We start from the raw sequence: 142,507 nt of genomic DNA on the forward strand, positions 1-142,507 counted from the left end.
ACTTACAATTTCTTTCTAACTTTTCACTGAATTTATTTATTTTTTGTATTTTTTGTTTTTTGTTCTAATGTAGCAAAGAGATGGCTATTGTAAACGTCATTGATTACTTCTATGTGATTGTTTTCTGCAAACTTATTTCATATAGTTTTTTATTTTTTATGTAATTTGTTTGGTAATTGAAGAGACACACTGACGATAATACAACTGCTCAATCTATGGCTCTTTTTTTTAAAATGACTTAAATTATTAATGAACTATCCAAATTGTTGCCTTCTTTCTGCAAATTGACTGCAGTACCTGCCAGTCCTCTTTGTGTCTGTTGTCTAACAGTTTGCTGAGAGCTTGTACTGTACAAAAGTCCAAGCTTCACTGCCTAAGAGTGCTACAGTAGTAGCTCCTATTGTAGCAGCTTTTGTTATACCCACACTGCAATTGCATTGTGAGTATAGTAAAAGCTCCTACTGTAGTAGCAGTATTAGGGAATAATGCATACTATATTACAGCAACAGGACAACATGATATATTCAGATTGTGTAGGTTTAGAAATGCTAAAGAAACCTTTTTTGCAATAACTGTGTGCGTGTGGGTGTGTGGATGTGCACGCGCGGTCAGTGTATTTGGCAGGGTAGAGCTTGTTTGTGGCCATCAGAAAGCCATTTTAATTAACAAGAGAGGAGCACACACACTCATTTTTGCAGTGCTCACCAATAATACCCTTGCCAGAAATTTCAGCTCCTTAATTGCTTCCGATTCGCCTCTTTTTTTCTCAAAAGATGAATAGTGATGTGTCAGACAGAAAGAGGTAAAGTAAGACAAAAACAAGGAATGGTCACATTTGGAGGAGACTAAGGAAAGAAGGAAATGGAAAGAGAAACATTAAGGATAAAATGAAAAACACACAGAAAGAAATAAAGATCTGAAGGAATGGGAGGAAATGAAAGAGAAAGACACACACACACAGGCGGAGTGTTACCTCCTGCTTTCAGCAGGTTGTTAGGCCAGCAGAGTGTGTGTCTGCTGAATAATAGATGGTGTGGCAGGCTAGCATGTAGTCGTCAAGCACATACACATGCACTCTCTGCACTGCGGCCTGAATTAGATTATTCAAATGAAATACATTTTAAGGTTATTCTAAAAGTGAAGGAATAACTTAAATATGAAGTAACCATGTAAAAACACTTACACACTGTGAAGTGCTGTAAATCCTGCACTTAGATCAACAAAAAGCTCTTGTCTACAGATATGGAAACAGTTCTGCCTTCAGCACCTTTAATAACCAGAGTAGTCATTTGAGTGGTTAGGACATCATGGCAGACAGAATCTGTGGGTACATCTGGACATCGTCTGGTTTTAACATCACGCTCCAACTCTGCGACTCTTTTTTGCTTCAACACCTGTGAGCAGAACTGTTTCTGCATTAGATACTGGCCTCTCCTTTGTGATATAGTGGCAAAAGTGGTCTCTCACATGGCGCACCAAGCACAGCAAAGAAACACAGAGTGTAAGCGCAGTGTTCCTGTGACAGGGGAGCAAAATGTTGCAAAGCAGTAGGATACCATCCATACGTTTTGGTTTTCTAGGCCTAAGATCAGGTAAAGTTAAATGAAAAGTGGCTAAACCTATTTAACAAGTGTCTAGGTTTGTGACAGTTGAAAGGATGATCTGTACTGAGATGGTTTATACTGCCACACACACACACAAAAAAAACTTTGGTGGAAGAATCTGAATTCGTCTCTACATTCTCCATCTGTCTTTCCAGTAGCGCTGCCATTCTCCGCTGTAATTTGGCCAGTGGACTATTATTAAATTGACTACTCACATGATGTTTTCCATGTAGAAGAGAGAGATTTGTGGACTATTGCTGGTGATATTGTTTTGATTTTTGCATCATATAATTAGAACTACGACCAAGAAGAATGCAGCTCCTCTACTGCTCAATAGCGCTCCCGGAGGCTAATAATATAATAGGTGTGAACCCCTTAAAGAGCCATAGTGGGTCTTTTGTCTTTGACCAATATAGCTTTATTTAAAGTACAGCCAGCATACCAGTTCATCAGGTGTACTACCTACCACTACTACCACAGCTAACCAGTGGCTAAATAACTGAACATCTGGCTAAAGCACTTTTTCACCAGTAATAAGATTCAACTTTGGAAATTGTAGTCTGCCTCTTACCGCTGCACCTTTCACAAGTATAGGTGTGTGTGTTGTGTCAGCCAGCCAGCATGTGCCGTGGAGTTCAGTGCCGTCTTGTTAGTGTGTACTCCGTAGACCGACCTGTCTCATCCTCTCACGTCAGCCGTTCGCCTCTTATCCTTCACACACACACACACACTCACACACTGATGCACAGAGGCTGTCCTGCAGGCCATAGTGTCAGTGTCAATGTTGCATCTGGTAAACACGACAATGGGCGCATACTAGCGCGCGCACAGAGAGACAGACACACACATGCAAGCTAACAGGATAATGACTGGACAATTAGGCACAGGCTTGATCTGTCTAGATGTATCCAGTCATCTTAGCCCCTCCAGCAGCCATTACTCAGGCATGGACACACACACACACACACACACACGCAAAGCGCAACCCATTCAAACACACTTGACTGGATGGAGCACTGTGAAAAGCTGGCTGCCCCACCAGGCAACCTTTGTGAGTCAGGCTGTGTGTGTGTGTGTGTGTGTGTGTGTTGTGGTGGGAGTTGGAATTTAACTCTCATGTACTGCTGTAATAAAGTGACCATTTTCGGTTTGAATTTCATAACGTCAGTCACTGTTTCTCTGGCGTTTTCTTCTGCAGAAACAAAACTGTGCAACGTGGTGTGCTGACAAAGCAAATCAATCTCCCCTCGGGCTTTATTGGTTTTCTCTTTCGGCAAACTGATGGGTCTGAGTTTGAAAATGGAATATCGAGAATCGTACACGGAAGTACTGCAGTATTCTCGAGGCATAGCAACATTATTTGGCTTTTTTTATTGTTGTTGTCTCGCGTTCATTGCTGTTCGGTAAAATTAAAGGTTGTTGAAGGTAAAGTTCATGGTGGTCGCACTAGGGTTGTCTTGTTTAAATAAAGTTTAAGTACAATAAATACTATAATAACAGCGTAATGCGCTGCAGTGGCACGTATAAAGGCATGGTAAAATCAACATTAACTGAAGTTCATGTCCAGTTAAGTGTATTTACAAAGACGGTAAACAAGCAGATGAGTCACACGGTGCTTTACAGAAATGGTAACAGACATAAAAATGGACACAAACAAAGGGGAAAAGCTACACTGAAGAGAAGCCCTGCCTTCTATATGATATGTAGCAAAATTCTATATATTTGTATTTCTACTTTATTTATCATAATGTTTTAAACTGTCTTGAGTGCCATCTCCCCTTTTATTGTCATTGCTGTTCTTGTTATTAGTCTTTATTCATTTGAATTATTGCTCCCATCTTTATATTTATTTCTAAATGTTCTTAAATACTACATCTTCTGTTGTAGTATTTAAGAACATTGCAGGACCAAAGAGTTCTACTTGTTTTACTTGTTCCAATACAGCACTGAGATATGCAGATTTACATTTCCTTGGCTGTGTGACATTACAAAGAATAGTGAATATGTAAACAGACATTCAGAGCAACAGAAAGAAAAATGTCACCTGGCAGGCTGGACTTCTTTTCAAATCCATTGTAAAAATGTTTGCAAGTGTCGGTGGCTGGATCTTTGTGGTGTGAATGGTTGCAGTGTTGTGTACTGTATATGAGGCACATGCTTCTTCCTGGTGCTATTGGCTTTAACTCCAGCTGTACTCCGTTTGAATGGATGATTCTCACCACCATCATTGCAAACTGCATCGTCCTGGCTCTGGAACAGCACCTTCCCGATGGAGACAAGACGCCTCTGTCCGAACGACTGGTAACACACATTTTACACACACACACATACACACACATTTAAATGTGGTTCATGTACATGTGCAACATATGCATACATATTCAGTGTGCGCACAGATGGAAGTACATACACATGGAGACCGTTGAGGTACACTGGACACACTGATACCAAATATGCAGAGCTCACTCACACAGGCTAAAAAAAGAAAAGAAAAACAGTACGTTCTCATCATTTTTATCACATCATTTTTTCTGATGTGATCAGGCCTGTGAATTGAACTTTGGAGCAAATTGGTTTCTAACCATGTTGACTGATATTGTTCTCAGCACTTCATAGGTTTACACCGATTAAGTATAACATTATGACTTCCTGCCTAATATTGTTTTGGTCCCTTTTGCTGCCAAAGCAGCCCTGACCCATCAAGGCATGGACTCCACATGACCCTTGAAGCTGTGCTGTGGTATCTGCACCAAGATCCTAGCAACAGATATGTTAAGTCCTTTAAGATGCGAGAAGGGGCCTCCATGGATCAGACTTCTTTGTCCAGCACATCCCAGGAATTTAGATCTAGCGAATTTGGAGGCCAAGTCAATACCTCAAACTCGTTGTTACGCTCCTCAAACCATTCCTGAAGCATTTTTGGTGCATTGTCCTGTTGAACGAGGCCACAGCTATCAGGGAATATCTTTTCCATGAAAAGGTGTACATGGTTTGCAACAATGCTTAGGTAGGTGGTATGTGTCAAAGTAACGTCCATATGGATGACAGGGCCCAGCATGCACAGCAGCCTCTGCTGGCTTGACATCTTACCAGGTAAGCAACACACACCCGGCCATCCATGTGATTTGAAAGACAAAATGATTAATCAGACCAGGCCACCTTCTTCCATTGCTCTGTGGCCCAGTTCTAATCTTTGGTGGTGCTTTCATCAGTGGATAGGTGTCTGCATATGCAGCCCCTTACACAACAAACTGTGATGCTCTGTGTATTCTGACACCGTACTGTCAGGACCGGCATTCACTTTTTGGGGCAATTTGAGCTACAGTAGCTAATCTGTTGTATCTAACAACACTGGCCTTCACTTCCCACATGCATCAATGAGTCTCGGCCACCCACGAGCCTGTTGCTGGTTCACCACTGTTCCTTCCTTGGACTTACTGACCACTGCAGAGCAGGAGCACCCCGCAAGAGCTACAGTTTTGGAGACGCTCTAACCCAGTCTAGCCATCACAGTTTGGCCCTTTTCAAACTGGCTCAAATCCTTATGCTTGCCCATTTTCCTGTTTCTAAGCTCTCCTCAATTTTGGGGACCACATGTTCACTTACTTCCTGATATATCCCACCACTAACAGATGGCATGATGAAGAGATAATCTCTGTTATTCACTTTACCTAACAGTAGGGATAATGTTATGCCCGATTTGTGTAAAGAATTTTTAGGCTGCCATTAAAAACAAAAACCCTAAAGAAAAAAATCTCCTTGACCCTTTTTCTTTTTCTCTCTTACATTTCACTTTTCTATCTGCTCTTCCTTTCTCTTTGTGTTTCTACTCACATAACTACCCATAACTTCATTTTTTATATTCCTTCTCCCATTTTTTCCCTTTCCATCCTTTTCCTCTCCCCTGCAGGAGGAGACAGAGCCCTACTTCATAGCCATCTTCTGTTTCGAGTCTGGAATAAAGATCCTGGCTCTCGGTTTTGCGTTACATAAGGGCTCCTACCTGAGGAACGGCTGGAACGTCATGGACTTTGTAGTTGTCCTCACCGGGTGAGTCCACAGCTCTCGTTTTAGTTTATTTTAGCGATGTTCTTCTAAGTGGGGTTAAGATTAGGTTTTATTTTCTTGTCTGTGTTTGTGCCTGTTTGTGTTTGTATAAGTGGTTCCTAATGTGTACATGCTTTTGGACACTGAAATGTGTAGGCTGTGTTTCCATGGCTACCCATTTCACTCGAGTTCCAAGTTTGGTGGGGTAATCGCATGGTGAGGCTTTGTTAAAATTTGTTCCTCTGGAGTGAATAATTTGGGATATTTGTGTGGGGATTCATACATCTGTAATTAGCCTAAAGTGGACATTTGTCCTGCTGTAATTTTCCTTTCAGTTTAATTTCTGCTTGGGCATTTATCACAAACATAAACATTTCAGCTTTAAAAAAACAGCAGTGGGTCCACATAACGACACTAGTGTCAGCCAATTTCTCTTCATTTTCTAACCTGATGGCCGAGGCTAGATTTACAGTTAGGACAGAAAATGTTGAAATATTGTCTCTGCCAGGCGTTATAACTGAATTTCCAGGTTGTTACATTCAGCTTCCATCTTGAGTCTGACACTCCTCTGCTCTAACTGATTTCATTCGGGCAGGAATTCGATTTTCCCAAATCAATCACTAGAGACCAATATATGCTCTTAAATCTCTTAAGGTTCACCACGTTTTTCCATTTATGTATTGTAGCCATTCCTCAGGAGTGCCAGAATAAACAGTCGTGCATCATTAGATAATTGCTTTAGTCATATCCATGGCGCTGACTGACTAGTCATTGATCCTTCTGCAGCGGTCAATGGACAGGTTGTTCCTCAGCTGACAAACTGGAGTTTCATGAATCAGTCCGCCCAGTCAGATGGAATATGTCAAAGGTCTGGACCTAGACAGGTTTCTGCAAAAGGAAGCTGTGAGCAGCTCATTTAACTCCATTGGAGTCCACATAAAAAATGCATTGTTTTTTTATGGATAGTCAAACTCAAGGAGAACTAGAACCAATGACATGCCAGCTTACTACCTGACTATGACTTAATTGTAAGCTGTTCATATGACTGCGTATTTTTGTGTCCTGCAATGGTATGCATGTTTAATAGGGGACACAAATGGAAGCAAACAAAAGATATCAAAGAGGGTCCGTCACACTTACCTCTAGCTCCATATTGTTATTCTTGGGCTCTATGAATGGAGTCATTCTGTATGGTTTATAGTTTATGGTTCAAAAGAAAACTATTTGATTTTATAATGGGTCTTCGAGCAGCCCTTCAGTTCATCTTCTCTCCACAACAAGATGTTTTAGCTTTTTCCCCAATTCCCTTAAAGAAACTTTCTTCTGATTTGATGCCCCTCCCCCCAAAAAAGATTCAGACATGTGTGGGTGGACCTTGTTAGCCAGAGCTCAGTGCCTGAGATGACCATATTTGTGATATTCTATGACATCATAAATATCCAAGAGTAAAGAAGCCTGAATACTGGCTCTTAACCACGGATGACAAAAACACAAGGCGAGGCACAAGGAGACACACTTTGAACAAGGTAGAGCAGGAGCTGGTAAAGAGACTATCAGACTAAGTAATGAGGGGTATAAGTACAGAAGGAGTTAACAAAGTGAAATCATAGATTGTTGAGCAGACAAAGGTGGGAAATTAAACAACAGAAGTTTACCACAATGAAACAGGATGTGTCTAAAGCCACAGTTACAACTAATGTGGTGGTTAGTACTCCCTCAATCTGTGACATCAACACACTCCCATTAACCATTTATACTGGCACTTGAGGTGTGCTGGACTCACTGCAGTCTTCTAAATAAAACAACAAAACAAAAACCACTGGATCAGTGCTGGTATGGGAATAGATGTTCAAACAGGAAACACCAATCACAGTAGTTTCTTATGTAACATCTCATCTTTACTGACTGTAACATGTGAGAATCTCTGCTCCTGCAGCAGTATATCATTGAAATGCCAGTGAACATAGCCCTGCTCATATTGTCATGTCTCCAACCCAGCTGCATTGTCTTTACATGTATGCCGGCAGGTGGCATGAGTAGCCGTGTGGTTGCTGTGTGATCTAAATATGGCTGCCTAAAAGTGGGTGGGTGGGGGTACAGATGATAACAAGATGTAGAGAGGAGAAATAGGCAAATAACAGATACGCATATACATACACACACTTATTTCAGTGATAGTGTAACAATATTACAGACAACACATCATCAATAATTTTGTGTGTTTGCATCAAGTAGCTTGACTTTGTGTCTTTTCTAATCTCAAACACACTCGCACAGACTCAGCAGAGGTCTGGTTTGACAAGGTGTGTGTGTGTGTTTGTGATCAGGGCCACTCCTCCTCAGTCACTCTTCCTTTAATGAGGACACATACACACATACACGTACACAGGCTGGATCAGAGCGTCCCTGCAGGGAGCAGCAACCAGGGCAAAGTGAAATGTCACTTCTGCAAGAGATGGGGGAGCTGGTTTGTTGTTATGGCAATAGCCAACAGAGTGGTAGCATAGTTTTCTGCATCCTTCTTTCTCTTTTCTTCTGCTATTCCATCTCTATTTAGTTAGCTGAAAGCGCTAGCTGCTGAAGCTAAAACAAGAAGTAGAGAAAATCCCAGCTGGATTTAACTAGAGCTTTAAACTGGTGGCCTTTTACTGCTTGAGGTAGTGTTGTTAGCCCTTCCGCTTTACCCCCATCATCATGTCACTCAGCTTTACAAGATGTTAACTGATGCCATGGGAGCTAAACAGGCAAGCATAAATCGCAGCCAGTCCTCAAGTAAGGTGTGTTCACATGTAGTGATGTTTTTATCACCTCTGCTACCACATAGTGTCTCCAGAGGACTGATGACAAGCCACGCACAATGCAACACTTTTTCAGAAAGTAGCATACTGTAGTTTCTTTTGTTTATCTTTGGCAGATCACAACCAAACTGTCCTGCTGTAGAGAACCGTATTAGAGGTCTCTGGGTTTGTACGGGAATGGAAATACAGGTCCCATCTGATGGGTTCCCTAAAATTTTCTTTTCTTAGAGGAAAAAAAGAGAATTCCAAAAGAGCAGCAAGGAAAATTATAGAATTTATCGGGTTTAAGGGGTATTATAGATATGCTGGATTAACACAGGGGATTTACAGCGTAGTGGATTCACCTACTGATGAGCAGCACAACAGGTTGTTCTTCAACTGTATTCCCCGAAAAAAATAATTAAATGGTTTTGGACTGGGAATACACTCAGTGTGATTTGCTGGGGGGCAGTCTACATGTTCTTGCCTCTGCTGAATTATTTTTACCCCTGGTGGAGATAAATTTCTCCCCAAGTGATTTTTTCTAGAGTGTGAACAACAATAACATCACAAATGGACTTTCACTGACTTTCCTTTGATAGTTAAGCTCAAATGGCAAATGGGAGCTACCTTGAGCCATACCTAACTTTTCATTATGCCACTGAGCACCAATAGATTGTCCCACCATGGAAATTGCAGCTAGATGATTGAAAGAAAACAACAAATGTTCATATTTTACAGCACCATCAAAATTCTAGAAATATAATTACTGAGTCATCATCAGTCAGTTATTTTCCCATGAAGGTGATACGTAAAAGATGGACATCATGTAGGGCTGCTACTTTCTGCTAAGCCTTATATGAAGAGCATTTCAGTAGTACTGTACTGTATTGATGGCTTATTGGCTTTGCCACTGATGGCGAAGCGTTAGAGAAGAGCAACCACCCTGGTAACTTTCATTTAAAGCATGAGTCACAAGTTAGAACTTTTTCTCTGGGATGATCTAAAAAACAGTAAAAGGCAGGAGTCATTTTACGATACAGTCTAATTATTTACTTTGTGTAGTTGTTTTGTTTTTGTCAAATTCCAAAAGCTTGCTGTTTGTCACAGTATATGGACTAGGGGTTGCTTCCTTCCCTGTTCAGTGTTTCGTGCAAGATTTGCACAGATGAACCCTTCACAGAGGTCTGTCACTAAAATAGATAATTTTGTTAGTGTGATAAGGATTTATCCTTCCATCCATTTGATACTGCTCATCCAGGCAGCAGGCTAAGCAGAGAAGCCCAGACCTCCCTCTCCCCAGCCACCTGGGATTCTCTCCAGCATGTCCGGAGTCTGCCCCAGGGTATCCTCCTAATAGGCCATACCCAGAACCCCTAACCCAGTAGGCACCTTGGTGGCATCCTAATCAGATGTTCGAACCACCTCAACTGTCTCCTTTTGATGTGCAGGGAGTAGCAGCTCTACTCTGAGTTCCTTCCTAATAACTGAACGTCTCATCGTATCGCTAAGACTGAGTCCAGCCAACCTCCAGCCTTCAGAGAAAACAAATTTCTCTTGATTTATCCACAATAGTATTCTTTTGGTCATTACCCAAACCATGTGACCGTAGGTAAGGGACATCGACAGATCGACAGGTAAATCACCAGCTTTCCTTATATGATCAGCTCTCTCTTCACCATGACAGACTGGTACAGTGTCAGCATCATTCCAGATGCTGCACTAATCCAACTGTCAATCCCCCAATTTTTGAACAAGACTCTGAGATACATGGAGTCCTCCCCTTTGGTCAGCAACAGCAACTCATCCCTGACCCGGAGTGGGGGACTCCACATTTTCCAGCTGGGGATGATGGCCTCGGACAGATTCTCGTTCCTGCTGCTTCACACTTGGCTGCAAAGCACTCCGGTGTAAGCTGAAAGCCACCATCTGATGAAGCCAACAGAATTATGTTATCTGCAAAAATCAGACAACCCTGGCAAAGTCCAACACCCACCAGAACTGAGTCTTACTATGGCCAGCAATATAGATCGGAAACACCACCCCAGTCTGCCAGTCCAAAGGCGCCATTTCAATGTTATGTTGCTGAGGTGTGTCAACCAAGACAGCTCTACAACATCCATAACTTTAAAGAATTCAGGGGAAACCTCATCCACCCCAACCACCAAAGGGTTGTTGAAATACCTCAGTGACCTCAACCCAAGTGATGGATGGGTCGTGCCAGTCGTCCCCAGAGTCTGCTTCCTCTACTAAAGCAGAATTTTGTGGAGAATTGTGGAGATCCTTGCTCCTTCCACCAGAGTCACCTGACAGTTTGCTAGATTCTCTTGTTCTGTGGTCTCAGTGCCCTCCCACACGTGTTTTTACTTCAGCTACTGCCATACCCACACTCTGCTTGACCTGTCAGAACCTGTAAGTCCCAAGCTGATAGGACTCCTTCAGCTTGATGGCTCCCTTCACCTCCGATGTCTACCATTTGGTTCAGAAATTACCACTGCAACAGGTATCAATCACCTTGCAGCCAAAGCCGTCATGATAAATATTTAGGTTAAGTTTCAAGCCTGGTCAAACTGTTATTTAGGGGTTTTTTTTATTTGGTTTTCACAAATTACAACCTGATCGCAGGTGACATCAGTAGCTTCAGTAATTTGTGAAAACATTTTTGCCCTTTTATAACACCTTTTAATATGCTAAGAGGCTAAATATTTTAATAATTGTAAAGTTGTAGCACTAATTGGGTGGGGAAGAACACAATGTAAAAGAAAGTGATTTTTTTGGTTTGTTTTGGATTACTTTGAATTGTTGTCTCGTTAGTGAAATGAGCAATTTGAGATCCAGGGAAAACATGAGCAACCTTGTGCCTGCCTATCTTTTAATGTGATTGCATACATTCAGAATTGTGTTGTGTTGAAAGTGATACATAAATGAGCCTGCCCATTCAGACATGAAGCTGACACATTCAGATGTCTCCGATTAATCAAAGAAGGGTTTTACTTTAAAATTAAAATCATTAGCTGAGTATGCACATATTGGCTTTTTACATCCAAGTGCCATCTCACATCATAACAGAACCAACGGTTAGTGCTTCATAGCTGCCATGTTTACATGCAACTTTAAATACAGCTTTAAACTGCAGTCACTGAAATTCAACACGTCCTGCAGCATTCTGCGTGGATGGATGGATAGATGCAGTAAATGGATAGATGTAGATATGGGTAGAGCGAGAGAAGCAAAGTGAGCCCTCTGAGAGCAATGAAGCCCCTTGCCAGAGTAGCAGTAGAGTACTACTGCAGCTAGAGAGCAGAGGGAGGGAAAAAGGAGGAGGAGGTGGAAGTAGAAGACACGTGACATTGTTTCTCTATTCCCCTGGGCTCTGGATAACAGGACAGAAAAAGAATACAAGATGGGCTTGGCTGTTAAAGAAGGCGTGAGAAGGATGGAGAGCAGAGAAGAGTTTAGAGCAAGAGGAGGGAGACCACAGGAAGCAAGGAAAAGTGATGGCTGGGGGGACAGCGGCAGTGAAAGTGATGTATGGAGAATGAGAGAGAGGTTTGGAAGAGGAATGGGAGGAGGAGGGAAGTCAAAGATGGAGATGGAACAAGGGGGGAGGGGGGAGAAAGAGAGAGGGAAATGAGAAATGCCAAGAGGAGCGCGCTGAGAGAGGGAATGAATGTGTGTGTGTAAGCGCTGCAGTAACCTGCTTTTCCCTGCTCCCTACGATCAATCACTCGCCACAGCCTATATAACACACTCTGCTTGTAGCTTATGGTGCATACACACACATAGACACTGTATGTAGACACACACAATTACGCACAATTACTATGCTTGGCCTATGTTGCCAAGTGTAATCATACTTCAAGCCACTATGTATATTTTACTCTGAAATCAACCTTCTGTAGTCTTCCTATGTGTGAACGCTATATCTGTGCCATTTGAGGGTTAATATGTGGTCTTCCCTTTTGTACAGTGTAGCAGTGCTGCCTCAGGAGCTCTGACCACTGTCTTATTTATTGCAAAACACGTAAATTTGTCATTGAATCATGAGTAATACACCGCAGCAAAGTCTTGAATTTCCATTTTCTCTAGCTACTGGTCACCACCTGGTTTCTAGGCCTAGGTGTGACTGAGGCCTGGTACTACCATTGCTGATATCGGGACAAACAAAGATGCCAGTGAGATATCAAAGAAGTCACATGTCTGTGATCAAAAATAACATCAGATCTACAAGAGGATCTACAAGGTTTTACAGTGTTTAACACTGCACCATGCACCTCTTTGTGACTGATTTCCCCAACCGCTAAAAGCCACCTACAACCACTGACCAGCCAGTTGGGGAATACTAATTTTTCCCTAGCAACTGATAGTTGCCAGGTAGTCATTAAGCAGCCTCCAGGCTGATCTGACTGGTCTTAGATGAACTAAGATTAAATGTCCTATTCTGTGAATATTGATATTTAAGAATATAGATGCATATTGAATATTATCCATCCATCCATCTTCTTCTGCTTATCCGAGGCCGGGTTGCGGGTCAGCAGCCCAAGCAGAGAAGCCCAGACCTTCCTTTCCCCAGCCACCTCATCCAGCTTATCCGGGGGAACACCACGGTGTTCCCAGGCCAGCCGAGAGATATAATCTCTCCAGCGTGTCCTGGGTCTGCCCCGGGGCCTCCTCCCGGTGGGACATGCCCGGAAAACCTTGCCCAGGAGGCACCCAGGGGGCATCCTTGTCAGATGCCCGAACCACCTCAACTAGCTCCTTTCGATGTGGAGGAGCAGCGGCTCTACTCTGAGCCCCTCCCGAATGGCCGAACTTCTCACCCTATCTCTAAGGCAGAGGCTTGCCACCCGTCGGAGGAAACCCATTTCCGCCACTTGTATCCGCAATCTCGTTCTTTCGGTCACTACCCACAGCTCGTGACCATAGGTGAGGGTAAGGGCGTAGATCGACCGGTAAATTGAGAGCTTCGCTTTTACACTCGGCTCTCTCTTCACCACAACAGACCGGTACAGCATCACCGCAGCCGCTGCACCAATCCGTCTGTCGATCTCCCGCTCCCTTCTCCCATCATCAAGACCCCGAGATACTTAAACTCCTCCACTTGGGGCAGGGTCTTTTTTTTACAGCGCATTGTGTTCTGCATCCTGATTGGCTGTAGACCACTGTCAATCAATCTCGTGCCGTGTCTCCTGTACAGTGCAGAATGCATCCAGCTTGTCAAATTTACATAAATCTTCGATCGCTAGCAGTGTGACTCTGAAGTGCTGCACTGTGTGTTTGTAAGTTTTCTTCCCAACAAACACAACAATGTCGACAAAACGTTTTGCACCATCAAAGGCAACCGCGGGTGAAGTGTGAAAATGTCGATGCATGTCTGAGAAAAGTGTATAAAGTGTGTAGTGAGGGATTTTACAGCCTTAACCTCCTAGGACCTGGCGTCCACATATGTGGACATCACATTTTGTGTTATTTAGACCAAAATAATAAATTTTCTCTACAAGGGCCTGATATCCACTTACAAGGACATTATACGGCTACTGTTCTATCACAATTTTAAACAAATATTTTTCTTAAAAACAAAAATAAGGTAAAAAAAAAAATCTGGTAATTCTCTGTTTTTACATTTATCGGGCCCCAATATGCCCAAATATCAAAGGGAAATTAAAAATGCATACTGTGGAAGAGTTCGGGTCTTAGGAGGTTAAAACATCTATAATAATTGTAAAAATAAAGTTGGCTACTTCGCAGATTTCACCTGTCGCGGGTTATTTTTGGAACATAACTCCCACGATAAATGAGGGATGAAGAATATTCATATTCTTGTCTAAAATAAAGCATGTATATCACTATACATACACAAAATGTAAATACAGTAAACCATATAAACTACTAAATGTCTAGAAGTGTCTCTCATGGTGCCCAGAAGATGAACCCTGTCCATTTTACATCATTTTCTTCACTTTTTCTTCAGTGCTAATCAATGCCAGGCCAATATTGAAATTTTGCAGGAAAGATAACTAGTAAGTTGTTCTAACATTATGGTGGTTACCTTCACTGTGCAGTGGCCAGTATTTTTGGCTTTAATAAATCCAGCTCATCCAACAATGCAATATTAACTCATGTAACACACAGTGCAGCATCTGGGGTACACAAATAAGGCTTCAGACTTTTAGTTTAGTTTCAATTTTTAGTGTTACTACTGTCACTCTCTTTCTTTCTCACTTTTTATCTCCTCTATTGGTTTCTGGGAGAGTGTGTGCTTGTGCTGTGTGAGTCGTGACTGAGAAGGCTTCTGCCACTGTGTCGTGAAGTGTGTGTGTCTGCCTGTGTGCATGCACGTGTGCTGACTTCATTCTTGGCGAACACACTGGTGAGACAGATACTTGATGAGGACAAGAATTAATGAGAGGAAGAAAAGAGGAGCAGGAGCGCGCACACACACACACACACACACACACACACACACACACACACACACACACACTCACACACACACACACAGTGACTAGTGTATTTAGTATTCAAGGATGACAGTCCATTGATTTTTAGTACTGTGACGTCACAAAGTAATTTAATCATTTATAGTAGAGTCTGGGCCAGTCAGTCAATGAGAGGACACCATATATGCCCCTGTGATTCTCCTAATGGATGGTCACAGACACAATGTTAAATATAAACCTCGCTCATTCTTCAGCCAGGTATATTTTTTTTGCATGTGCAGTCTCATTGGCTTTCATTATAAGGCAAAGTTATTGTTAAGGATTTATCTTTTATTAAAATGCATACATCATAGCTTATACCTCTTTTTACAAGGACAGGGCACCGACTCTAGAACTGGCTGGCATTCCCACTGATAAAACAACTGGCACTGGTACTTCACAAAAGGGACAAAACTTGACACCACGTACATCTGTAGCCATGGAAGCGGCTAGCATAAGAAAACAACATTTTCTTTCGTTTCTTTTTCCTACAGAACTTCTTTCTCTAATTTGTTGCAATTTTGGCTGGATTTAGAAAAACACTAAGAACTAGAACCTGATGTTGCAGCAGCACAGGTACTAATACCTGGTTTACAGTGTACTAGTGACAGTTGTAGAGATCAGCGTGGTAGTGAATCGGTTGTTCACAGTTGCTGTACAGAGCTTTTACATTCTGTTGCTGTCTGGTGCCACCTGAGGCATTGTTAAGCATTTGTGGAATAACTGGTAATGTCTTGTTCATGTTTGTGGTCTTGCTGGTTCTTTAACTTTACCACAAAGAAGACAGAAACCGTAATATGCAAAGAACTTATTTACACCAAAATGAAGCGATTGGGTGATGACAAAGACAAAACTGTCCCCTGTTTGTGATTCTCAGCTGCTCAACTGTGCTTCTTTGATCTTTGTTTGAATGATGTGAACTTCGTTCTCTTCTTTGTGAAGTCAGCTATGGCCGTTCCCTTTCCTGGTTAAGCAGTACCCAGTCAACTAGGCATTTGTTAAATTCCCATAATCCTTTTCTCTGTCAGAGAAATAGACAAATAGACACCAGTGCAGAAATGTACAATCATGCTAATGATGCTATACTGTTATCATGACATACAGAGAGTTAAATGAGTTTACCTATCTACAGCGTAAACATATGATTAAAACCATAAAAAGATAGACTGCACAAAATAGACATGAACATTTTGGAAAAATATCACATCTCAATGGTGTTAAAAAAATCGTGCATTACCTGACACATATCTATATTGATATGGGTCAGGTAATGCAATGAAAGGATGCCACATCATTTGATTGACCTACAAAAGGCTGAATTCAAAGACAGAAGTGATGAAATGAGCAGTAAGCTAGTCCATTTTACCAAAATTTTATTGCAGCAACTGAAAATGGTACTCAGTACTTTGTATGACCTCCACGTGTTTGATGTCTGACAACATCGGGGTATTCTCCTAATGGATGGTGTCCTGGGGGATCTCCTTCCAGATATGGACCAGGGAATCACTGCGCTCCTGGAGAGTATGAGATGCAATCTGGCGGTGTCAGATGGACTGAAACGCATTGCCTATTGGATTTAGGTCAGGCAAGTGTGCGGGCTAGTCAATGGTATCAATTAATTTATCATCCGGCAATTGCCTGCATTGTTACCAGGAGGAACCCAGGACCCAGTGCACCAGTGTAGAGTTTGACAGTGAGTCCAAGGACTTCATCCTGATGCCTGCTGTTGCCTAGCCTGTAGATGTCTGTGTCCCCCCAGACCATCACTGACCTACCACCAAACCATACATGCTGAACGATGTTACAGGCAGCATGACATTCTCCACGGCTTCTCCAGACTCTTTCACGTCTGTCACATGTGCTCAGGGTGAACCTGTTCTTATCTGTGAAAAGCACAGGGTGCCAGTGGTGGAGCTGCCAATCAAGCTCCACTGTGCCAGGCAGTGAGCACAGAGCCCACTAGAGGATGTAAGATGCTCAAGCCACCCTCATGAAGTCTGTTTCTGATTGTTTTGTCGGAGACATTAACAATAATGGCCTGCTGGTGGTCATTTTGTAGCTTTGGCAGTGCTCATCCTGTTCCTCCTTGGTTCTGGTCTCTGTCCTGCTGATGTGTTAAGGACCTTTTACTGTCCTTTCCAGCTCTCCTCTATGGAATCTCCTCCATGCTCTTGAGACTGTGCTGGGAGACAACAGACCTTCTGGCAATGGCACTGTGGTGTGATTGAGATATGCGGGTGTGTTGTTTTGAGCCATTTTATTTACTGCAGCTGCAGCTCACAAGCTACCAGCCGCACATGCAGGTGCGTCCGCACGGCACCGCCGACCACACCTCAACACAAGGACCCATTGATGTGCCATTTTGAAGGAGCTGAACTACCTGTGCAACCTATGTAGGATCCAAGTATCACCTCATGTTACCAGCAGTGACACTGACCCTAACCAAATACAAAATTAGTGAAAGGAAGTCAGAAAAGATGAGAAGAGAGAAAATCTCAGTGTCCTCCACCTGTGAAACCATTCCTGTTTTGGGGGTTGTCTCATTGTTGCCCCTTTAGTGCAGCTGTTGTTAACTTCATGAACCTCAAAACAGCTGAAACTGATTAACAATCCCCTCTGCTACTTAACTGACCAGATCAAGTTTAACCCACAAGTTTAACTGACTTGATGCTATGCTGGATGTTCCTTTATTTATTTATTCATTTTTCTTTTTTGAGCAGTGTATGCTGGATCTACAAATCACTGAAAAGGCTACGTGCTGCTCTTGAATACAGCAAAATTAAACATCATTAAGTAAACTATAAGCGATTGTCCCTGCTATTAAAGCTCCCAATTTAGCATACCATGCTTAAGATTAAAACCGTCTTTCTCTTTCTCATAAAAATGTGCAAGAACACACTGTACATTTGAGAAATAGAATCTGAGAGGTTTGGAGCATTTCTCCCCATCTTAGTAGGTAAAGATGCTCTATTGAGTCACTGGTGTATTTGGCAGTGACACCAAATTACCTCAGAACCCAAGACGGAGAGTAACAGAAAACTCTGACTCACTGCAGGGAAAACTGAGCTCACTTTTGTGTCAGAAACAGGACAGATGAGATGAAACCAGTCTTCATAAAAATGGTTCTCGGCCGTATCGACTCGGGCCCTACGAGTTATGAATAGCTCCTTCTGTTTGCATGTAATGCTGGCTAACTTTAATGTGAAGCATGCCACGTTACAGTAACATTACAGCAGCAAATCAAAATGTAATCAAATATTAAGAAGCGGTACACAGGGGTGTCACAGTGGGTACAGAACAACTGCATTAACAACTGAGAGAGGGATTTAAGTCCAACAAGGAGAGAAAAACGAGGTCAGAGACGGAGCGCGTACTTTTTGAAAGTTGTCTTGTTGCCACCACTTCCATTATCATTATTGGTCTGCAGTCATTTACAGGCTCATCTCTCCCCTATACGTTCTCCCATACACTCAAGCACTGTCCCCTGCAGGTTATCTGCCGCAACCCACAGAACAAGAAGGACAAAAAATAGATGTAAGGTTGTACAGTGATTGTAGTGGCCACATATCTGATGATACTCACTCAGCTGTTCTTGTTCAAAAGTAATGGCATTGAGTTACATTATGAGCTTGACTGTATTCACTGGAAAAACAGCAGCATTGGCTCCTGGTTTAAAGCAATAAATAAACCAATATTGAAGTAGGTGGAAGAAAATAGGGTGGACAGGTGGTTCTTAAGGGACGCGCTATTGGGGTGGAGAAACAATCTTATTTTAAGTGCCGCTCTGGAGAGCAGTTTTGGGTCTGCCTTCTTGGTAAATGCACAACAGAGCTGTATTAAAATCTGTTTTTGTGGTTTGAGGAAAACACTACTGATCAGCCTGCCATTTACCATACAACTGCACAATGAAGTAGTCTTTCAAACAAAGCTGCTGCTTCAGTGTGCAGTGCTTTGTGTTCACCCACACACCCTCGTGAACGAAAATAGAGTTACAGACAGAAACACACACCCACAGACACACAATGTGAGGGCAGCAGAGTGTTAAAGGTAAGCCAGTAATTGTCGTTCATCATACACACAGAGTTAACAAGCATGTCTGTCCCGAATTCTTTAGCCTAAAGTGTCCTTTTCCAAGATATGCAATCACCGTCTCTAACCTCTGACCTCTGATCACACTGAGATTTTCTCCATCACAGGATCAAATATTTTAGGTGACCTCTTTTGGCAATCCTTCTCACACCTTAGCAGCAATTTGTGTACAATAATTCTTAACAGCACGTTTTTAATCATTTCCTTACTCTGATGTGATTTAATCATACCAAAATTGAAAGGTTCTTTTTTATTTTCATGACTATTTACATTGTAGATTCTCATTGAAGGCATCAAAACTATGACTGAACTCATATGGAATTATGTAGTAAACAAAGTGTGAAATAACTCAAAACATCTTTTAGATTTTAGATTCTTCTTTGCTTTGATCACTGCCTTTGCACACTCTTGGCATTCTCTTGATGAGCTTCATGAGGTCGTCACCTGAAATGGTTTTCCAACAGTCTTGAAGGAGTTCCCAGAGATGCTGAGCACTTGGTGGCCCTTTTGTCTTCACTCTGCATCCATTTCTTCCCAAATCGTCTGGATTGGGTTTTGGTCAGGTGACTGTGGAGGCCAGGCCATGTGGTGCAGCACACCGTCACTCTCCTTCTTTGTCAAGTAACCCTAACACAGCCTGGAGGTGTGTTTGGGGTCATTGTCCTGTTGAAAAATAAATCATGGTCCAACTAAACGCAAACCAGATGGGATGGCATGTGGCTGCAGGATGCTGTGGTAGCCATGCTGGTTCAGTGTGCCTTGAGTTTTGAATAAATCCCCAACATGTCACCAGCAAAGCACCCCCACACCATCACACCTCCTTCTCCATGCTTTACGGTGAGAACCATGCATGTAGAGACCATCCATTCACCTTTTCTGCATCGCACAAAGACACAGGTGGAACCAAAGATCTCAAATTTGGACTCATCAGACCAAAGCACAGATTTCCACTGGTCTAATGTCCACTCTTTGTGTTTCTTGGCCCAAACAAATCTCTTCTGCTTGTTGTGTTTCCTTAGATTTCTTAGCAGCTTTTTGACCATAAAGTCCTGATTCACACAGTTGTCCTCTAAACAGCTGATGTAGACATGTGTCTGCTACTGGAACTGTGTGGCATTTATTTGGGCTTTAATCTGAGTGGCTGTTAACTTGCAATTTCTGAGGCTGGTGATTCAGATGAATTTATCCTGAGCAGCAGTGACTCTTGGTCTTCCTTTCCTGGGGCGGTCCTCATGCTCGCCAGTTTTGTTGTAGCACTTGATTTTTTGCAACTGCACTTGTGGACACAATCAAAGCTTTAACAATTTTCTGGACTGACTGACCTTCAGTTCTTAAAGTACTGATGGACTGTTGTTTCTCTGTGCTTAGCTGGTTCTTACCATGATATGAATTCTAACAGTTGTTAAACACGGCTGTCAGCTGTGTACCAACTTGCAGTTGCCTCTGATCTCCACTGCTGCTTTAAAATGATAACCCTTCAACTTGAACTTTATTTTGGACTAGACTGGCCAATTGTATGGCAATAACCAGAGATAGATTAGGGTGAGTGGTGAATAACGATTGTGTTGATGTACCAATATCAGACTAATGGCTTTTTGAACAGCTAATGTTATCCTCACTAAAAGCTGTCAGCTGCACAGCTAGCTTAAACATTGTATTCTCAAAGAAACGCTCTTCCTCAGATGTCCTACAGTAGAACTTCCTGTTAGTTGTCTAACCTTCTGGGATGACTCCACATGCACAACCTGGTGAATGTTCAAAATTCAAGGGACATGCTCCCTGCAGGACTTCTGGGTGCTATCTGAGCAACTGTCATTGGATCTAGTTCGGACTCCTAGCCAGCGACGCAGTTTTGCATCTCTGTACTTTGTTTATGCATTGGCAGTGTCATATTAGAAGTTCTAATACTGATGTCATTTTGAGTGGATAATTTGCTGGTTTTGTCTGACAGACTTGCTGCAAAACTGTGATACTTTTTTTCTTTCTTTGCAACTTGGTTACAACCCATCCTTTCACACTGTATATAGTCATGCAAATGCAATGATATTGATGAACCTTGTTGGATGGAGTGAATTAGAGTCAGGCAATTCACAGTGGGCAGCATAATTATACATGTTGGGAATTTTGGCTGCAAAAACTCCAGAAATCAAACATGCTGTAAACACAAACGTTCGAGAACATTACATGCACACAAGTGTCCAACAACACACTGAAAGGAAAGACACACGCTAACAAGGACAGAGAAGTCCAGACGTCGTGTCCTTGTGAAGTCCAGCAGTCATGCTGGCAAGAGACGGAGGAACAGGTGGGCAAATCAGCCGGTCCGGCAGAGATCGAGGGAACAAGGGAGAGAGGTGAATGGAAAAACTGAAGATTAGAGCCATGGAAAAGATTGTGTGAGGAGGAGAAAGGCAACAGGCATGTCCCAATATAATTAAAGGACAGAGGAATGAAATGAAGGTTGCAGAAGAACTGACAACCAGTGACTCTACTTGACAATTAGATTACACAGAAAATTAGAAAATTTAAAAATACAACATATAGGAAAGTTAAACTTCTAGTGACACAACTACCTTTTGTACCTACTAAAGAAAATATTCTGCAAATGTTCCCAGCATTCATTAAAAGAATACTGCCCACTGATATAAGAAAATTGCCTCTCCTAATTACTTGAAAACCAGACATTAAGTTGGCCAGACAGGTCAGAAAAGCACAGCATACATTTTAATAAAACACAGGTGACCAGGGGAAAGAATGATTCATTCCTCTTTATGACCTCCTTAATTTGTCCTTTTCCTTCCTCTATACGTGAAGTTAAAGTAGAAAAAAGGAGGAGAGAGGAGAAAAAAACTGAAGAGAACAGAGGAAAGGTGGTGGGAAGGAGTGAGTTTGGGTGGGGATAGAAGGAGGGAGTCCATCAGCTGAGTGTTAGTAGTCTGCTGAGATCAGCAATAACGCTAGAGTGAGAAAATTAACCGAGGGAAAGCAAGAGGAAGGGGGCGACGAGGGTGGAGAATGTGGTGAGAATGAGTGCTTCTGTCCTGCTGCTGCCAATGAAAGCTTCAGCTATGAGGAGACGGAGAGAAGTGGACAAAAAACAGAGAAGAATGAAATGAGGAAAAAACAAACCAGTTGTTTGATTGAAAATATAAATACTGTACTGCATCATGACTGTTCCACAAACAAATTGTAAATGAACAGCACGCTACAAAACATGTTCAGTCATCTCATTGTTTATTCTTCATTATCTGTTGGAATTCATTGGAAGCACTGGCTAACCCTTAGGTTGTAATGCATCATTATTATTGTATATTGTGATATTGCTTCTGCTTACAAAAAGCTTGTGTCCATTCAGCCAATCTGGATTGTATTTTCCTAAATATGAGGCCACATTTCTAGCTTCTAAACATAAAGTAATTGCAGAAAACTAATTTTCAACCAGAGCACAAGTTATTGTTTGTCCCTAAAAGTACACTGAGGAAATGTATTATTTGTAATAATGCATTTGGCCCACATACAGTACTGTGCAAAAACTTTAGGATAATTAAGATGTTTGGCTTCATGCTATCATAATCCAGTTAGGTAGGAATCATGATGATCATGACAGCACCACCAATCACTTCAGCCGAAAACATTGAATCATTCTGGGTTTAAATGAAGCCATTGAAACAACTAAGATGGCTTTAATTCACAGAAGAACTGAGGAAAACTCTCTGACATGTTGTCTTTTTAAAGGATCTTTCTTTACTACTAAATACATTAGAAAAGCTTTTAAAAGAAAAGCAAAGAATTAGCGCTGTGCTGTATCTAAGTTTAGATTAGTATCAATGAAAGCAGCATTTATTGGATTTATAAGACACATGATGCAATTTGAATATCTGTTACATTAGGTTCAAACACATCCCTTAAATATGTATCTGTGTATATTGTCCACTACATGTGTGAATATGTGTGGAGGGTTTAATGGTTGAGGGCTCAGTGGGAGACACTAAGGGGACAGGAGTTCACACTGTGATGACACATGGCACTCCTACACTCTTTCCACACAAGGCACACATGGGCTATGTGCAATTCATTTACATAGACATACACATGCACACAAACACAGCACAGCTAATGCACGTGTGACTGGCTGGAACCTGTCCAAGGCTCTTTCGTGTTGTCTGTGTGTGTTTAAACATGCAGCACACGTGGCTTTTGCACACAGACCATGTTGTGTATACGCTGATAACATTTAACATTGTATGCTTCTACATACAGATAGCTGTATGAGCCTGCATCACATACACACATGTATTGACACTGTAAGTTTTCAGTAAAATGTGATGTGCAAACATTCATTTAACATTCAGTAAAACTGTGCACTGTGGTCAACACATTTCAGAAGGCACAACCTTTATTCTGAAGGCAGTCTCCATTTCCAGTTTGTGTTGCACTATTGATATTTCTCAATACTCAAGTCTGTACTTGCATTCTTGGTAGTTCGTATTTCACATGGCAGTCTGGACTCAAGATGATTATTGGATAAAAATAAAATCAGGTCTGATGCTTTTATTTTCATTTTAGTTGACACCCAAAACAGTAGACGTGGTGGTGTGGTGTTTGGGGGGAAAAAATGAATAAATGTTAAAAACACAAGTTAATCATTTCTGGAGCAGTCTTCAGGATGTCCATGTATCAACATGCTGCTCCAGATGTTTCTGCTTTTTCCTCCTGGATTAAAATATCTTTAATGTTAGATTTGATTCAGAATAAGCTGTTAAAATAAGAACAGCACATTTGTACATCAGGGAATAAAGTGAGACATTCAATTCCAAATATACTGACAGCTCTCCAGTGGGACATTAAAGTTAAATATGAAACTTAACTTTAATCTCAGCCTAACTGATTTGATCGGGAACAAATAAAACACTAAAATAAGCCAAACAAACCGTTAGAAATTATCTTTATAAATCGTGTTTTGTGTTTAACCTCTACTGAGTAGCAAAAGCACACAAGGTTTTTGAAAACGATGAGCCTCAACCTCCCCATCACCTCTGGAAACCTCGGAGCACTTTCACTAATAGGCAATAAATCGAGCAGATATTTGAAGTTTACACATCTACATTCTTCCCTGAAAATATTAAAAATATATATTTTTGTGTCACAGAAACAGTAATATTTAAAACTTTACTTACAGCCTTAGCTGCTCTCTTCCATTATTTCTTCTTTTGAGTTTCAGATGAAATGCATTCTGGGATACTTGACTTCACCAAGTCCACGCAAGTCACCACCAATGAACACTCAATAGAATAAGTGACTAGGGCAACTGGCTAATGGCCTAATCAATTGCAAGAATGTTTTTTAATGTTTTTTGTTTTTTTAACCTGTGACCGTTGGTTACAAACTGGTTGCCAACTGGTTGCCAACTGGTTGCCAACTCGTCTCTGCCTCTATGACTTTTGACCCTAAACTTCCACTGGTCCAAAATGGCAGACAAGTTAGGATCATTTTTGAATTATTCAGTTAAAATAAGCTTGGTTGTTAATGTAATATCATATTCATCTTTTTTAATTACTGTATGATTTCATTCTGTAGAACTCAGCTAATCAGGTACTGCTTTGTACTGATGCAAAGTTTGGCGTGGCAGGTCACCTTTGGAACCAGCCTCAAGTAGCCATTAAAGGAACTGAAGTTTTTGTCATGTCCATGTTACAGTGGCTTAATTTTAATGTGAATCACATTATTTTATGTGTGCAACTTACAGTTATATCTCAGCCCAATCGAGAAGAAACACAGGGATACACATACTAGTCTGTTGATATGGCAACTACCACTTTGGGTTATCACGCCCCATTTGCTAGTTAACTGCTTGCCTAGCTAAATTCTTATAAAGGTGGATCCAATTAAAACAGTAGAAACCACACAGAGAACCTCTGTATAAGTACAAGTAGGGTCTTATTTTTTAAATTTTGGTAATTAGATGTCTTTTGTAAAAACCTCAAACACTTAAGACAAAGACATGATCAGAGAAAGTCCTGTGCCCAAACTGCAGCTTGGGGTTTTGCCAGTTCTGGCCAAGACTGGTACACATCCAAGGTAATTAGTAAAGGCTTTAAATCAACTGCAAGACCTATAAGTAACCATTGAAAATTCTAAAATACGTGCACAAAATATCAGAAGTAATGGATGTATGGATAATTTTTTCTGTTTTATCTCATGGAAATAATAGTTGCTTCTTAGCTGTGTCTAACAAAAAGGTTAAAAACTGTTGACAGGAAGACCAATTAGTGAAATCAAGATCCAAGTCTACAAAGAGGTTTGGCTGGTTTTCATTTGCATAAATAATAACATCTATGTTATGTGTGATTGTGTGGGATGTCTGATGTTTGTACAATACAGCCATTTCAGAATAAAGCAGAAGCAGAGAAAGTGGATCATCCATTCTACCTGGGCTTCATTCATCACTGTCACCTGATCATGCATTGTGTATGCACACACACGTGTCTGATATGTGTGTCTGTGTTTCCATGCAGTAAAACAATGCGCCGGTAAGCATCAGTCTGCATGCAAAGAAGCTGCTCTTGCATTGTGTGCTGTGTTCCTGTCAGCAGGCTCAGGATCTGCGGTTAGAACGGGGGAGCTGCAGGGGCAGCAGGGTAGGTGAGGGTTATGTGTGTAAGTGTATGTGGGTGGGAGATGCGGGTGTTTGGAGGGGTTGGAAAATCAATCGCTGGGAGACCCACTTCCCATCCCCGTTTCTGCGGCAATGCCAAGATTCCATCAATGAGCATGGGCTGCGTTTCCCTGGCAACGCTTATGAATGAGAGCAGGTCGGTAACTGTGGAGACTAAGCGAAGAGAGGAATTGCCAGTTGCCATGGCAATGCCATGAACAGGGATAGACCGAGCAGAGTGAAGGTGGCGAGTGACCTCTGAGATCTTAATCAGTGCCATCAATCATCATCATCAAAGCGCTGTTCCTCGGCGGGACAGCAGCAAACAGAAGCCTCGTGTTGCAGCAGGTCTTGGACCTTGATTTGATACTTTGATACTTAGGATAGTTCGCATGTTATTCTCTGAACAGTACCAGAGAATTGTAAAGAAATTTGGGGATATGAAATCAATCTTTAACATGCAAAAAGAAGTTATAATTACATGATTAAAATAATGTTGAAACAACAGCACACCAGGCTTACAATACTTATACAGGACATTCCAGTTAACCTTTAAACCTGCTGCCATCAAAATAACGACTAAACGCTGGAAGGGACACTCGTGACGTTTAGTGTTTATCTTATTTGCGTCCACCTTTTATGAAAGGCGCGTGTAGCTACTGTTCATTTGAAAAGGCCTATTTTGAAACCTCAGTTTGAGCACCCTACAGGGTGTTTTTTAAGCTAAAGGTGAGGATATTTAGATAAAAGGGTGGAGTGGTAAGTTATCACGTGACCGTAGAGCTTGGTTAGGCGCATCTTTAGATTCTGTAGGTGCAATGCATAGATTCAGTGCTATGTAAATGATTACTAAAATACTTTTAAATGATTTTTTGATAGAAATAACAATACACAGGCGACATTAACAGCAAAAACATGAAGTTAACATTGAGTTAAATAAGGTGATGGCTAGGAGATAGTGATTAGGCTGATTACAGGTAAACCTGTCCAAAGATCTGATTAATGTTTGGACCTAGGCCATTGTTTAACACTTCATTCATTTGCATCTGTTACACAGATGTATTGTGTTTTTTTACGTCCTATCATTTCTATCATATATTGTACAAGACAGAGTTCAGGTGAACTTAGGTAAAGCTAACACACTGTTAGCATATGTAATTGTATATGTGTGTGTGTATGCATGTGTGTGTGCGTGTGTGCATCTTTGCAGGTTGATAGCTAGGTGTTTCCCAGCAGTGAGATCCTCTGTCATCGCTGTCCAAACACCTCCTCCCTCTGCAGCTGAAACACTCTGTCTTTCTCTCTGGAGTCTCTTCAGCTCTCTCTTTGGGGGTTCATTGACTCTCTGCTTGTCTCTACTGCTGAATCTCACACTTTTGACGCACAGGACTATCACTCTTTTTCAATCCGCTCACTCTATCTCACACTTACTCTCTCTTAAGGGATACCTCGTCTCCCTCTTCCCAGTCTGTATTTCATTAGGGAGCGTCTAGTTTAAGATAAATCTCCCTTGTAATACCCTGTGTTTGTAGCCTATATTCCCAGTTTATTTGAATTAATTTGGATTTTAGGGCAATAGAGATATAGAGCTTGTTTCTTTAAGCCTAATTAAGGGCCATGACCTTTTTTTCTTTTTCTTTTTTTTTTAGTGGAGAGTTTTTCTTTTTTTCTGTATGCTACTAAGTGTAATCCATGTCTGAGAAAACGTACTAATTGTGTATGGTTATTAGCATTTAAACATGATTTTCAATCGTAAATTAATATTGTGGCATCAAAGCTTTGTTTAACTGGTGCCTTTTTTCATGAAAGATTTAAGAAAAAGTTGTGATACTAATTAAAAAGATCATAATGGTCGTGTATAACATGATTACACAGCCTTCTGCTCCTCACGTTTGCTTCCTCTCCTTCAACTTAACTCTCAGGGATTTGTCACCCATAGCTGTTCCTCTGTGTCTTCTCGCAATCTTCCATGCACTTCGCTTTCCACTTCATCCATCCATCACCATCACAACCAGCAGCATACTCTCTGCTCCCTCTACTGGCCACATCAATGCACTGTGGGCAGGTTCATCCCTTGACAGTGGCGACTGCATCCTCAGTGTTAGAATTGTCTTCAAAAGCGGTAGATGCCGTCTCACATGAATGCATTTCGGAGCTCTAGATTCACCTTAAATTGATTGTCACAGGAGAAAAAAAAGTGGGACGAAAATAAACAGAGGGCGAAAGGCAAGGCAATAAATGACAGACACAGAGAGACGGAACAGCAGAAAAGTCAGATTAATGATATGAAAACAGACCCTTTGTTCTCTTACCTCATCCATTTGTTTATCCAGGCATGAACCCAACTGCCCAGAAAAATGTCCCCTAAGCTTTAATGCTCCAAGTGAGTAAGCAGTAGTTTGTGCAGGCCAAAAAAGAAAACGATAGGATCATAAAACCAACAGAAAGTCATCCACAATAGATTAAATCATGAAAAACAGAGCTTCCAACAAACCTATTCAGTGGATGTGGTGTATGTCAGGTTTACAGTGTTATATAATACCATGCTGTGGGAAAGTGTATGAGAAAAATGAATTAAGCAAGGCAGAAAAAAGGGCTAACGGAAGTTTAGTTTACACTGATTAAAATTATCTGGTTTAAATTCATTTAGGTTACTATTAAACTACCTAACTATCTCAGTCTAGACTCCCTTAAACAAGCTGCTCTGAGCTGTTCGTTTTCACTAGAACCTCCTCGTGATGTTCTCATCGAGAACATTTGTTCATTTATCTTTGACAAGATCTGTTTTGTCCATGAAACTCATTGATAATGTTTAAGTATGCTTTAAAAGTAGATGTTAACTTATTAAACTGCCACTAGCAGCAGCCATGCAGCTAAAACAATTGTTCTGATCACCTGCAGTTAAACATCGGCTCAAGCCACCAGTAAACGTCATGCTGTTTCACTTGCTTCATGTCCTGAGTGCTCTCATGAACGCGGTGATTGAAGACCGAAGCCGTCTGCTTATTTTGCTGAGGTCAGGTATTTTCAAATCTGCAGCATTGCCTTTAGCTGTGGCAGTTAAAAAGCCATTGAGAGAATGAGGGGATTGGCTGCTGTTCCTGTGTCTGTTAATAAATGACCTCTTACTGGAATTAGCAACCAACCTGTGGAGAAGTGGGGGAGGGAGTGAGATTAAGAAGGTAGTGGCTGGAACAGGAAAAGCAATGGATGGCAGGGTGGTAGATGCCAACATTTAACAAGTTTTAAATTTGATTTGTGCAGCCCTTTTGTCATTGTTTCAGTCCACTTCCTGTTTCTTAGAAAGGGTGGTACGACTGACTGCTAAATGCTACTCCTATTATTAAATCTCATGCCTTTCTCACACATGGTTAAAAAAATACAATACTGCTTTTTTTTTTTTTAATTTAGGGCATCATTTATAAGGCACATAAAGAAGCACCTCCATTTCCACATAGTACTGATAGGTGGGGTTAGGTTTGCGTGTGATTTGCAAAAGTTGTGCTGTTCTAACGATAGGCACAATCTGTTCATTTCAAAATGGCATGCATAGTCTTCCAAGAGTCGTGCAGTTAAGCACAATTAGGCAAACTGAGAGATGGTATTCAGCTGCAAGTCATTTACTAACAGGACAGGCGCCGCTCGGTAATTGTAATCAGAAAACCATATAAATGTGTATGCTAAATGGCAGACAGAGTCATAAAAATAGAAACAGGGTTCAGTAACTGACAGGTGCCCAAAGTAGGACTGTGAACTGTGCGACAGTATTATGACATCATGCTCTGTTCTTGTATTAAGACAACTTACATCTCGTCCATCTTCAGAACAAACCTTAAAGGTTCATTTCTATACTCTCAGACTGGTTGTGTTAACAGTGCCACCACAACTTTACTATGGTGGGTTTGTTTAGGGAGTAAGTAAGTAAATTAAATTAAAAAAAATATGCAGTTTTTTTTTTGTATCTGTGATCTGTATCTCACGTTTTGAATTTGTGTAGGTCAACCACTACAAACAGCCATGTATTAGAGCAGCGGTCCCCAACCCCCGGGCCTCGGACTGGTACCGGTCTGTGAGTCATTTGGTACCGGGCCGCGAGAGTTGAGGCTCAGGTGTGAAATGTATAGTTTTCAGGGTTTTTATTGGTTTTCAGCGTTATTTTGTTATTGTTTTTATCGTTTACTTGGTTTTCCTGGGTCTTTTCACGTGTGTTATGAATAAATTTTCTTTTTTTCGGTACCGGCATTAGTTTTATTTTGTTGTATTTTTCCGCGACACCTTAAAGGCCGGTCCATGAAAATATTGTCGGGCATAAACCGGTCCGTGGCGCAAAAAAGGTTGGGGACCGCTGTATTAGAGCACAGCTCGTGAGATCACAGTGAAAACCGTATGAGCTGTCCATGGTCCTGAAATGATAACGGTTTCCTTTAAATGTAATCTTTAAAAATGTAAAGTTATTAACGTATATGCATGGATCAGATGATTAAATGAAAAACATAGGCCGCTATTAGGAATTCACGTGCTGATGTTCATGTATGGCCTGATTATTTTCAGGATAAGGTCCGATTTCATCATCATGATCCCCCGTTCTCTCTTTTCTTCTGTGATTTCATTCTGAATGTCTTTGCATAGGCTGTGAAATCATGGCCCATATATGAAATAACGCAAACATTAGTGAATCAGTTTGTGACAAATACAAGAGGGTCAGAACCACCAAACCCACCAACCACAGTTTGTGTTAGCAAATCCGGTCCACAGTGTCATGTATTATGGTGCTATAGGAAAGCTTGCTTACAACTACGGGCCATGTAAAAGCTGACTTATGAGAAAGCAGCTAATAAATGAGTCCAGATATGAATTATGAGTTTTTTTCAGTGGTCAAAGGATAGTCATACAAATGCACAGAAATGCCAGCTAGTGAATGAGAATGATGCTGAGGCTGTGCGACAGCTGGGCTTCTCTTTCTTGTCATTGGTAGCTAATGTGTGGACAGTTACAGTAAGCAAATCATTTCAAAGTATCCTTGTTTGAACTAACTGAGCTTTAAAGAAGAAAGGGAAACTTTTTAGCATCAGATGTCTGCCGATGCAGTGCGCTCCTTCCCTCTATCTCACTCCTCTTCCTCAGTACATCCCCTGTCTACGCCCCCACACTTCCTCCCTCCCCCTCCTATAGGACCTACCCTGCCTTCCGCCTACGTTCAAGACAGGTTGGAAAATTCCATGCTCCTTCTCCAGCTGACTTTGTGCCAGAGCGCTCTCTCTCTCTCACACACACACCTACACATTAAAGACACACAGAGCAGTCAGAACAGATACAGAATGTGTCAGCAGTTTCCAACAGCAAACATATTGTTACTGAAGTAACACATCGCACACATAGATACTGGTTTAAGGTGAACATATAGTTGTCTTTATGTTTTCTGATTGTTATTTTTGCTTTCAACTGAGACGTTTTCTGTTATTTAGCCCTTAGCCTAGCATTGATGGGTAAAATAGTTGAAGTACCTTGTCTGTATAGCACAACAGAGCACAACAACACATCGTAACTGCATCTTTAAATTTCACTACAAAGCTGAATCAACACCTCTGTGAATATTCAGAATGCAAAATGGGTTTTGAGACCTGCACAAAGAGAGGATTCATTGAAGGACAGCTGCCTTGAGCAGAACTGGTTTAAGCTAGGCGTACCTAATAAAGTGGTGAGAGTGTAAATGATAGTGTTGACTGCTTTCAGAGACGATCTCATGTATTTTGTTTCTTTCTCTGTAGTATTTTGTCGTCAGTGGGGTCCACGTTTGACCTGAGGACACTGCGAGCCGTCAGGGTGCTGCGACCCTTAAAACTGGTGTCTGGAATTCCAAGTAAGTGTTTTTGTTTCTATGCTAATTTCAGATCCTTCCATACAAACCATGTCACATTCAAGTCCAATGAATAAAATCTGAACAAATCTGAATTTTACTGCAAGTTGCAATTTTTTTGATATTCTGTATATTCTTTGTCATTACAACGTGGTTGCCAATCGAGGAGCTACTAGACAAGCTAACCTCGCTGCTCTTAATTTACTGACTGACATTTAACAACATCGACCTTACATTTATCACTTAGTAGCATACTGTCTACTTTATTTTTGATTTGTTCTAAAAAGCACCCAAGCTATTCCATGTCTATTATTTATTTGCGTGTCTTGCACTGAATCCTCCAGGCCTGCAGGTGGTGCTCAAGTCCATTATGAAGGCTATGATCCCCCTGCTGCAGATTGGTCTCCTCTTATTTGTGGCCATCCTCATGTTTGCAATCATCGGCCTGGAGTTTTACATGGGACAGTTCCACAAGACTTGCTATGATGATGTTACAAGTAAGTAGAAAGTGGTAAAAAACAATGTGTGGTGAGCCTTTGTGACTTGTTCTAACAGAAAGGGTGGTGGCCCCATCCCATTTCAGGTGTACCATAGGGCTTCTTTTCATTAAGAAAATAACAAATAAATAATAAAATGAATGATGGAGGCTTTGGTTTTTTGGGTCCTGGTTTTTTTATGCTATCCTTGTGGCTTGTTTTAATAGTTCATAGACTCAAAATACATGAGTGTGTGTGTGTGTAACTCACTGAAAAAAGTGTTACTTTGTCAGAATTTGTTAGCCTCTCGAACAGATGAACACAGCCACTACATTTTTTTTCTTTCTGACACCCAAAATGGTTATTTAGTTATTTTATAGTGAAGTTGTATCTTTCTCTCTGTGATCAGATGAGACTGCAGATGACAGGCCGTGTGGTACTGCATCGCCATCCCGGCTGTGCTCCAATGGCACGCACTGTGGGGAAGAGTGGATTGGACCCAACTACGGGATCACCCAGTTCGACAACATTCTGTTCGCCGTGCTCACCGTCTTCCAGTGCATCACCATGGAGGGATGGACAAACATGCTGTACCACGTATGTCTGACTAGCCACCCGAGACCCTTTTTCTTTTAGCTGAACATCAGGCGATTGGGGAGAACCATCATGCTTTCACTGTGGAAAGCAGTTACCTGTACCCATTGGTTTGTGTATTGCACCAACACCAATATTTACTAATTAGTGATACCAAACATAAAATCCTCTAGGCATAATGAAAATTTGCTGAAATGTGACCATTGACTAAACCATGTTATTTGTCAGATAAATGCATTAAAAAGGCTCCAAAGTATTAACATAGAAGCCGATAGAGACTGACTCACTTTTAAGCCTCTGGTCATTCAAGGAACTGCAGTTTGAGGTTTAAATTTGGTGAAAGCAGTAAAGTGATTTTTACTCTTATTTGTATTTAAGCACACGGGACTTGCTACATTGGTTGGAGGTTAGAGTTGAGCTGAATTTCAATTATCCAAACGAAGCGTAAAGTATTTAAAGATCTGATTCAAAATGCCATTTATTTGCCCAAAAGACATATCCCGTATACTCTGTCATTATCTCTTTGACTTCCTTTATCCATCATCTGTCCTTTTCCTGCTTTTGGAGCTGCTCTCTTTTTCTTCTCCTCCGCTCACTATTCTGGTCCGTCTTGCTCTATATTTAACATCTTTTCTGATGGATGGAGGCTGACTTCCACTCTCACACGAGCAGTTGGGAGGAAACCAATGAAAATTTAATAGAGGATGGACTGAGCATTGTAGCAGCAGTACAAAATCCAGTGCATAGATGCAGCCCTCCAACAGTGGATTATAATCATAGTTTATTAGCTCATAGTTTATCAAAAAGAAATACGATATCCTCTTATTGTTAGTTGAGTGAAAGAAGTAAGTCACACAGTATCTGAGGATTACAGGGAGACCCAAAAACCTTTGGACATACTTTCTAAATGTTTTGTAGTTTTGCCTCCGTACACCACCCACAGTGGATTTTAAATTAAACAGTCAGCATGTGAGTAAAGTGTTGGCTTTCATTTTAGAAAAAAGAATGAAAATAAAAAGTACTCTTTAGGTATGAAGACATTTTCTATACAGTCCTCTGTTTTCAGAGGTTCAAAGGTAATGGGACAAGCAAACATTTTTAAAATATTAGTATAGTTTATAATACTCGGAGGACAATCGTTTTCACTTTACTTTCAATTGCTGCTTGTTTGTGGCTCTCGCTGCCTTCAGTTTTGACTTTAGTAACTGAAAAGCAAACGTTGTTGCAGTGATGCCCAAACTGTGGTGTTGAGCACTGAAGGTAGTTCAGGTACAATTTTTCTGTATGAATTTATTCATTTATATGAAAAGTGAATTATAGCTGGTAATAGGAGGGGGTTAGTTTGAGATGTTACTTTGACCTACATTTACTGTTCTTGCATCAAAGTTTTGGTAATAACACTTTGCATAAGACTGGGTTGCATTAGCAATTTATAGACAACAGCCTGTGTTGTTTAGGTTTCTTGAATAAAAATTTTAAGGAAGTTCATCACTTCTTCTTGTATTTTGATTAGAGTGAAGGTTTAAGATTGGGATGTTTTAAATGGGCCACAGCACTCTTGACTGCTGTGTTAGGTTCTATCTATGAGGTACATCTAATCTATTAGATCAGATTGGGGTCAGATCAGTGATTTAACTACTGAAGAATACCCCTTTCTTTGCCTTGAGAAGCTTTAGGGTTGGTTTAGAAGTGGTCATTATCCATCTGTGTGTTTTGCAGCATCTGACTGAGTTTAAGCAAAGAGTTTAGCCTCAAATATTTCAAAATTCAATGTGCTACTTGTATGAGCAGTCACACTGGCGTTGTGGTTACATAAATGCCCACGCCACCATGTTTGACAGATGATGTGGTGCACTTTTTCTCATCATTCTGGTACACGTTAACCTTGATCTCATCTCTCCGAAGCATTCCCCAAAAATGAACAAAGGAATCAAATCTGACAGTTGTGAGCTAAAGTGTTGAAAGGCTTATTAGAACAAACGTAGTTGGCATTCTCTGCAGAAGAAAAGCAAAGGAAAGTTAAACCAAAAGTGCATGACCGATGTGTGGCCGTGTGTTTCTTGCAGAGTAACGATGTAAGTGGCAGTTACTTTAATTGGATGTACTACGTCCCCCTCATCATCATCGGCTCCTTCTTCATGCTCAACCTGGTGCTGGGTGTACTCTCAGGGTAAAAGCCTGCCATTTGTCTTACAAAAACAATTGAGCTTTGTTTTTTTTTCCCACAATAATTTATGTTTTGCACTTTCGTTCCATGAATAGTAAAAAAAAAAAATGACAAATGTTCCCACAGTGAATTTGCCAAAGAGAGGGAGCGAGTGGAGAACAGGAGCGAATTCCTCAAGCTGAGGAGACAGCAGCAGATTGAGAGGGAGCTCAACGGATACCTTGAGTGGATCTGTAAAGCAGGTCAGTGCGCACTCGCATTCACACCAGTGCTGACACATGCTGCTCAAGCTCCTACTAGAGAATTAAGAAAAACACACACACACAACCAAATCCTGATATAATGCTCGAAAATCTCATTTCATTAAATTCTACAGAGGAGGTGATTCTGGCTGAGGAAGATGCTACAGGGAACTTTGATGGTAACTAAACTTCATTTGCTGTGTTAATGTTTTTATATGACAATGAGAAAGCCACTGCCCATAGAGTATAAATAAAGGTACATCAAATAAAAGTCTAGTACAATTTTTTTTTATCTTAAATGCTTTAGCGGTTTTTAGAGCTGCTCATTTAAATGTGCAAATAAATGTGGGATTTAGCGCGGTACAGCAGCAAGTGACAGATTCTGTGGGAAGGGTGAGAGAGTGACATCTGAGAGACAGACTGAAGACGAGACAATTCGTTTCTCTCTCTCTAGGTTCGAGGCGTAGGCCAACCATCAAAACCAAAAACAACAAGACAGAGCTGCTGAACCCTGAGGAAGGAGAGGACAACATTGGAGATGCAGTAGGTAAGACAAACACAGGGATGACACGCAAAGGACGAATAAGGACCAAGAACAGAGTCGTGTTTTGAATTCTACACTATCTTTATCATTGTAAAGATAGAGGAAACTGAACTGGAGATATAAATCTGTTAAATCTTAAATATAGACTCTTATGTCTCCCTTATATCCCCTTCGTCCCCGTTTTCTCCTTCTTCTTCTTAGGTTTTGCACGCTCCAGCATAAAGAGCGGTAAGGAGGGCTCCAATTACAGCAAGAATGAGCGACGGATGCGATTCTTCATCCGTAAGATGGTGAAGACGCAGGCTTTCTACTGGATAGTGCTCTTTCTGGTGGGCCTCAACACCATCTGTGTGGCCGTGGTGCACTACGACCAGCCTGAGATGCTCACTGACTTTCTCTGTGAGTAAAAGCCAGAGAGTGTACAGAAAAGATGGATGCACTGTGATGACAAACACTTGTTTGTGGACCCCAATTTTTAAGTGTTGATACTAGATGCCCTCTGTATAAAGGTACATTCATGGATTCTATAGACACATCACACACACACAGGTGGCTGCTAATTACTGCTAGCATTTTAATAAATTAACACAGGAATTTCCCTCACTAGTTCAGTTCGCCTTTATATTTTGCTAGAGACAGATTTTCTGATAATTTTTTAAAGTGCTCTTGAGAAATAATTCAATGTTTTTCTTTGGACATTGGCTGCTTTTTCTCTTTGTTTTCAGTCTAGTGTTTTTTAAGTGACCATTTTCATGTTTTTCTGTTTGTTGAGCACCTAAGTCAAATAATCCAGTGTTGTGTTTTCAAATAACCCATACCTTAGCAAACAGCTAATTTTAAATTGTATCTGAAAGCACATTTTTACTAGCAGCCTGTCGCAAAAATACATAATTTGTTCCCATTTCTTTAATATATGAAAAAATGTCAAAGATAACAAAGTTTAACTGGCACAAAGTAGTATTTTTGTACATAAAATAGTATTTTTGTACCAACAAGGTGATTCCCAATGAGCTATTAGTTTACAACTTGGGGTATCTCGGCATGGTGTGCAGTGTCCTTGAAAAATATGAGGAAATCGGATGAAAGTAATTCAATTTATTTATTTATTTATATAGCGCCAAATCACAACAAAAGTCGCCTCAAGGCGCAAGTAGAAGTGCTTGACGTAAAAAAAACCTCATCTATGGTAAATGAATAGTATCTGAAAGTTGTGGCAAAAGTCCAGCAAAGACTTGACACAGGACCTAAGAGAGGCCCTTAAGCTGATCCATCCATTGTTTGAGGAAGTGTAATCAGAAATGGTCTCAGTGGAAGGCTGTCCATCAAGACGCCATTCTTAAGGAAGAGAAACGGGAAGAGAAGGCTCAGGTATCATCATCGTTGTCATCTTTATTTATAAAGCACTTTAAAACAACCACAGCTGACCCAAAACGCTGTACATTGGAACTGAATAATAATAATTAGGTAAACCTAATTACACAAGAACTGGATTGAATATCAGGGCCAACATTTCTGTGATGAATCAAACTCTTTAGCTGAAATCACGATCAGTATGTTCAGAGGTCAGGTGTTGACTTTCAAGCTCAAGTCTGTTTTTGGTTTATATACCCAGGTTTATGTTTGCATATGCTTCAATAGATTACTGCACATATTTCCCATTTCCCTAGTAAAATACAAACAAAAGGTGGCTCAAAACCTTTGCTCAATATAGAATGTACTCTATTTTTTCACATGTTAAATGCCTTTATGCTGTGAGTCATGTAACTTAAAAAGAAAATACTACCCCAGCACTTTATCACGTGTTATTGTGTGAGCAGCATGTTAAATGCTAATGATTAAGAATTGTTACGATTAAAAACAGGAGAAATTAAAACCAGTGATTACTTCAGTATTTATACACTACTTTATATACTAATGCTGCATGTTTTATTTGGGTCACAGGAATGTCTGTTTGGCACTGATGTTCATTAACAGTACACCATGTGCAGGGATGCAAAATGCAACACTAAGGCAAACATCTGACACTACGTGTGATGTGCTTCGCTGTTTCCAGTTTAATCTCCACCGCTGCCCACTCTCACCTCGTCCCAACCTGAGTCATCTTTTTTACACTTCAGATCTACCGTTTCCTCCTACACATGCAAACAAGCCTTTACAAATTTAACTACACCAAACAGCAGAAACAGAGTGTGTTCTCTATTTCTCGAGCGTTATCCCCATTCTGTAGTTACACGTATCCTTGATCTGCACTATCATGCTCAGAAGAGTTTTGTTTGCTGAGTTCCACTTGACACACGTTGTGTAACTCTTTAGTTTTAGTTGCTGGCTTGCTGCTGCTGATGTGACCACACACATAAATACTTACTACTACATGTGTACACACAAGCCGTGATGGAGTCAGCTTGTTGTCCCTGGCTGGTGTCCAGCTGCATTAGCATACAAAGTTGTCGTTGCTGATGAAGTCCCTTCATCACCACAATCTCATACACACCTCTATTATCATTCACTCAACTGAGTCTTTCTCTCACTCTGTCATCCTCCCATCTGGTTGTCACTACTACCTTCTACATCTTTTTACCTGATTTTGATTTTTGTCTTTTTATCTCATTTTGGTTTTTCTCTCCGTGGCCTCACTTTCTTTCGTTTTCGCCTTCCTTTCTCCACATCCTTATGTCGCCCTCTTGTTCTAACTCACATTCCTCGCCTTCTGTTTCTAACAAAATCCCTTCTCTTTGCTTCATCCGTGCCCCAAATCATTCTTTTCTCCTTTGTTCTCTCTCCAGTCTATGCAGAGTTTGTCTTCCTCGGTTTGTTCATGTCTGAGATGCTGATCAAGATGTACGGTCTGGGCATCCAGCCCTACTTCCATTCCTCATTCAACTGCTTCGACTGTGTGGTGAGTGCACAAACTCACACACCAAAAAATGTACTGATTATAAAATCCATCACTGCATTTAATCTCTCACTGAATGTGTTAGTGTGGTGTCTGCTTCTGTAGTAAGTTTTGTTTTTATTGGGGTTTTTTCTTATCAGTTTATTTATTCCTCAGCAAATGTGATCAGAAGCAAAGACTCTAACTCCAACACAGAGACATTTCCATTTATTTATTTATTTTACAGGGGATCCATGTTTTTTTTGGAAAAAAAACCCACCCCAAAACATTATTGTTATTATTAAAACAGGATAATTTGGGCAATAAAATACTATATCTTATCTAAAAGATGCTTCTCGGATGAGAGGTGAAACGTCTTCAAGAAACTTAAAGAAATCCAGACGCTTTTCTTCCCAAGCTCCTTAGAGTACGATGACCTGGATGATTGGGAACCTTCACAGACACATACTGTATCTAAAGTGTTAAACCTTTATCATGTTAAAAAACTGAAATGTGCTGTTGAAATTCCACTTTTTTGTTTTAAATTAAGCCATCTCAGGGATTAAATGTTTAGTGATAGGTATGTTTTCTCTGTTTTGTGATCATTCAAAAACTAAAAGTGCAAAATGTGCCTGCTCAAATTTCTTTTAAAGTTATAACCTATGACTCCTTTTTAGCTACAGTGTAATACTAGACTAATCTTCTTCTTATGACTTCTTCTTTATAAAAGTAATGTTTGCTGACAAAGCCGGTGGTCCCCTGGAAAGGACCCGACAATTCAAAGTAAAATAATAATAAAGAAAAATATGTATTTACCTCAGCTTCTTGGATAACTAAGCAGCATCCTAATATGTCTATGGTATAAACAAGGGTTCTTGTGCCCTGGCAGAGGAAATAAATACAGAAAAATAAATACAAACTTAAACTTCTAATAGCTGCTGACTGTATTGAATTGTGTGTGCGTGCAGGTAATAGTCGGCAGTATCTTCGAGGTTGTGTGGGCCACCATAAAACCAGGCACGTCCTTCGGGATCAGCGTGTTACGAGCTCTGCGATTGCTCCGCATCTTTAAAGTCACAAAGTAAGTCTCTCTCGCTCTTCCTCTGACTTCTCTTAGACTTGCATGCTCTTCCATCAGTACACAAATGAGACGATGATGATAATGAAGCACATGATAAGAGGCCGAGCTTATGGTACTGGTACGATTGTAATGATCATAATCTATTTGGGACACCTGTTGGTTACTGGTGAAGCTCAGAGGTGGTAAAAACAGGAGGGTATACATGAAAAGGAGCAAAACAGCTCAGACACAATTTCATGTTAAAATATCAAATGAACAAAATAAAGGCTGAATTCGGCTTAAAAACATGTACCTGTTCAGAGTTTACGTAAATGGTTTCGATCCTCTTCTTTATCGCTGCCCTCTTTCCTTCCTCCTCTCTCTTTTCTTCTATTGCTTACTTTTTTTGTTGTCTCGTTTATCCTCATCATGTGTCCTTCTTCTTGCACATGTCCTCCTTTTCCTCAGGTACTGGGCACCACTTCGAAACCTGGTGGTTTCTCTGCTGAACTCCATGAAGTCCATTGTCAGCTTATTGTTCCTCCTCTTCCTCTTCATCGTGGTATTTGCCTTGTTGGGGATGCAGCTGTTTGGAGGACAGTCAGTATCACCACTAACTTAAAAAGAAGCTCAACTGCCAGTATTAAATTTGAGCATCTATTTTCTTACTGTACATTTTCCTTTCTTCTCCTTAGATTTAACTTTGACGACGGAACGCCTCCTACTAACTTTGACACTTTTGCTGCAGCAATCATGACAGTGTTTCAGGTGGGGAAGAAAGCTTTGTGCCTGGTTTCTTAGAGAACGAAGCAAATATTAAAATGAGAGTAACTCTGTTTTCCAGACACATTTCTACACTTCACATGACTGAATATTAACAAAGCCTATTGTTGTGCTGTCATCAGTCTTGTTCAGTTCTGACTGCAGGTCCAATGTTTCTGTGTTGTCTTGCAGTGATTTAGAAAGCTGTCTTTTGTTAGGAGCAGTTTTTGCTTTATTTTCTTTGAGTGACTTTGTCAGAGCTGTGTCACTCAAATGTACCAGCTGTATGTGTGTATCAGAGTGTGTAGAGGTATCCAAAGGGCTGAGGGCATTTAAAGTAACACAACTTCATGTCTAATTAGGGATATTTGATATTTGGATTGGACAGTGGTCTGATCCTTACTTGAAAAGCTTGATTGGACAATGTATGTATGGCTGATAAATGCAGCTTACTTGTTGTTTACTACAAAGCACATCAACAGCAGATTAAGCATGACCATTATTGTAGCATGGAGGAATTTCACAGCAAAGCCGCTGCAGCTTGGAGACGTTGCAGTCCAGCAACTCCCAAAACCTTTTTACTAGAAATGGTGCTCAAGTGAGTTGACGCAAAAAAACCACCAGAATACGTAAAATCTCTGTGAATATTTTGTGTGTCGTGTATTTTGTTGAACTCCTGTGTTCTAAAGGCAGCCGTTCACACCAACTGTGTAATTTTGCTGAAAGAATTTGCGACATTTCTTTTTTCTAACCAAGCTCCAGTTTTTCAGATCTGAATAAACAGATCTGACCAATCAGATTATTGCATTTCGCAATACGTGCACTTGTAGCTCAAAATGCGCAGTACTGAATATAGTAAAATAATACAGTTTTTAGCTCAGACACACAGCTAGATGCTGCTCTGGTCAATCAGATCTCCGAAATTATTTCTCTGGAAATATCGAGCGAAATATGTGCAAACCATGAAGTTCTCCCAGCTGCTGTGTTCTCTTTATTATGTGATTTTTGAGGATGAATATTCCACAAAAATGTAACACATTCAGTGCGCATATAGATTATACCAGCGGTCCCCAACCCCCGGGCCTCGGACCGGTCCGTGAGTCGTTTGGTACCAGGCCGCGAGAGTTGAGGCTCAGGTGTGAAATGTAGGGTTTTCAGGGTTTTTATCGATTTTCAGCGTTATTTTGTTATCGTTTTTATCGTTTACTCGGTTTTCCTGGGTCTTTTCACGTGTGTTATGAATAAATTTTCTTTTTTTCGGTACCGGTACTAGTTTTATTTTGTTGTATTTATCCGCGACACCTTAAACGCCGGTCCGTGAAAATATTGTCGGGCATAAACTGGTCCGTGGCGCAAAAAAGGTTGGGGACCGCTGTATTACACCACAAGCTCGGATCCAAATGTTATTGGTTACGTTATTATTACTGCTTGATTACTTATTGTTAACAGATAAGTGGTCAAGCAGTGAAGCGACTAAAGGCTTTCACAGCAAACTCACTTCTTTTATATCAGACCAATGAAACTAAAACTCTCTCGACAGATCCTGACAGGAGAAGACTGGAATGAGGTGATGTACTATGGCATTGAGTCCCAGGGTGGAGTGAAAGACAAGGGGATGATCTTCTCCATCTTCTTTATTGTCCTGACACTCTTTGGCAACTGTATCCTGCCTTCACGCTTACCTGTGCATGTACTCAAATGTGCTGTATACATGTACAGTCTATATGTACTAAGAAAAGTTATACAGATGCATATATTTTGTCATACACATAAAATTCAACTTGTTTTGCTTCTTCTGTCATTTGCTTGTCTACAACACGTCGTATCTTTTTTGTCTCCACTTGGTTTTCTGCTTCCTGTCAGCACTTCTCCCTAACCTCTGCCACCACAGACACTCTGCTTAACGTCTTCTTGGCCATCGCTGTTGACAATCTGGCCAATGCCCAGGAGCTTACAAAGGTACAGGTCTACGTGTTATGCTATGTGTTACCCAGCTGTTGTGGTTAGCTAAAGCACTTGCAAGCATAAAGATCTTCCTGGCAGCTTTCACTGTGAGAATGCTTTGGGCCAGTTTATAGAAATATACACTGCTGATAAAAATTAAACAAACACTTTTTAATCAGAGTTTAACATCAAGTTATACTCTGTTAAACTGATTTGGTCAATTAAGTAGCAGAGGGGATTTTTCATCAGTTTCAGCTGCTTTGGTGTTTTTTTTCTCAAAGATTTATTTATTGCTTTTCCAACAACATTTTAACCAACAGGAAGAGAGAGTTCAAATAAAATAAAGGAGAAAATTAATAAAAAAAATTTAAAAAAATTTGGGTGTATAATAGTAATGTATGTACATCATATATGAATAGTGTTAGGGGAACACATAGATATAGTTATACATACTCTCCCATGTAGATCATTCAGATATTATTACAGGAAAAAAATATATATATACATATATATATATATATATATATATATATATATATATATATATATGTATATAGATAAATAAAACAAAACAAAATACCCCCCCCCCCCCCCAAAAAAAAGTAAAACAAAATAAATTAAAAAAACAGAAAAACAAAAAACACAAGGGTTAACAGATAGTGCTCCAGAAAAGTATAAAACAAGTATAACATAGTGAGACGTAGGTTTAAGTGCATTATTCCAGGGCTTCAGGCTGAAGTTTAGTCCAAGGGTGTCAAGTTAGTTAGAGAGGCATCTGAACTAACGGTTGCAGTGATAAACTGTGTCCTCTTCAGTTCCAGTCCATTTAATTTCACATCTCTTTTCCTGTCCTATTGAGCAGTCCAGCACTCGGAGGCCCCCCAGGTTCTCTTTAACAGCTGCAACACTACTTCTCCCATACAGGTTGAATGGATATAGTCATTTCTATTCACTATCGATCGTCTCCTCACTTTCCAAAAATAACAAAAAATTTTCCCACATTTTTTTAAAGGAAGCATGTTTACCCTTTATCATAGACGTAAGTTTCTCCAAACCAAGGGATTTTGACAGTGTCGATAACCAAGTTCTCAGGTGTGGTCTACTAATGGATCTCCATGATTTGGCTGTGCTATATTTCCCCTGTAACAGGCAGAAGATTGTGGTTTTTTGGTTAACCTTACTCAGCTGGATTTCAGCGGGGAAAATTCCTAGGATGCATAGTTTAGGACACAGTTTCAGCTTGACACTTGTAATATGCGCAATTACATCTAAAACTTCTTTCCAAAACTTTTGGATTTTTGAGCATTCCCATAGGCAATGCATCAGTGTGCCTTTTCCCCCACATTTAACACATATGTCTGGGGTTTTGGGGTCAAATTTGTTTAATAATGTTGGGGTGATATATGTTCTCATTAACCATTTATAGTGAATTAGTTTAAATTGGGTGTTTATAGATTGTGTTTGGGCTTTCAAGCAGGCTTTTTGCCATTCCTCTGTAGTTATTCTACACTCTAAGTCTTGACACCATGCAAGTCTTTCTTTTTCTGAGGATGTTTGAGAGCCATCTCTGAGGTTGCTGTAAAAAACGGGATATTAAACCCTTCTTCAGCTGATGGTTTATTGCTATGTCCTCTAATGAGTTTAGAGTGGGCAATGTTAGGGATTTTTGAGTTTTTGAAATGAAGCTTCTGATTTGAAGAAATTTGAAAAAGTGTTTAGTTGGAATGCCAAATTTCTCTGTCAAGCCATTAAAACATAGTAGGGTGTCCTTGTCAAATAGGTCTGCAACTTTGCACAGGCCTCTGACGGCCCACATTTTAAAGCCCAAATCTTTCCAGCCGGGTTTAAAGGCGCTGTTGCCCCAGATAGGTGAGAATTGGGATAGTGCTGGCGTTTCATTTTTAAACTTGAGTGCGTCGAACCAGACACGGATGGTATTTTTAACAAAGAGGTTTGGTGTATCTTTCATCAGATCTTTATACTTTGCGGAGCTGCTTTGGTGTTAATAAAAACAACAGGTGCACTAGAGGGGTAGCAATGAGACAACCCCCAAAACAGGAACGGTTTCACAGGTGGAGGACACTGAGATTTTTTCCTCCTCGTCTTTTCTGACTTTTTTTTTTTCACTAGTTTTGCATTTGGCTACAGTCAGTGTTACTACTGGTAGCATGAGGCGATACCTGGATCCTGCAGAAGTTGCACAGATAGTCTTCCAGGATGGCACATCAATTTGTGCCACTGCCAGAACATTTCTCCCGGCACAGTCTCAAAAGCATGAAGGAGATTCCAGGAGAGCTGGACAGGGTTGTAGAAGGTCCTTAACACATGAGCAGGACCGGTATCTGCTCATTTGTGCAAGGAGGGCCAGCATGACCTCCAGCAGGTTACTGGTGTGAATGTCTCTGACCAAACAATCAAAAACAGGGCCTGGCATCCTCTAGTGGACTCTGTGCTCACTGACCTCTGTCCAGGAGCTCAGTGATGCCCTGGTCAAGATATGGGAGGAGATCCTCCAGGACGCCATCCATCCTGTCATTAGGAGAATGCTCCGATGTTGTCGGCATGCATACAAACTTATGGAGGTCATACAGACTGTTGAGTATTAATTTTGAGTTGCTACAATGAAATTTTGGCAAAATGGACTAGCCTGCCACATCATTCTTGCACTTTAGGTAGGTTGATCATTTTCATTTCCATAAAACGATGCTCTATCCTTTTGTTCCTAACACATTATCAGTCCATATTAATATAGATATTCAATGAGACCTGATGTTCTTTAATTCATTGATTTATTTATTTTTGTGCAGTGTAGTATCCTAAAACTTTGTGTATTTCACTTTTATATGTCAAAAACACTTGTAGGCACAGCAAGTGATGCGTTTCCAGTGTTCAAAATTGACCTCATGGAAACCTCTCGTCTTGTCTCCAGCTGCAGTAAACTTAGTTCTTGGTTACCAACTATGGTGCAGCTGGTAGTCATTTCAGGTTTTTTACTAGATTGGCAAGAAAACACCTTCAAGCGTCATTAAGTCACTGAAGAGGGAAGAATTGTTTTCGTCTCCAGTGTTGGTGGGAGTTCATTTTGCTCTACCTCTATCAGTATTTACACTAAAAGTTCTTCTTTAACAGGATGAAGAAGAACAGGAAGAGGCAGCCAATCAGAAGACAGCACTACAGAAGGCAAAGGAGGTGGCAGAGGTCAGCCCTCTGTCAGCTGCCAACCTGTCTATTGCTGCGTGAGTTGACACATTTACACAGATAACCCTCAAAAATGTGAGTACATTCAAAACACTGCACATAAAATCCATCATGTGGCTGCAGTGACAAAGAGGCACAATCCCACGTGCGATGTTTTTTTCTTTTCTTCCAGGACTGTCTTTCGTAACATTTGTGATTGGCAGGCATTCATTTGCACACAACACACACATACACAGTCACCATCACACTCTCACTGTTCTCTAAAACACGATAAAGCGATTGTTCTGAGAGTGAAAGGAACAGATTCAGGGCTTTGTGAAGGGAAGAAGAGCGAGAGGCGGACAGTCTGTAGAATCTTCTCCTGGCAGCAGAAACACTGACAATAGTATACATGAGAATGTTGCTCAAATAAACTCACTGCTCCTTTGGAAGTCACTGGACTTTTTAGTCGCTGTGGCTCACTGAGCCTGTGCTGAGAAGATTTGGTGCTGGTAAATTTGTGTTGGAGAGATGGTCATCAGTCACAGGTGAAGATAATTCCTTCATAAAACTGCTCACAACATGGTCTGATTAATTTCTGAAAAAAACTCCAATCTTATTTTATTTGTTGTTTTCAGTAATAATGAGGCAAGTAAGATGCATTTCTTTTATTCAAACCAGTATCAGCCAAGCTGCAAAGCTCTTACCTAAACAGTCTACATGAATAAATAAGAACATACATAAAGTCATACATGTAATTGGATTTTCCCTTTAAGGATGTTAGGAGAAAAACCTCAGGAAGCAAAGAATCACGGGCCCAGAGTTAATTCATGTACATGGGCGATTCCTGAGCACGATCTGTCAACTACAGAGTCGTGCAGAAATGCGCGCCGAGCATCTGCTCAAACTTTATTATATACTGTCTTATCTTGCATAACACTCATGGGTGGAGTACAAGTTAAGGAAAAAACAACTTCTTATCTGGTGATTGCATACGAGGCGGCACAGGGTGCAGCCTTGCAAGACAAAGATGAACAAGTTGATTAACGATCTTGTAGTGGGTGTTGTCTAAACTTGAGCAACTTCTTCATGTGGTCACTTTGTTCCAGTTAAAGAAATGCTGACACGCTATGTACAGGCATTACTGCGAAATTCAAACAACGCTAAACATAAGCAATTATCACAGTTGAATATTAATAAAATTCAAAATCTTTTAACAAAGGATGAACCGTTTTTACATTACTGCTACTGATGTGTGGCTAAATGTCAGTGGGTTTGTCCTCAAGTGTCTAATCCTTCTTTTCCTTTTTCTTTCTCACTTACTCATTACCATCTCTTTCCCCATAACACCTCTGACAACAATACAATGACACCAATTTCCCTGCTTATTCATTCTTCAACATCTTCACTTTATCTCCACCTCGTCCTCCTGCCTTACCTGAAACCACTCACATCTGCCTTTCTTTTATTTTACTACACCCTCTCATGTTTCCCCTCCATCTTCGCCGTAACTAAAACTCCTTTTCTCCTGCCTAACATCCCCTCATTTCCCCCAACAGTAAGGAGCAGCAAAAGAACCACACCAAGGGAAATAAGTCGGTGTGGGAGCAGAGAACAAGTGAGATTCGCCGACAGAACCTAATGACGAGCCGCGAGGCGCTCTACAATGAGCTGGAGCAGGAAGACTGGAAGGTGGGAGTCGAGGGAGAAGAGGTGAGGTGTTCCCCCCACTAAGAAAAAACACATATACACATATATATACAGTCTAATCCTGATATATATGGTAAATATTTGTTGTAATGTGTGTAAAGCAATCTGTAACCACCTTAAAGGGATATTAACACCACTTCTTTTTGAATGGATGACTCTTGGAGGACACTTGTGACACATGTATTAACATGTAACATGACATTGAAAATCATCTATTGAAAGGTCAAAAACATTGTATCAGAATGTTTATGTCCATTGTTCTCCAAGAGTTGGAGCTCCTGCTCAATTGCAAGTAATTTTAAAGCTAATCTATAATTCTGAGATTGAGTTTATCTTAACCCTCTTAGGTCTAAGTCATAGGTTTCAAACTCTGGCCCGCGGGCCAAATTTGGCCCGCAGCCTAATTACATTTGGCCTGTGAAGCCACACCCAATTTCTATTAGAGCTGGCCTACTGGTATTATACAGCTAATATATATATTGTTTAGTATTAAGCTTTGCTTCTTCCATATTCAGTTTTTCAGCACAACATGCTTGAGTCCATAAGAAAAGATTCATTCTTATATCTGGAGGAAGATTTTTTTTTCAATAAATATTAACGTTAGCCCGCAACTTTGTTCCAGTTTTGAATTTTGGCCCACTGTGTATTTGAGTTTGACACCCCTGGTCTAAGTCATCATTGGTTATAACCCCAACTACTGCTCCAAACCTTATGCATGTGTGCCTTTTTTTGTCCCCTGATTACCAAGATTTTGGAAAACAGCTTAAAAAGAATTACATATTCTGATTGCATAGAGTTAGAGTTATGGTTGCCACTGATGATGACTTAGACCATAGATGGGTATTTAAGATCAATAAACTTTATCTCACAGTAATATCCAGTCACAGTCAATGTGACAGTCATTGCTTGGTGTCTTGATGCACGCTCAATCATCCAGGTAAGGAAATCCCAAAAACTTGATTCTGTTCATCTGGACGTTGCATTTTCGTCCAGCTGAAAATCAACTTTTTGGGAGTCATTGCTCAGTGTTTGTCTTCTTTTCCATAATTAGATTTCATATATAAAACTGATAACTGCTGTGTATTCTGGGTCATAACGTAATCTACATGTTTTGATGCCAGAGTGTAATATCCCTTTAAGCCTGTGAAGGAGTGTTATTTTTGCAATGCTATATGGGACGGCTTGAAGCTGCGTGCTTGGGAGCAATGCAATATTAAAGTGGGGCATGCAGAGAAAGCAGTGGACTCAAAACTGGAATGGGGCAAAGTGCAAATCGGGAGTTGGCTGGATATGACTCAGCATGTGTGTTCACAGCTGGTTCTGTTTGAGCATTTTGTGGCTTTACAAATGTAAAAAAATGTTTAAAAACTTGTTCACATGGAGCCAAAAATGGTGGGCTGTTTGCTGAACTGTGTATCTGTGACCCAGGGGAGGGAATGGGACCGGCACGAGTGCTGTAAATCCTGCTTGTTTATTTCTGGGTTAACATATGTATATATAAAATATGATGCCAAAGAAGGTTAAAATACTCCGGACTATATTTGATTTGCCAGCTTAGAAGCAATTGCCACTGCAACCCAAAATACATGAAAAGCTGATGTATTTTGCTTGGTTTGATGAGCATTTGCTTCTTTAAAACAACAATTTAAAAAGTTTCAAGCATGCATGGATGGCAGTGTCATTGCTGTGGTTTTATTCTATTTTTTTTAACTTTTTATTTTGTACTTTTATTCTATTTTACTCATTATTACATGATTTACTGTCTTTTATTAATATACTGTCTATTTGAAATACACAACCATGGAAAACAACCACTAATGTTTAGATTTGCTACTTGCTATGTGAAAAAAAATTCCAATTTAAATTTAAAAAATATACATCTTAACATAAATGATCACCTAGACAAGAGATTCATGTTTGCAAATGATAAACTGCTAGAGCTAACTGCTCTAGGATTCAAGTAAATTCAAGTAAATGTATTTGATTGAAATGTATTATAAGTGGTGTACTGAGACCTGCTTAGAGAAACATGATCATACATGGCTAGCTACTCCAGGGCTAAAATTTGGCTGATGTTTGCATATAACCTCGTAATGTCATCTGCTACCCTGTCACCCTAACTCAGGCGTCTTACCCACGGAAAGGACGTGGTGACATGAAAACCCACTTGGACAGGCCGTTGGTGGTGAACCCACAGGACAACCGCAATAATAACACCAACAAGACCCAACCTGGAGAACTGCCACTTGACCAGGAGTACCGGCGCCAGGACATAGATCACTGCCGCCGTGCCGCCCACTGCTATCACTACGACCGCGATCACCATCAGAAACCCTTGGGGCCAGAGAGCAGAGAGACAAGCCAGCTATCAGAGACCCGTATGGAGCACGGCTTCAGCTGCACATCTCTGGGTAACGTGGAGGCGAGCGTAGAGGGCCGTCCAGGGGAGGAGAGGCACAGCCACCGGAGCCATCGGGGCCATCGGCACCGGAACAGGGAAGGCCGTGAAGCTCGCAGCGTTTCCCCCCACCAGAGTGAGGCAGGAGAAGGACATAATGAGCACAGGAGGGCCAGGCAGCACCGCAGGGCAGCAAGAGAAGGAGAAGAAGGCAGGCGACACCGATCCAGGGGGAAAGAAGGAGAGGGGGGGAAAATCGTGGAAGGAGAAGGGCGGAGAGCAAGACGACATCGACATGGCAACCATGATAAGAGCAAAGGGCATTGCAGAAGGTAAGGAAAGTCTCGAATTAAATCCTGTCAGTCATTAATACTCAGTATAGGTTGTTGTACTGGTGAATACAGTGGTTAGAAATGACCTAACAACCAAAATTATTGCAAACGTTTTCAATGAACTTGCTATCGCTGTGCCTTTAAGGTAGTCACTTCCATCTTACATACAGTCTTAGATGGCTAATGGCTACAACCTACAGCCATTAAAGATAATATTTAAAACGCTGTCTGTAAATGGTAAATGGCCTGTATTTGTATAGCGCTTTACTAGTCCCTAAGGACCCCAAAGTGCTTTACACATCCAGTCATCCACACATTCACACACTGGTGATGGCAAGCTACATTGTAGCCACAGCCACCCTGGCGCGCACTGACAGAGGCGAGGCTGCCGGACACTGGCGCCACCAGTAGGCAGTGGGTGAAGTGTCTTGCCCAAGGACACAACGACCGAGACTGTCAGAGCCGGGGCTCGAACTGGCAACCTTCCGATTACAAGACGAACTGCCAACTCTTGAGCCACGATCGTAAATGTAGTCACCTCAGTCCAGCTGTCATAACTTTATGATAGTTAAGAGTTAAAAGACCTGAGATAGAATGATTAAAGACTAGTGAGGACACCATTGATTGAAGTTCATTTGTGTTATTCACACAACTGCAGACATTTCAAATCCATTTAAAATCTGATTGTCGAATCTAAACAATAAAAAGTATTAAGCAGCACAATTAGCCACCAAAACTTTGGTAAAGTAACATGAGTACTGTAAAATTTTGTAGGTTCTAGTTAAAATCACACAATTATCACACAGCGTATATACAGTGGTCCCTCGTTTATCACGGTAGTTACGTTCTAAAAATAACCTGCAATAAGTGAAATCCCCGAAGTAGCCAGCTTTATTTTTACAATTATTATAGATGTTTTAAGGCTGTAAAACCCCTCACTACACACTTTATACACTTTTTTCAGACATGAACATGTTCACACTTTTCTCTCTTGTTTAAACACTCTTAAAGTTCAAACCGTTGTAGAAAAATAAGTCCAGTATTATAGAATAAAACCAAAGTCACCCGCGGTTGCCTTTAACGGTGCAAAACATTTCATCGACATTGTTGTGTTTGTTGGGGAGAAAACTTGCAAACACACAGTGCAGCATTTCAGAGTCACGCTGCTAGCGATCAAATATTTATGTAAATTTGACAAGCTGAACGCAATCTGTGCTGTACAGGAGACGGGATTGATTGACAGTGGTCTACAGCCAATCAGGATGCAGAACACAATGAGCTGTAAAAAAAAAAAAAGCATGCAAAATTGCACAAAAAATAATCCGCGAAACAGCGAGGCCTTGAGAGGTGAACCGCGTTATAGCGAGTGACCACCGTATGTAGTTAATTTATTTATTGTACACTGAAAAAAAGGAAATAAAAGGTTAAAGTTACTTAGTAGTTTGATGATCTTTAATCAGTTATGTAACTAAAACTTGTAAAAGTGGTCAATTAGTTTAACTCACCTGGTCAGATTGTTCAGTATGACTTTAGTGATTTGATCTATTCAACAGCCTGCAGTCCTGTTCATATTATATACAAAACGTAATGCAAAATGACAGAAGACATTCATTTGTTTTAATAGATTTACTGTTCTGTGATGTAATTCCCGGAACAAGTAAAAGTACAAACGTGTTCACGCCTTCTTAATATTTTTACCCAGCTCTTTGGGACTGATTTTAGTTGTGGGTTAAATGAGAGAGCGATTAATAGAATCAAACACCAGAAAGGTAGTATTTACTGCATGAAGTCCATGTTGCTGTTTTGCTATGAGGGTCCCTGGTGCCAAAAAGCTGACTCAAAGTGCTGAGAGGTCATCGTCTGTCAATGTTGTAACATCCTCCATGAACATGGTGTAGGACAGATGAGGGTGTGACCTCATCTCCCAGAGCTAGTTGTCATTCACTAACAACAGATCCATTTAAAATCTAAAATTCAACCAAATTGTTCACTGATTAAATCTACTGCGCACTTAGTTGATCAGGGCTCCATTTCATCGCAGTGTTCCTTACCATTCTTCATATATCTGCGTTGCACATTTTAAGACAGTGAACAGCTAGGCTAAATGTCCTTGAACAGTGCAAAGCTATAAATGCAAACTGCAGTGTCTTTGTAACCAATCAGAGAACTCCTTACATTGCTCCACATGGCTAATTTGCATTGCATTGTCTACAAGGATCAAAGGAGTTGAGGGAAATTTTAAGTGAAATAGCTAATACAATAGTTAATCTATTAGCTAATTTCACAGCTAATTCCATAGTTACTCCCATTGCTAATTTGTAGCTAATCCCAAAGAAAGCAGGAAAAGGAAATGCAATGAAAAACTGGAATGGAAAAGAAATGAAAAGGCCATTTTAAATGTTAGTTCTGAATTTAGAATTTTGTAAAGACTGTTTATTGACAGTTTAAGACTTTTAAATTAAAACTACCAGGCTATGTATTACAACTATATAAAGACACATATCAAGTGCATCATAGGATATTGGCCTTGGTAGAGAATCTGCCCTTCTGTGTGCTCTGCTCATCTCCCCCATCTCTTTTTCCTTCATCAGGGAACACCACAGTACTGGACCAAGCCTCTCTACCACCCGTCCTATACAGCAGTATAATGAGGACCTGGACAACTTCCGCAACAACAGCAAGCTGGCCAATGCCCACGAGCACCCTTACGCCCTACCACCAGATCACCCTGACCATCCTGACCATGTCAATAACCTGCTCAACTGCCGCGATGCTGATACCCACACGCTGCTTCACAGCATGGACAGCTTGATTCTCACTAGCATGGTTAAACCTGACTACACAGCCATAGAAATGCCCCCTGTCTACCCCTACCCCTCGACCAACGCCATCTTACAAGGTGAATCTTGGAGGCTCGTATGACTATAAAACTAAAGATTGGCTTTTTGGGGTCTATAATTTGTTTGATAGGCATCTTCTAGTTTAGACAGAGAGACATTAATGCAGTACAAACTTTACTTCTGACTGGTAGTACTGACTTTAAAGTTAGAGGACTCTTTGAGAAACACGTCAAAGATACTTTAAAAATGTATAAAAGAGTGTTGGTTTTTTTTATGGGTCAGATTGCAAAAACATTATACTTAAAATATTTATTTTTGATGCCATTATACCTTCATGGTATTTCAGAGTATTTTTCAACAATAAAATGTAGAGCTAATGCAACGAGAGCTAACGCAGTAACGAAAAACCTTTCTGGCAGGTACCCTACTATAATAATATGCACTCCTTACGCTCCAATAATGATAATTTCTGCTGCAGCAGCTACCTGCGTTTACTGAAAGGACATAGGCTTGTGGACAATGTGGTCAATAAACTACATTTGTATACACTTAGATATGGCAGTAGACGAGTGTCTGGCCTCCACCTTTTTTATTAATACTAAACTGCATGGATGCAGTTTTATTTTTACCTTATACCAAACATTCACAGTCACCATTGCTTCCAGCCTGCTGCCTGTTCAACCAATAAAGAGCGCCCTCCAGTGGTCACTCATGAGCAGTTCACTACAATACTGCACCCCAGTCTAACTTTTTTTATCAGTTTATTTATTTTTTAAACATGTCTTTGACTGTACTATAATACTGTGTATAATATCACTGCAGTGACACCTAAATTAAAATAGTTGGCTTTCCTCTTGAACTTAACAACAGTGCAATATCAGTCTTTATGTGTCAAACGTTATCTCTTTGTGTCTGTCGATTCTGAGTTCTCCCTGTTTTCTTTGCTGGATTTGTTTAGTGAACAAGAACGCCAACACCGACCAGAAGAAGAGTGAGGAGAAGAAAGAGGAGGAGAGCGAGGGCGGAGATGAAGATGGCCCCAAACCCATGCCTCCTTATAGCTCTTGCTTCATATTGTCCACCACTAACCCGTGAGTATATACTCTGTGTGTGTGTGTGTCTGTGTTTATACACACACAAGCTCCAAGCTTTGTACCATGCTATTTTCTAGAATATGGAAAAGTTATTGTAAGGGAAAGTTTTTCTTTACAGCCTAAGACATATTTCATATTTAATGTGTTGTGGGGGGTTTTATTTCTTAACATGCACACGCGTCTGTGTGTCTGCACCAGGTTTCGGAAGTGCTGTCACTACATCCTGACTCTGAAGTATTTTGAGTTCACCATCCTTACTGTCATCGCTATGAGCAGCATCGCTCTTGCTGCAGAGGACCCTGTCAACCCCAAGTCACCGCAAAACGATGTGAGACACGACTATGTGTTTGTGTTTTTCTGTCTGCATCGTTCTTCTTTTTTGATGGGATGTCTACAACAGATATAAAAATGAAGATTTTGAGAACTTTTAGCAAGATCTGGGAATAGTATATGGTTCTAAAGTAAAGTTATTAGTTGTTAATAAATCCTGTCAGTGAAGAGGTCAGCAGTGGTGATATAAATAGCTTGTGCTAGGGCTAGAAGGATTTGGCTACAGCTAAATTGTTCATAATACATATTAATCATAGGTATCACATCATCAATTAATATTCCCTTTTTACATACCTATTGATAACACCCACATGTGATAATGAGGAGTGATTGCAAGGCAGATATTTAGCAGTTTTGCAACCGACAGTTCATATCCGGCACACAAGATTTCCTGTTCCATCGATGGATGTGCTTGCATCCAACCAAAGCTTACTCAAACAGGATTGGTCAGTAGCAATGCACACCAGAAAGCTTCTATTACCAATGTAGGCCCTTGGCTATAGATCACATGCAAATATCTCTTTGTGGAAAACCCAAAAAGCTGATTCTGTTCATCAACCCAGGTTTCCCCAACCTTATAAACAGTACGTTTGCATTAGAGGTGGGAATCACCATACATCCCACGATACGATATTATCACAATACTTAACGCACGATACGATATTATTGCAATTTTTAAAAATATTTTGCGATATTCAGATTCTGTACATAAAGGTAAACTTTATCAATATTCATTTTATCTAATAACAAAGTCTCACACTCAGTCTTTCTCTCATTTTAGTTTTATTGTTGACAAACTGAACGGTTTGTATTACAGTCTAGTCCAACTTAACTGAACGCACCCATCTGGTACAATTATAGCTATTCTGAACTATGCAGTTTATGAAAACTATGCAGCCCCTTCAGCAACTGAAGAATTTGAAAGTAAATTAAAACAAAATATAATTTTACATTAAATAATTACATTAAATTACATTAATTAAGTTTTAAACTTAATTAAAATAAAACATGTCTTAAATTAAAATAAGTAAACTGTCATGTTTATTGCTGCCAAAAAGAAAGTTAAACACATTTGGACAGTGAAGGAATGTCAGGATTCTTGCTCAGAAAAAGGATCAACATGCTCTGAAGTCAGAGCAAAATATCGATTTCTGCTGTCCCTGTATCGATACATTATTAGCAAACAAAATATCATGATACTACACAGTATCGATTTTTCCCCCACCCCTAGTTTGCATATTGACTGAAACTAACATCACCAACAAAAATAAGCTGTGAGGTCAATTTCTTGATCATTAACCATGATGATTCTTGATCATTGTCACTGGTGCTCGTCTTAGTCATTATGTAAATGGAGGTTTGGGAAAACCTGCCGTCAGCTGAGACTGAAGAAGTCACCTCCCACTGAAAACGCTACATCACGATGAACAGAATCAACTTTTTGGGATTTCCATAAAGACGTATTTCCTTTCCTGGATGACTGATCATGCATCAACACATCTCTTTATGGAGATCAGATATTTAGTAGCTTTTTTTCTCTGTTATAACATTGAATCAAGATTTAGAGAATGTGGAGGATAGGTTAACACCGAAAAGAAATATTATGACAAAAGAAATTATGGATAATCTCACTCACGGCAAGTGGATTTTGTGATTGAGCTGTTTGAAAATGGAAACCTAAAACAGGTTTAGAACTAGGATAATTGTCTTTCTAGTGTGTACTTTTTTTCTTTGCTAATCTCTCCTCCGTTTGTCTTTTCTCACTCTGATTCATCCGCTCCCTCTAATATGTTAATTTATCTCATGGTGTTGTGTCCCTCCGCAGGTGCTGCGTAATTTTGACTACGTTTTCACAGCAGTCTTCACATTTGAAATGTTGATCAAGGTAACAAAGTATCACAGTGCGACTTTGTGTGACTCTATTTTGAGCCCTTTTTGTGCAGTTGTATGAGGCGTCCTCTGTTTGTGTGTGTGTTTCTGTATCTGTTAAGGCCAGCGTGCTTTAGAGGGTAAAGTCAGTGTCCCTGTGTATGTGTGTATATGAGTATACATCATGCTGAGCACACTCCTTGTCTTCCAGATGGTGGTGCTGGGCTTGTTTCTCCACGAGGGATCCTACTTCCGTGACTTGTGGAACATTCTGGACTTTATAGTGGTTAGTGGTGCTCTGGTGGCCTTCGCCTTCACGTAAGTTCCCCTCCCCATCCTCCTCTTCATCTACTCCACTATCCTTCCACACCCACACACACATTTAACCATTGACAGAAAGACCTTTGTCAGTCAGCCGTGTACGTCCAATACACTAGGCGAGGCCCGGCTTTCACCCTCCTGTTGTCTCAGTCTGCTCTGCTTCAGAGCTCATCATCCCCTCTCGTCCAGTATCCCCTTCGCTCTGTTCCCGTTTCTGCTTCTGTCCATCTTTTTTCCCAGTCTTTCCTGTTTTCTGTAGGTCGCCTCCTTTCCATTTTCATCTCTATTTCTGTATCGGTCGCCATCACATGTGTCATCATATCAGCAGGTCTTTCTCGATGTTCATTCGCCACCTTCATCTCAACAACTGACAGCGATCCATAACTAAAATGTATCCCTGATATTTCACACGTAAAAGATCATCACCATCTTTTATTTAAAGAGGCTTTTTGTTATACTGTCATCTTCATTTCAACCACTGTAACAGTTTCCCAAATCATTTCCCACACAACTGTCTATAAGCTATAAAGTGCAACCTGCTCCTTATCAACATTTTCTCCTCCCAAATCTTCCTTGCTCCCGATCCCTTTTTTCCCTCTTTGCCAATCCATGCCACTCTGGTTTCCTTCTAACCAGGCCGTGAGTCATCTCTTTCGTCCTTCCTTCCCTTTTCTTGCATCCCAGTCCCTGACTTAGATCCCCCAAGCCCTGCTTACCAACACTCCCCCCAGGTCCTCTTCAGCCCATGTCCCTGCTGTTGTCGTCTCGTCAAACACCTTTCAACTCCCTCTCTCATATCAGCACCTCCTCCTCTCTATATTCACCTACCCGTTTTCTCAGTGTCATCGCCTACACCTCTGTTGTTTCTAACATATGGCAGAGAGAGTAACCTAGCAAGCGAGTGCTGTACTGCTCTCTGTGATCTTAGTTGGCCTCTCCGTACTGAACCACAGCCCCTGGGTGTATGCCATGAGAACTCCCACAGGAAAAGTTGGGAGATCATCAAAATTAGTAAGATTCATCCTCTGTCGGCCATGAGTATCAGTTTTTGAGATATCTAAGGGTGGACTACAGAGGAACATTATTAGGAACTAAGTAATAATACTAGAATGTGCTATATATTTAAAATACATTTGGCACAAAGATACAGTGGAAGAAATGTAAGAAAATCTGATGGTACTCAATTTAGAGATGAACACCATCAGATTAAATGCAGATTTATTCAACGTTGTTGAAATAGTACAAAGTTGCTCGCCGTATGGTTCACAGCCGGCTGTAGAGTACTCTTGCTTTGAATTTTCATGCTGTATGTTAAGAAGAGGTGTTGCCCATTGCTCCCTAACTTGCCGTTAATCCCACAAACCAAACCTCCAACAACTCCTATTATCCGCTCCTGATTATTCAGATTCCACCAAATGCACCATTCAAGCTTCCACTCTCCAAAACCCATTGTATCCAACATCCTCCACCTCGTCATTCTTCCCCATGCCCCTGTCCGGAGGTCAAAATTGGTCATTCCGTGGGGGTGAGGGCGCCCCAGACACCTTTAACCCTTTAATTGCCCAGGCTCTACATCCGCCACTTGGAAGAACACTTGTCCCAGGAAGGACTCATCTCCTCAGCGTCCCTCCTTACTTCTCTTTTGCCAGCACACACTCAAATGTACACACATACTCCTCCACCATTCTGACCATGTTATTGAAACTGGAGGCACAGGTATTTAACTCTCCTTTTTCTGCACGACCCAGGAAAGTACATGGGAGGGTAATAAGCAAGGCATGCTGGGGCAGGGTGTAGTGGATGGAATGATTTATTAGACGTTATTGCGATGGATACAGCTGAAGGGATCATTTGTGTGTTTGTGTTTGGTAGAAAATAAAAACATGCATTCTCCTCAGCTCTCTGGATGCCCATTGCATGTCTTACTTAGTGTCTACATGAACACTTGCTGTGATGGACAGTAGACAGCATCACTGAGAGCTATGTTCATGATGTTTTAAGCAACGAATTATCTCCTAAATATGGCATCTGTATCTGAGCAAATAGCTACTGTAAGGGAGTGTTCAGATTAAATATGAAGCGTGTTTTAGAGACAGCACCACTGCATGAAAACTTCAGGGGTAAGAAATCGGAATGTGACATGAAGTGAAGCTTCTTGTTTTTGTTATTTTTTTATTTCAGAAAATCACAACAGCAATCCAACCATTTTTGTTATGAAGAACATTTTTTAAAACAGGTTATATGAAGAAAAAAATAACTTAAGGAGAAAAGAAAATTTACTCATTTCTTTACTGCAGAGGTATCGAAAATAGTATCAAGAATTAAACTGGGATTGGTGTTAAATCAGCATCCTGACAACCATAAAATGATGGCATGAGCTATACTTGATGAGAGAACTAAAGCTTTTTTGTTTTATCGAATTATTATTTTGTGGATTTAAGTTATCGATACAGATTACACAGATTAGACAGATCGAGCGCATTGTTACATTAAATCTCATGCTAGCTGTTACCATATCCGTCGATTCTTTGATTAATTCTTGACACTTAATCAAATTTGATCTTAATGCCAAAACTTGTGACACTTTGTACTGAGTCCAAAGACACAGAGTATACCAAATATTATATTCATGATATAAGGCCAGAAAGTGGAATTGTCACCCAATGTGAACAATTACTTGCTTCTTTTCTAAATCATCACAAAATCAGCTCAGCTCAACTATGTACAATCATTCCTACATATCAATCAGCCACAAAATGTAACGAGCTAATAGGTGAAGTGAATAAGGTGGGAAAGAACTGCCCAGAAGTGTGTCTGTAAGAAGCCAACAGCATTGATCTGGCTTCCAAATTCCCAACAAACCAACAAAAGATCCATAGCTAACAAACATCCCAGGCTCCCTGAAGTCCCGTATCCTTCCCTTACTTTAGGAGGACAAAGAAAGGGCAACATAGTATTAGTTATGGTGTAACTGAGGGGTGAATGAACACATATGCACAGGTCAGTATTTGAGTAGATGTTAGCTGACCAGGGAAGCTCCAGATGCAGGCAAATACAGCATAGAGAAAATAGGGTATCAAATGTAAGGCGATACTGTACAAACTGAACTTGTCACACTGTTGGTGAAGCACTGCAGCTATGGTATATTACAGATATTGTTCAAAACAAAAGGTGTACTCAGTTAATTTTTAAAGATTTTAACAAAAAATAATATTAATAGTAATAAAAATATTAACTTTTTTATACCTAATTGATTATAAGGTCTTAATTGGTTTTACCTTTAAAAGCACCAATCCAGCACCACCTTTGGTAAATGGCCTGTATTTGTATAGCACTTTACTAGTCCCCAAGGACCGCAAAGCGCTTTACACATGCAGTCATCCACACATTCACACACACATTCACACACACATTCACACACTTATTTTAGATTATTTTGGTTAGGCAAGGATAATGTCAAACACACACAAGTATAAATAGCAAAATATATAAATAGTAAAAGGTGACAATTTTCCACCACTTTAGAAAGAAACACAAACAATTGTTTCAGAGAGATGATAAATTTCTAATGGCAAGTTAAAAATCAGTCCACTGCTGCACCCTCCCCAGCATGACTCGCCACTGAAAAGAAGATGCCTCCTGCCCCCCTGCACTGGTGTTCCTCCCCTCTCCTCCCCCCTTATTTACTTCTTGAATCACCCTTCCCGTTTCTCGTTAGCTCTCGCACCATTGCCCCTCACACCTTCGCCTCCTCTCTCCGCCCTCTTTGTAGTTTTCTCCTTTGCCTCCCCAATCCTACCATCCGCTTCAGGGCTGAGCTACCAGACATTTGTACTTAAGGGGGCGAAGGCTTCACTCCCACCTGTGTAATCCCACTTTGACGCATGACATTCTTTAAAAGCAGGTACATCACAGAACCATTGTACAGAGGGGTTTTTAGCATGGTCGCAGTACAATGGCTTCGTATTTTTATGGGTTTTGAACACAACAACCACGCTTTTGGCACCTTTCATTCTCCAAAATAAATGCTGAATGATACAGTGTCATTAGTGAAATTTGCATGCACTCACAGTACACTGTGAAAGTGTCTTTCCTCTCCCGTTGACGGTGTGTGTGTATGGGACAGTACACACAAATCCTGGTTTCTTGAGTGTCCGCTCGTGATGGATGTCCTGTGTATATATCTATGCGCTCTAACGTGTCAAGAAAACCTGGAACCGGCCACTTGGAAAGATTTAACGCCTTTCTCTTCTCCTGTGTAGATGTGCATGCAAAGCAAGCTTTGATAAAATCCCGCTAGATTTGATTGCAGATCTAATGAGGGCAATTTGTGCTGTAGGCCTGGTCTAATTGATCATTATGGTGTGATAAGATAAGAATTGGTGTAAATGGATGCAGCAATTGAGTTTCCTCCTCCAGCCGTGAAGGTAATTCTTCATAGAGATGGTAGCACAGCAGGCCGCAGCAAAAGATAGCCAGGGGGGAGGGAAGATTTGCACGTCTAGAGTCTCAGCAGGGGGCCTGATTCACAGAAGTGCTCTTATTATAGCTGCAGAGCTCAATGAGGTACCTGAGAGTAAAGCAGCGCTGATGGAATAAAAGGTACATTGCTGCAATGTAAGGAGGCACGAAGAGGCTCAACAAAACTATATTATTATATTTTATTTTAAAGTGTAAATCTTTTATATTATATGTCACGTTACAGAATCTACTCTAAAGAGTTGTAGTGTTATTTAATAAATTACTCAGCCCCCGTTTTTATTGCATTCGGTTTTTGGTTTGAGCCAAAATGTTCTAAAAAAATATAAAAGCATTACATTATGTGCTTGTATTATTTTAGCATAATATATTACTATGATCCCAGACTGCTTCAATGAAGTCGATGTCTGATTCAGATTCATGACTCCATAAGGCGTGTCGCCGCTGATTTTCAGTCCAGTTCTTGTGTAATTTCGCACACCTCAGCCTTTTCTCCCTGTTTCCATGTCAAACTGTGTTATCTTTGGCTTTTTTAGTAGCTTCAGCTACAGAAATGTGAACAAATGATTTTACAATTGTGTAGCCACAACACTGGTTTATTCCTTGAGTTAGGTGCTGTTTTTATCGGTGAATAACTCATAGTCAGTGTTAAGTGGTTTTACAAAGAAACAACACAAACCCCAAAACGTTCGTCTGAGAAAGCTCAGGTACAAGGACTGGACTTAAAATTGAGTATTAAAAAAGGAGCCGATGTTAAATAAAAACTTTATGAAATCTGCAGAAAGCCTGGAAAGTTATTTCTTAGGACCACTTGATAAACAGTTAAGTATAAAATGTGAGGTTGTTCATGTGTGTTACCATGAATCGTTTATAATTTTTAAGGGAATATCTACATAAAGTGATACAGCCCATTTTAAAAGACTCATTCCAGCACTGTTCTAGTGTGTTCAAAAACATAGCTCAGGAAGCTCAGAAAAGGAGCTCAGTTAAACAGAAAATATTAAGCTAAATCAAGTAAAGCAGCTTAAGTATAAATATCAGTACAATCCTTTCAAAGGACCGATGATTAGAAATCATTTTCCAGTTGGGTCAGCACTGAAAACTGTTGCTGATTTAAAATAAAAATAAAAAGAACACTTACCAGTTGGTTTGGAGAATATGTGTTTGATTATTGTCTCAAAATGACAAAAAATGAAAAATATAAAAGTATTATGTTTTCAAAGGAATGAACGGTATCATGTGACAGCCTGTAGTGCGTCCTTCACAGATCACCACCAGTTTTTCTCAAAGGAGTCGTACGCCCTGTTGCAAACTTTCTTTTTAAATCTTTTTTTAAACTAGAAATTGTTTTTTTTTTTCAAGGTGAAAATTTAAGACTGTAATTAAGCCAGCATTGCCTAATGCTACAGAGCCCCAACGAGCCAAATGTAAAGTGGTTTTTGGCTCAATAAATATTCAGATCAATAATCATTTTAATATAACAAGCTTACATTAGGGTTGGACACGTGGATAAGAAAATAGATGGATGGAATTTGCATTAGGTAATGCGATGTGTTGCTGGAAAAACAGAGTGGTGGTTACTGAAAATGGGCTTCTGTGTACCTATGTACATATTCCATTAAGAATCATAAGTAATATATGATTAGTGATTCCTTTAGTCATTAAGTATAGTGTATTTCTGATAAGTTACACTAAACTTTTGAGTGATATTCTAGCTGACAGGTATTTCGGTATCCCACTCAGTGTTTTTTATGGAAAGGAATAATCTGTGTGCATGCGTGTGTGTGTTGATGGGTGGAGGGTGTGTATTTGTAATCGGGTATGCAGGTATGCCCATCTTGCTGTCCTTTTTTGTCTGTCTCTCATGTGAATGTATTTTTTCCTGTTTCTACCAAACCCCCTCTCTCTTGTGTCTGTCTTTGTTGGCCTCTTTGTGTATGTGTGTGTATCTGTGTGTGCGCGTGTGCTTGTGTCTTTCTATGTCTTTTTTCCCTTCCCTCCCCCTCTTCCTTTCTTTCTCGTCTTCTTTCTCGGTCTTTCTTTCTGTCGCTGTCCCTGACTCTTGCTGTCTCCATCTTCGGGGAAACTCAACAGGAGCGTCAGCGGGTAAAGTCCTTCCTCTGCTCTGCTCTATCCTGCTGTCTTCTTTTCTCCACCACCGGGTCAAATTGGCTTCTCTCTCTTTCTTTCTTTACTGTTCTTGTCATCCATACTCATTCTCGCCGTATCATTTCCACTTGTTCTCATTTCCACCGCTGTGTCCACAAACCACAGGAAACCATCTAAACACCTCAGTAGATTTGACTCAAAGGCTTTGATTTGTAGCTCACTTTTCAACTGAAAAAAGCTCTAATACCTTGTTTAATGAACGCACAACTTAAAATTACCACAACAATAGTATCAAAGTGCCCGCTTTCATCTCAAGTAGACCGGACTGATGAAACTCTTCCTGTTAGTGTAAATAAGTTGAATCTCTAAGATATCTTAATATAAAAAACTAAGTGCATGACTCTTTGGGCTTAAATTGTAAGAAATAAATGTGCAAAATCACATAAAAACCTCTGGTGGCTCATTGGCCAGACTAAATCAGAAAGCTTTTTGTTAATTCACAGAAAATAGCCTTTTTTAACTGTGGAAAAATATAAAAATAATATATAAAACGTAACTTTCTATACTAGTGAAACAAATGGGTGTGTATCCTAGAAACACTGATACCTGCTGGTATTTCACCCAAAACGATTTTTTTTGTAACAGGGTGCAACCATAAATACTCAGCTCAACAGTTACACATTTTAGCACGCAACTCACTTTAGGAGCCAGCCCCAAGTGGTGGGTTAAGGAACTGCAGAGCCTAACCAGTAAATTAAGTCTATAAAAGATGCATGTAGCTACCATTACACCGGCCATTGTTTTGAAGCCTCAAGATGAGCGTTTTTGCCATCAGCAGGAAAGCCTGTAGAGCGATCAGCAGTCCTTCTGTAAGACTAGAAGTCTTTTGCGTCCTGGTGGCCTTCAGATTAAATGTCACATTGGCTTTTTTTTTTTTACCTGATCGAGGCAGAGTGTAGAGCATAAACAAGAAATCCACAACAAGTTGTCACATTAATAGTTGTGACTAATAAATAACTATACATAAAAAATGTTAGGAAAATCTGTTTGTGCTTCATGTGCCTGAATATCGGGCAATATATTGGCTTTTGAACACACCAAATATCGGTATCAGTATCTGAAAATCAGTAAAACTCGAGTTCTTGGCTCTTCAGTGTTGTCTTCATTTTGTTCCGCCAGTTTCTAAAAAGAATACCAGATAATTTTTTTTATGTGGTTTTGCAAAATTTGCAACTCCCACGGGAAAACTACACCTTACAAACACCACTGCCAAGCTTCTGAGTGCATGCTGTGGCTCTTACACATCTGTTGGTCAGGAAAACCCATTGTGTTGAGTCTGGTATCTTTTGTTTTGTCACCCAGAAAATGTAGAATATTCGCAAGACTCTACTGGTGTAGTTGTGTTGCTACACAGATGAAGGTGAAATACAGGCTATTACTATAGATGTGCCTTTGGGCTAAATTAGGCAACTTTCTATCAATAGATAATGTCATAGACAATCCCACATCGAAATGCAAGACAAAGTATTTTGTGATATTTTTACATGAGAGTCGTCGGCCTCAAGAAGAGACTTTATAGTCCTTCACAGATCACAGGTGTTTAACTATATTTAACTTTATTCCGCTTTTTAACGAGCTCCCCTTTCTGACATACATCATTTTATGTGGCAGAATACCAAAAACATTTAATTATATGTCAGTCATTAAACTAAAAGGACTGCTGCCTTTGCAATTATGCTAGTGTGCATGTGTGAGATCTTGTGCGTGTCTGTATGTGCAGGGATATTGTTAATTCCCAACACCTTTGGCCTTACTTGGCTTTACTCTAATACTCTAAGCTGCCTGGAGTCAACTTCAAAGGGGGAATTCCTATTGATTATCGATTTAGTCCCGCTCTCTCACACACACGCACCTACACAAACGCTGTTGTGCAGACACGAAGAACTGCCAAGGCTCCGACTCAGTCAATCAGCAAAGAATTGAATTGTCTTATGTTTTCTGTCACAGGAACTGAGTTCATAGTTAAAGAGCTCCCTCTTGATGGACGACCTCTTTTCTGCACTGGCTTGGCAAGCCTCCAGTGCCTCTGGCCTCTGGTTTTTGTCACCCCAAAGTGGCCCATCCACTTACTGTTAAGATCAACTGAGCTATTTAGTTCCTTGGCACCTCAATTTTTTCCTCAATGATATTGGTATATGGGTACACAAATCACAAATAAATGTTTAGCTATAGATTTCAGGCGTAAAACAAGCATTTAAAAACACAGGACTGAGAACGCTTGACTTTCAGCCCAAGATAATTTCCTCTGGTCACTTTCATGGCTCATTTAACACTCCTGGTGTTTGCTTGTGTTACGACATGTGATATTGTGTTCTGCTAGCAACGTCACATGTCCAAAGTGTCTCACATAGCCTCTGTCTACTGCCCTCGTCTCTTTCAAGAAATCCAAAACATGACAGCTGATTTTAAGAAAAACAAAGCTATGTGAAACGTGTCGGAGACAGTCCATTAAACTTTAACAAATTCAGGATTATATCAAAAATAATCCTAGCCATGTAATACTTAAAGTTCACGTTTCATGCTGCCAAATCGAAACATCCATTTCTCCTGGAGAACCTAACAGCGCATGACTGAAAAAGAAAGAAAGAGGTTTGGCTGGGCACTCTGCCGGGAGATGCCTGTCAGTATCGAATGAGTGAATGTCTTGTTGTGTGATAGTGAAGATTTTAACAAAAGGTCGTGATGCTTCTCGATGTCCATGAAACCAAACGGTCAGACAACCGAACACGTTCTCTCCCACCGGTTTCATGTTTGACGTGCAGTTCAAAGTTTCTCTTTTCCTGCAGAAGAAGCGACTGTCCGCACAAATGTTATGTGTGTATGATTTTTATACAAGGCCGTATCATATGTGTTTTAGTTTTCCCACACAGAAGTTATGTTTAAAAGATAAATTAAAGTTAATGGAAATGTCCCTCACCCCACCTCATCCCTTTATAAAATATAATTGTTGAATAATTTCAAAGGACTTGGTAAGAGCTCTTTGTTTCATCCCATCAGTTCTCCACTTCGTGCTGGGATGTTTTTCTAACATTGTGTTTTTTTTGTCATTCCTTGGATCAACTCTAGGGGGAATAACAAAAGTAAAGACATCAGTACAATCAAATCCCTTCGTGTGCTGAGGGTGCTGCGACCTCTTAAGACCATCAAACGTCTCCCCAAGTTAAAGGTAGAGCCATTTGCCCATCACTTTTATTTTCCCAGGTGACATTATACTCACGGTGTAATGTTACGGTTAGCACCGTTGCCGCACAGCAAGAAGGTCCTGAGTTCAATTCCAACATCAGGCCGGGGTCTTTCTGTGTGGAGTTTGCATGTTCTCCCCGTGTTTGTGTGGGTTCCCTCCGGGTACTCTGGCTTCCTCCCACCGTCCAAAGACATGCAGCTTGTGGGGATAGGTTAATTGGATAATCCAAATTGTCACTAGGTGTGAATGTGCGAGTAAATGGTTGTCTGTCCCTGTGTGTTGGCCCTGCGACAGACTGGCGACCTGTCCAGGGTGTACCCCGCCTCTCGCCCTATGACAGTTGGGATAGGCTCCAGCGCCCCCCGCGACCCTGAAAAAGGATAAGCGAATGGATGGATGGACATTATACTCACTGAATTCCTCCACTGTGACAAAATTGCTGAAAATGTGTCCAAAAGAGACAGGAGATCATAATCTTACAGGTTGTAAGCTAGCTGAAATGTGTTACCCCAAAGTGCAAAAACACTGTGATGATTTACAGACTTCCTGGTTTTAATTAACTATAATTAATCACCCTTAACCGTGGGGCACATGGCTCAGGGGAGCCTGAGCCATGTGCCCGGTTCTTGTTCTTTTAACAAGAACCGGTTCCTGATTCTTGTTAAAAGGGACTTTTTCCTTCCCACTGTTGCAAAGTATTTGCTCAGACGGGGTCATTTGATTGTTGGAATTTTCTGTCTATTACTGTATCATCTTTATCTTACAATATAAAACCACTTCAAAACTGTTGTTTTGATTTGGCGCTATATAAATACAAACAAATGTAATTAAATTTTAAAAATCTTTTCTAAAAGTTGTCTCTGCCATCTCCTAAGAATTTTCAGACGGCTTCATTACATTTGTCTCCATCTCTGCCCTGCAGGCTGTCTTCGACTGCGTGGTCAACTCTCTGAAGAATGTGTTGAACATCCTGATTGTCTACATGCTCTTTATGTTCATCTTTGCTGTGGTGGCCGTTCAGCTCTTCAAAGGTCGCTTCTTCCATTGCACAGATGAATCCAAGGAGTTTGAGCGCGACTGCAGGTGGGTTCAGATGTTCTCTGTGGAGTCGATCTTTGATTACCAAGAAATAAATGTTACAGTCTTTATGGCTATACTGCCACCTAGAGGAGCTTGCTCGGCATCAAATTCTGCTTTTTTCAATAGGAAAATGCTATTAATGAACACTGGGCCAACCAACCAACTTATTATTATGTCAAATATAAACAAAGCAGAAATATGCCTTTAAGTATGAGTATACATATAGCTATGGTGCTTTTGTGAACTCACATTTTTACATATTGGCTGATGTTTTTCATGTGTTTGTATTATTTAAAAAAACGTGTTGTGCCATCTCACCAGGGGCGAGTACTTGGTATATGAGAAAGATGAAGTTAAAGCTGAAAAGCGGGAGTGGAAGAAGTACGATTTCCACTACGACAACGTGGCTTGGGCCTTGCTCACCCTCTTCACCGTCTCAACTGGAGAGGGTTGGCCACAGTGAGTGGATTACAAACACACACAGAAACCCACACACAAACTCATTTTTTTGATCAAATTTTTTACTGCTATACAAATTTTACTTTGTGACAGCGAGAGTTTTACTTCAGCACACAAAAAGTTTTCTCTTAAGCAACGATTGTTAATATATGAAGTTCCTCTTGGTGCTGCTGTATGTAAAAATAAAATGTAAAACTGAACTGAATGAGTGAAACTGATAATATATGTATCAGTACATTTTTATTTAGCCTTTTTCCTCCATCTCTCCCTTTTTTTAGGGTGTTGAAGCACTCAGTGGACTCCACCTATGAGAATCAGGGCCCGAGCCCAGGTTACAGGATGGAAATGTCCATCTTTTACGTGGTGTACTTCGTTGTCTTCCCCTTCTTCTTTGTAAACATCTTTGTGGCTCTCATCATCATCACCTTCCAGGAACAGGGGGATAAGATGATGGAGGACTACAGCTTAGAAAAAAATGAGGTGTGGAGAGAGATTAAAGTTGCTTTGTGCTTTTTCAGATGTCTTGTGCCAAAGGTAAATTAACCGTAACGCGCCTCCCCTCTCTTCTCCTCATCCAGCGAGCTTGTATAGATTTTGCCATCAATGCCAGGCCTCTGACTCGCCACATGCCAAAGAACAAACTGAGCTTCCAGTATCGTATGTGGCAGTTTGTGGTATCTCCGCCCTTCGAGTACAGCATCATGGCTCTAATCGCGCTCAACACCATCGTCCTCATGATGAAGGTAGAAGTCGCCCTCTGAGCGAAGTATAATGCATCATATGTCACTAATGCCGTTCTCATTGCTTTCCCGTCTATGTGTGTGTCTGCAGTTCGAAGGTGCATCACTGGTCTACAATAATGTCCTGAAGAACCTCAACATTGTGTTTACCACCTTCTTTTTCTTGGAATCAGTGCTCAAGATCATAGCATTCGGCCCTCTGGTGAGACTTTAAATGAAAACGACCTGCACACAAAAACACACTTTCCTTATGTAGGCTGACCCAGTCTATATGCACCAATATTTCATCCTATTATTCATTAATAAAGCAGGTTATTTTGGGAGACAGATCTAGATCATGTTTTTCTGGAGAAACCCAGAGTGCACCGTGTGGAGCAGTAGTCATGCTAGCAGCCTCCTTTCGCCCTGTCTCTACTGTAACATCAGCACTATTGGATCAGGGCTCCTTACCTCCTTCTGGCTTTAGGTTGTGAAAGATGCAGATCTTTAAACATCTCTCGTTTTGTTGTCTTTCTTACCTGACAGAATTTCTTCAGAGATGCCTGGAACATTTTTGATTTTGTGTCTGTCCTTGGAAGCATCACTGACATATTAGTGACAGAGTTTGGGGTAAGTGCTGTACGGTGTTTGGACCAAATGAACAATAAAGAATGATTTGTCGAATATAAAAGAGGCTTTTTTGCACATGTGGTGACTGGCCTTTGGAGACGTCTGTGAACTCCTTAAAATGAGGCAATCACTACCCAAGGCCTCACTGAAACCACTAACAGACAGAATTATTAAGTCATGGCCTGTATTAAAGCAATTTATTCATGAGATATTAAATTATTTTCGATGCAAGAGATATTCAATATTAAGGCTTAAGCAAGACTATGAGGAATCCTTCCATAAATCTTGCTTAGCCTTCTGAAGTCATCAGTCCATCATAGATAAATAATAGCTTCGGACTGATTTTTGGATCATTTCTTAAAAGTAATCTGGATCAGTAGGTTGCCACCCAAAAAAGTGTCCTCACATTATGTAGATGCACATTTGCAAAAGTGGGACTCAAAGAAAAGAAGGCAGTCACTGGCCGCTCCTCCTACTATGGAAGCTACGGTAGATGGTGAACATTGTATCACGGTGCAGCTGTTGTTTCTAGTTCATTTTGAACCTGTCTTCAGTGAGCAGTCTCTCGATGTTACCTGTGAGTTTGTTGGTACTTGTATGTGTAATAGTATGTACATATGAGTTAATGTAAGTGTGGATATGAGACCAGTACTTCAGTAGAAGTTTCAGCCTCTCTTCACTGTCCAGCTGTTGTATCGTTTTTGCTTGGTGTGTTTTGAATTTGGCATCAGGCTTTGTTATACTAAGTCTTCCTCTCGTTCACACTGACTAGATTAGCAGTAACTGTGCTAAGTACTGCCGTCTAGCAGTGTTTGCAGATGATTAAAAACACCCTCTGGCCGTGTTGGAGGGGCCACATTTGTATGTGAACAGGCCTTAATTGACACCTATGCTGCTTCAAACAGTGAACTGATTGTTTCAGACAGCTGATTGATTTTTTTGTCAGGATGCTGCCAGGTGGTAGCAGTTGAACTGCTGGTTCCTGGCTCCGCAAGTAAATTTGAGTGTTCATAATAGCTAACACTTACTTTTGTTGTGACTTTTCATACACAGCCAAAAACAGCTTTTGGTTAAAGTTAACTGAGCTGGCTGTATATTTACAGAAAGAAAAAAACCCCAATAAGATTATTATTTTTCTCTTTAACCCTCTCCATGCAGACATTGCAGATTTGCAACAGTTAAGACCTAACAACCTGATTACCCCACTTACATATTTTATGAGTTTTTTTTACTCAGAAGTACCACTGCAGGACTTGGTTGTGCATTAGCAACAAAAAACTTAATTTGGGCCTGAGAGGGTTAACATCTTGGCTTGCTTTGTGTCTGGTTCATTGTTAAAGATTTGACATATCTGCTAAACAGAACGGCACGAAACACCAGTCAACTCAAGAGCATCCCAGACAAGTTAATGACTAAACACTAATGTATGTAGAGGTCGATTCATTTTTGTCTAGTTTTAGGATCTGGACAAATAATAACACTTCAAGCAAATATCCGGATTCTTCCGTTTAGTGTTTTAAAAGGAAGCTGTTGTTTCTTTTTTTTTCTTTCTTTTGTACAACACCAATACCAAAAAAGTTGGGACCCTGTGTAACATGTAAATAAAAGCAGGATGCAATGTTTCACAAATCTCACAAACCCATATTCTAGCTGCTCAAGAGTCCTGGGTCTGCTTTGTCATAGTTTCATCTTGCACCCATGTTGTAGTCACAGCCCTGGCTTTGCTCACCTGCTGTACAAACCTGTTTGCAAGAAGCAGGAAATTAGAAGATAGTTGGCTTTAAAAGGGAGTTCTTGTAGCTTATCTCTGTCAGTGAGGGCTTGTATAAGTCGTGAATCATGCACACCTACTCCACTAGTGTCAAAGAATAAAAAATATGGAGCAGCAAATTGCCTTTGACTTCAAATAAACGAACTTTGGTTAATGAAAGCTGGAAAAGAAGAGAGGCTGAACTTACTCTTTCCCAAATGAACTGCTGTTGTCTTGAAGTGTTTCAGTGCTTTTGTGACGCCCATATTGATTCTGTCTTCCTCTTCTATCTCTTCACATGCTTTCTTTAAACCTCTCTACTTTGTTGGCGCCCTACGCCCCTCCCACTCCCTCCTCCTCTGATAAAATCCATCCAATCAAAATGCACTATGAAATCCTTCATCGTGTTCTCCATCCATGCTGCACCATGACATGTGGTGGTGGTCCTGTGATGATGATGATGATGATGGTGATGGTGTGTGTTCCATGTCCAAATAAAACACACAACCAACACCCGCCAACCCACCCACTTACCTTCTCCCCTCCTCCAAAAAATATCTTTCGCCCACTCACATTTTACTACAAATGAAAACAAAAATCCTCCCATTCCTCTTTCTACATATTGGCATATGTAGAATCCGGTTGGTTTGTAATTTATCTCTCAAAAACTTTCTCCTGCATCTTCATTGACTGTGCACACCTTCGATTCATTTGTTGCTCCCCAGTCACCTGCTCTCTCATGGCCAGTCTTAACCCTGAACCCAGTGCATGCGCTTTCTGGATGTTGGACTTTTAAACTCTCTGAACTTCCTGGTCACAGTACTTCACTCATCTGTGGACTGAATGTAAAATAGTTCAGGTGGCTCCTGGGACTTCATTGATCTGTGAGGTCGATGGACATTTGTCCTCCAAGAAATTAAAGGAACACTTTAAAAACACATCAGATCTAGGTGGGGGGGGTGGGGTTGGGGGGGCATGCTGGATATCTACACTTATAAGGACTAATGTGTTGGGGGGGAAAAGGATACCACATTAATATAAAAGACACTATAAAAATAAATAATGAGGCACGCTAGTCTATTTTAGTCAATTTTGCCAAAATTTTATTGCAGCAGCTCGAAATAGTGCTCAGTAGTTTGTTTGGCCCCCACATGCTTGTATCCATGCCTGACAATGGTGGGGCTTGCTCCTAATAACAAAATGTCCTGGGGGATCTTCTCCCAGATCTGGACCAGGTCTGCAACCACTAATCACAGTCAGTTGCCGTCTTCGAAGCAAGTTAGGTGAGTCAAGATGGACTCAGTCAACTATCATTTTATGATTAAATGAGGTCACGTTAGCAAATTCATGCAGACTATTTTTAATAATACACCATGAAAATCACAGATTTGTTAATCTGGGGCAGGGATAGCTCAGTAGGTAGAGTGGTGGCCCCATGATCGGAAGGTCGGGGGTTCGATTCCCCTGAACAGCTACCCTGAGGTACCCCTGAGCAAGGTACCATCCCTACACACTGCTCCCCGGGCACCCAATGGCTGCCCACTGCTTCACTGAGTGAATGGGTTAAATGCAGAGAGGAATTTTCCCCACGGGGATCAATAAAGTACACTTTCTTTCTTTCTTCTTAATATCTACATACAGTGCTGTAAAAACATATTTGCCCCCTTCTTGATTTTTTATTTTTTGGATATTGGTCCCACTTAAATGTTTCAGATCATCAAACTAATTTTAATATTATACAAAAATATAAAATGCATTTTTTAAATGATTATTTCATTTACTAAAAAACATTATTCAGACCTATCCTGCCCTGGAAAAAAACGAATTACCCCACTAAACCACACTAGACGCATTATTTCTGTATTATTACAAATAGATTACATGTATTTGCTAACTTGACCCCAATAAATAGTGAAAAAGGATTGCACAGTGACTCCATCCTATTGCCGTTCTGTTACCATCTTGATGCACCAAAGTTGCTCCAAAAACAGCAGCTGACCATCAGTCTAGTAACCATTTTACAGGCAACAAGCTCGTAGCACATGGCCACCGTGTCATTACACCTGGGCCGAGATTACCAGGTGTTATCTTTTATATACAGTCTATAGATTCATCCATAAAATTTCCAGTAGTTTGGTAAATTTCATGCCAGGGTTACTGATTAAGAACACGAGGTGGACAGTTTTATTGCTTACAAGGCAAAGCCAAACTTTTTTATATTTGAACTCTGTAGTTTGAGATGTCTGCGTTCCTCACAAGAATGTATCAGAGTATTAAATCTTCAAATACAGTTAAAAGTAGAATCTGCACCAGTGGCCCTCTCTGGACTGCATGTCGGCCAGCTCCTTTCTCCTAAAGTATGCTGCCTGAACTGAGGCTGCTCTCTGGTCCTTCTCCCACGCCTTCCTCTATACCACTTCTTCCTCATCCTCCTCTTTTTGTCTTGCCTTTGAACGACAAAATGCCAGAGCCTCACCAGAGTTTGGCTGTTGTGTGTGAAATATTTTCTCTGTGTGACATGCCAAAAAAGCAGAAATAGGCTCAGTACAAATTCCCAAGGGCATTGGCAAAGATCCCAGCAGTAAGAATCACATATTTACATTTAACTTATCAGTTGTTTTCAAAAGGGAACAAAAAATGCCAAAATCTTTAGGACGTACAGGCATCTATATCTTAATGTCACTCTAAATTAAGGTTTGTCAAATACTGATTGGTTGTTCTCCTCTAGAGACAACAGAGAGCAACCTAGCTTCCTCTAGATGGGAGCAAACTCAAGCCATGCTCTGTTAGGGTTTGTCATTATGTGTGTGTGTGTGTTTGTGGTTGACAGGCACATTGCACTATGCTCCATCTGATGTGGCCTGCTTGCCCCCACCCTCCCCAGAGATCAGTGCATTTTGTTCTCTTAAAAAAACTGTTTTGTTGTATCAGATTGGATGATGACCTTTAAACTCTTAAGACTCTTCTTCTTCTTTTTTTTCCTTCCTCCTTTTTTCCTTTCTGTCTTTTTTCCCCTTCAGCCTTTTTACTGACAGCCGTTATGTTTGCAGTTGCATTCATTTAGTTGGTTTTGACTTCCCTTCTCTCTTTTTCTTTGTCCTCTCTTTCTTCAAGTGTTGATTTTGTTTTTTCTGTTCGTTAGAGGACTGCTGTGCAGGTGCGGCATACTCGGTGAAACTCACTGTGTTCTCCCTTTGTGCTCTAGAATAATGCCTTCAGTTTGAGCTTCCTGAGGCTCTTCAGAGCAGCTCGCCTTATAAAGCTGCTGAGACAGGGAGAGACCATTCGCATCTTGCTGTGGACCTTCGTCCAGTCCTTCAAGGTATTCAGTCAATAAATGACACAATCAAAAGGTGTGCACATGTCACAATACACTTAATGGGACTAAAAAGTGTTTCCTATCTGCCGTGCTAGGCTTTGCCATACGTGTGCCTGCTTATTGCCATGCTGTTCTTCATCTATGCCATCATTGGCATGCAGGTGAGTACTGCTTACAGAGTCCTGAGATTTTTACATTTGATGGGTTGGGACAGTTAAATGCTTCAGCAACAGTGTGAACAACACAGAATCTGTTCACAAAGGATAGAAGTGTCTATCCTGTATCCAAAGGTTTACTTACATTACACATCATAGAAGTGCAAGTAAAATAAAAAGAGGTTAAATTAAAGATCTTCTTGTGCAGTCACAGTACATCTCATAAAACATGTCATATACATGCCTCAGAACCGCTACGGGAACACTCCATCATCACAGTGTGGCACAAGTCAGTTAAACTTCAGGGATATGAGGCTGTCCGCAACTCTGAATTGGAGTGGAATAAAATGAATGGATGGAACCACCAAAAATATTGTTGCATCATAACTAACTAGACAGATTCATATAGCTGATGTTTGACTTTGTGTTTAACTGTGATGACCAAGTTTTTTAAACATCATAGTATAAATTGCACTGTAAAGTATACATACTAATCTCAAGTCAAAGGCAGGGTGAGGTAATGAGCTGCTTTAAGCTTCAAAAAGTCATCACAAGGGTTTCATTATAGGTTTTTCTGCAAAATAAGCTGGCAAATAAATACTGCAGTACAATATTAAAAATGCAAGGTGTGATCAAAATGTTTGCTGTAAGGTTGTCTGCTTCCAGCGGTGCTGCTGTTTCTGGATGCCACTGTGGGAGTGTCACTTTTGCATCTACTTTTTTGGGTCGAAATCATCACATCTCAACTTAAATTTGCTTTTGAGAAAGAGGATAAAGTTGCAAGGGGGGAAATCAAAAATCTCCTGCCTTTTTAACGTGCTGTATTCCAGTACGGTTCAGTTCTTTTATGGCTAATCTTCTCCCTCACATGTCTCTGGACATTACAGTAGAAATCTGCACTGACATTCTGACCCTGTAGGATGAATTAACAGTGCACAGCCCCATGCATGTTGAACAAGCATGCATATTGTTGTACTTCTAACTTGAAGAGATCCAATCCAAATGAAGCAGGAGCAGCTGGTCCTGGCTCAGCTTCGGCACCTGGTGAGCTCATCACTGGACCAACTTCAGTTTGCCTACCAGCCTGGCATTGGAGCGGATGATGCCGTCATTCACCTCCTACATCGTTCCCTCGTTCACCTGGAGACCGCTGGAAGCACTGTGAGAATCATGTTCTTTGATTTCTCCAGTGCTTTCAACACTATTCTTCCCTCGGTCCTGAAGGACAAGCTGGAGAACTCTGGAGTGGACCATCACCTCACTACCTGGATGTTGCACTACCTCACTGACCTACCACAGTATGTGAGAACTCAGGGCTGTGTGTCGGACAGGGTCGTCTGCAGTATGGCAGAATGGCAGTATGGTAAACGGTTCTGGCTCCGTTCCTCTTCACCATCTACACTGCAGACTTCTCCCACAACTCCACCCAGTGCTTCCTGCAGAAGTTCTCTGATGACTCTGCAATAGTCGGCCTCATCACTGATGCGGACGACAAGGAGTACAGAGAACTGACCCAAGACTTTGTGGACTGGTGCCAGCTGAACTACCTCCAGATCAACGCCAGTAAAACCAAGGAGCTGGTGGTAGACTTCCGCAGGCACAAACATCCTCCACTGCAACCACTGAACATCCAAGGTATGGACATTGAGGCTGTGGACAGCTACAGGTACTTTGGTGTTCATCTGAACAACAAACTGGACTGGACTCATAACTCAGACGCCCTCTACAGGAAAGGGCAGAGCAGACTGTACCTGCTGCGGAGACGCAGGTCGTTTGGCGTGGAGGGCCCACTCCTGAAGACCTTCTATGACTCTGTGGTGGCCTCTGCTATCTTTTACGGTGTGGTCTGCTGGGGTGGCAACATCTCTGCTGAGGACAGGAAGAGACTGAACAGGCTGATCCGAAGGGCCAGCTCTGTTCTAGCTGGCCCTAGAACATACAAATAAATACAAACTGCAGTAAAATATAACATTCTCAGTACTGATGCATAAACACCCATGAAACTACTGAGGAGTCCATCTACCTCACTGTGTGTGAATGATGAGGACAATGTTCTTATTTTTTGTTTGTTTATTTGTTTCCTTTTAAGGGTTTAGTCATAATGCAACACATATGAATAAAGAAAATGTTTTTAAAAATGGAAATATTTAGTAGGAATAAAACTTAAACGACAAAAATAATGTACAAATTGACAATTAAAAGTCGAGTGCTGCAGAATATCTATTGTTGATGTGTTAATGTGCTGAAAACGCTGCAACAAGGCAGTTCCTGTTGTAACGACGTTGCCTAAACTTCTTGATTTTTCCTTGTTTGACTGCTGTTTGTGTGTAGCTGTTTGGGAACTTAAAACTAACTGAGGATGATGGAATCAATGAGCACAATAACTTCAGAACCTTCTTCATGGCCCTAATGCTGCTGTTCAGGTAAGACTTTACTCCTTCTCTTCTTCTCCTGTTGACGCTCAGTCTTTTTCTCCTTAGAAGCAGAAGGACGGTAGCACTGATGTGCTATTGTATATGTTATCATATCTTCTATATTAATAATCTTCTATGTTCATATCAAGCCTCTTTTTTTTTTGTCTCTCATAGGAGTGCTACGGGTGAAGCGTGGCAAGAGATCATGTTGGCTTGCCTGGATAGGAAGGAGTGTGATCCTGAATCAGGGAATGATAAAAAAGAATGTGGCAGCACCTTCGCTTACACATACTTTGTCTCCTTTATCTTCTTGTGCTCTTTTCTGGTGAGAAAACCCACTGAATACACTTTACGTACTTGATCAACATATGGGTGATAGAGCAGGTCGCCAATCACAAGGTCGGTGGCTGCTTCAGTCAATGCGTCAAAGCATTCTTGGGCTAAATACTGAAACCCAAAAAACTCCTATGCATCCATCAGTGTGAATGTTAGTTCAAAGTGCTTAGGTATAGATAAAAGCATTGTATGAATGTGATTGATTAGGTGAAATTTGTACTAAAAGTGCTTTAAGTAGGGCAAGAAGGCCACTATGTAAGCATTTCAGTCCATTCCACTCACCCGCCACTTTGTTAGGTACACCTTTTCAACTGCTTGATAAAGCAAATATCTAATCAACTAATCAAATCACAGAGATTGAATGCATTCAGACGTGATCAAGAAAATCTGCTTAATGTGTCAGACGTGTGACACTTTGTTTTTGCCAGATTGGGTGGACGGGGTATTTCAGCCGTGAAATTCATTTCACCGTGATTTCCCCATACAGCCATCTCTAAGATATATAGAGAATGGTCAGAAAATGAGAAAATATTCAGTGCGTTGCAGTTCTCTGGGTACAAATGCCTTGCTGATGTCAGACATCAGAGGAGAATCACCAGAGAGCTTCGATCTGATTGGAAGGCAAGAGTAACTCAAATAACCAGTCATTACAACCATGGTGTGTATGAGTATCTGTGAGTGTACAATACTTCAAATCTTTGAAGCAGAAGGCCACAACAAGTAAAACAATAAAATGGAGCATGAAAGCATGGATCCATCCTGCCTCGTATCACCAGCCACTTTTCTGCTTCCAGCAGTATAATATGCTCAGATCATCTCAAACTGGTTTCTTGAAATAAAATCAGTACATAAATGGCCTCCGCATTCCTCAAGCATACGCTAGAATTAGAGATTTGTTTAATGAATGTGCAGCTGATAGATCTGCAGCACCTGTGTGATGCTGTCGTGTCAATATGGACCAAAATCTCTGAAGAATATTTCCAGCACCTTGTTGAATCTGTGCCAGATCTGAAGGCAAAACATGGGTCCAGCCCAGGGCTAACATGTACCTAATAAAGTGGCCAGTGAGGGTATGTTATTGTTTGAAGAAATGTTTTACATCACTGTGTTTGCGACATACTTGTTCCAGATGCTGAATCTGTTTGTGGCTGTCATCATGGACAATTTTGAGTACCTGACTAGAGACTCTTCCATCCTGGGGCCTCATCACCTGGATGAGTATGTAAGGATATGGGCCGAGTACGACCCTGCCGCCTGGTGAGTGACACACAGGTGGACTCAAATCCACACAAAAATACAACTAAAACACACTGCACACTGTTGGAAAGTCCTCTGATAAAAGACATTAAAGATCATGGCAGCTAGATTTTACAGCGATATACTGTTATTTTACCGTGTACCTACACTAACCTCCAAAAATGGCATCTTAGTGTAAAAAAACCCTTATAGTACCGTATTATATTAAAGTCTTACAAAATAATACTGTCAACTTTTTGAATACCATTGTACTGTTACCATTATAATGCTTCCAGGGTAATGTCCATATAAACAGGGGTGCACATAAGTGGTCCGCAGGTGCGCATTCTCTGTCAAAATAAAAGACGCGCACCAGATAAGAAGTTGCAGCGCGCGTCTGCGTACATAAGATTTTCTGGAGGAGGACAGACATTAGTTTAAAGCTCTTAAAGATGTTGAAGAAGCTCCTTTAAGCAATTACTTTGGTGTTCCTCCACCTCCAAAGAAATGTCAGAAGGAGTCCGAACCACAAAAGACGCGCGTATTCTCAGAAAAGTGGTTGCAGGAAGTGAGCTGGCTTCAAACAAATGATGAACGCACAGAGATGTGGTGCAGAATGTGCCGTGAAAATCCCACTCTGGCGGACAAAAACAGTGCCTTTATATGTACGCAAACACGCGATGCAACTTCTTATCTGGTGCACGACAGTGAATGCGCACGTGCGGACCACTTATGTGCACCACTGCTTATAAACTTTATTTTGGTAAAATGTAACTACATTAATTAGTTTAATTTTCTATATTTATTTTTCTTTATAATTCCAAGTGTTATTCCAACCCCCTCACCACATTGTATAGTCATGGAAATGCTCAGTATTCCACATTTACTGCTCCCTGAAGCCTGACATGATGCTGCAGTAGTCTCAGTCCTGACAGTTCATTGCTAGATAAGCCTTAGCACTGTTCTTGGCCACACAAGTACTAGAAACAACATCACATTTTCACAACAGCTGAAGTAGAAACACAAAATAGCTGAGATAATCAAGATAAAACACGATAAATATTTGAAGCAGCCAACAAAAAACCATAAAAATGCTGTTGTTTTTATATTTTGTACGGCTCTCTGTGGCCACATACAGCCCATTTTGATGTTAAGTGGGTCACCCCAGTGAAACAGTTCAGCTACACGTTTAATATCTGAGCTGTCTACATAGAAGAAAAGAAACATGCAAACACAACAATATTTCTCAGTTTTTTCACATGATAAAAAAACATGTTGCTGTAGTAAATGAAAGCAATCTCTCAGCATGACTCTTACGCTTAACCTGTAAGAAATAAATATGAGTTACGAGAACTTAATAAAATTCATCTGAAAGTCCAAAATTTATGCCTCCTTCACATTTTCCAAAGCTGTCCAGTGGGTCAGATTGGTGTATTTGCCAGGCCAATTCTGGCCCCCGGGCCTTATGTTTGACACCCCTGATCTACACATATGTATAAATAGTCTTTTGCTGAATGTAAAGTAACATCTTAACCCCTGACTTTCTCTCCTGCCCTCAAATGGGTAAAGACTGCTGTCGTGCCGATGTCTTATCCGAGAAGCGTGCAGATCAAATGGGATCTACAACGTGTGATGATAGTTCAGAGTGGGACAGTTAAGGCTGGCCTGCTTGAGCATTTTCCAACCATCTATTTCTCTTTTTCCTCTCTCTCTCTCATAACTTTAAATGCCTTCTCTTCCAAAGTTGAGATGAATGTGACCCTCCCTTCTCCCCTGTGAATTTTGAGCGTGCATGCTAAAGATGATTTTCTGAATCTTTCTGCTTTTTTTTCTTTCTCTTCTTTCTGCTCCCTTTGTATTTCTTTTCTCTCTCTCTGTATTTTGTGTGTTCCCTCACCTAACCTCCCCTCCTTGTATTTTTCTTGCAGCGGGCGCATACATTATAAGGATATGTACAGTTTATTGCGAGTTATCTCCCCTCCTCTGGGCCTTGGCAAGAAGTGCCCACATAGGGTGGCCTGCAAGGTTTGGACCAAACCCCTAAAGCACAAACTTAAACGCAACCTGCTCGCCTTTAAGAGACTGGAATGAATGTTGCTCTCTATCACTCTTAAAACCAATTTGTTCTTACTTCAACTTTTTGATTTCCATTGGTTTGAGTTTTCTTTTTGGGTTTGCTTTAAGCTCATTTCACCATTTAACCATTTTTTTGGTGGGGGGGGTTCTGTTGTATATGCATTCTGACATGACAATGAGAATGTTTGGGACAATGCAGAAATGCACACACACACTCACTCTCTTGTACACACTCACACACACACACACTGATACCAGTGTGTGAAGCATGAGGTGGTGCACTGCACTTGCTATTGTCTTCTGACTGAAAGCTGGGGAAAATTACACTGACATGTTTACTTTGAATTCAGGATTGTGTAAACATTAGACTTTAGACTCCAGTCAGCCATTGTGTTTTATTTCTGCTTGCTGTCTAATTTTGCCTGGGCAGAAAATGGTTGAGCAATGTGCATTGTTCTTGTTTGAGTTGGGGTTCGGGTGCGGGAGGCAGGGGTTATTACAGAGCCATACAAAGAGAGTTTGGTCTGAGCTTAACAGCCAGTGTTTTCCAGCCATGTGTCACAGGAAGTCAAACGTGTGCAGACATTGATTGTACTCACTGAAGCAGCTCATTCAGGTGACAGACACTAGTTAAACTAGCAAGTACGAGCTCTTGTTGCTAGCTGAAATGAAAAGCTGCTACATCTTTAACTTCCATGGCACATGTTTGGGAGCAGCTGTCCTAACCTGTTTGTAATATTACATTTTAAAGCCACTATGTGTAGTCTTTTGTGCATTTATACTGATAGATTACTCACACAAAAATGGAATATATTTCTTTAAAATAGATCGCAGAAACACTAAAACATTGTGTTTTATGTCACTAGGAAAAAATCGCCATAGTTCAGCCAAAATCTGTATATAAAAGATGGACAAAACCACCAAGTCTTGTTATTACGCCTCAATTATAGAAATATGGCCATCTTGGCTTTTGGAAATCATTGCTACATTATAACCTAGTGTTAACAAGGTGTGACCAAACATTATATGGCTATATTACATACACAAATACCTGCCCATTAACAGTAATTCCACAAAGCAAAACTGAAACCAGGACCGCTTAGAAAGTTTTATGTACAATTAGTCATATAGAAAGACATGTTATTTATCAGATAATTGCATTAACCCTCTGAGGTCAAAGTCATCGTATATAGCAAATCTAACCCTAAACCCGTACTTTGAAGAAAGGCAAAACAGACTCTTTTTGTTATATTTTAGATTGTCTAGCCTTAGCGTTATGGTCATCACCAATGATGAAGGTTAAAAGTGTGCCACCAAATCTACAAACACTTCACTTCAGCAACTCCAACTAGTTTATCATAACTTGGTCTGTATCTCTAGAAATGTAGCAGCATGTCACATCAGCGCAGGTCACAAGGCTGTGAATAGCCCATTCTGATCAGCATTTGTTTATATGGATTTCCAGTTACTAATTTTTTTAGTAATTTCCAGTTACTAATTTTTTAGTAACTGGAATTTAATTTGGTGATTGAGAATGGAAGAGAGGAAACTTCACTGCCACCTGGTGTTGGTGGTAAAATCGCAGAGCACGGGGTTAAATGCTAACAGCATTGGCTACTTGTATCCGGTCGTTAAGTCTGACGTCACTAGTCTGGGCCTAAACTCCGCTGCAGGTCCATATATCAAACGATCACTATGGCATTACTGAGAGTTGAAAAACTGTCTAAAGTCTTTCATCTTTAATAAAATGATCAGCGTTCTGCTCTACGAGGTGTAACAATTGAGTTTAACATCCAGGCATCCATGAAAACGGACATTTAACGGAGTTAGAAGTTAGCAGGAAGTTAGCTCGCTAGCTTCTATCTAAATACAATATAGCATGTCCTGACTGCGGAGTTTTGGAAACAAATTAAAACGTACAGCTCTGTTATCACTTCCAACATAAATGTAGACAGAAAACTAAACAGCAGTGACGTTTGTAGGGTTACTGAAGTTTGGCTAGCTGGTATATAATGATGTGCTACGTGACCGCTAGCGACACAGCTATGTTAGCATAATATAAACAAGCTAACTTTTTTTCCACTCGATGAAAGTTAACGTGAGTGTTCTCGGTGGTCAGGAACAAATGTAATCACATGGCAGGATGCTGTAAAAGGACCAAACTTCAGCCAGGAGAACAACTGAGATAATCCATCCACAATACGAGGTTAGTCATTCATATACTGCTGCATGGGCTGGGCTGTAGTTACATCCTAAGGTTTTAAAAACTGAGCTTAAATAAATGATTAGCAGTAATAAAAGCCGAGGGAGGTCAACAGTGATCACTGACTGTGATAAAGACAGGACAGGAGCTTTTTGAGATTAAATAGAAGAAAATACATAACATTAAACATGTTAACAACACAAAAGCCATATTAAACGCAGACTACTTTAGGCCCGGAAGTGGGATTCGTCACGTCATCACTTAATGACCGGATAGTGTGTATGGTAGGCTCTACATTTATTCAAAGTCGAAGTATAAACTAAGATTGATTTTCTGAATAATGGACTGGAGTCAGTCTCAAGTGTCCAGTTGAGGAGTTGCAGTTTTTCTTCACTTCCTTATTGGGTTGTTCTTGTAGCACAAAAGGTTGTTTCAGATATAATGATTGAAAGGTTGTTGTTTTTTTGAGTAGCTTCTTTTCTAAACCCTTCTTAACTTGTACGGACTTTCAAACCAGTACACGTAGTGGCTTTAAAAATTAGACACACCAAAACCAGTATGTAGCCTGTTACATTACCTTTATATAAAATGCACCCTGTACTTTTAGCACAGTAATATCGAAGTTAAACGTACTTTTGCAATACTTTTCCTAAAGCTAAAAGAGCTAGCTACTATTAACTATTTTCATAAGACAACAAATCAGCTATCAAACGACCTCCTTTAGTTCTTTAAGTATAATTTTTATGTAAAATCAATCTGCAGGAGTTGGGTAACTGTTATCTGAAGTACTGTGATGAGATGGCCAAACTTGCTCTGCTTGTGGCTCTGGTGTGTGGGGGACAAAAAAGGAAAGGGGCAGGGTGTGTGTGTGGTTTGGGGCGAGGACTCTTGACATTAAAAAATAGTCTTGTGTCCACCAGGTACCTCTTAGTAACTGCTTGTGTCGGCAGAGGTTCGTGGGAAGATTTGTTAGTCATACCGTTTACATTTGCTTTTTGAAGCCACTGCTAAGTAGCCAGTTGAAGCGAACTTACAATTCATTTTTAATTCACATTGTAGTATTTAACAGTTAAAAAACCCAAACAATCTGCATCGGGCTGCAGATATGTGTGTTCACAATGTTACACCTTTCCATCTGTTAAGTTGTTCTTGTCCTCTATTGACTGAGTTATATTTGAGTTGTGAGACCTCTAATACGTCTGTAGTATGAGACCTGTTGTATACAGGGTGTATCGGAAGAACCACCCAATTTCAAAAGGCTATATTTGTTTAAGTAATAGACGTAGAACTTTGCAGTAAAGTTTTAAATACATGGCTGAATAAAAAGCTTCACGACAAACGTACGATGTTCACAAGTGCTCGATGTGTCTCCCTCCGGATGCATAGCATACATCCATATGATAATCAAACTCATCCTATACTTTTGCGAGCATGTCTGGAGGCATGGCAGCCTCTAGCAATCACGCAAAACTCTCAAATCCACTCTTTCTAACAGTACGTCTTTGGATTATTACTGCTGAACAGCTGCGAAATTGAAGTACTTTGAAACTGAATGGTTCTTTTTGAGGTGCTTTGTACCCTTCAGTAGATATTCCACTTCATTCAACCTAAACTAATAGGTACAAGCTATCTGGACAGGCTAATTCAGTTGCATTTTATTGTATTATAAACAACTAATGGTTCTCAAACATCCAAAACGTTTTGAATACCTTCTACTGAGCTGCTACCCTTGTTGTAAATGTGTCGTGACCTTTCCCATCTTGAGGGAGAGCTCCCCTGAACATCTAAAGGCACAGCTGTGAGTGGAGGTTCCTGGTGGAGACTAAGCCTCAATAATGGACTGCATTGACTTGTCACTGTGACTCACTCCGATCTCTGCAGCGGTGCTTTCTTTGCCTGCTAGAAGCCCCGCTGCCAGTTCTATCCGAGCGGCGAAAGAGGGCACCGACTTTTAACGAAAAAAAAATACCCACTCAAATCCCCTTTTCGACTCGCATAGAACGGTATCTTAATAGCAAGTAACTAAACTAAATAACACCTCCTCCAACCCTCCCCTTCCCTAACCTTTCTCCCTGCCTTCCTCCCTTCCCTCCTCTTCTCTCCACTAACGTTACAATATATCAAACTAGAAGCCACGTAACACACCCCCCCTTTCTCTCTCGTTCTCTTTCCTTCTCTTTTTCTCTCACCACAGCAACCACATATCCACAGTGATCAAAACAATAACCTCTGTGTATTTGTTTCCCCCCCTCTTCCTTTCCTTTGTCGGTTTCTTTTTATTTCTCCTCATGTCTCCCCCGAACACACCTCTGTCTGTCTGTCTCCGTCCTTCCCTCTTAATCCTCCTCTTCCTCCCTCCCCCCCATTGTTTTTCTTTCTTACGTTTTTACGTCGTCCGTCTTTGTTTTGTCTGGTGTGGGTGTGTTGGCGTATGGGGTGTTGGATGCATGTGCATATATGGTGCACGTGTGTGTGTGTGTGTTTGTGTGTGCGTGTGTGTATGTGTGTTCGTGGCCACTCCAGCGGCCGGATCAGTTACACAGACATGTATCAGATGCTAAGACACATGTGTCCGCCGCTAGGCCTCGGGAAGAGGTGTCCCGCCCGGGTCGCCTATAAGGTAGACTCGCCCCCCACCTTACCCCTCCATCCCCCTCAGCCACCACCCTCACCTCCTCCTCTCCCTCCCCTCTCCCATCATTCATTTCTTCCTCCTTTTCCCCATCCATAAAGTCTCCGTTCTTCAGCCTCCCCATCGCTGGGGAAGAGAACCTCTTCTCTTTCATTTGCTCAAGCCTCCCTGTCCCTTTTCCTCCTCCTCCTTCTTACCCACTCTCCTCCACCTCCCTCCCTTCTTCCCTCCCTCCTCCCAGCGGTGTTCTCCTCATTGTCTGTTAGTGGTGGTTGTGGTGGTGGTGAGCGCTGTCCTCTCTTCTTTCTCTCCGACCGCGGGGATGGAGGGATGGGCTTTTGTCGTGAAGTGCAGTGATAGTGGATTGGTAGTCAGTCCTCTTTCTTTGATTTCCTCCCGTCAAGCCACAGGAGTAAGGGAACGGAGGAGGCTTTGCCAGTCCTTCTGCAACCTGCACGGACGCAAGCAAAACACAGTTAAAGCACAGGTGTAACTTAGAAAGTAAGAAAACTTTCAGACGTCCATGTGTTTTTAGATTGGTGTAAGTAAGTCCACTAAATATTAATGACTACTTTCAGTTTTCATTTATTTATAGCCTATTTTGTTCTGAAATATTCAAACTTTAAAATATATACATCTACTTAATCTACATTTATTCATTATTTATTACAGGTTTGCATTTTAAAATTATGTCCTATAAAATGCTTATAGAAATTTTTAGTGCAGTGAAATTATGCTTGAAAAATTGTGAAAAATACATAATTTCCACACGCCAGTGATTTATTTCAGGAAACATATACAAGCAACACTTAAATTGAGATAATTTTATTAAGGGTTTTGTTCACGCAGTGCAATATTTGCTTACGATGCGGGTACAGAAGGACCGGCAGTGGTTTCTGTCTTCAAACCTCTGTGCCTCTTATTCCTGTGGATGGCTCTATTATTCTGTGTATTATGTAATACACACGCACACACACATTACCATACACATATACAATGCTTGTACAAACATGTTCTGGCCCTTGTAGTTTTTTTCCTCATTTTTCAAGATGATTTTTTGACATTCAAGCATCTTTGGCTTCTTTGTTCCTCAGACCACCAGTGTAGAGATTTGGATTGAGCATTTCAGCATTCACTGTCTCTTCGTCTTATTGTCTGCTCTCTCTTTACACCTCAGCTGAGTCCTTCTCAACCTGTCCTTCTTCTTATTGCCATCCAGATTCACTAAAACACTGTTGACAAGATGGTTTGGTGCTTTTTGTGCTTCAACCACGAGGGAAGTGATTTCTCTGATTATTTATTTTTTTAAATGACATCAAATTAAGATTTTTTTTAATTAAAACCAGGAAATATGTAACTTACACCTAGAAATTCAGCAACAGCTCAAAGGGTTTTGTGGTTAGCAGTACTCGCTGTATCTGTCGGCAATTATTAGGAGCCAAAATTCACTTTTCACAGAAAATTCATTTAAATTTTTTATTCAGTTTTATTAAATTTATTTGTCGCGAGGATTGAGAAGGAGGGAGACGAAACAAAGCTACTCACAAGTGTGTAGGTTGTAAAATACACTACTGGAAAATTATTAATAATGACTGTGTTCCCTTTTTGGTGAACCACACTATAGTTATTGAAATGTTATACTCTTTAAAAATAGTAATATTTATGGTCACGGTCTTCTTTGTAGGGTTGGCGTGAAAGAATCTAATCTCTAACATGCGATGGTGTTGGTTGAAAAAGAAATTAGAGACATGCTGCTTACCTGAAGCAGGAGCTCAGAAATAGTAGCTCAGAAAGTTGGGAATCGATAGCTACAGTGTATCTAGAAAGTACTGACAGTACTTCACTATTTCCAGCTTTTGTAATGTTACAACTTTATTCCAAAATAGTTTAAATGTCTTTTATTACCTCAAAAGTTTACTTTAAATTTTTGCAAAGTTATTACAAATATGTTAATTATTTGAAGAATTCACAGCAAAAATATGTCCATTAAAATAATTTCCCAAGAAACAACAGTCACTAATTTACGCAAATACTTAATGAATTGGCCAACTCTGTTTAGCCAGCACCAAATTAGATCTGCCTGCTCCTGTAATGAGCTACACCTGATATGACTCCTAAAGTCAATTATCTGTATGTGCAGTAGATCCATTTATCTCCAAATACCTGTGTGTACAGTAGCCTCCCATATGTGGTGAGTGAAAAGCAGGAATTTTAACAATTATTAGAAAATCTCCAGCGTTACTCATTTCTGTTGAATCTGGATGTCAGTAATCTTTGTACTATCCATTTGCCTCTCTCATTCTTCCTTTTCCTCTGTTTCCTCTTCTCTCCACTGACCTTCTGCTTCAGCTATCCTTTCCCTCGCATTCTTCTGTCTTTCTACTTCTACATCCACTTGTCTGTCACCAATTAGGAGCCATCTTCACTCCTTCATTACATCCCTCTGTCAAGCCCACTCTGTCTCCACTTTACCTCTCCTTCCTGTTCTTTCTCTTGGTTTCCTCTCCAGTATGTCAAACTGTCTTGGCACTAGCACCCATCACATACTTCAGCCATCAGAACCTTCCAGTATTCATTTACACAAATCCGACAAAAAGAAGTCAATTAAAGAACCTTGTGATATGAGAAACAGTTAATGAATAAAGAGGGGAAGGTTTACATTGCTCTTAATATTTAGGCAAAGTTCTTGATCTTCACTTTGGTGGACACAAAGCCCTTTACTCAAAGTAAAAAAAGAAAAAGCTGTTAAATGTGTATTGCTACGACAGATTGTCTCTTTTGAACTGACCTCTGTCAGTGTTGTTTTTAGTCTTCGTCTTTATCTTTTGTCGTGTTCTGTAATTTTCAGCCTCTCTTTTCTCTTTTCTATCTGCACACACACTCTCAGTTCTCCTCTCAGTTTAAATCACACTGACTCACGTTCTCTTGATTCCTCTTTTACTCTTTCAGTGTTTTCACAACCCTCCTCTCCCTGCTCATTCTCACCTTTACCTTTTTATCTGTAACTACATCTCATGACCAAGCTTAGAGTTGCCTAGTTTAGCCCGACTAACTGTTATCCCTGCCATGTGTCCCCTTTGATACGCCCCGGTCCCCTTACCCTACAGCTCTATTACCACAAAGTCTGGTTGGTCCAAAACCAAAAAAATAAATAAAATAAACAGAAAAAACAGAACTTCAATCATCTGTTTTTTAAACTTCTATATGATTTTTTTTCTTCTTTCAGGGAATGCCACAACTCTAATCCTCTCTAACTCTTACACCCCCTTAAGACACTGCACCCGTCTGGCATTGAGAGAGATCTTGACTTGATACGAAGTAACACCTCGCTGTCCAATTTGACTTTAGGGCAGCCATGAATGTAAAAAGTAGAAGGAGAAAACAAAAGAAGAATCCAAAAAGTGTGAAATTACCTGTCAATCAGTAGGATCAATCCGATTGGATTGAGGATACTCTCTTTGCGCGGATGCACGGCTGCTTGTATTGTAAAAGTGGGTTTTAAGGGAAGTCATGGGGAGTAGTGGGCTGGGTGGGAAGAGTTTGGGCTTAGATAGTGGGAGTGAAGTAAATGCATGTTGCATGCTGTGTCCGAGTTTGTTGGATTTTTCTATGGGGTGTTGCATGAAATCCTCTTTGTCGCATGGCTACGGGCGACATCGAGCCTGCCTGCCTGTTGCCTGTCGAGCGCTGTGGATGTTGGCCGATGCCCTTTGCCTGCTGCACACTTGGCTTTGGGCATGCCCGACACTTGCACACACTCAGGAACACAAGAGCACGTACACAACTCCACCGCCATCGTACTACCGTGCTTGCCATCGTGAGTGCCCAACGCTCATGTTCGTAGGTAAATCTGATGGATGTTAACTGGTCAAGATAGGAACGGCAAGCGACCCCAGCTGGCCTAGCTTGTTCAGTTCTATCTGCAGGTTTCTCCATTGGTTTTACCTGGTATAGACATGTAAAGACAGGGAACCTCTTTAGAGGTAGGGGGAGCTCTATAGCAGTTGCCTCAGTTAAACAAAACCACAGCAGTCTCCTGAAAAATAGCAGAATTACACCAGTGATACTGTTATTGTTCTTCAGTCAACTTATTTTGTCTCTAAAGGACTCCAATTAAGCACTCTTAATTGGAGTCTGTGCAAATAATTGTGTGTAAGTGTAGAGGGAAGGGATGATTGTTGGGGTAGGGTGGGGTGGGGGGTGGGGGGGTCGGGTCTGTGTATGTGTACTGTTATATCTATCTATATGTGTGTAACAACAGAGATGTGTAAATGCACCCATGCATTCACACATTTAGGGAACATGGGCACAGGTTGGGTCGGAGGCCATTTCGGCTCCGATTGTTCTTCCTTGTGGTTCTCAGCTCTCACAGTTGCTTAGCAGCAGATGGCCCTCATTGGATATAGCTGTGCTGTTTCGTAGAGTATCACTGGAAAAAAAAAAAGAAACAGGAGACACTGGAACTCGACTATTCAACATTCTGTCATCACGTAAATGATCTTGCACTTGCCAATGCAAAAAATTAGCAAAGCTGTGCAACAGACTTAACCCACGAATTCTCAAGAGTCACTCTATATGGCACACGTTTATCAGAGGATTCATTGACTCTACACCCAGGCATCTGTGCCTTAATTCTAATCTCTCTCAGGGAATATTGAATAAAACCTGGACAAATCCGGTCCAAGTCCAGCTGGAATTGGCTGTAGTCTATGGAGCTCTCTCAACCCTGCCCCCAACCCCTCATCCCCTCCCCTTCCTGGAGGTTCAGGTACACCACAGTTCAGCAGGGACACATCCCTTTCTCATCCTCTCATCCCTGACTGGCTTTCCACAGAGGCTGCTGCGCATGGATCTACCGGTTGCTGATGACAACTCGGTGCATTTTAACTCCACGCTCATGGCTCTGATAAGGACAGCACTGGACATAAAGATTGCTAAGGGTATGGTATGAAGTACTGTGACACTTTGAGTCTCTTTCTTCACAGTTTCTGTCTCTTTCTCTTGAGAAGTATGTTTTAGATTATTGTAGCAAATATGACAAATTGCTAACAAATTACTTTTTTGTTTTTGGGTGAATGTTTGGATGCCTGAATGGATAAATATATTTCTTTTTGGATTTCATGCCATTGTGCCTCTCTTTTGGTCGGTACCTTGCTCTTTTTGTGTCTGGGGGCTCTTCACATGTGGTTGGACGTCTCCATGTGTCTACAAATGTTCAATGTGTGTGCATGGACGCTCTTGGTACATGCTACCCAGGTGGTGCAGATAAGCACCAGATGGATGCGGAGCTTAGAAAGGAGATGATGGCTATCTGGCCCAACCTATCGCAGAAGACACTGGACTTGCTGGTTACCCCTCACAAGGGTAAGTTGTAGGAAAAGTAGCACAAAGTGGTGTGTGTGTGTCCGATCACCAACTCACCAAGAGGAAAGCTTCTACCAGCCAGTGTCATTCACTGCTTTGCATCTCCTGATCGGGGAACAACAACAAAAACCACACACATTAACAGTACTTACACACATGCATAGATTTACAAATGTAAATTCTTTGCAAATGTTGCTCCAATACTTTGGGCCCGAGCAAAATAGTACATGCATAAAACCAGACTAATATCATCAATTGGGCGGTAAATTTAGATGGATGATGCCTCTTTGTCACACCGTGTCATTTGTGTTCAGGGTCAGTCATTTAATGAATCCAAATCCAGTTAACTTTACACTTTAGAAGTTTTCAAAGTTACTTCAAAGCCTTCACTGTACATGAGGTTGGGTCAAAATTTAGCACTTAATCAATTTGAATAATTTTAACTCCCGGTCCAGGAGAGAATAATTTGTGGCACTAAATCATTTGGTAACTGGGAAGTTTTACTTGTTTTCTGATCATTCACTGGTGAAAACTTAAAAGTTGTGCATTTTGGATAAACTTGGTTAAAATGTTAACACAAAAGGTCTCCTTTTTACCTCCTTGTAGGATTCTGTGTACATTTTCTACAGGACGACCAAAGTAAAAGTGTTGGACTATAATGACTAGCTCCAAAAAATTAGTATGTCATCAACAACACCTCATACCAGCTGCCAAGCACGGTGGTGGAGTGATGATTTGGGATTGTTTTACAGCAATGGGACCTGGGCACCTTGCACTCATTCAGTCCACCATGAACTCATTCAAATGTGAGGCCGTGTCTCCCACAGCTTAAGCTTTGCCCAACATACAACAGGTCAGTGATTCCAAGCACAGAAACAAATCTACAATAGAAAAAGAAAAAGATCAAGGTGCTGCAATGAAGTCCAAAACCTGATTAAAATGCTGTGGAGAGTTAAATGAATGCTTCAGTGAACAAAAGCAACAGTGGGCCAAAATTCCTCCACAACAATGTGAAAAACTGATTACTTGTACTTAGTCCTTGTGTTTTGGTATCTGGCTCAGCTTCTAGCTGTAACTCCTGTGTCACTGTAATCTGCTAATATATCTTATGGCTCTGAAATGGAGGAGCATCATTAGTGCTCACATGTTCCCTGGGCATATCACATTGATCAGATAAATTTAGTCCTGAAGATGGCTTTTGTTGAAGTTGAATACGCAGAGGGTATCTCGTTAAGTTCTCATAAAGACACAAGGGCTCAAATTCAGCAAACTAAGGGACCAACGTTTTGACCCACCCTCATGTAGTTGAAAAGGTGTTTATAGTAAAGTAAAATTTGATATGCCTTCACTAACTATACTAAAGTGATTGTACATAAAAAAGGTGGGAACTTCATTCAGTAAATGGACTGGTTCTTATATAGCGCTTTTCTACTCATCTGAGCACTCAAAGCGCTTTACACAACTTGTGCATTCACACCCATTCGCACAAGCACATCTCTCTAAGTGCTTTTATAGCTAACATTCACACTCCGATGGATGCATCGGAGAGCAATTTGGGGTTAGTATCTTGCCCAAGGATATTTGGCACGCAGACTAGGCGAAGCCAGGAATCGAACCACCAACCTTCCGATCAGTAGATGACCTGCTCTACCACCTGAGCTACAGTCACCCACTATATTGACTAAAACCAAACCAAAGTCAGATAACATGTACAGATACAGCATACCATACTTAGATTCACATGGGCACACAGACGCATCACATAAGAGTAGAAACAGCAGGACACAAACCCACACCATGAAACTATCCACCCATTCAGTCATTCCTGTTATCAGGAGGTGCCTACTATAGAAGATCCTCTATAGAAGTCTTTTCACTACAGGAAGACTTTAAGATTAAACCTTTATACAAATGTAATGAATGTAAAGCCTGATTGGTTAAAAATGAGTTTATGAAAATGCATATAGTGCATGTTTACTTCTTAGTACTTTGACCCAATGCATGGCATTGATTGAGATATAAGATATGTGTGGTCATATCTTATCACACATTAATATCAGTTTTAATGCTCGAAGACTTTTAGCCACGCCACTTTGAAAAGGGCGCCACAAGTATGCGGTGTAATCTAGTAATTCATAGATAGTCGAAACAAAGCTCAATATTTTTCTGATTTTAAATATTTATGTGTTTCACCCAAACTCTGGGGATACGTATCCGGAGTTTTTGGAAAAAAATTGAGCTCCTTTTTTTCTCAGGGATCACTTGGCTGTGGTGTCCACGTTTCTTAATGAGGTGGCTGCCTAGTCCTAAGCCTTCATATTAATCTATAAGGAATTTATTTTCCTTGTATGATAAGATGAGAGCGAAATAATAAGAGCATGTCCTTTGAAAAGATATAAGAACAGCATCTGCCTGTGAAAAGACTACCAGCTTTGTTACTGTACTGTGTTGTGATATTGTATATGCCTGTAGTACACCAGCAAGTGAGCTTAACCTTGTTTCAGTTAAGGTTTTATTCGGGAATGTTTGCACAGTGGTTACTGATATTCTTCAAAAAAACAAAAAAAATGTATTCGTTTGTTGGATGTTAAGTATTTTGATGAAGTAATACAGGTTCTTATTTGCCCTTAGTGAAAGTGCAATATAATATTTAAGCTACAGTGTTCATAAGCAAGATATAATTTAAGAACCGCCAGAAATGCTCCTTTAACATTTAAAGGTATTTGCTATGTGAACTTTCAGACTGTGTGCTTGCTCATAAATTTCTCCCAAGAATTCATTTGTTTTTATATTTCTTATTTTTTTATTATTTGTTCTGGGATCCTCCCACCCTGTAAAATGCATATGTGGAAATCCTAAGGTGGGAAGAACGCCAGTAAAATCGAGAGCAGACATCATTGATAACAAACATGACATTGATTAAGTCATAATGGAATGAAATGGAGAAGCTGGTGTGGAGGTGGGTTGCAAATCGGCTTGCAGTGGCAGCAGTAACTGTGTGCAGACTGAAGCAGTTTAAATAAATTTGGTCCCTATTCTCCCAACAAGAGCTCAAACTGTCCCACTGACATTCTGAAATGTATGAAAGCGGTCATGATACAACTCTTGGCTCAAACCATGAAATTGTCCCTGCTGCTGCCTTCTTGAGAAAAACGTCATCGCTCGATGATACGGGGACGTGCCCATCAGTCTAGAACAGGGTAAATTTGGGCTCATCAGACCACATTACCTTCTTCTATTGGTCCAGAGTCAAGTGTTTATGCTTCCTAGCAAAACCCAAACCTTTCCAGTAGCTTAAATGGTTGGTAAACTTTTAATTTATTTTATTTGTATATTTGATTTATTTATCCACATACCAAAACTGCTGAAACTAAAGTTTTTCTTTGCTCAGAAGTATCAGTAACCTCTGATCAAATATTCTCGGCGTGTACCTCTGTCAGCTAAAGCTAGGAGCTCCTCAGCTCAGGAAAAGCAAACGCTGAGTATTTTGTTGACGTTACAGTTTTATTTATTTTTTTTAATGCTAAGCTAAGATCTCCAGCTGCTGGTGGATTATGCATGTTGTGTATTTCTCTGTCAGTGTTTGTGTCTTGTCCCCCACTCCCATCCCTCCCCCATGGCTCAGGGTCCCATCACACTCGGGTCTAATCTTGCAGGGTAACTTGTCATTTTCTCAGCAGCCACAGACTTGACGGTGGGCAAAATCTACGCTGCCATGATGATCATGGAGTACTACCGGCAGAGCAAGATGAAAAAGCTGCAGGCCCTGCGAGAGGAACAGGTAGACTCCAAGCCAGAGAAATATTCCAAATACCGAAAGACTTTTTTCTTTTTATGTTCCTCCTCCTGGTCGTCTCTTGTTTGCCGTTCTTCTGCCAGATATGGATTTAAAAGAATAAGAAACACGTCTTATACATTTAAATCCTGTGCTGACTCCCAGCTACACTTCTGAGCACAGCTTACCTCCCTCTTGCCCTGTACCGTCTCTTTAGCATGCTTCTAAAAATCTGCATACTTTTTCTAGTACCTTCTTGCTTTCTTGGCTAACCAAGAGACCAAGAAGCCTATTATTTTACAAAGCTTGCTAAAAGAGTTATTTTATATAATTTCTTCCAGACAGTGAACAACCCTCCCCCACACTTTCACTTGTTTTGTTTGTTTTTTATCATGGATAATTTGAGCATGGTAAGGATGATAAAGCATAACCAAAGGTTAAACTAAGGATTTTGTTGCTTGTAATCTTCTGAACAGTGATGATGATGATGATGATGATGATGATACCACATGGCCTTACCTTTGTTCCTTGTCAGTGCTCGTCCCCTTGTGTCAATGAATGCCTTTAAGATGCACTCGCTTGTGTGGAAACATCTCTCCACTTGTGCAATCGCTCCTAGATTTGCCCATGTAATGGCGTCAGGCTCATTCTTACTGACTCAGATGCATGTCTTGTCTCCAGATTTCCATTTTGTCGAATGAAGGAGTGCATTGGTGAATGGAGAGTATGTTGTTCCTTTCTCTTACCAACACTACATCATGTCAAAAACAGCGTGTGTCCTGAATGCAGCTATCCCATCGGACTGAACGGACAGTTCGACACCAGCTCTCTCAACATCAGCAGTGCACGATGACTTTAACCATCTCATCATCTCTACTTTATCTCGCGACTGCTTTCCTCTTTTCTGCTGCAGTCTTTGTTTTCATATTACCGTGCTGCTTTGAAGGAAGAATCCACCCAAAATCTTCACGTGTATATTTAGAGAAGTCTTTTTTTTCCGTAGCATCAGGTTTGGATACCCAGTAGGGTTGGGCATTTGGTTTCACTTTTCAGTCATCCTATCATCCCCCTGCGGCATTACCCATAGCATTGCCACTGGGATCCTGCCGTTAAAGTAACACTATCCACCCTCTGTAATGTGCAATGTGTGGCCAATGCACACACAACAAAGGCACACAAGTGAAAAAGCAACACACGCGCCAAAGTTATTTTTTCACATCCAGCATGACGGAACATTTTCACATTTACATAGAACGCTGATTTCTTCAGCAAACAGTAATTAGTGAACAGAACTGCCTGGATGTGGCTTTTCAGATTTAAGTGCTCCCTAGTGAAAGCTGCTTTCCTTAGTTTCTGAGCCAACAAGCCCACTTTTGGTTAACCCTTTAAGGCAGAGGTATAGAGCTCCAGGCCTCTAGATCCGTGTCCTGCAGGTTTTAGATGTGTCCTTGATCCAACACAGCTGATTTAAATGGCTAAATTATCTCCTCAACATGTCTTGAAGTTCTCCAGAGGCCTGGTTATGAACTAATCATTTGATTCGGGTGTTTTGACCCTGACTGAGATGTAAAACCTGCAGGACACCCGCTCTCGAGGCCCGGAGTTCCCTACCTCTGCTCTAAGGTCTAGCAACACTGTACAATGAAAATGTGTGATCTTTGGGCTTTCGCAAAATGTTCTCCAAAGTCTTGAGGGGGTTTTTTCTTCAAAACATATGGTTAATGGTTAAGGTTACTTAACGTTAGTGATAACTTTGACCTCACCTAGATGCTGTACCTGTCGATCTATGTTCCCACCCTCACTTATGGCCACAGGCTGTGGTTAGTGACCCTAAAGAATGAGGTTGCACACACAGGCAGAGTACAGGTGCTGCTCCTCCACATTGAAAGGAGGCAGTTGAGCCAGAATGCTTCCTGATGGGTCCTCGGTGAGGCGTTCGGGTCGTGACGGCTTCCTGTTGCTGCTCAGACCCCAAATCAGAAAGAGAAAATAAGTAAAATTGACAAATATTTATTTTAGACCTAAAATGACTAATAAAAGAAGCTAAGGGTGGCTCCTTTCTTTAACAACTCATCTGTTTACCTCTTTGCCTCCATTCCTTCCTGCTGTGCACATGTCAAGTGTGAAATGTCTTAGTCATTGTTTGTTATCGTTGTCTGTCAGTATTTTGTTGTTTCGTCTTTGTTGGCTACTTTGTTTCCTTACCATGGATGTTGTCCGATGTCCCTTGTGCCCATCCTCCATGCCATCTGTGTCCTTCTGTCTTCTATTTATCCTTCCAGGAAGCTAGAGACTTTGACCTGTCAAGCTCTCCCTATTTGGTCAATCCAGGTTGATTGCCACCACGTTTCTCTAACCGAGACCCATTCTCTTCAGCCTGTGTTTCTTTGAATCTGCCTGCTCCCTTCTCTGTCTGCGGGGACGTTGAGGGAAGATTCCTGAGACCAGTGTCTCCCTGTGTAATCATTCTATCATGGGAGCATTCATTCATACACACACAACTGCAGAAACATGCTCAGTTGGAGCCAGAGGTGTTCAGTGTTTCAGTGTTAGATCCTATCCATCTAAACATTTCTACCATGAGTTTTGTCAGGATCCATCAGTGGCTCTGGTGCTAGAACAAAACTGTTCAGAGACAAACTTAAACTGTTTTTCTCCTTGACACTGGAAAAGACAGTTGGACAGGATCGAAAGACTTATGGCTTTTTTTTAAGTGATATCTTTGTGACTTCATAAGCTCGTGTCTTGTGGCGAGGTTAGATAATGTCAGCATTTTTAAGCAGCTAACCAAAGCTGGCCATTATTAATGGTGCACATTGTAGCCAGACTTCCTGTCCAACAGATCAGCCCGATGTGTCTGAAGAGGTTTGAATTTGTTTCGGAGCAGCTCTTCAGTCATTTATCCTCCGGCCTTTAGCTTCCAGACCATGGAGGGACATGACATGGGCTCTCACAGTCATGAACCATCAACGCTAAGCCACTCCAGAGAGGACTCTGTTGAAACAGGATCTCCTGAGAGTAAAACGGCTTGACCTTTGACCTGTCTGATGGAAGCAGAAGTTGCTTTTTAATACTGCTGGTTTAGGATCAGATTACTACTTCTCTTGAAATGGCATGTTACTCAAAACAGCTTGGCAGATCAGTATATGATTTTTGAGTAAAATGTCTCTATATAGATATATTTTGTGAGTATGAGAACCTGGTCCAAGACCTGAGATTTAAGAGCAATCTTACCTCAAGGTAAAAGCTCCCCTCTGACACGGATCTGAGATCAGTTTTGCTACCCTGAATCTCTACCCAACATGTCAGAGTTAACAGTGTCCCTTTAACACTTTCTGGGTAGCAAGCAGACTCCAGATCAAGTAGTCTTTGGGGAAACTTTACCTTGGATACCCACAGCCATGTGCTTGCTGATGGCGCCCCCGTGTGGGTGCATGCTGCGAGTGCATCCTGTGTTTGTGTCCTGTGTCTGCCCCCCTGAGTGTGCCTGATGCAAGCCTGCAGGCCATGTCGTGTATCTCACACAGAACCGAACGCCATTAATGTTTCAGCGCATGGAGCCGCCCTCTGAGGGAGGCGGCACGGACGGCCAGGGAGGCCAGGGCCAGAACGGCCTGTCCAGCACGCAGCTAGACAACATCAACAGCATGTGAGTAGAAAACAGGGAAGCCCATACACACTGCAATGAGGCGCTTCAGACAGAAACGTCCAGTACAAATACATTACGCATACTGTCGCATGCACACTGTACATCAATTAAAAAAATCTGTTTGTTTGTTTTTTATTTTCCCCCCTTTTGTGCCAGTTCCATTCCAGCTAATGCCTTTAACACTGATTGTGAGCTGAAAGGAAAGGTTTGAAAGTAAAAACAAGCAAAATGTGCTCTTTTTTTTTACCAGACCTTTTACAGCTGTTTATGCCTTATTACAGTGAAAGTCACACTGGAAAAAGTACATTGTACATTTTTCACTATAATATTTTAAGAGCCAAAATTTAGAATATAAGGCATCATGTGACTTCTTGAAGGTTATCAAAACTCTTATTTAGTTTGGTCTCCTTATTTAAACTTTGAAAGATATTGATTATAAAACATGCCACAGTTAGGATGCTCCAAAGTTTGCTGGAAGTTTGATAACTTTATTATTATTTTCTTATTAAAGACTTATTAAAGTCTTTGCAGAGAAAGATGGTGCCACTAGCTCGCACCAGCTCATCCACAGCACCTCAGCTGAATCTCATGCTTCTCTTTTTTTAATCATATCATCACATCAAACCAAATATACTGATGTTTTACTGTGAATGAGAAGTTTGAGGTAAAGAAACCCTAATCCTTAAAACAAACCTCTGACAAATATACGCTGTGATCTCTGTAACATAGTTATTTTTCAGTTAGTTATGATATTAGTTTTTCCTCAAGTGTAGATAAAAATGTAATTTTCTTTTCATTTTCATTTCCAAACCCTGGATTTTAAATTTAGTGTAAACATAAATCAGATCAGATACAGAAAAAGTACAAGCGCTGTTTATCAAGACATGAGTATAAGCAACAATATGATCATTATAGTATCTGTAATCGTGTTACCACGCTAAGATTAAAATTAAGCTTGAAGTACAGCTCCTGTTTAGACGGACTCTATAAATCAGTAAACAGGTCAATAGTAGCCGACATATTGATCCCACTCTAAATTAATTCCTTGGTCTTCTGGAAATTCGGTGTTGTTGCATTAAGGATTACTGAAAAATTACAGTATCCCTAGCATTCCAATAATATTCATATTTATGTGTGTGTGCGTGTGTGTGTGTGTGCCAGACCTCCTGAGGGTGGCATGACTGAGAGCCAGTCATGGGTGACGGCCAAAGCCCAGGAAATGTTCCAAAAGACGGGTAACTGGAGCCCGGACAGACCCTACCCCGACGACCTCCACGACAACCGTCACAACCCCCAGGTATAATGACACCGAACATGCATGTTGTCACCGTAGTAACATCAGTCTAAACCCAACCAGTCCCTGCTTCCACACTGGTCTAGTAACATCTGTGGACATAATAGAGAAGGATGTAACTATAAGACTGCATCTAATTATTTGGAGGGCAGAAACTGCAATCCCAACTCAACAATCTGCTTCTGCAGGGTTTTTCAGCTCGTGTAGCTACTCAGTGACCCTACTTGCTATTACGTTTTTCTAAAGCATCTAACATGTGAAACTTCCTGCTAAATAAATACAGTTCAAAACATTTTAGAGGGTTTTCTCTGCTAATTCAAAGCTGAAACGATCTTATATTAACCTGTAAAAATGTTCAGAGCTCTACATTGTAAAGTGAAAAGCGCAGCTTTCTAAAGAGAGCAGTTAAAGGCAGGTAAGGTGTGTCACTGTGCTCCTGGTTTCCTTTGCTCCTTGAGCATTTTATTTGGAAATGTCTTTTTGTAATTATATCTAAGCACACAAGTGGATGGATAGGCATCTAAGCCATGGAAGACACCTTTACAGAACCGGACTTTAGCACTTAATCAGCTCCTTCATTCCTGCCGTTTCAATGTTGCTGCTGTTACTCCGCAGGCACAACAGCAGTCTTTTTCTTTTTCCAGACGTGCCCACTTTTCTCCTTTCGTTCTCTTTCTCCATCTTCCTCCTCCTAGTCCATGTTCCCCCCGCCTTATTCTCTCAGTCTGACCATCTTCCTCTCCCTTGAGTTTTCCTGTTTCCTCTCCAACCTCCTCTCGAGTCAGTGGCTTAAAGTTTACAGATGTGTTTTGTGACCTACACCTTTTCCTCCCCACTATTCCTTTACTTCCGCTTGTCTGTTGGGGTGCTCCTACTCCCCAGTGCCTCGTCTCCCTTCTGAATCCCATGACGGCTGCACAGAGACGAAATGTGAATTACAAGTTGTGTAAGTTGGCTGTTGAGCTCTTGAGAGGCTCCAGTTTTCAGAGGGTTGGCAGCTTGATACTAAAATAGTTTTCCAGTGGTTCCAAAGAAGTATTTCCTTGTTGGATTTTGGATTTAAATATATTATGGTTATGTGGTTTTATAGTTTATAAGCTGACCTAATCCATCCCCACACTAAATTTATGCAGCTTGTTGCATAAATTGTCCTATTATCGTCCTGCAATTGAAAAAAAGAAAACTAATATCATATGAATAATCCTATCCTTGTAACTCATTAACATCATGTCATGCCCCTCGCTCGATTGGTCAGTGAGTCTCCCCCTCAGCAGACAGTGGTCACGCCCCCTCTCATTGTGTTTTACAGACGGTAGAGATGAGGGAGATGGGGCGGGACGGGTACTCCGACACTGAGCCCTATCACCCAATGGATGGGCATGGGCGGACCCTCTCCATGCCCCGCCTCTCGGCAGACAACCAAGTGAGCACCTTCATCTCACCATCACTCACTGTCATCCTCACTCTCTCACATTATGCCTGACAGCTGAAGTGAATTGGAAAAGCTTCTCTCTGCATCCTAAAACAAATAAAAAGGAACGAGTCTGACATCATCTAAAACCTTCTCGTTCGAATAATAATTTTTCATATTTCTTAAAGCATTTCGGGTAACTCTGGGTCTCTGAATGAGACGTGCCGCTTAGGATGCAATGTCAGGGCAGGAGACTGCTGTAAATTCACTTCCCTCTGTCTCGTTTCCCTTCCCTCCTCTTTTTCCACCCATCCTCTAACCAGCACTGCCTCCCTTTCACCCTTCACTCCTCCAGCATCTGACCCATCACTGCTCATCTCCAAGCTCCATCTCTGAGCAGCACTGCAGAATGTAAAACTGGGTCTGAAGGCTGGATCAGTGTCCTAGATATGTATATTAATATACATCTAGAAGACCTGTGTGTAGAGAATATTTAACCCCTCCCCTGTCACTGCTCCCCGCTCCATTTCCATTGAATCCTTGGTGTGTCTGTCCCGTGTGAACTGTGGCCAGAGTCACTCTTCAGCTGCGAAGTAAATAAAACTCCGTGTCTGCAACACTTAAAGGGAAACAAAGCACACGGTTGTTGACGTGAAAGTTACACATAAAGTGGGTCATCCGTTCATTATATTGGGGCATGACTGACAGGATGAAGAGCGTGATCTCAGCTACCCACGCTGTCACTGAAGTGAAGCTGTGGCGTGTATGATGATGGGTGCACGCATGTAAGGCATGCCTTTTTTTTTAACTGACAAAACTTTGGCAAAAAAAAAGATTCAATACATCAGATCAGGTTTGTGTATCCTCAACTGTGGCACACAAATCCTTTCAAACAGAGAGCTTTTCCAGCACTCCACAGTCGGAGGTGTGTTAGCTAAACCTGTCACGCCAAGGCAGGTGTTGAATTAGTTCAGTAAGGATCTAATTAAATAACGCAATAAATCTTTACTTTAAAGAAGGATTATTGAAACTCAGTTAATCAAACATTTGTCACATACAGCGCTTGTGGACCTACGTACTTACTTTGAAGCCTCTGGCTGCAGTTACACACACACCAACACATTCATGTCCACAGCATTTCACTGCATCACGTCATGTTGCTCTCACTTTGGTATGTTGGTTCCTTCATAAGGCTTTTCTGTCCGAGCAGTTGGAGTAAACAGCAGGATTGTGTATATAATAAAAAATCAGCTTATACCTTTTTACTTATGTTTTTGTGGAAGCACTTACTAAATGTAACGTTACAATAAAGCTAACGGTTATCACCTTACCCTCACATTGTTGTACAGTTATCCAATGGCTGTGACTTATTGTACTGTATTGTCTTAGATGCTTTTCATAGTTAGTATCTGCGCACTAGTATGCACTCATTAAAGCAAACACTGCCTGACCCAGGTCTGTCACCTGTACATTTGAACATTGCTAAGTCGTCAACTCTGAAAAATAGAGTTGAGGTTTAGTGTAGTTTAATATGACGCTGCTTTGAAATGAAAAATGTCTCTATAATCGTAAAGTATCCAGAAACTACGGAAAGTTGTGTAGAAAATATCCTGTGCGTGTATCTGTGAGTGTGTATCTGTGTTTAAGCGTGCGTGTTGTGTAAACAGTATACATGTGCGTCTGTACACTGTTACTTACTGTATTCTAACACTGCTCTGCCTTCCAGAGTGCTCGTGCTATTTCGGTAAGTGTGTGTGTGTAAGAGTGTGTGTGTGTTTGTGTGTGTGTGTGTGTGTGTGGGGGGGGGGGGGGGGGGGGGTGTCCTCTGTCTCCTCTTGCTCGCCCGCAGATCTCTTGGCTCTGATGCGTGCTGCGCGCTGGACATCCTGAAATTAACTGAACTCTCTCTTTCTCTTTCTCCTGTCTCTGCACCCCAACTCCTCCTTCATTTCTTCCTTTATATCATTTTATTGTATTTCATTTTTTCATCCTCCTGTGTTTTTGTCCGACATCCTCATCTGTCCTCTTCAAAAAACAAATCCTCTCTTTCTCTCCTCCACAAATCACTGTCTTACCCTGTTATCGATTTCTCTCTCTCCATCCTTTTTTCTCCTCGGGTCCTGGTGGCTATGCTACGTCGGGCCTGTGCTCTGTGTGCGTGTGTGCGTGTACGTGCGTGTGCGTGCTACACTGCTCTGCTATACGTTATCATCTCTGTGTTCGCCTGCTCTGCAGCGGAGGAGACACAGGCCTCGCGGAAATAACCTCAGTGTATGTACCTCTTGCTCTATCTCCATCTGCCCTCTCCCCCGCTCGTTTCCTCTGTCTCTCTCTGCCGGTCTGTCTTTCCAAACTGGATCTGCAGCAGATTGTAGTTTTGCTGGTCATTTCGCCCCACATCAGGTGCCATATGGGTGGAGCTGAACAGCAGTGAAACAGTTCGACTCGCCATTCGGTGTCAAAGAAACTGCCCCTGCCCTGGTATTCAGGGCAGTTTGCATTTCCAAATCCTTTTCATTTCAGCAAAACTTTCAGCACTCTGTGTGGCCGACATTTGTTCTTCGACAGCCATTCAGAGTGTTCACGGGCCATGATTGAGTTTTCAATCAAACACTGAGATGGAACCAAGTGGGTCAGTCGGCTGAATGGAAATTCAAAACCTCTTTGCTTCTGCTCATTCACCAAATATTCCAGTGTTTCCAGAGTGGCCAATTGCAATTATCTTGGACAGAAACTCAGCGATTTTCCCAATTTTCGGATAAATCAAACGTCTATCTAGTTTTCAAAAGCCACCATTTTCAGTGCTGTGCAACACTTTTGTGTTCATGTCTGTAGACACAATATGAAAGTCAGCATCAAGCAGGAATTTTATGCCTTTTTAAAAGAAATCTCTGTGTTGTCTGCATATAGTCTTTTGTGGTAATGGGTTGTGTTCTCCTTCATTGATGCACCTTTAGAAAAAGTCAACCTCTGTATTACATTAATGCAGTGAACCCCACCCATCTGGCACTCGAGCCTCTTTGATTCAGCTTTGACCTAATTGTCACTGTTCAGATCTACTTTGATCAGGCCTTCTCCTCTGTCTTCCTCTTCTGTCGGCTTTTCTTTGAGCTATCCGAGTCTCTCTTTCTTCTTCCTTTTTCTCTCTCGAGTTTGCTCATGTTGAGCTCGCTCTACGCTCCATTGTTTTCACTCCCTGTGAGAGTTTCACAGGGGTTCAGCTCGTACGCAGCGTCTGTGTGTGCTTGTCTGTGTGTGTCTATTACCTGTGCATTTGAATCCTTTGCATCACTGCAGACCGGGTCAACAGTGTATGATGAAAAGCATGGACTGCCCTGATATGTGACTGTTGGCCAGTAGCGGGGATAGGCAGGGTGCCGGCATGTCATTACTCATGCATGACGTGGCAAAGTCTCACTGTGGATGCGAGAGAAAGTGGTGTGCCAATGAGGCAAGGCGTTGCTTTAGTCAAAGCCTGATGTTCAGTAGCATAAAAGGTGGCATGAAAGGCAGAGTGTGAGGCTCATGATGTAGCTGCGTTGTGTTCAGCACCTTACGTTAAGTTGCTTTCAATTCAAAATTAACAGTATAACTAGGGATGAAACAAAAATGAAAAACTGAAAAAAACCTGCCTGATGAGGCGTTAATGGACTAGTTTACTGAGAGCTTGGATGCCTACAAGAATGTGAGTCAACTGCTCTCAAAAGGTATACAATAAGACCACAAAAGAGACTGATTAACTAGCTAAAAACCAGGGAAGAGTAGTCAAATCTGGCAAGTCGGGTTGGTAGTGACTAAATATTGTTATTCTAGCCAAAAAAGTACCATCTCACAAAGACACACTCCAGTGCTGATTGTTCTCAGTCAGAACATTCCCTAAAACATTCCCTAAAACTCTGTTTTGACAGTCTGACTCTTGGGACATATTCTTGGGGAACAACCTTTTAAATTAAAAAAAAGACAGATATACTCCTGATCATGCTCCTCGCCTAATGTGCCGTCTTCAGATTTGGACACAGCTGGACTCTTCCACTCAAAAGTTCTGTTATAGCCAGAAACCTTGCTCTCACAAAGGGTGGAGCTCCTCTACGTCGAGGGTGGGTCAGTTTGACACAGAGTTTGATCCCCTCTGTGAAACTTGAAGATCCATGTTGAAAACACTGAAAGTGGCAGCAGGTAAAGTTTCTGCGATTTGTGGGTGTAGCAATGCAACTTTTTGATATTAGCTTTGGCCTTTGTAGTGTCCAAATAATGGAGGGAAAAAGAATATAACTTTGTAAATATCTAATGGTTTTTAACTATATTTATTTATTCTTCAATAAACCATTACTTTACAAAATGCTGTTTTGTCAAACTCATCAACTTAAAATGGAGAAATGAGGCTTTTTGTCAAAATAAACTATTCGAAGTACGACGCAAGTTTTTCTGTGCGCCTGTGTGTGTGTGTGTGTGTGTGTGTGTGTGTGTGTAGGTGTGTAGGTGTGTAGGTGGATTAAGGGTGTATGCATTTCTGTACTGCCAGCTACTCAGAGAACATGCATGGCTTGTGTACAGACTGCTGTCTGTAAGTCGTGACATTCGTCTCAGGGCGGAGAATCCTCCTGTGTTTGTCTTTGTCTGGCCTGCTGCTTGCAGACTGACCTGCTTTATCATCGAGTTAATGTGAGGCTTTGTGGGGGTTCACAGTGTGGGCAGGGTCTTTTTCCTGATCAGAGAAGCCTGACAATGAACCCAGCAGGAAAATCATGTAGAACTGGTCCCAGTATTTATGTTGTAGGTCACATTTCAGCTGTGAGTAGATGAGCGTTCATAGTGAGCAGGAAGTAAATCACATCACCAGCTCACTTTTGATATTTTTTTTATTATTTTGTTTATTCAAACAGTGGACAGTGAAACATTTTGTCTCATAGTTTTTTAGTGTAGGATTTTCCTGTTGAGTTCTTGAAGAGCTTTTGCTCTGGCTCAGAGCGCCTAGGATGATGGATTGTCTTATCCGCATAGTGTCCATATTTGATTTATATTCGATCATACTTAGAAAGTATGCATGTAGTGAGAAACAAGATCAGTCTTTGAATAAGATGTAACCCTCGGTGCTCTGTTGTCAGATTGGCGTAATGTTTTCCTCCCACACCATCTTTGCATCATTCTCATTAATGATGAGGACTAAGACTCTCCTCACCATATGTTTCATACCTCTGGCATGACATTTATGTCATCCAGCTAATTAAAATATGCCAGTTTGAAAAGAAAAAGTTACATAAAATCTGTTCTTTTTCATAGCTATAAATATATACACATTTTTAAAGAAATGCCAAGTAATGTGGAATTTTCAGCTTTGCATTTTGTGTTTTTAATTATAAATCAAACCATAAAAAGACTGTCTGGCATCTCAACCCGAGTTTCATGTAAATGAAATATGGCTGCTGTGGGGAAAAGCGCAATATAACTCCTCTGTGCATGTGAGGCATGGTTTCTAAAGTTCAACCTCATGCTTGTTCTCTGTCGCGCTACCCTTTTCTCCTCTCCCTGTGAGTTCCCTGTTTATATCTGTGCGTTTCATATCACCATGGTGAAGAGGCATGGTGTCACATGTTGTTTCATACTTAGACTTAATACTAAGGGATTTCAGGTCCTTTCCTTCAAGTTACATGAATGCTAATGCCGTTCGCTGGGGTCAGATTAGGCTATTCAGAAATCATATTTAGATCTGTATAGGTCACCACACACTACAGCACACAAGCCAAATATTCATATTATCAAATCAAACTGCACCTTCTGAAATCCTGAATTGTTGTCTTGTTCTGAACCACCACGCATCTAAATCAACAGTTGGCATTGGATCACAAAGCACTTATACGCCCAATACTGTAATGTTATATACTCAGCAAAAGTCACTGGTGTCCTTCTCAGACATGAGGACGGACTCCACTCCAGCAGTCCAAGGCCTTAAATCTCACTTCTTTTTATCTTTCTCTCCCCTACCTTATGATTTCTCTATCTGCCTCTATCTCCCTCTTCTGTATTTTCTTCTACTCTGCCTCCTTTGTCCTCGCAGACCATTACTGACACAAGTCCGATGCGTCGCTCCACGTCCAGCCTAGTTCACGGGCGTACAGGCAGGGGCGTGAGGCTGGACGACTACTCGCTGGAGAGGGTGGTGTCTGAGGAGGGGAGACATGGAGGACGTAGGCACAGGGACAGAAGCCACCGCACCTCGCAGCGCTCCCTGACCAGATACACCGACGCGGACACGGGTGAGTAACTCAGAATGGTTATTTCCTTTGAAATCAGACCAACATCTGCACCAGTGTTCAGTTCACCAAAGAAAGATGAGCCATAAATCTCAGTGTGAGAGCAGTGCGTCGTCTGCGTACAGATGGTGTGGCTAAGCTGACTGGTGTTTTGATTGCTGTGGTCAGACTGTCATGTTTAACACCATGAGAAGATCCCTAAAACTGTAACTTTCCATATTTGAGGGCTAGTGTTAAAATTAAATAATGTAGATTGGTTGTACAATTGGCATCACGGACAATCACAAATATAGGGCAAGTTTGTTGTGGCTGTTCATGAGCATTTAACTTATTTGTTGATTTAACTTTGCTTTTATATGAAAAAAAAACTGTGGCTTGGAAATAAGTAGACAAAATCATAAGACTTCACGGTTAATTTGGAAAATACGTCATTTCATTCAAGCACAGGTTGTGCTTTGGAAGAAAGGAGTTTTCTCATGTCACAAAGTTTCTTTACACGAATGACACAAGGAGAAACTTAAGTCTTGCTAACAGGCTACCATTTGTATTAGTATGTGGCATTTTATGCTAAACTATACTACATCATAGATGGTTTAGCTGAAAAATAGAAAATTCAACCTCGCATGCTAAACTTTAGCATGTTAGCCATGTTAGCATAAGAAACGTTTGTTTGACCCATTGGTTTGTGATTTGTGACACTATGAGAAATCAATTATTATTTAAGGCTGTCACTGATGTAACAATATTTGTTAGTAACATTAGCTTGGTTAGCAAAATGTATTCAGAGACTAGGTGCTTATTAATGTGGAAATACAAATAATGTATTAGAATATCTACTCAAAAAAATTATAACACAGACTTCTTGTAATATATATGCTAGTACACGTAACCACAATTGCAAAATAGGTGAGTTAAAAATGCTACAAAAGACACATGAGCAGTCAAAGCTCAGTTTAGCTAAGCTAGCTGCCTATCACTTAGAATAATACCTTAAGACTCACGGCAACCTTAGCATAGTTGTGGTAGAGGGGAAGTAGCTATAGAAATAAACATTAGCCTCAAGTTTGATGTTGTTTTCATCTAACTTATTACGTTTAAGGACCAAAACATGTCCAAAGATTTATTGCAACTGCGTGCAATGGATTTGTAATCTTGCTGCCTTTGACTTCAACAAGGGTGACCATGTCTGCAACTACCTGCCATCTTCAAATTAACATTTTTGCATCAGAAAGCTGTTGCCTTCTGCATACACAGAAATTCACATTAACTGCTTACATTCAGAGCCAAACCTCATAGATTTGAAACAGAAAATGAGAAATTCTTCCACAAATAGTGACCTAGTTGCTAGGTACATTATTGGGCAATGGTTTAATTGCAAATTGACTCAGCAACCTTGCTTTTATAAAGGAATAGAACCGAAATACAACCAGCTGAGTCTCCTATTGCAAAGATCATGTGACAGATGTGTTTTGCTCATAACTGCGATACGTTGACACTGCATTTATGCATTAGATGGTAATGGTTTACAAACCTTCACCAATCAGTGGTTCTAGTTAGTCCTAGAAGGACCATAATTGTTTGGAGACAGGTTGTCTCCCACCATGCGACCTGTATAATCACCTCGTGATCGAAAGTGGTCACTGAGCGATTCAGAGTAAAGCCCAATGAACCTCTGGGTGACCAGATGGTGACTGCAACTACTTGCAATTGGTTTCCGACAAAATAGTACCTTGATAGTACCTTTTAAGATTGCAACATATGGACATTTAGAAACTTCTACATATAGTACTGCATGCAGTGTTGTTTGCAGCTAGGTCAAGAGTAATTCAGCAGCAGTTACTCCATTTACCTAAGTCAACATACATCTGCAGATCATCATATTCACAAATATTAGTGCATTCAAATCTTGGCACAGAGAAGTCCTTGAAAAGAACATTGCACAAGCAGACAGCCCACTTCATCATTAATTGCGAGTCCAAATTGCATGCTTCAGCTGTAAAACTAATGCAACAACGCTGACAGAGTTAACCTCTAAAACCCTTTTATAATTGAAGAGCTCTCTAATCTAATGGAGAATCCTCTGCTCTGCCACATCGATTCTGGAGTGGAGATGTTCTGCATTTGACGGCACAACTGGAGTCGATTTTCTTCTTGCATGTTTTTGCAGTTTTAAGAATTTTAGCTTTACAGTAAACATGGAAAGTTTATCGTGTTAATCAAGTGGATAAAGGCTTCTTGAGAATTAAGAATATCTTTGAGTAGAATTTTTGTTAATATGTTCTCAAGGATAATAAAATTATTGGTTTGAATGTAAACTGAGACGTCTCTTTGCCAGGCCTGGGCACAGACCTCAGCACCACCACACAGTCAGGTGATCTGCCACCCAAGGAGCGCGAGCGGGACCGTGGCCGGACCAAGGACCGTCGTCACCACCATCACCATCACCATCATCACGGCTCTATTGACAAGGAGCGGTACGGCCACGACCGCCACGACTACTCCCACAGGCATCCCCACGACCGTCACTGGTCCCGGTCACCCAGCGAGGGGCCTGACGGACGAGGTCACAGACAGGTGGGCTCCAAAAGCAAAGATTATTGTCAAGGTTCAGCTGTTTAATTTCTTTATAAAATGTCTCATCCGGAGCATTTTGGATGGTTTGAGATTTTCTCTATTTCTGCATAAGGACGAGACACTTTCTCTTGAGCTTCAGTTCACAGACAGATGACTTGATCAGTTGATTTTTTATTTTGGTGGCATTAATAGGACATCAGAAAAGGCCTAATACATGATCCTGTCAGCACCCGGTCTCACAGATAGGATAAGGTCCTTATGCTGGAGTGCAGTAATGTCGGGATGGCCATTTACTGCTTAAACATTACCCAGTCTTCTTTTGTGAGCTCCCAGCCTATCCCTTTGGCCGACCACTCCTGGGGAGGATAATAGTGGTCCTGAAATTCATTCGTTAAAGACATCTAACTGTGGGTTGATGAAATCCAATATCTTCAGAAATAGTTCTGTAACATTTCCAGCCTAATGAACATCAACAACTCACCCTCTTTTGCCCTGAACGATGTACTTCTGCAAATACTTTGAGATGATCAGTTTAAAAAAATAATTACTGGCTAACAGGTTCAGGTGCTATTTATTGACAGCCAAGTAACATTGGGAAGAGTCAAAGTAGAATACTTCACATTTGCAGGATCTGCTTTTAGGGCTGATATTAAAAACAAAAAGTTTTAATTTCATTTTTGCAGAAATATAGAAAAGAGTACACCACGTCTCAAGCACCAGTGTAAACATGCAATTATAGTATGGTATGACCTGTTTTTGTCTTAGATCTATATTTTGACTTCTTATTATGACTTGAGGACAGTAGTTAATCATTTCACATATATTGTGACCCTTAATCTCCAGTAAGAGTTCACAAAGGGTTATTTCCACACTTCTATTTATGGATATCAATCTCTCTTTTTTCTGTTATGCTTTTTTTTCTTTGTCACCATTTCTCTGTCCATTTTTCTTCAATGTGACATGTGGCTTCTTGATGTCAATTTTTTGCTTCATCACTATGTTTTTGGATGATTTTTAATGGTGTCTATCTATCATCTTTCTATCCATCTATCTCTCTTTCTTTCTGTCTATCTATCTCACCTCCATTCTGCTCTATTCTGGTCTCTGTTGTTATTGTTGTGGTGCGTTTTGATTTTCCTTGTTTACATTTTGCTGTAGGGCAGTAGTTCGGTGAGCGGCAGCCCGGTTCCCTCTACCTCGGGGACCAGCACTCCAAGGAGAGGCCGCCGCCAGTTGCCTCAGACCCCTGCAGTCCCACGCCCACATGTCACCTACTCCCCCGCGGTCCGCAAGCCCGGCTATGGCCCCCCAGGGCCAGGTCGCCTGCGTTCACCCTCTCCACGACACTTCTCCCCTCCAGACCATGACAGAGGCTACCACCACCGACCCCCGTCACGCCACGCCTCTCCCCACCACGGGGGCTCTTCATCCCGGCATGGTTCGCCACGCTCCCCTAGGCACCAGTCCCCGCGCTCGCCCCTCCACGGCTCACCCAGGTCGCCTCACCGAAGCCGCTGGAGCGGGCCTCCACCCGGGGACAGCCTGGAGTGTGACGGGCCCTTCTACGAGAGAGATTACGAGTATGAGCGTCACCACGAGCCTCCCGCCTACGAGCAGAGCCTCTCCCACGGCAACCCTCACCCACATGGAGGAAATCCTCACCCACACCCACGTTCACCTAGGACTGCCCGCCACGGGCCTCCTCCACCCCCTCAACCGCATCCACGCAGGGTACCCAATGGTTACCGCTCATCTTCACCTTCCCCACACCGACGGGGACCACCAGGGGTGCCGCCCCACCCACACCACCGGCCTGCCCATGCCAGAGGGCCCCGCAAGGGCCTGCATGAACCTTATAGTGAGACGGATGAGGATGACTGGTGCTAGCAACCATAAAGAGCTTGGGATATGGCAGGAGAGGAGAAGAAGAACAGCAGTCTCCAGTGCTCTGGCCTTGGATGTGTAGACTAAAAGAAAAAACAAACAAAAACAAAAAACAAAACAGAGTGGTGGGAGGGGTTGGACACCCTCAAAACCCTCTACCTTCAGCTCTCAGACTATGAACGAGTGGAAGGGGTGGAGGGGAGGGGGGGCAGCAGAAAAGCCTTTTACACATTTTGTGTAATACTCAAGTGAGTGACAGAGCAGCATATGGGTAAAAAAGAAAAAGGGACCGCTAAGGCCTGGACACAGTTTACCTCTGCCTCTTTCAATCTCAGAACTACACTTCCCAGAATCAGCCTTGATCATCAAGACCTGGCTGCAGGAGGAAAAGAGAGGTGTGGGAGTGCAAGCAAGGGAGGAGCATGAGGTTATTAAAGTGCGATGTTATGAGGCCTAAAAGCACTTCTCTCAGACTGATGCCTGATTGCTTAGATTTGCTAGACATGTGCTATTTGTCACTGGCCAGACTGCTACTGTAAAAGCCTGAAAATGAGCTGGAACACAGAGTCCGCCGCTTAGACTCTGCTCCTAGACTGATATGTTTAAAGATACATCAATTAATAAAAAGCCAGGACCCCCCCAACCCTTACATGCCAAGCTATGCCTCCAGAAAATCAAACTTGAACAATGAAGAACACAGTGAAACTTTACATGACAAACACTGAAAAGAAAAAAAAGGGAGAACAACCACTTTATCTAGAACCTTTTTCCTGTCCAACTGACAGAACCAGGAAGCTCCGCCTATACTGCAAAAACCAGCCAATCACAGCGCTGGCTGATATTTGATGAGTTTTATCATCTCTGTTTACTGTTAAGGACTCGCATAGTGCTGATGGAACTGATGTGACATCACTTCCTGTCCAGCAGATGGTGGTGATAGGAGTAGTAGTAGTAATAGTGGTGGCAGGGGGGAGAGCCACAGTGTGGGCTCACTTCCTGTTCACTTGCACTTGTGGGCTGGGCTCAGGTAACTAGAGAAAGGGAGTCGGACACTTTGTCAAGCCCCTTCCCTCTCTGTTACTCAACAGAGGATGACCCGACAGGAAATGACATCACACAGTTGAATAGGGCGGAGGAGAGGAAAGGAGGGATGGGAAAAAAAGACTAATTTCTTCAGTATTTCTTCTGTCGTTTACTTCTTGTTCTTCTTAGGACATTGGAGCTTGGTTCTTCTGTTGCATTCGCTCAGCCTCCTTTGATCTTTTTCAGAGCTCAAAATTTGATGGAAACCTGCATGACTGATTAAATACATATTAGAGAGGAAATCTAACTGGTGTGGGTGGGACCTGGGGGGCTTTGTAGGAAACTTTGCATTTAGGTTTACAAAAGAAGCTCCCTTCTTTCCAGCTCTTTCTTTCTCTCTCAGATCTCAGCAGAAATGTTGTTTTGTGGTTTCTTTGTACCTGAAGCAGGTTTTGACAGTTGGGTATTTTATTTGTCTCCGTTTCTGCCCAAAGCTCTGTTACTGCAACCTGTTAGAAGACAAGGAGCACCTTAAAGTTTCTGTCTGCACTTGAGAAACAAGAGGGAGAAAGGGCATGGAGAAGCGAACCTCTAACACACTTTATTTATTATTGTTAATGATGACACTTTTATGAATAATGATATCAATGTCAATGCAAAACGATGGTGACAATGATGATGATAATGGTGATGATTGGTTGAATTGTTGCTGTAGATTTGTTGTCATGTTATTTGGAGTTATGCTGTGTATGCTATGTTCATCCTGTTTACATCCATTATGTTATTATTCCCCCGTTCAATGATGTTTATCGGGTTCCTGATGCCTTGCTGCAATGTTTCAAGTCAACTGCGGCTTGGGAACTCTTCCTGAGCAGCATTGTGTGCTATAATGCAAATCTTTAAAGACACACTTTTTTCTCTCTGGAATGGTGGAGGTCAGATGGACTCTCAGTTATCTGACCTGAAGTGGTTCAAAAGGGGTCAGAACTCTGTCAAGCCAACCCAAAGATCAGTAATTTAGGTTCAGAGTGAGAGGTAGGACAATTTATTGAGAGCCGTGAAAACTTTGTCTTCTCTTCACGCTTAAGAGGTGCTCAGAAAAGGTCATTTTACCGGGTTAAAAGTTCTACTGAGATTGAATTCTCCCACTTGCTGCCAAAAAAAAGCTTTTCAATCTGTTGGGCTCTGTAGTTTTGTAGTGAGAACAGCACGGTATTAGTGGTACAGTGTTGTTGTCGGTCAGTATTTTTGCCACCAGGGGGCAGTGATAAACATATTATGTTATTGGCCCTACCTTCCCTGTCTGCAGGACAGTCTCTGAGCCACATCCTAGTTTCAAGATCAGGAGTCAAAGCTGATCTTCACCTTATATCTTTGCAAGATATATATGTTAAGTCCTTGTGTTTCGCAGGAAACATGGATGCAGCCCGAGAGACAATATCTGTTTGTCAGTCCGCCCTTCCGCTTGCTTGTCTGCGCCAATGCTGACCATCCACCCCACCCTACAACCCCTTCTCTCAGGTCTGGCTAACCAGAGTCAACTAGTCACCCCAGTTCAGTCACATACGGTTGTAGCAAACCATTCCCTGCCAAAGCCAACCTCAGTATCCACCGACCTTCTTTTCCCTGATTTATCCTTCTTTTGCTGTCCATTTGACGTCTGTTCTTTCAGCTTGGTAGAGAGTGATGCTGAAGGTTCAGGACAGAAACACTTAGGACTAATAATATTTCATCCTTATTGTTATGAGGGATAACACTTATTGAATATTCAATAACTCTAGGACAAAATGATAAAGTATAGATAAATATAGTTGATTACCTACAGATAAACCTAGATATGATATCGTAGATGTAGTTATAGACAACAGAGTATAATTAGAGTTTCAGATAAATATTTATTTTGCATACCGATCACGCTCACAAAGAAGTCAAAGAATCGAGCTACTCTTAAAACCTCGCGCTGTTTGCAAAAGCCAGAAAACAAACCCCAGTCCACGTGTTGACTCTATGCAGACCTCATAGGCATCCTCATCATATTACTTCAAAAAGGTGAACCCACGACGCAGTGGTTCTGTAAAACAGGCCGAGGAAACGGGAACATGCAGATCTGAGAAAATGTGAACACTGGCACCGATGTTTTTTTCCCCAGACTTCACATGACATCACACCCCCACAGTTCATGTACCTCTGTAGCTGTCTTTTTCCCTCCCTCCTCCTGATGACGAATCCCTTTTTTCCCTCCACAAATTTCTATTCTCTCCAAAAGATGCGTTGCCTCCAGGCCTCGTAGTTGAGCATTGCGTAGGAAAGATGTGGATTGGGGGGGTGGTTGTTTTTTGTTAACAGTTCATTTGCTTGGTGGGCATGAAGGGGCGCATAACACGAAACCCCCTTTTCTGTCCTCACCTACAATCAAGAGGTTACGGCAGGTGGGGAATGTTCCCCAAAGCCCCCTACAGAGCCACAGTGCCTTCTGTATCCGAGTCAAATTTGTCATGCCCCATCTTGTCCATCGCTCACCCCCCTCAACCCTTAACCCACTGTAGTAGATGAGATCATCCACACTACGCCTTAAAAGTTGAGTCCCACTGGCGCCCATGCTAGCATAGAAATGGGGAGAGTGGTGACTTTAAAACTGGGCCACAGTGAGGAAACGGTCAAAAGGCTAGACTCGAAGCAGGAAAGCCACATCGCATCCAGAGTGGGACGGACGACTTTAAAACTCCCATTCAGACATACAGATTTTTGTAAAAGTTGCCAAAATCCTAAGAGATCCACACAGTTGGAATCAAAGCCTTGAGGTTTTGGCCTCTACAGACTAAAATGACCATCATTTCAGGATCCTGCTAACTGGCTAGCCCTCTTGGCTATGGTGTGGCACCATCTCGTGTCCATCCCGGAGATGTCCTGGGTCCAGTTTCAGGCGGTGTAGTGAGAGTTTTACAGAGGTGCACGGCAGTTTGCTTACTTCTCAGGTCCCTCTAGAGTTAGGTAGCTAGATAGAAAACATAACAAAGAGTCAGCTACACGACAACACGCAGGCGTCAGAGTTATTGTATGGTTTTACCTGGTGTGGTGTCAGAGGTTGGAACGGTAACCCCACCTTTCTGCTTTCACTAGCACATTATACACCGACTCCTCTCCGTCAACAGCCTGCCGACGCACCGACACGCCACACTGTTGACAGGCAGGCATTAAAAAGCCACCTCCATTTTGGCTCCATGACACCACTCGCTTGTCCAGAATTGTAACAGCAGATCCAAAATGGCCGACACACAACACTGCCCTTTTGTGAAAGCATGTTGTGTGTGAGCATTTCCAAAAACAAACACCGTTCTCTTTGACGATAAAAGATCAGTGAGCATTTGATCTTTATTAGTTTTTGTGGGTGTTTCTCTTTGTTTTGCACGGGATTGGGGGGGGAGGGGAGGGTCTGCAAGGTTTTTTGCTCAGTCATCACTTCTCTCCACATCTCCTTCGCATCTTCACCTCTGGCTTCTGTCACCTTTCTAAACGTGTGACTAATCATTTCTGGATTTTCTTCTTCCTTCTGGGATAAAGGAAAACCGAACAGACGCACCAACCCATCCGCTCAGTTGGCTGTGAAATTGTGTCAGCGGGTCAGTCGTGAGGCAACGTTTCAAAAAAACAGAAATAAGGGCTCTCTTTAAAAAAAAGAAGAAGAAGAAACAGTACACCGTGGGTTTTAATGTACAGTAGTGCTGCCAAAAGTTGTGCTTATGTAGCTGAAGCCACTCTGTGGTCCCCTTTGTACAGCACTAAATGTGTGCATGCGTGTGTGTGTGTAAGGGGGGGTCAAGAGCAAGGCAGGGGAGGGACGGGTGGGAGGGGCCGAAGGCAATTTCTTAAGAGGTTTTGGTGACTCCAGGGGATGGAGGGGGGAGTTTGGGGGAGGGGAGGACAGGGAGCAGCAGCAGCAGAGGTCATACAGATGTTTTACACAATTTCACAATGGCACTGGACCACTTTTCAGGCTCATCCTCATCCTCAGAAGCCATGTTTTCCACCGTCAACCCATCCACGCTTTGTCCCGCTGTGAGGAAGGCGGGGCTACTGCTGCCATAAGGAGACATTTCCTCTGTTTGTGATGTGACAGTGTGTGAGTGTATATGACTGAGCAGGTGTTTCGAGTGGCGTCCAAGTGTGTTTAGTGCTGAAATCGATTTGTGTGATTAATCACTAATTATTATACATATACGTATCAGGTTTGTCACAATACTAGAATTTAAAAGTCAATACTGATGCCATGGAAACCAATGTCTATACCACAGGGAAAAGTGAGAGGATATTTTAAAAAAGAAATATCAACAGCAAAAGTACTTTTAAGTTGTGCGAACTTGTGCAAAAAATACAACATTGTTGTTCAGAGTTATGAGCGTTATCTCCTTCAGTGTATACTGTTCAATACTGTTGCCAATGAATATCTGATTGACTAATAGCTGATCCCAGTATGTTCTTTTGCTTCCTTTTTTCTAATAAAAATCACTTCAAGCTTCTAAGATTTTTGGCAATGGCTTAAGAGTTCCTGTTAAAGTGCAGGTTTGTTGTAATGTGGATTACAAGCATTGAAAACACATTTGCCCATTAGTGTTCATTAATGAGCCCGGTCTTTATTTGAAAAGAAGAAAATAACAGTCAAGTTTGGTTCAAGTTAAATAAGTGACCATCTAAGTCTAAAGTAGTAAATGGTTTTGGAAGGTTGCGTTGGCTGTCTCTATAATCGACTAATCGTTTCAGCACTAACTGTGTGTGTGTGTGAGAAGATACGGGACTGGGTTTGCATGCATTCGTCAGTTTATTAGTGTGTGTGTGAGTGTGTGTGTGTCCTGGCACCATCGGCTACAGAAGGTAATCCTCAGTGCCTTACACTGTACAGGACACTAAGATGATTTCTTCATCTGAGATATTCACAGCGCACACACATTACGTTTTAACGTCCTCATTGCCCATTGGTAAGGATGGTGTGGAGGGTGTGTGTGTGCGTGTTTGTATTTGTAAGGGGTGGGTGGGGATGGGGTGGGGCTCGGTAGATCATCATGTCACATGTGTCACCCATCGTCTCCCTCTCTCTCCGATGCCATCTAATGTGTATATTGCCTCTGTAATTCTTGTGTATACAATCCATAAAGTTTGTGAAAAACTCACTGTGTTCATCAGATCTCCATTCATTCTGCACTCGTGTCGCTTCTCTCCTCCCTCCGTCTCCTCGCCCTCCCTCATCGTGTCATACCACCCGTGAACGCAAGGTGGTGGGATTGAGCTTTCACAGTCATCGCTCATTGTGAAACGCCCGTGTGGATCGGTTGAGTGAGTTGATGCTTGTGTGCGCATTTTTGGTTTGGAGGCGTCTGTCTGGCGCGTGTGCGCCTTGCTCAGTTCCTCGTGGAGCCTGGCAGGTGTCGGGGCTGAATTTATTCACTTAGATGAATAATTTGTAACTCAGATGAGCTCATCTGATCAGCAGTGAGAAAAGAAACCATTCTCAGTGATCAGTTTCTCACCTCAAGGAAACAAGAACAGCAAATACAGCCCGGCAAACCCTTACATTGTATGTTAGCGCATTAAACTGCATTTAATGTATCGATAATCTCTTTAGCAGATAAGGTCTTTACATTTACACTGAAGGAGAGAGTTATTAATGCAAAAGCATGACACCTGCCTGGTTCCCTAATCCAATCAGTAAATCGATTCTTCAGAAACACGGGTGAAATGCCTCTTGCTGTAGCCGCTGCAACCCTCAAGCAAGCTCCCCACTGTTTCCATCCATGTCCTTCATTCTTCCCTCACCATCTCTGTGCTCTCTGTTTGTTTGCATCGCCATCAGCCCACCAGAGAAGAGTTGCCTCCAGAAGATTCGATTTCTTTTTTGCTTTTTGCTCTCAACGTCAGACACTGCAGGCTGATCGATCCCAAAACTGGACTGTTTTCTAGGTTTGAAAATACTGTTAAATATGTTCTTGTGAAGAAGACTCTGAATCCCTTTAACCAACTTGGGGAACATTAGTGATGCAGCAAACGAGCTATTACGTCATGTTCAAGCCACTAGAGATGTTTAATCTGCTGCTTTGTGACAGTTAGGCAACAGCTGGTGGAGCAGTCACACCGGGCCAAACAGTTAAAGGTTTCAGAGTGACCTTCTCCAGTTACACAGCCTCCATCAACTGTTAAAAAACACAGGGTTCAATCTGACTTCAAGGGATCCGAATACCAGCCGATTAAAAAGCTTTGTCAGCGCTGAGATGCAAAGCTGGGAATCTCTCTGGAGCATACATCGCCACGCACGCCATCCGACCCTCGACCCAGTAGAACCAAAACCAGTGCCACAGTAGAAAACCATACAGCAAGTCGGGGTGGAAAAAAAAAAGATAAAAATATAATCATACATGGCAATTTAAGATAAAAGAGAAGTATTTAATTACAGATTTGCATGTGCAATGTGCATGCCACTATGTTGGGTAACAAGTCAACTTCAGGAATTAAAAAAAATATATTAAATATAAAGAAAAAGTATATATATGTAAAATATATATATATAGATAGATAGATGTTTTTAAGAGCAATGTGTTTCTTTTTTCTTCTATTTTTAAAAACAAAAATAAAAAAAACACAAATAAAAAAGCGGAAAAACAAAATCATGCTAACAAAAAAAAAATGGAAATGACTTTGATGATAAAATCAAAGAATGTTTGTTTCTTATATTTGCCAGTTATTTCACGGGGAGGGAGGGGGGGTATCCATGGGGTAAGAAGGATAGATAACACTTAAAATAACATTACAAGAAAAAAGAGAGAGAAAAAAGATTTTAAAAAGGGGGGAGAAGGAATACTAAACTTTTCCTGGATGATAAACAATCCCTTTGAGAGTAAAGAGCTGCCTGAACCTGAATCTGGTGATGTTATTCCCGTTTATGAATTCCCTTCTTTCTCTCTTCCTCTCTCTTTCTCACTTTCTCTGACCATCTCTTTCTCTCCCTGTTTCTTTCTCTATCTCTGCTGTTTCTACCAGTGCATTTTGTAATTTCAAACAGAACTCTTCCTAAAGAACCTGAATAAACCAGAGAGAATGCATTCTAACCATCCTCCTGTCTGCTTCATTGTTGCCACACACCGTGACACCGCTGACGAGTCAGATTACACATAATCTAATCACATCTATTTGGTGTGATAACAGATGTGAAATAGCTTGTTTTAGCTCCACAAAGAACTGCAGGTGGACTCACTGAAATCAATACAAGACTGAACAAACTCTCACTGCAATTCATCACATGGGAAATGCATGTAAATGGATTTCAGTTGTTCGTGAGAGGAGAAGCTTATCGTGATGTTCTGCAAACTTGAACGCAAATCCAAACTGGAAATAAAGGATGGCCATTACTTACATTTTAATCTGCAGTGTTTCTAATGGCCTGCAGGGCGCCTCTTCGTGTGATAAAATAAAAGTCAACTTGCAAAGAAGTCTGTAAAAAAACAACTTTCTGCCTTCCCTGATTCATGATTGCAATAAATACTTTCCGGATGAGTTCATAGTGTCTCCTAGTTAAGTCTTGATAAATATTTGTGCCACTTTTATTTATTTATTTATTCTTGTTGCTAGCTGCTGTAGACTCCACCTAGCCTTGCTCAGACATCCTCCCAAAACACTTGCTTGCCTTCTTTTACTTTGTCATCTCAAAGTGAATTGTTAAAATCTCAGTAAGATAAGAAAAATTACCCATCTGTCTACAAGTTGGTGCTGGTACCATATGACCAATGAGAAACATGAGCAGGCGTACCGGGAGCAGAGTCATTTACACTGCTCAAAAACCAAAAAAAAAAGCTGTTGTCACTTTGATTTTCAGGTTGTTTTCCATTCAGCCCCCTGTAGCTCAATACTTTTCATTTCCATCAAATGATGTGGGATCCAAAGACATTAGCCAGTCCATATAGGAATAGATATCGAGCATGATTCTTTTTCTTACTGAGAGCTTGCTCTCCGTTAACTTTTTCTTTAAATTTACCTTCTACTGAGGACTTAGACGTCATTGATTCTCATTGTGAAAAAACAAAACCAAAAACACCAAATAAATGAGGCACGTGATAACTCAGGGTTAAACCTTTAGCTTCCTGATACCGAGAAGAACAACAGATGAATTACTCTGTCCGTGCAAGAGTTTTCTGAGCTTTCAGGACGTATGTTGTACAGGAGAACAACTGGAAGGCTGTTCTCCTGTACGATCACATGTAACAGGAGTAAATAAATTGTGTGGTGATTTAAATACGGGGACAGTGAGCACTGTAACCAGTGGCTCTTCTTCTTGTACTGTTTCATTACTAAACCAAATTATGAATAACAGAACAATGTTTTAGAAAAGTCAGTACAACAATTTTAAACAATTATAAACATTTTTAAACCATTTATGTTAGTTTATACCAGCTGTCACTTTATTCAAGGTGTCACAGCAAGAAGACAAAAACAGAAGTCACAAGATCAGAGCAGCTTGGTATGACAGAGTAATACGTGAATAACACAGTGTTACACACTAACAGGATGACAGCAGACACACGTGCTCACAGTGAAACAACAGGAATGATGTGGTGAAACTTTTACTTAATCTGCATTTAGTTTAACAAACAGTATCAGGGAAACTAAGTTTGTGGGATTTATTTAAGCTCACACAACTTATATTTTCACACAGGACCACATAGCTTTGGATAACTTTTCTCCCTTGAGAAATGAAATCCTCACGTAAAAACTGTATTTTGTATTAAGTGTAATGATAGAAATGGTTTGATGAACTGAAACACTTAAGTGGGAGAAAGATACAAAAGCAAAAATGACTTTGAGCATTCAGCTCTACATTGTGGTCATTTATAATCTAAGCAGCTATAAATGTAAGTGTTAATATAATGATTATAATCTTTTCATGCTGTTAGCTATGAAATGACCCAAATACAGACACAAACTATAATCTAACAAAAGGCGAGCTGTTTATTTGTGGCTGGGAGAAAGTACAAAACAAAAGGCCGATCCACACTGAGGCCAAACTAGAACTAAACTGGGAAAAACTAAATGCTAAACACAAGAGACAAAGAACAAAACCTGAAGTTGAAAAAAACATGAAAGTGAATAAAGGCAGAGGACATATATACTTAGAAGAGTAACAAGGGAAGTGGAAACACATGGGGAACACAGCTGACACAAATGAATGATGATACAGGGCAAGCAAAACTAAACACACTGAACATGGAAACACAAAACTGTAAAAATAAAACAGGAAACATAATGAGATGAAAACTGTGACAACACGAGCTTGACTTGGAAAACACAGACATGAAACATAACAGTCTGGGCAGAAGGACTGATACACTAGAGGAACATGAAATAGATAAAGGGAAACGAGGCACCGACGTAACTAAAAATCATACATAAAGGACAAACTTACACAGGAAACCGAAAATGACACATAAACAAGGGAGCATGGATGAAACCAAACCTAACTAAGACACTAATAATAACACTTGAACTTACGATTACATCATAAGAAATCAGACATACATAATAAACTCAAAATGCCGGGTCACAGCCCCAACGCCCTCGCAAAAAACAGGTCATTTAGCCCACTGTTAGGTGGTTCCTAGGCAACTTCATGGCATATTATTATTCATTGAAATCATTACAATATATCGTGTAAAATTCAACTTTTCCAGATATAAATTAGTCATTACTCTCTTGAATATGTTATAGGTGCATAAATGCTACAAATAAGTCAGTTTAGCCTGTTGGTAGGTGATTGCTAGGCAACATGATCTGATATCGATAAAAACCTTCAGAGATCTGTGAAGCACCCTGTGCCAGCTTTGGTAGATCCTGATCATACGTGAGGAGTTTCCAGACAAACAAACAAACAAACAGGCAGATTTATTGCACAATATTAGAAATTTACAAATGATTTTTGCAATTGCAATGATTCAACAGCATCTGTCATCCAAATTCTATCTCTTAATGAGTCATTCTTTTCAGATTCTCTTTTTTCTCTATATTACCTGGAGAGGGCTTGATTTACTACCATCTCATCCTAGTTATAGACCTCACTGCTGTCACTTTACTCACTATCAGTGTGATAATATATACGTCACTGAGATGTTCCTGAGTATCTCCTGCAAACTGGATCCCTGAATGGATGAGCGAGTTAGTGAATGAAAAAGTGGTCCATGTATGCAGCCAGCTCATCACAGGTGTGATTACCCTGAAAAAAAAGCTGCCTCTCTTTCTATTTAGGAATTTGAAGCATGTTGAAATCAAACGCCCCCTCACCGAGCGTCCCCAGAGTGCCTCCGTCCTGTTCCTCCTCCCACTCTCTGTCTACGTCTGGCACTACGTCACTGATGGCAGCCGTGGAGGACACACAAACATACACACACACCTACATGTTCGCACACATGCAGCCTTTGCTGTGTCCTACGCTCCCCTCCTCCCCACGGAGTCACGTTTTATTGACATCCCTCCTCCCTACGTCTCTCTGAATGCCTCTTCCTGGAGCCATCCTTCTTCTCACGTCTATCCTTCCTCCTCCTCTCTGTCTGCCTGCGTCTCCACTCACATGGATGTCTTCCACCTCCTCCCACACAAACACACACACACACACACACACTCATACTCACTGGGTGGCACGTGACAGATACCCAAATAAACTAAAAACATGAGAAGAGTTGTGTCTTAATTCGATTTTTATGAAAAGATACAATGATCTGTGTGCTTTAGATCATGCTGTGGGTATGCTTTAGTTACACTTAAAGCATACCCACAGGCCATTAGCCTGCCTACTGCATCAAACACACACACACACACACACAGTCACACAAGGCCAGATACATTAGAGCGCTTTGTCCTTCTCCTGCAGTCTTAAAATAGACTCCTCCTACACAATGTGTTGCCCGTCTGCATCATTTCCCATCTCTGCCAGCTCTGCTGCTACCAGACGTACACACACACACACACACACACACACACACACACACACACACACACACACACACACACACACACACACACACACACACACAGGCTATCTTACTCATTCATGCTCATAGTTAGCAGTTTCTCTGTTTTAATGACACATATCAGTCAGCACTATTAGAGCGGGATATCATGTGTTCACAGCCTTTTAACATGGACTCATCGAGCAATCACACACACAGAGCCGCAGCTCCTAACTACTTCCTCCTCCTTCTCCTCTCTGGAGAAGCCCAAGGCCACTCACTAACCACATTTTGACAGAGCGGGACTCCCTGTTCAAAGAACTTCAGTTTGTTCAACAGGGGGGTTTTGGAGGACAATGAAGTATTTAAAAATCATGACAAGTTTTGGGAAGGTAATTTCCCCCAAAAATCCTGTCTTTGAATTACTCATATGGCTCATATGATCTCTTAATTGCTTGATGCTTCACCCTTTCATCGCAGAAACATGAAAAAAAAATCAAGAAAAAAAAATCTGAGGCCAGATAAACTTTTATTTCCTGCCAATCACGTGGGCTTCTGTTAAAAATGACCTGTGGACAGTTGTTTCTTCACCAATAATGAGAATGCAGCATAAGGCGTGGGGCGTAGGTGGTGCTAATTCTACCATCAGGTGTAATGAAACATTGCACAAGTAGAGCGTGCAATTAAAGTGGTAGCTACGAGAGGAAATAGCCATTTATGTTTGTTTCATTTGTTTATTTGAGAAAAAGACAGCTGATGTTTTTGCATGTTGCTGCGTTTGTCATGTTTCCACCATAATTTTCATTTGCACTTTGTTACTTCCATGATCAGTCCAGCAAATCCCAGTGATGCTCTGTTTGACTGACATCTGGTGACTTGAGTTGTGTGACATCATGCTGGAGGGTCTTTACAGTGTGGTCATAAAGGGATGGACATGGTCAGCAGTAACACTCAGATACTTTGATGTTTAAATGAAGACAAAGAGTCCAAGGTGTGCCAGAAAAAGTCCCCCAGACCATTATAGCAGCCTGAGCTTTAGTGTGGAGGACCCAAACGCAGACATATGGAGGCAAGGTTTCACAAAAAGCAAACCATTTATTAGACAAGGGAAGTAAAACCAAAAGCAAAACACAAGTCACCAGAATAAAGTAGGAAATGTGAAAGCAGATTATCTTGGCCATGTGTCAATGCCTACATTCACTGAGTTGCTACCATGAGACTGGCTAATTAGATATTTGTGTTAACCAACAGTTTAACAGGTGTACCTTGTATATCTTATGCTGATTTTGTGACTATAATTGTAACCGGAAACTGTAGCAGCTAGTTATACTACTATACCTCAGTCATTATGTAACAAATAACATACCCTCCTGTGCACTTAATTGTACCAACAGACCTTCTGAGGTGTCTGTAGCCTGTGACTGTATGATGTGCTAAGTGGGCTGAGTGACTGTCATGAAATCATTAATGTGTTAATGTAGTGAATGCGAATGTTTTATTTTGAGATATCAGAGACTGTCAGTTGCAATTCTATCCCGCTCTGTGTCCCGCTAATGTTCGCACATGCATTGTCTATAGCTACTGTGCTTATATAAATGTCAGATGCATTAATTGAAACCATCTAAGCAGTGTAATGCAGCGCTATAATGTGTAGAATATCTGTATTTGTACACGATCACGCAGGTTATCTCCCACCATCACAGGCAGCGCAGCGTCACTGGACGCATGCATACATCCTGTGACATTTCCTGCGCTGTTCTTTTTTTAGCTCCGAGCTGCTACAGCTCTACGTCATGCCTCTGTCTGGCCTCTGCACTCTGCATTTTAATCAGGCAGCTTCTTACATGGCTTTCACAAGGCAGCACTGATCTAGAGAATCCATCATATCTCTTTGCTTTGCTGCTGTAGCAACAGCGTGATATGTAAGAGCTGTGTTTACCTCATTCATTTTGAGAACTAGGCCTGGACATATTCTCTTATTATTCTTACCATCAAAATATAATCCATTAACAGTCCACAGAATGAACTGATCCTTTAAATGATTATTTAAAGCCAAAAAATAGCTCTTTGCATAAAGGTCCAGCTGATGCACTATAAACACACAGTCTATTGTTTAATTTGTCCAGGTCTCGGTTACACAACTGCTCTGCCGGAAATGCTCACAAGAACAGCAAGCCAGGATTAATCTGCAGCTGAAAATAGTCCCCAACAAATGTACTGTTGTTTACTCCCGCATGAGTCATGGTTGCTAAAAATAGGTTCCAACTCTCACAGACAGTGATTAAAAACGTTTAACTTGATATTCATGTATTTGAGGCATTTTAGAAATCTAATATTAACGCTGGATCATATATCTTCAGTCGAAAATCAGCGAGAGCTTAGAGTTGAAAACTCATGAACGATACATAATATGACTAAACTGAACTGGCATTAAATTTCTCCTGATATTACCTATAAAATGTTTAATAAATACAATAGTTACCTATAAAATTCCATTAGTGTCAGCTTTAATTTATGTTTATTGCAGCACTCTACGTGATGCCATAAAGTCTTATCCTTTAATATATATTAGCATGCTAATATATAGATATACTGTATAGGTCTCCATTTACAAGACTGAAGCTTATTCAAACAAACAAATAAAAATTTAAGTGAGTTTAGTGAAATTTTTATGTAATTAAATGAAAGTCTGAAAAAAAATTAAATGTTTCTGGGACCTAGCAGTGCTAATATACCCACATAGCAAGCTGGTCTGGCCCAGATCTGGTGTCAAGCCGGCACTGCTGGCTGACTGGTAAGTGGTATGTCATCCAGATATGGGCTAGGCCTGACGTAGATGGCATTTTTTATGTGATGGCATGCCACATCTGGCCCGAGGAGGTAGAGCAGGTCATCTACTGATTGGAAGGTTTGTGGTTTGATTGATTGATCATACTTTATTCATCCTGAGGGAAATTGGGTTAAGGCTGCCAGCCGTGCCAGCGCTGATCCCTGGCTCCTTCAGTCTGCATGTCAGGAGTGTGAATGTGTGTGACGTTAGTTAGGAAACACTCAGTTTAGAGTAAGTGTGTGATTGGCTGAATGTGGCCTGTTGTATAGAGCACTTTGTGGAATCTGGGAGAGTAGAAAAGCGCTATGTAAGAATCAGTCTATTCACTGTCTGAACAGAGATTTGTCATGTTACTTTTGCACTATTATGTTCCGGCACATGTTGTTATTACATGGCTTGATTAAGGTACACATCAGGCTGACATTTGGGGCCAGAGCTGAAACTGTTCTGGGCCAGCGCAGGGCCAGCAGTGTGTCTGCAACTGGCCTTGTGCTGGCCCATGTGCGGGCCACCTCTGGTAAACCAGATCTGGGCCACCAAAGGGCCGTCATTCTTTGCGGTATGTGGGCCATGTGTAAGCACATTGTGTGGGACAGATCCAGGCCACACCAATTTTGCTATGTGGGTAGGAGAGGGGACATTAAAGCTTGGCTGCTCTGTAAATCAAAGTGTTGCTTTGTTTGTCAGCTAGCTAAAAGGCTATTTAGCCCTTGATTGCTAGCAGCAAAAGTTCTCCTTCTCAGGGACAAATTGAAGGAGCAAAAATAGAAGAAAAAGAACCAACATCTTCGCAGGCCTAGCGAGAGAAAAAAGGGACAACAAGAATTTGTTCTAAATAGTTTGCTGATTAAAGAAAGGTAAGATCCTTTATGACTAGAGAGAAGATTTTCTGGATAAACTAGAATTACCTAAGCAGACAGCTAATGCTAATCATTGGCTAACTCACCCTGATCAATCACCTCCATGTTTGACAGTTAGTTTAATCTTCCGACCAGGCTGTGCAACAGTTTCCTAACTCAAAGTTGAGAAAGCGTTTTAGAGTCATTTTATATAATCAAAGAACTCAATTGTTTTGTATCTCTATGTATCCCTCATGTTGGATAATTCATCTCTAACAGACAAACCTTTTAAAAGCCTAACTGGTAAAGTGAACGTTCACTCATTGGACAGTTCATTAGTTACACCCAGCTTGTACCAGGTTGGAACCTGCTTTGCTTTAGTTCATGGATTCAACAAGAAGCCGGTGTTGAGCCTGTATGAACTGCAGCTTCAGTTTCCTTACAGGAGTGCCATCGGGTGTCTTCTGCAGCTGTAGCCCAGCCACTTCATGGTTTGATGTGTTGTCCATTCAGAGATGCTCTTCCGTATATCTTGGTCATAACAAGTGATTATTTGAGTTATTTTTGGTGTCCTATCAGCTCGAAGCAGTCAGGCAATTCTCCTCTGATGTCTGACATGAACAAAGCATTTTTGCCCAGAGAAACCAAAACCATGCTACCTTCAAAGTCACTTAATTCAGTAGCAATAAACTAGCTTTAAAGACTAAAGGTTTAAACTGAATCTCTCTCAATATCAGGTTTTTATTTTATATGTTAAACCGTGATTTATCTGTGCTTGATTCTTTTCGCTATAGGTTAGAAGACTTCCTCTATTACTGTTAAGTGTATCAACATAATACAGTAATTCATTGAATTCAATTCAAGCTAAAACCTCTAAACATCCTGACTTAGGTCTTGAACACTAATAGGGTTATAAAACATTATCAGCTGTAATCCAGGACTTCCACTCACGGTCAAGTCAGACACTAAGAAATGAGCAGGACGTAATTACAAGGAACAGAAAATTGATGTTGATGGTCCTTAGATTGAGCCCAGTTTATTACCTTTTGAAGTGCTGGGTTTTTTAGAAACAGGCGGTACATTTGTGTACCAGCTTTTCTTGCAGAGGCACACTAAAAGGAAAGAGACAAAAAACTAAAAACGCACTCCTGCAGGTTCACTTAAAAGGAAGATTTGCACCTCTGACTCCATTAAGGCACCTCTCAGAACAGCGTGAAGGTAACACACAAGCCTGCAAATTTATAAGACAAACGGCGTGTGAGGTGAAAATTCGATTTAGTTTGATGGAAGTGCTTATTTCAGGCTTCTATTTTTTTGTTGTTGTTATTAAATGTGTGCAATGCTGTTTGGTTGGAGCACACGAACTGTCCAAGGACATGCTATATTCTTCTTTAAGTGGCTAAAGTAGAACACTGTGTACCACAGCTGTTGTACGCAGCTGTGGAAAACGTGGTGCGTTCAGGTGCGCAGCCTCTGAGTAGAAGGTTTTTCTCTTGTCTAAAAAGTGAAGTTGCAGGTATTAGAGGACCAATCTGGACTGTGGGGGTGGCGGGGTGGTGTGTGAAGAGTTAATGTGAGCCTCCATCAAAACTAAAGAGTGGGCAAGCTTTTTCCTGCATACGGTATGATGAAACTATGACAAGGATTGAGAAATATGATGACTGATCAGTTACTCAGTGCCTCGGTTAGTCAGCAGTGAAATATGTGGCTGACTGGCATGACATGTAAAATTTTGGCGGGTATTTATGACAGTCAGAGAGCTACGACCACACCTCTGTGCAGGGGTTTCATTCTCATGGAACTTCACTCACCCAATAAGTGGCATTGTTTTAGCCCGTGTTTTAAATTACACAGAGCGAGTTAAGTCGTTGTTTCACATGGCGATAAACACCATTACACACTGGAATTCACTCTGGCGGCATAATTATTGCAGCTTAAAGAAGGATTTATACATGAAAGCGCAGAAAGCGTACACATGTAGGGTTTACTACGTATGGTTTGACCCAGATGTGGAAGCTGTTGTTGGCAGATCAGGGTCACTGTGATAAAACCCTTATCCGAGAGCTTAAACAAGCTGGTGGCAAAAACACTTATAGTGTGATACTGAAGCTGCTGAGCCCTTTTGAAGGAAAACAACTGTGATAGCTGTAAATATGATATTATTAGAAACCAGTGGGTCTGAAACTGAAGGTCCAAATTCTACCACAGAGGAGTGGTCACCACTTCATTAAGGACGAACACAGATTTTTATATATTTTAAAGACTTTTCTTATTTTGTCCTTTTGTTTCGTGAAATCTTTTCAGCTATTGAAAAACAAACACCTTCAAATCACTCTGGATGATCACAAATAGACGCTCCTTCTTTTTAAGGAGTAGAAGATAAGAGAGATAAAAATGATCCCTCCAGGTTTTTGGTTTCGATCTACTTGTGTTGAGCAGTTTAATGTGATTCACAGTTTGCAATATTAGATGCGTTTTTTACTGCACCCTTTCAGTTCATCCTCTGATTGAAACAAGCCTTTCAGCTCCATTACCCTTGCCTTTGTGCTAACTCTTTCTTCAGATTGGATGGACTATGCAAACAAAAGGCCAGAGCTGTGTGCTCGGGTGGCCAAATGAAGGATACTGCCTCTCTGTAAACTCTTGGCTCATTTTTATATATGCTCAGAAAAATGATTTGAAACTATACCCATGTTTAATATGAGCACACACCATTATAGCACTATATTTATTGCAGAAAAATAAGAACACTTCGTTTTAGTCCAAATCCGCTCACAAGAAAAGCTGAAAGCAAATCGATCATTTCATTCATTTTTGAGGTGAAATGGTCCTTTCTGTTTAGACTAATTCATAACGGCTGAAAGTAGCATGCTGCAGTCCTAAAATAATAACAATAATAAGAGCACTGAAATTATAAGTATACATTATAACATCCTTACATTAATAACAGTATTTTCTATATATTGATTTAATTTTCTTTGTTCTTTTTACACATTCTTTAAGAGGTTTGTAGTACAAAAATTGCTTATCATTTGAGGAACATAGCCAGAATCAGACATGCAGCAACACTGCAGAGGTTCTTGTCCATGCATTTGTGTCTCAGGCCCTCGCTCTCCTGAGTGATAGATGTCCCGGGCAGACCTCATGACCAGGGAGAGTAGGAGGCTCCGGTGAAGTCTCAGTCCTCCTCTCTGGGTCCTGGAGGCGTACAGCTCTTTTTTCTGGGCTACCAAAGAACAGTTTTAGAGGTCTACAGATGGTGCAAAATGCAGCTGCTCGCATTTTCTGCTAGCAGAACTGGGAAATTTGAGCACATTACCCCTGTACTGAGATGTCTTCATTCATACCTTGTCAGGTTTGAGCAGATTTTAAGGCACCTTCATACCTCTCCGACCTTTTACACCTTTATGTTCCATCTCGTGTGCTACGATCTCAGGACTCTGGCCTTCTGAAGGTTCCTGGAGCCAGAAAAAAGACAACTGGAGAGCTTTTTCTTTTCGTGCCCCGTTTCTGTGGAACAACCTCCCTCAAGATATTAGGCAGGCATGCTCTGTGGAGGTTTTTAAAACTAAGTTGAAGATGCATTTGTTCACCTTATCTTACACGTCTTGATTCTATGGCTTTTAGTTTTTACATTTTTACTGTTTTTAACTTGTATTGCTATGTGTCGCTTTTATTTTATTTATCTCTTTAGTTTCAAATAGTTGTACAGCATTTTGTTTGAAAGCGCTTTATAAATAAAGTTATTATTATTATTATTACAAAACACATTTTGGGGTCAACTTGAAAGAGAAGTAGATGTGAAATGCAAAAGTGAGTGAAAAGTGGTGATATGTAGAACCCCCTTATATCATTCCCTATATGTTGTCAGTACAAACAATGGCATTATGAAACATATAGCATTAATATCGCTTTGACCTTGAGACCAATCTATTGATCTTGAAGGAGAGGTCAGAGGTCAAATGTGGCATGATAATGTAAACCTTCATGTGGTACTTTGAATATCTTGATAAAACACGCCACACTTCATACACCACACACGATTCATAGTTTCTATGGTGTGTGTGTGTCGATGTCTTGATGCATTCTCAATCATCCAGGAAAATAAATCTCCAAAAGTTGATTCTGTTCATCTGGACGTAGCATTTTCTGGGAGAAACGTTTCGTCACTCATCCAAGTGACTTCTTCAGTCTCAGCTGACTGCAGGTTTCCCCAAATCTTATAAACAGTACATTTGCATAATGACTGAAACCAGATCACTGAAGGAACAATGGGCTGTGAGGTCAGTTCGTTAATCTTAATTATGCAAATTCTCATGACCATTGATCAAAGACCACTGATCAATGGCCTTTGATTATTAATCAATGACCATGAGGACCATTCACAGAGAGTTGGGGAATGGCTGCATTCACAGCATTGTAAGATGGCGAAAGATGAACCTTTAGGCCCCCTCCTCGATTCAGAGATGGTCTTTCCCTTTTCACGTAAATGGCCTCCTTGACTCCGCGGTCAAACCAGCGTTCTTCCCTGTCCAGGATGTGTACATCCTCATCCTTGAAAGAGTGTCCGCTGGCCTGTAGGTGTAAATAGACTGCAGAGTCCTGGCCTGACGACGTAGCTCTTCTGTGTTGTGCCATCCGCTTTGCCAGAGGTTGTTTGGTTTCCCCGATGTATAAATCCTGGCAATCCTCCTGGCACTTAACAGCGTACACTATGTTACTCTGTTTGTGTCGGAGGACCCGATCCTTGGGGTGGACCAATTTTTGGCGCAGTGTGTTTTGGGGTTTAAAAGCCACAGAGACCCGGTGTTTAGAAAAAATGCGTCTCAACTGTTCCGATACTCCTGACACATATGGGATCACCACATGTTTTCGCTTGGGCAGCGGTTGTCCTTCTCTCCTGGATCGGAGTGTGTGTCTATGGTTACCTCGGTTGATGTAAGGTAAACTTTAACAGATTGTCAACATGACCCCACTCGACACCCCTTATGAGAATTCACTCAAAAACTTTTGAGTAATTGTGTTTACAGACAAAAAGAATGACACATGGGTCTAATGTTTTAAGCTTAAGGTGTTCACAAACCTCATGTGGTTCCAGACTTAGCGGCTCTCTGGTAAGAGTGATGACGTTGACAGAAAAAGTTAAAGTGGAAAAAGTTAGACAACTCTACCTTCGAATTACTTTCGTTTTTTCCAACGAATGAACTCTTCACACTTCAGGATGACATCAGACTGGGGGTCAAAATCTTTTTCTACTTCACCTTTTCCTCAACACCTTATAATAAATGTTCACAGTCATGTTAGTGGTCTCCATTGTTCTGCACTGTAGCTCATGTGTAATAAAGGAATGCCAGGATCAGACTTCCAGGAACCTTGTTTTTCTTCACTGCTGACTTCACTGTGTACTAAATGTGGCTGCAACTATAATCAAACCCATGAACTCATCGCAATTGGTTTTTCAGCAAACATTCCACATACTGTGTCCGAGTCTTGTCAACAGGATATTTGTCACACTGAAGACTTACTCCAGTCTTTTACAAACAGCCTGGCTTATTTTTAGCTCTGCCTCTCACACTTTGTTGCAGCAGTGTTGCCATCCTCTCCTACATTAGAACAGCATGTGACCCATAAGTGGCAAAAATAATGGTAATGATTTGCCAGAACTACTAAATAACAGCTAAGCTGAGGAGTAAAAATGATAATTTTTCAGTATTTGGGGTCAGGGGGAGTTGTAACTGTGTGAGCTGTGTAACTTCTTCTTTCATTTTTAATTCCTCTTCACTTCAGGTTCTGCTTCAATATGCGGTAAATGAGGAGGAAGTAGGCGTGGGTGAAGGGTAATGTTAAAGGTGATCTTACATGATAATGAGGATGATGACTGCGCAACCGGAACAACCTGTTCAGAGTCGCCGCCGTCGTTGAGTTTTGGGGTGTAGTTACACTCAAGGCAGCTGGCAGGAAGTTAATGATGAAGAAACCCTCAGGTTCTAAACACCACCTGCTGCCGTGTGCATTATTCAGCAGCGGCGTTTGGCCCCAGCTGCGATGTTGCGTAACTCTTCTAATACCCCCTCACCGAATCGGTGTCAGGTCATGTTGGTAGGATGTGATTCAGAATTCTGTCATAATCCAGAGGAAGTTGTACAACCAGCGAAGCTGTTCATTTGTGTGTGCGTGTGTTTGTATGTGTCTTAGTGTAAGCACGAGATTAGTGACAGCAAGCCAGACTGGCGCTGGGCTGTACCATCCTCCTCCTGCTTTAAAGGATTGACCCTCTAAACTGTGGCCTAATGTTGACTAGCAGACCTTTTGATCTGAAAGGAGGTGTGTGTCTGTGTGTGTGTAACTTTAAACATCAGTCTATTAGAACAAAGATTTCAGGACAACTCATTAACCTTTCTACATGTTTATTAGAAATATTTACAACATTAATTCAGTCACATGAATAAAAGAGCAGCTTTGAATGTGAGGTAATATCATTTCACAGACAAGACGTGAACAAGGTGGTTTCAATGACATTAAAACACACACAGTTTAAATTAATGGGCTTCCAACCCCACGTGGACAGCCATGTGAACACAGTATGTAGGACAGTCCCCCAAGCAGTAGTATCGATTTATCAAAGTCCACAGCAGCAGCAGATGAACGTGCATGTAAATGTGTGCGCAGCAGTGTGTCTGCCTCAACTGTCCTTCCTCTTAACAGTGTTTCAGTGTGATATCCGGGTGTAAAGGCCGGGAAATCCCTGAAGTCCCGGTTTTGTGTGTATGTGTGTGTGTACTGGTTTATGGTCAACTGTTAACCACTTCACTTCTTCTCTGTCTGACTCAAGTCTCTTTCTGCTGATTCACACATACACACACTTTGAGTCAGCGGCAGTCACTTGTTTGGACTCATTCAACTGAAGGTGAATCACCAGGAAACAAAAAGCAACACAACCAGTTCCCCTTCGGGTTCTTCCTCAAACTTTCCGCCGTCTCTCTTGCCGGCCCGCTTCTTCTTCTTGTGTGCTTTGTTGTTCTCTGTGGGGGCTTTACAAGCCCGGCAGGCACACTGTGATTGACCGGAGAGCTCGGACCAGTGCCCCGGTAATCCCACTGTCCCGGGACTGCTGATGTAGGTCAGCTCCGCGGTGAGCAAAGGGATCACAGCGCCCTTATAGGTTAACGAGGAGTAGAGAATCACTCCGCTCTAGTCCCCATAGGAGGCTATTTTCTCCCTCCATCTGTTCAGAAGGCAGGTATAACCCGATTTAGAGACAAAGTGGTCAGGGACTCCCCGGCGCGACAGCTGCCGAGTGGGACCTCATACCTCTCTTCCCCGGGCTCCAGCCTCGCCCTCTTACTCGGGAGGAAGTCAGGCGCCGCCGACGCCTTCCCCCGGCGTTTCCTGGACTGCTTGGCAGGGCTTAAGTTCTCTTTGTCCTCTATGATTTCGCTATCACACCCGTCCTCAGTGTTGTCCGGCTCCTCTGGAGCCGTTTCGGTTGAGTTAAGTACCGGCTGGGGTTCTGTCTGAGCCTCTGGTAGCCGGGTTTGTTCCCCTGGGTTGGAGCTGGTGTCCATCGGCTCCTCCGGAGCTGACTGCGCCCCGCTCGGGACCTCGCTCTCCCGGGAAGAGTGATAGATGTCCCGGGCAGACCTCATGACCAGGGAGAGTAGGAGGCTCCGGTGAAGTCTCAGTCCTCCTCTCTGGGTCCTGGAGGCGTACAGCTTGCTTATAGACACGGCCAGGATCCGCCTGGCTTCGATGTTCACTTCCATTGCTGTTGTGGCACTCATTGTTATTCTGTGCGTAATTGCGCACCGTTGTTTTGGCACTTTAACCAAAGGCTAAAGGCTAAGTTTAACTTTAGTTTCTAGCTTGTATTCTATCTTAGCTCAGACTTCGGTTCTTCTCCGTTTGTTGTCATCTGAGAAATGAGAGCGTGTGAGTAGCAGGGTGGTGTTTTATTTCCTCTCTGACGTAATGTGGACTTCATTCCTCTGTAAGTGACAAACAGGCGCCGCCCACACCTGATGTAGCTGTAGCAGCACACACACGCACACACACACCATCTGTTCTGTCTAGCATTCCTTCCTCACACTTTTGTCTTGTATTACTTGGATATCTTTCCCTTAGCTGTAATCAACTTGAATGCTGCTTTGGTTTCAAGTAACATTTTTTTTTTTTTTTTATCGTTTTCAAACTTTTCCATAAAACATTTAAAATATGTCAAACATGTCTCAATGTTTGATGCATATTTTATTCAAAAATATTTCTAAGACATTTTATTTTAAAATACTACAAATTCTAAATCACTGTAGTCTTAAATCGCCCTTTACTATCTATCTATCTATCTATCTAAAAAAAAAAAAACTTGCTCGTGGCAACTTTACGAGATCATCAGATGTCAGATCTGCTGCCCGGTGTTTAAGGACGTTTTTGAATGTAAAGTACCTTTAAAAATAATAAATGAAGAATGGTAATTGAGCAGCGTGAGATTAACCGCTGTTTACATTCGGGTAAAAACCCAGGCAGCAATTCGAAGAACTGACGTGGAAGTGTGTTCAGTTTCTCGTGAGTTTTGGCTCCTCCTCTATATCACACACAAGCACACAGAGCAGCGTACTCGTGACTTCAGAGGACATTCCGTTGACTTACATGACTAGCTGTACTGTAACCATAACTAGCCCAGAGTGCTTGTTGTCTAAACTCAGCCCCAGTCCCAAACTTAAACCTTCAGATCTGACCAACTAGTTGCGTGTTTGTCACTCTAGCATAAAGACGCTCTATAACTAGCTTTAGGTCCCCACAACAGGAGTAACGCCTGGACCACACACTCATGCGCTCGCCGCGTCATTCACTCACACGTTCTGCCTCCATATATGGCTCATCCGGTAGCCTGGGAACGCGCACAGTGGAAAAGCCGTGACGCGAACGCGCAACCGCAGCCCTTCCTCCCCACGGTCCCCTCTGTCTCTGTGTGCCCGGGCACAGCGGTGGTGGCGTCATCTGTACTCCATATATGGAGTTATCACCGGTGTAAATAAGGTTACTTAGCAGCTGTACGACCGAAGTCAAACGGCAGGAGCCTTTCTGTCCGTGCTGCTTTCAAGTCCCATTGGAAATATGTCATCTTAGCCTAACAGCGCAGAAAAGCCTCAGATTCTGCAGGGAGAAATGCGTAATAGAAGTCTTTCCAGAGAGCAAACGGATGTGCACGCACTTTTATCAATCAGTTTGTTATTTATCTCTCCCTTTATTTGGTAGGGACAATGACCGCTGATCAAAAGGTGAAGGAAAAAGGCATAAAAGCAACGAGATATTTCTTCCATTCAGATTGCAGCATCAGATAAGTCAGCATGACAAAAGTAAATATTTTCACTTAGCATACTTGTGTCATAAACCTGTCTGAGTTTGTTTTGGGGGGGTTTCTACAAAAACGCTTAAATGCAAATTCTGGGTATTTAGTAAAGGTCAGTTTAAGGTTAATACGTGGGATGATGGACTGTATATAAAAGATGGACACAGCTTTGTGACATTATCAATTTATTTGTAAATTTGTGTTTTAAACTAAACTTGAACTAAAAAGCAGAAAAATGAATTTCTTATACTTTGAAGCATCTCACTGTGTGTATGTGTGTGTGTGTGTGTGTGTGTGTGGAGGGGTGTGTGGGGGAGGACAGAAACAGTAAAGCAATCAAACAAAATGAACTCATACACCTGAAATCAGGCAAATTCCATAACTTAGTACAACTACAGTTATGCCCTCTCGTCAGGCACTCTTTTTTTTTTTTACGCCCACACGTAACTCTGCCTGTCACACAACTGCAAGTCAGTGCAGTATAATCATTGGCGCGGCGTGCCAATTACACTCGTTACCACTAACACTGGTAATCATGCCCTCAAGTGCTCTAAAACATGCAAGCGGTAACCATGGAAACCTTTCCCATCACTGCTTTTCCTTCCCTGATGACGTGGACATGGCACCAGAAACACAAACAATATATTGGATACAGCGTGCACTGCATGCACTGTCTTCTTTGTTATTCCAACTATAAAATTTGCTGGACGTGTAAAGGAGTAGGGGCAATAAAGTGGGCTGCAATAGCTGCAATATATTTTTATGACTTTGCCAACAAAACATTGTTGTTTTAGCTGGTTGCTTTTCATTTATAGATTTTACTTTACACTTGGGTAAAAGAATAGAATCAGAAGATCACAAAGATGTTATCAGAGATTGCTTTAAATGTTCAGGAAAGCAAATAATCAAAGTTTATTGCTACTTGCAAGAATGCCCCCTTTTTTTCTTTCTTTCAACAATCACGTAAGTTTTTGGTCTGAATCAGTAAAAATTGTAAAAAAAAAAACAAAACTGATTTGTTGTTAGCAGTTTGTTTTTTTTATAATCACATTTTACTCCTAGTATGCACGTTTAATGAGTCGCTCTATAAGCTGAGCAGATCTTAAGCAAAGAAAACAACCAAACATGACTTCACTTGAGGTCTGTGAATCCGTCGCTATGGTGACAATGTTATGTGAGATTATACTTGTGCTGCCTCTGCCTGAGGCCAAATGTGAAGCGGGGAGTGTGAGTTGGTGTGTGTGTGTGCGCAGCAGACTAGAGGGCAGGGCCCGCTTTTTCACTGCGCAGTAATTCTTTGTATAGGATACAGTAAACAGTGGTTGGTAGTGCTGGGAGATGACCTAGATGACCTAGTTGGCAAAGCAGACTACAGGTGGAAAGCATAGAAACAGTTTCTACAATGAACATTATATAATGGCTGAGATTTTATTAACATATGGCTACATTTTAAAGCGCCATAGCTGCTATTGTCTATTTTTTAAGGACAGTTGTTAATGCTCTTCAGTAGAATATCCACAGTCAAGGGAAAGAGAAAGTACACCCTATTTTAATTCCAAAGTTTTACCTATCAGGACAATAAAAAATAATTTAGTCCATCCCAAATTTAAAAAAAAAATAGATAAATACAACCTTAGATAAACAACAGTGCATGACACATATTACACCACATCGTCATCTGACAAAAGCTGAACCAAAATGTGGAAGCAGTGTGTGAAATCTAAGAAAAATACAAGTACACCCCATGACTCGAAAGCTGTTAGAAGCATTTTAGCAGCAATAATTTGAAGCATTTGTTTTCTGCACGACTTCATCACACTCACACATTGTTGTGGAGGGATTTTGGCCCGCTCTTCTTGACAGTGTAGCTTCAGTTCATTGACAGTTGCAGGCATTCATATTTGCACAACTCTTTTAAGGTCCCACCGTAGCATTTCAGTCAGGCTGTTTTCTGTTGTAGATTTGCTGGTGTTCTCGAGATCATTGCCATGTTGTATGACCCAGTTTTTTCCAACGTTTGCTGTCAGACAGATGTGACACTGCAATACTTTGGTAAACAGAGGAGTTCGCCGTTGACTCAGTGACTGCAAGGCGTCCAAGTCCTGTGGTTGCAGAATAGGTCTAAATCACCCCTCCTCCACTTTGCTTGACAGTGGAGGTGTTTATACCGATCTGCTGTGTTTAGTTTCCAGCAAACATTGCCCTGTGTATTATGGCTAAACATCTCCACTTTGGTCTTGTCTGTCCACAGGACATTGATCCAGAAGTCTTGTGATTTGTTCAGTTTTGCAAACCAAGCTGCCGTGTTTTTTGGGGGGTTTTTTAGAGAGAGGAGTCTTTCTCCTGGCAACCCAAACAAGCCATACTGGTTCAGTCTTTGTCTAAATGTGCTGTCGTGAACTTCAATGTTTCGCATACCGGCTGAGGCCTGTAGAGTCTGAGATGTAGCTCTTGGGATTTTTGCAGTTTCTCTTAGCATTGCTTGGTCGGACCTTGGAGTATATTTGCTTAGACCACCACTCCTGTGGAGATTGACAGCTGTCTTCAACCTTTGAATAATCTTTCTCACTGTAGAATGACAGACTTCATTTTGTCTGAAAAGGCCCCATAACCCATCCCAAGCTGATGGGCAGCAACAATTGCTTCTTTAATTCCATCGTAGAGGTTTTTCCTCCTCAGCATTGTGTTATCACACACCCAAATGCTCCAGATCAGCAAACTTTCAAAACCTCTGCTTTTTCTTAGTTGCTCACACTTGCTGATGATCAGTTTGTCTGTCTGTCTTTACCTGATTTTAAGACCTGCTGAGAAACCTGCTGTACCTACTGTAAATCCAAAAGCACACACACACTCTCTACTTATTAGGTTGCAGCTTTACAAACTCTATTTTTATTCGAGTGCAACTTTGATTGAACATTTCCTCCGGGTAAACAAAGTAATTACTTTAGGAAAAGATATATATAAATCTTATAAAGTTTGTATCTGTCTTGTGTGAAACTTGTATGAAAAGCATACAAGAGTGAAAACAGATATAAGATCCCTTGAAAAATTATATAAATGAAACGTGTATGTTTTGGATACTTACTAAAACAATACATGAAAGTAATGAGAAAGTGTCCACTTTCATGAGTAAACCATATAAGCCTTATATGATTCAGTATATGAAGTAGGCCAAATCTTATGCAAGTCTTTTATAATTTTTTACTATTTCTTTTCCATATGGGAAGCGGAAAATAAATCTGAATTGATTCTTATAGTCACATGCAACAGTCGTACCCTCAGGTGTTTCCTTTTTCCAGTCCCAGCATCTCTGTTGTGAACTGCTTTTGGCTGTTTCAGTAGGAAAGCTTCTATAGATGAGCACATCTCCTTCTGAGCTACACATTTCTTGTGAGACTCACATGTACTGTCACTTCTCATCATGCGCTTCCCATGAGACACTGAAAACAACACACACAAAATAAAACAAATAAAGCAAAACACACAGTTATAAGTACTCTCGCAGTCTTCTGTGTAACTGCACTTCCTTTTCTTTGTGCTGGTGTTCGTAACAATGCAACAAAATCTGCAATAATACCTGCTTTCTCACGAGCCAGTGGATAAATGGCAGACGTTTAGACAGCTGTCAGTCCTGCAGTATTAGCTTTGAAAAGCAGATGCAGTTTCTCAATAGAGCTGATTTACACTTGGCTCTAATTCTTGACAAAGGTTTAACTGTGTGATAACCAAGCAAGCATTTTTTACTTTTTATTTTTGTTAATTTTGTAACCAAAAGCTGCAAACACCCTGTGGTTCCAGCATCCTTGACTTTAAATCAGTGATTCATCAAAAACAAGGTGGTTTAAATAAATCACCTCGGTCTGCGAGGAAGTGAAAACGCACTTATCAGCAGCAGGAAGTTGCATTAGGTCATTCTTACTGGGAGCACTTAAAGGCACCACAAAGGAATGGGTCAGACTTCTATATTTAGACTCGCTTCTCTGACTGTTTTCTCCTGCTTGTTGACTCTGAGCCAGTTTCCTTTTTTATGCCGGCATGATTTGGTTGAGTTCAGATCTTGTTTTGTTCCGCTAAAGAAGATTTTCCTGCTACATCACGGTGTTAGGGTAAAATGAGTCAAGGTTTCCATCACAGGCAGATCTGCCTTCAGCTGAGCTGGACAGTACTGAAGCAACGGCGACAGATCGAGTGACAGAACGAATGGAATTTGTAAGAATCAGAAACGTGTCCTCGTATCAGTTTTTTATCAGAGGGGTTTTTGAAGGTATTTTCCTCTTATTCAAACAGAACGTCGAAGGATGCTGGACATGAAACTGTACAAACTACAACTAGTTTTAACGCATATTTGTGAAATGTTTGTGACTGTGTTGTGCTGTATAATCACTAACTGTGTGGCAGGGGCTCAAACATATGTCTGCCTAATGATGGTCCAGAAATGTGTTTACATATGACGCACACATAAACAAAGAGCAGGGCTTCTAAATGCAACAGAGGGAGACAGTTTTCCAAACGATGAAAATGAAAGCTTTTTGGATAATAAAGGCATTCAAACTTTGGTTCTTCTTTCTTGTGTGCGTGTGTTTGCATGTGCATGTGTACCTCTCTATTTGTTTGTGGAATTTGTAAATCTAGATAAGCTTTTATGACATCACATGTATGACACGCTCACTGAAAGCCTGGGATAGTACCAGCTATACGAACACAACAGCGGCACTTTAAGTCAACTTGCGACTTGTGTGTAAATGTTGACTCGGTGCTATTACCCCTCAAAAACTTGGGGTCACTTACAAAAAACCCTGGTTTTAAAAGAGAAGATCTTTACCTAATATGATGTGAAACTGGTCTGAAATATTGTAGATGATGAGTAGTTATTACTGGAATCAGAATCAGTGATCGTATTCCATTGAAATTCTGTTTCAATGTGTTTATGATCCTCGGTGGAATATCTATGTGTACATAGGCCCACTGTCTACAACCACTCCTGTGTTCCAGTGACACATTGCTGATGACCTCCCACAGCTAGTGGGAGGTCATCAAGTTAAAAGGCATACTGATAATCAGAAAAACCCCTTTTCCAGCTATGTAAGCATGACTAAAAAATGTTGTGATTAAAGATACAATTACTTGTATCTTTAAGCTTCGACGTTTGTGCAATTGATTGCAGTCGGAAAATGGACGATAAGAAGACACTATTTTCTGACCTTTCAGAATCAAATCAAATCTTCAAAACAAAGAAATGAAGTCTATTCCACAAGGCGGAAAAATAAGATTTCATACTAGTTTCATCTAGATGAGAACAGGATCCCTCACTGGTCCTTATTAAATGACACCTAGAAGAGCCAGATTTCAGTGTTTTTTAAAAAGGAGTAGTACACCATGTTTCCCAAACACAGAGGGGAAAAAACACACTTTTTTATTTTAAAAAAATCTGGTGAGTTTTGAAAGCTCCTCACACCCTCCACTGATGATGCTTCAGACGCTTGACTGGGCAAATTTACTCCTCGTTTGATCAGCTTGGTAGTTTTCAGCTGTACTAAAATAAGAGTTTAGTCTTTTAAATAAGAACAGTCACCACAAGTTCAACAAAGTGTTGCAAACATTCCTCACAGATTTTGTTGCGTATCAACACGATAGCATCACACAGTTTGTCAGATTTGCAGATTTGTCATTGGCAAGCCGACAATGATGGGAATCAGCCGTGCCGCCACATTCCAAACGTGCTCCATTGGACTGAGAGAACCTGGAACAGAAGACGGGACATTTATAGCTATAGCTGTGAATTTTCTCAGGACAGGATGGGAGGAATTGGGGGAGTGCAGGATGACGACAGGAAGGAAGGAAGGAGCTGGGCAGGACAGGGTGGGCTTGAGAAAAGCCCACAGGAATAAAGACAAATGGGTGGGACAGGACTGAGGCATGCAAACACGGCTGTGGAGGATTTGCCGAGCATGCTTTTTTTCTCTCCCCTAGCAACACCCTGCTATTATCCCTTTTTTTCTTTTACCATTTTCATGGATCGTCTCAAATTAATTTCTAATAGGACCTCCATAGTGTCCAATGACACATCCGCCTAGGTCAGATTTCCCACACTGAGGTTGGCGAAAGCACTTTCCATGAAACTGTTGTCATCATCAGATGGACTTTGCCCCTGTTGCTCACAGAATTTTCCATTACCTTTTCCAAATCTGCAGTACATGGTTTGCACTT

At 41.2% G+C, this 142,507-nt stretch overlaps 2 protein-coding genes across 10 annotated transcripts; one reads left to right on the forward strand and one right to left on the reverse strand.

The window, feature by feature from the left end:
- The first annotated feature begins 3,702 nt into the window (after positions 1-3,702).
- On the forward strand, positions 3,703-117,086 carry cacna1ab (calcium voltage-gated channel subunit alpha1 Ab). 9 transcript variants are annotated; one of them, XM_087841512.1, is made up of 47 exons: positions 3,703-3,905; positions 5,515-5,654; positions 31,420-31,511; positions 31,853-32,005; positions 32,394-32,581; positions 34,645-34,748; positions 34,872-34,987; positions 35,122-35,166; positions 35,442-35,534; positions 35,733-35,930; positions 38,315-38,427; positions 39,372-39,484; positions 39,932-40,063; positions 40,159-40,231; positions 41,766-41,886; positions 42,117-42,184; positions 45,299-45,405; positions 46,906-47,059; positions 49,182-49,786; positions 52,378-52,685; positions 53,585-53,717; positions 53,919-54,048; positions 55,876-55,935; positions 56,131-56,237; positions 65,955-66,054; positions 66,995-67,155; positions 67,474-67,611; positions 67,890-68,091; positions 68,190-68,354; positions 68,443-68,553; positions 68,877-68,960; positions 73,916-74,032; positions 74,125-74,190; positions 76,516-76,607; positions 76,773-76,923; positions 78,064-78,191; positions 80,099-80,195; positions 89,916-90,021; positions 90,338-90,445; positions 94,123-94,226; positions 97,772-97,869; positions 99,031-99,166; positions 100,473-100,586; positions 102,810-102,845; positions 106,630-106,828; positions 109,161-109,399; positions 110,558-117,086. In XM_087841512.1, the coding sequence occupies exons 1-47, from the start codon at positions 3,750-3,752 to the stop codon at positions 111,284-111,286; spliced, it is 6,990 nt and encodes a 2,329-aa protein (XP_087697638.1). In that variant the 5' UTR covers positions 3,703-3,749; the 3' UTR covers positions 111,287-117,086. The 9 variants fall into 9 exon arrangements, with proteins under 9 accessions (XP_087697638.1, XP_087697634.1, XP_087697637.1 ...); XM_087841508.1 differs by lacking the exon at positions 80,099-80,195 and adding an exon at positions 84,973-85,069 and having other exon boundaries at positions 97,748-97,869; XM_087841511.1 differs by lacking the exon at positions 80,099-80,195 and adding an exon at positions 84,973-85,069 and having other exon boundaries at positions 94,126-94,226; positions 97,748-97,869.
- A 16,258-nt stretch (positions 117,087-133,344) lies between these two features.
- Positions 133,345-134,874, reverse strand: ier2b (immediate early response 2b). The gene has a single exon (XM_006808939.3). The coding sequence runs from the start codon at positions 134,733-134,735 to the stop codon at positions 134,184-134,186; it is 552 nt and encodes a 183-aa protein (XP_006809002.1). The 5' UTR covers positions 134,736-134,874; the 3' UTR covers positions 133,345-134,183.
- Positions 134,875-142,507: the final 7,633 nt, after the last annotated feature.

This window comes from Neolamprologus brichardi, chromosome 6 (assembly GCF_056152115.1).
Source record: "Neolamprologus brichardi isolate AB-2024 chromosome 6, ASM5615211v1, whole genome shotgun sequence".
Taxonomy (NCBI): domain Eukaryota; kingdom Metazoa; phylum Chordata; class Actinopteri; order Cichliformes; family Cichlidae; genus Neolamprologus; species Neolamprologus brichardi.

Coding starts and splice junctions, on each gene's coding strand:
- ier2b (XM_006808939.3), bottom strand. CDS start 134,735: ATGAGTGCCACAACAGCAATGGAAGTGAACATCGAAGCCAGGCGGATC.
- cacna1ab (XM_087841508.1), top strand. CDS start 3,750: ATGAGGCACATGCTTCTTCCTGGTGCTATTGGCTTTAACTCCAGCTGT. Junction 34,988..35,121: donor TGAGTGGATCTGTAAAGCAG/GTCAGTGCGCAC, acceptor TAAATTCTACAG/AGGAGGTGATTCTGGCTGAG. Junction 68,355..68,442: donor CCATCGTCCTCATGATGAAG/GTAGAAGTCGCC, acceptor GTGTGTCTGCAG/TTCGAAGGTGCATCACTGGT.